Below are 144,179 nucleotides of genomic sequence, written 5' to 3'. Positions count from 1 at the left end.
AACACGATTATCCTTTTATCTTTAAAGGGGTGCTATGATGGTATTTGGAGTTTTCTGAGCTTTCTACAGTGTTACAGTGTTGAATCCTCATCAGACATGTGAACGACACTGTTTTTTATCACCTAAACGCATGTTTGAGTTTGAATTCCATCACGCTCTCCGTTCGGTTTCCATAGCGACGAAAAATGCGTGGTTTTAGAGAGTTTTTTCTACTTCAAAATCCTTCTGACATCCCGGAGGATAAGGTTCGGTGATTGGTTACCTTCTACTGGTTAACAAGGGCATGTACAAATACATCAGGCGGGTGGAAAACGTGGGATAAAGTTATTTCCAACGATGGCTGGTGAGTTTACCAAAGAGAGACATCCTGCTGCATTCGTTGCTGTGGGTTGCTGTTTTCCACTTCGTTTTCAGGCTCTGATTCAGGTTCCAACATGTAGGGCTGGATGCTATGTGTTGACATTGTAGTTTTTTTTTATTTTTTTTTTTTATTGAGTTCATATGAGCCTAATCCTTCTGTTTATGAGATGTTACAATGACGGTGAAAGCAGGTGCGGTGCGCGCTCCCGATGTAGTGCAGTGGCGGGAGGCGGGGCTTAATGCGGAAGAGTCTCAATCCACTCGTTTTGCCCGCAGGCTGATCTGACAGCCTACGGAGAGGGTCGCTCTGAAGTAAATAAAGCCATTTGTGACAATAACTCCATCAATCCCAGCCCTTCTGGTCTCAGAAATAAAAATAAATTAGCCTGAAATGCACAGAATAGTTCCACTTTAACAACATGAATTTTTTTTTTAACATTAACTCGTGACTTTTAAAAAAATATCTTTAGGATTCCACATATTTTAGGAAACAAACAAAAAACATGAAGCTTTGTCTTGACAAAGTGCAAATACTGATGCAAACTAGATAGATAATTATAAGAATTAAACAATGCTGCGCGTCGTGGTGTTCTCGACTCTGCGTCGGGTATTATAACCGTCTAACACACGGTTACAAGTTGTTTAATCCGCCCATGGTCCCCCACAGTAAATATTTTATAACAAATTTGTATTTTTCTACAACATTTGCTGAAGTATAGGAACTATTTTACGTTGGCCTGGATATAGTTTTATACCAAACAACTGCTGTCAGGCTGCAGCGCATTTCTCTCATTCACCTGTAAAAGACAGTTGATCTGAACCAGCTGGTTAATACGTTGCTATGGTAACGCCCCGTAACGGAGGGATATTACAGTGTTTAACTCGCCGAACTATGTATAGGAAAATAATGCAGCCAGTTGTCACTGACAATTGTATAAACTATGTTTAGGTGAACTTCCACAACCTACTGCAGTTATTCTACATCGACCTGCAGCCGGAGCCGACTGAGACTGACCGCCTGGCTTGGCCACATTATACATGCTTCCCTTCGGAAATATCATCAGGCAGCATGGTATAAATTTTCATTGCTATGCGGATGACACTCAGATCTACCTTTCCATGAAGCCAGATGAAACCAGTAATCGGTTTCTTAGATTACAAAGATGTCTTATAGACATCAAAACCTGAAAAACCTGACTCCGAATTTTCTCCTTTTAAACTCAGACAAGACAGATGTTGTCATCTTTGGGCCTGAAAAACTTAGAACAAAATTATCCAGTTATGTAATTAATCTGGCAGTGTGAACTAACAAACAGAACCCTGGAACGGGAGCTAGAAAAAGGATTAAGCGAGTGGTTGGAGTTGATTCCTAGAGCCAAAGTGACAGAGTCCAAAGACCTTATCAGAAAACTGGGGAAACGGCGTGACAATCTGTGGGATAAATGAACCTGGCATGGCAGTTATAGCTTGGAAGGGTCTGATGATGGAAGACAAGCTGGGAAAAGAAAAAAGAGCAGAAGAGATACAACCAGAAAACAGAGCTGAACTAGACCAGGGCAGTGGGCATCGTGAGACCAGTGAGCTAGAAGCTGTCACTGATAATCAACCAGAACCCAACCAAACTAACCCCATCCCATTTCCCATGGCCAACAACTTTAAGCCCCAGATCAGTCTAGAGCGAGCACGCCTACCCATGTTTACTGGGAACATGAAAGCTTACTACCGCTGGAAAGCAGAGTGGGAGGATCTCCAACAGCTAGGAAACCCAAATGGTTTGGAGAATGTGAAAAAATTCCATCGCCTAAGTAGCCTGGATGAAAGGGTCAAAAAGGACCTTGTGCTGTCTAGTTGTGGATCTGCCAACAACGTGTTTAGGCTTCTGGACAACAAATATGGGAACAAACCAAAAATAGTGCTGCTGATCTGAAAAGAATTACAAGAACTCCCTCCCGTCAAGGGAAACCATCCCAGAAAGACAACTGAACTGATTCAGTCCGTGGAAAGGGCTCTGCATGACCTCCAAGCCCTAGGGGAAGAGGATGCTGTAAAAAAATCGAGTGGTGGTACAGTCGATTGAAAGTAAACTCCCTGAGGCTCTAAATGAAAAGTGGTTAACACACAGAAGCAACCCTGAAAGTGGGTTTTCGCCACGCAACCACTTTGACTGTCTATTGCAGTTCCTGAAAAGGCTTTCAAGTGCTTACTTTTTCACGGTGAAGGCGGAGACTGCACCCAGAAGTATCTGTGTTCAAAGGATGACTGTGTAAAACAAGGGTTCACAGATCACAACTACTTGCTCTGCCCAAAACCACAGATCAAAAAGAATGGAAAAAAATACAGAAAGCAGAGTAATGCAACTGTTGAAAGAAGGGGCCTTGGACTTAATGACAAACAAGAGGAGATTCTTGCCAAACTGTCTCCAGAGCTCAAGGCAGAGTTTAAAGAAGCCTTTTCAAACAAGATCTCAGCAACAGCGTGTAGAAACACTAGTTATAACCTGGAGCACCCAGTCATAATGATGCTACTGGAGGTAACAACAAATTTGGGCCATCTAGTCGGCACGCTGATTGACCTTGCTTCGGATACCAACTATATCTCCAATGAAGCTGCTGAGCATCTCAAACTGAAAGGCGAGAACATTAAGCTGATCATTCAAGGAGTTGGAGACATGGAGAGGACAGTTTTCACCAAAAGATATACTCTGAGACTACGAGTAAAAAACCCCAAAGGGGCCGTGGTGGAACATAAACTCCTCTGTTATGGCTTGGAGAACATTGCAAAGGTAAATCAGACAGTCACACCGCAGCAACTGCATAAATTCTTCCCAGACATAAAGCTCCAAGACTTAGTCCGCCCTGAGAAAATTGACTTGTTGATCAGTCACAGGGAAGGTCGCCTGGTCCCACAACCAATTAAGATGGTAGGAGATCTCGTCCTCTGGGATAGTCCCATGGGAAAAACTGTTGATGGAACTCATCCCGACCTTTTTGAAGTAATAGACCTAGAGTTGCACAAGTCTGAAACTCACTTTGCCTGGTCTATGAGAACAGTCTCAAGAACGTATAGAGAGATTCTTGACAACTCAGCAGGATCTAATGAAGCTCTGGTAGTAGGACAAGAAACAACTCCTCGAAGTACAGCAACTACTAACAAAGAAGTCTTGGAATGGTTCAAGTGGGATAGCATTGGCGCAGCATGCAATCTTCAGTGTGGTGGCTGCAAGTGTGGCAGGTGTCCTCCTGGAGGCAAGGAAATTACTCTAGGAGAGGAACGAGAGCTGGAAAAGATCAAGGAATGACTCACCTATGTTCATGCTGACAAGCATAGTAGCCTGCCTCATTGGAATGCAGCTTACCCTTGGAGAGGAGACCCTGCAACACTACCAGACAACAGACGAGCGGTGGAAGTAACTTTTCGGAACACAGAAAGGCGTCTTGAAAAAGAGCTTGAGTAAAAGGCTGCATACAAAGGGCAGATGCATGAAATGCTCTTAAGAGGAGCTGCTGTTAAATTAATAGAAAAGGAAATTGACAGATGGAAGGGGCCAAAGTGGTACAGTGGGGCTCCAAAGTTTGGGCACCCCTGGTAAAAATTTATTTTCATGTGCTAAAAAGATGCTAACAAAAGATAAGACATCTCCAAAAGGCATCAAATTACAGATGAGACATTCTCATAACATGTCAAAAGAAGTACGATTTCCATCATTTTGACTTTTAAAATAACAGAAAACAAAAAATGGCCTCTGCTAAAGTTTGGGCACCCTGCATAGTTAGTACCTTCTATTCCCCCGTTTGGCAAGTATGACAGCTTGTAAACACTTTTCATAGCCAGCCAATAGTCTTTCAAATCTTGTTTGAGGTATCTTCACCCATTCTTCCTTGCAAAAGTCTTCCAGATCTTTGAGATTTTGGGCCGTCTGTGACACACTGCTCTTTTAAGGTCTATCCATAGACTTTCAACTATGTTGAGGTCAGGAGATTGTGAAGGCCATGGCAAAACCTTCAGTTCATGCCTCTTGATGTAATCCACCCTGGATTTTGAGGTGTTTTTAGGATCACTATCCATTTGTAGACGCCATCCTCTCTTTAACTGCAGCTTTTTCACAGATGACATTAGGTTAGCATCCAAAATTTGCTCAAATCCCATTGAATCCATTTTTCCTTCTACTCGTGACATGTTCCCTGTGCCACTGGCTGCAATACAACCCCAAAGCATAATTGATCCACCCCCATGCTTAACAGTTGGATAGAGGTTCTTTTCATTAAATTCTGTGCCCTTTCTTCTCCAAATGTACCTGTGCTCATTCCGGCCAAAAAGTTCAATTTTAACCTCATCAATCCACAGAACTTGTTTCCAAAATGCATCAGGCTTGTCTATATGTTCCTTTGCAAACTTCAAATGCTGATTTTTGTAGTAAGGACATAAAAAACGGTTTCCTTCTGATGACTCTTCCACGAAGGCCATATTTGTACAAGTACCTCTTTATAGTGGAATGGTGTACCATAACTCCAGTATCAGCCAGATCTTCCTGGAGGGATTGTGCAGTCAAACTTGGGTATTGACTTGCTTTTCTTACAATCTTGCGAGCTGTTCTGTCTGATATTTTACTTGGTTTTCCAGATCTTGCTTTAACTTCCACTGTTCCCAATGACTGCCATTTCTTGATTACATTTGGAACAAAGGATATTAGCATCTGAAAACACTTTGCTATTTTCATACACCCTTCTCCTGCTTTGTGATCATCAACTATTTTCAGTTTTAGTGTTCTTTACAGCTGCTTAGAGGAACCCATGGTGCCGATTGTTGAGGCGAGGTCAGATGAGTCTGGGCATTTAAAACCTTTGAGATTGACATCACCTGGTCTTTCCAGACACTAACTGAAAACAATCCAGGACACTGTCAGGTCTCTGTTGTCAAATTGGGGGCGTACAAGGTACTAACTCTGCAGGGTGCCCAAACTTTTACAGATGCCATATTTTGTTCTGTTATTTTGAAGGTTTAAATGATGGAAATAGGATGTAACTTTTTTTTTAAAACATGTTATAAGAATGTCTAAACTGTACTTTGATGCCTTTTCAAGATTTTCCATCTTTTTAAAGCTCCTTATTTGCACATTAAAATAAATTTTTACCAGGGGTGCCCAAACTTTGGAGCCCCACTGTACATTAGTCATCTTGTCGCCCCAAATCCTCATTCTACCACCACCCCTGTGAGAATTGTGTGGAACAGCAGCCAAGAGTACATGGGAGTAAGTTTAAATGACTTGCTGTACAAGGGCCCAGACGTCTTAAATCAAATAAGAGGAGTTCTTCTTAGATTCAGATCTGGGTTGCATGCTGCCCTAGGCAATGTGAAAAAGATGTATAACTCTGTCTGGTTCAAGGACAGAGAAGTTCATCTCCATCGATTCCTCTGGAGAGATCACCCTGAGGATGAAATTGAGGTCTTTGCTGTTGTCAGGATCAACATCGGTGATAAACCCGCAGGATCTATCGCTCAAGTTGCAATGAGAGAGACAGTCAACTTGCCTCAGTTTGAGGCCTTGGTCGAGGAGCGTCGGGTTTTGGTCGAAGACAGTTATGTGGACGACATCCTGACGTCCCTCAATGACCTTGAAACCCTGGAAAAGATCACTGAAGGGGTAGAAAAGATCTTAGAAGCTGGAGGGTTTTCCCTTAAGCCATGGGTCTGGTCAGGTCAAAATGAGAGGTCTGATGCCGCAGCTGAAAGTAGTCCCAGTCTGCCACCTAGGCCTGTTCTCAAAACTCTTGTGTTACCCAATCAAATGCGGGATGAGGAAAGCAAGGCGCTGGGAGTTGGCTATGAACCAGAAACTGACAAACTTCATGTGTTGACGTCTATAAATTTCTTTAGAAAAAGAGGAAAAATGAGGACGGGACTTAATTTGCAGGAAGATCAAGTCAGAGACAATACTCCAGACCCATTGACTCGTCGGGTACTGCTAAGCCAGATCGCTGGACTCGATGACCCTATTGGTCTTGCCACACCTGCAAAGCAAAAAGGAGTGATGCTGGAAAGAAGCAACTATAAGCAATCCAAACAAAGACACCTGGGATGCCCCACTCTCTTCAAAACTCCAGGAGTCTTCAATAAGGCTCTTCAAAGAATATGTGAGACTCGGCCAAGATTCAAAAGAAGTCTCACACCACCAGGAGCTATAGGCCCACCATTGGGAGTCACATTCTCGGATGGGAGCGAAACATCCTATGGCACTATTCTATATCTCCGGTGGAAAACTCAAATTGGGATTGTTGTGAGGTTGGTTGAATCAAAAGCCAAGCTTACTTCATTTGACCAGAAAGGAGATGTAATCAAGGTGGAGCTCTGCGGTTCTGTCTTTGCCATCCGTCTGAAAAAATACTCAGAGCACTGTCGCATTAAGGTTGCACGCTGAATCCATTTTGTGGATAGTCAGACAATTTTGGGAGCAATCCACAAAGACAGTTATGGCTACTAGACCTTTTTTGCCAACCGCATCGGAGAGATCCAGAAGGCTGGGCCAGTGGAAGACTGGAGGTGGGTTGAGAGTACCCTGAATATCGCAGAAATCATTAAAAGAGGAGGAACCCCTGAAGAACTCAGTGAAGAGTCAGAGTGGCAACAAGGCCCAGAGTTCCTGAGGTTACCTGAATCTCAGTGGCCGACAAAGATGACTAATGAGGTAGTGACTCATGTTGCAAATGACATCAAGAGACTGCGAAGGAAGGTATTTTCAGCTGTAATCACTCGGCCTCAGATAAAAAACTTATCAAGCCCCAGAAAAACTGATGATGGTGCAAATGTAGAAGAGTCCGTTTTGCAACCACCACTAAAAGATCAAAGTTTGACTCTAGGAGGAACAACACCAATGAAAAAACTCTGGAGTGGAGCTCTAGTGCACTTTGTTGGTCCCAAAAGATTCAGCAGCTTGGTGAAGCTGTGTGGGACAGTTGCTTGGGTGCGAAGAGCCACTGAATCCTGGCTAAATGTTAAACACCATGCTCCAAAGTCACCAAAGTGGGAAGCAAGAGGCCCTAAACTGTCTGTGGAAGAAAGAACATCAGCCTTCCAAGACCTAGCCATTGCTGCCCAAGATGGAGCGAACTTTCAAGACGCAACACTGAACCGCCTAGTGGTGTTCAAAGACGCCAATACAGGCCTCGTACTTTGCGGTGGTAGAATTCAATCTTGGACTAGGGATGGAGCAGCTGTGCCGTTGGTCCCTTTCCAGTCATGGCTAGGAACTTTACTTGCCAAGGAAGCTCACGAAGCAAACCATGAAGGTGTTGCTGCAACACTTCTACGTACTAGAAAGAGGGCATGGGTGGTTCAAGGTCAGAGGATAGTTAAGAAGGTGGTAATTGAATGCATCACTTGCAAGATGCAGAAGTCTCGGCTGTGCCAGCAAGTGATGAGTAACCTTCCTCAGGAGCGTACCAGTAGAGCAAACCCTTTCGAGTATACCACTCTAGATCTCTTTGGCCCTTGTGAAGTCATGGACGCTGTCAAGAAAAGAACCAAAAAGAAGGTCTGGGGAGTCGCGTATTGTTGCATGGGTTCAAGGGCTGTTCATGCTGACCTTGTCGACGACCAGTCTTCTGAGAGTTTTCTTCAGGCCTATTCCCGATTTACTTCTCTAAGAGGACATCCTAGAAAGTTATGGTCAGATAGAGGTACTAACTTCTTGGGTGCCAGGCCTGCTTTCAGAGAACTATACAGGCACCTGAACTGTGTGCAAAAAACATCAGTTGAGGACATGGCAGCACGGAATGGTACAGAGTGGCAGTGGGACTTCCACCCTGCAGATGCACCTCACAGAAACGGAGCAGCAGAGGCAGCTGTAAAGCTCATTAAAAGAGAGCTTAAGAGAGCCAGAGCACAGGAGCAAGAGGACACTGTGGAGTATTTGACTCCCAATTCCATTATCCTGGGACGTACCGGACAGGGAGGAGACTTGCATGGGATCGATGTGGAAACTCACTCGTGGCGCAGACTGAGGGCTGTCCAGACTGGAATTGACAAGTTCTGGACAAAGTGGAGTGTGCTTGCAGGACCCAACTTGTTCATTCGCCACAAGTGGCACAGAACAGAAAGAAACCTCAGGGTTGGAGACGTGGTATGGATCGCTGACCAGAACGCCCTGAGAGGGCAGTTCCGGCTTGGCCGGCTTATTAAAACATATCCAGAAGGAGTTGTTCGAGACGGAGACATAAAGACCTGCATGGGACTACCTGCCCCTTCTGTATCCAAAGCCACAGTGAAGGACTTCAAACTGCCCACAACGATCGTCCTCCACAGAGATGTTCGGAGGTTAGTGGTGTTGATTCCAGTTGAGGACCAACATTGGCATCCAAGGACTGTGTAACTAGCATACTTAAGGTGGCCTCTTTGGATTATCAATCAGTTGGCCAAGTGGGAGGTGTTAAGATTGTTGGATGACGTAGTAACACAAACGATTAAACCAGATGAGTATGACTGTTTGAGATGAAAAGGTGCGCATGCGTCAGTTCCGTGGGTTAACGTTACTCTGGAGAGGACTTATTTCACAATATTTGTCAGAAGTACACGGCCCGTTGGTATGTAATAATTGCCAGTACAGTAAGAAAAGGGAAAAATGTTTACATATAAATATTTGTATATGTTATGTTGTTATTCTGCTGTGTCAGCTCCAGTTGGTAAAGTTTATTAGTCAGACATAAGTTGTATTTTGGGGACGGCTAATACCGAGGTGCTGCTAGTTCCTGTTAGTTCACTGTTAGTTGCAGTGAGAAACGGGTACCTTTGAGCAGTCGGCAGCAGCCGGTGATGTTTACGGTGTGGTAAACAGTGTTTGTTTCTTGTAAATTATTGCAGTCACGCATGTTGTTATCCAATTGTTTTTTCTGTGCATTGCGAATAAAACGTGCGTTACACGAGTGCACAGTTTACATGGGAGAGGTAGAGTGCTGCTTTGCGCATGTCCAGTGGGCGCTAAGAATTCTGGGAAATGTAGTCACTGATCGGTGAGGCTCAAAAAATCAATGTCCGAACATTATCCTTCTTGATTACGAAGAGTGTTAAAGTGATCTTAATTATTTTGGTTGCGGTGAGACGACTAGAGTCTGAAGTATCATGAAACAGAGAAAATAAAGAAGGGACCTACTTTCTTGTGTTGTTTAATCGTCTTCACCTTCTTTTTGGGGACCAAGTTGTACATTCCCATTTTCCTCCTCCTCTTCTTCACGGCTGGAAACACAAAGAGGTTGGTCAGGACGGGAAGACGGAGGTCAGGGCGGGAAGACGGAGGCCAGGACGGGACGACGGAGGACAGGACGGGAAGACGGAGGAGAAGACGGGAAGACGGAGGTCAGGGCGGGAAGACGGAGGCCAGGACGGGACGACGGAGGACAGGACGGGAAGACGGAGGAGAAGACGGGAAGACGGAGGTCAGGGCGGGAAGACGGAGGCCAGGACGGGACGACGGAGGTCAGGGCGGGAAGACGGAGGCCAGGACGGGACGACGGAGGACAGGATGGGAAGACAGAGGAGAAGACGGGAAGACGGAGGACAGGACGGGAAGACGGAGGACAGGATGGGAAGACAGAGGAGAAGACGGGAAGACGGAGGAGAAGACGGGAAGACGGAGGAGAAGACGGGAAGACAGAGGTCAGGACAGGAAGACGGAGGAGAAGACGGGAAGACAGAGGTCAGGACAGGAAGACGGAGGAGAAGACGGGAAGACAGAGGTCAGGACAGGAAGACGGAGGAGAAGACGGGAAGACGGAGGACAGGACGGGAAGACGGAGGACAGGACGGGAAGACAGGAGAAGACGGGAAGACGGAGGACAGGACGGGAAGACAGAGGAGAAGACGGGAAGACAGAGGTCAGGACGGGAAGACAGAGGTCAGGACGGGAAGACAGAGGACAGGACGGGAAGACGGAGGACAGGACGGGAAGATGGAGAAGAAGACGGGAAGACAGAGGACAGGACGGGAAGACAGAGGAGAAGACGGAAAGACAGAGGACAGGACGGGAAGGCAGAGGAGAAGACGGGAAGACAGAAGACAGGACGGGAAGACGGAGGAGAAGACGGGAAGACAGAGGACAGGACGGGAAGACGGAGGAGAAGACGGAAAGACAGAGGAGCAGACGGAAAGACGGAGGAGAAGACAGAAAGACAGAGGAGAAGACGGAAAGACGGAGGAGAAGACAGAAAGACAGAGGAGAAGACATGAAGACTGAGGACAGGACGGGAAGACGGAGGACAGGACGGGAAGATGGAGAAGAAGACGGGAAGACAGAGGACAGGACGGGAAGACGGAGGAGAAGACGGAAAGACAGAGGACAGGACGGGAAGGCAGAGGAGAAGACGGGAAGACAGAAGACAGGACGGGAAGACGGAGGAGAAGACGGAAAGACAGAGGACAGGACGGGAAGGCAGAGGAGAAGACGGGAAGACAGAAGACAGGACGGGAAGACGGAGGAGAAGACGGGAAGACAGAGGACAGGACGGGAAGGCAGAGGAGAAGACGGGAAGACAGAAGACAGGACGGGAAGACGGAGGAGAAGACGGGAAGACAGAGGACAGGACGGGAAGACGGAGGAGAAGACGGAAAGACAGAGGAGAAGACGGAAAGACGGAGGAGAAGACAGAAAGACAGAGGAGAAGACGGAAAGACGGAGGAGAAGACGGAAAGACAGAGGAGAAGACGGAAAGACGGAGGAGAAGACAGAAAGACAGAGGAGAAGACGGAAAGACGGAGGAGAAGACAGAAAGACAGAGGAGAAGACATGAAGACAGAGGACAGGACGGGAAGGCAGAGGAGAAGACGGGAAGACAGAAGACAGGACGGGAAGGCAGAGGAGAAGACGGGAAGACAGAAGACAGGACGGGAAGGCAGAGGAGAAGACGGGAAGACGGAAGACAGGACGGGAAGACGGAGGAGAAGACGGGAAGACAGAGGACAGGACGGGAAGACGGAAAGACAGAGGAGAAGACGGAAAGACAGAGGAGAAGACGGAAAGACAGAGGAGAAGACAGAAAGACAGAGGAGAAGACGGAAAGACGGAGGAGAAGACAGAAAGACGGAGGAGAAGACAGAAAGACGGAGGAGAAGACAGAAAGACAGAGGAGAAGACATGAAGACTGAGGACAGGACGGGAAGACTGAGGACAGGACGGGAAGACTGAGGACAGGACGGGAAGACGGAGGACAGGACGGGAAGATGGAGAAGAAGACGGGAAGACAGAGGACAGGAATGTGGTCTGAATGACACAAACCGGTCTGCGGTCTGCCAGAGGTGGAGGCCGGCTGGACGTTGTCTTCCTGCTTGCTGGACGTTGTCTCAGACGTTGATGCGTCCCTCTGGGAGGACTTTGGCGTCTTCTTGCCAGCAGACTTTGGAGGCTGAAAACATTGTTTCACCGTTATCTGATCCAACTTCATACGGAACGATTTATAACGTCAAGAGGTCACATTTCATCTCCACGAGAAGACAAACATCATGTCTCACATCTGAGGGAAATATGAATGAAGTAGCACATCTGTAAACAGCTGGAAGAAAAGCAACAGACAGCGGGAAATTAAAACTGTTAATTATCAACAGGCCAGTAAAATGACTGGATATGAGAGGGGAGGAGCCTATCAGGTGGAAACACGGACAGAAGTTCATCAAACTGAGACCAAGTGGACAAAAAGTTGTGGATAATGTTCCTCAGATACACCATCTACAGATTCAGATAATAAAAGGAATCTCTGTATGCTGGGGCTGGATGCTCCCTCTCCTCTTTAGTCTGCAGGACACGCCGTCCATGCTGTCCACAAACAATTCCACATCTTCATCCAGGTTTCCACTCAGAACATTTTAGATGAGCTTTGGTCCAGAGAAGACGGCGTGTTTCTGGATCCTCTTCACATATGATGGAGCTTTAACCTGCATGAACTGGGTTCACACTGGTTTCTGGAAGCTTCCTGAGTCCATGTACTGGTTTCCAGTAGAGAACCATGTTATAATGCAGAACATCACCAGCATCCAGCCTGGTCCCAGAATACAGAGATTCCTCCTAAATCTGTTAATTTTCTTATGATATTAGACTTTAGATGGTTGTAAAACTTTACATTGAAGAATCTTTTTCTCACATTTCTCCAAACTTTATTATTGTTGAACCTCCCTCCACCTTTTACGCCTGAGAGGCTCGACATCTCTAAAGTGCTCTTTAATATCCAGTCATGTTACTAAACTTCTGATAATTATCCTGATTAGCTGCAACTTCCTCCTCCAGATGTTTTTCTGTTTGTTTTCAGCGACCTGAGAAGACCTCTGGTATCCAGCCTGTCCTAGCATACAGAGATTCCTCCTCATTCTGTAGATATTATACTCTGTAGATTTTCCTTTCTAGTTGTCAGAATCTCCTCTGCAGCCTTTTGTTGCTCCTGTTCCAGATGTTTCCAGACGTGTTGCTGCCAGCGCCGCCTGTCAGGCCCCGGGGCTGAGAGGTTCTGTCGGCTCCGTCCCGTCCTCCACATGATCCATGTCTCATTACAGAAAATAATCTCCAGGTTTACACCGAGGTAGGTCCGGGCCATTAACCGGATTTTAATCTCAGTACAATCTGGGTTTCCATCGATGATAAAACTAAAAGGGTGTGATTATTTTCCTCTCTACAGTTTCCTCTCCTGCTGTCTTCAGCTGCTAATCGAGCGTCTCTGGCGTTGCAGCGCTGTGCTGTAAACTCCTCCCACAGCCGCTTTGCTTTCATTCAGACACTGTTGCCAACTTGGAGACTTTCTCGCTAAATCTGGAGACTTTTTTTGTTAAAAGCGACAAATCTAGCAGCTTTTACTGGAGTTATTAGAGACTTTTCTGGTGTTGTGGCGACTGACTTGAAGGCACATATTGTTCTGCAGTTACTGTAAGGAAGGAGCAGCGGGAGCCTCTCCCGTCCTAAAGCACTCCCAGGCGGCCAGTCTCAGTCGGCTCCGGCTGCAGGTCAATGTAGAATAACATTACGGGGCGTTACCATAGCAACGCGTTAACCAGCTGGTTCAGATCAGCCGTCTTTTAACAGGTGAACGAGAGAAACGCGCTGCAGCCTGACAGCGGTTGTTTGGTATAAAACTATATCCAGGCCAACGTAAAATAGTTCCTATATAAGCGGTAAAAGCGGATTAAACAACTCGGAATCGTGCATTATACGGTTATAATGCACGACACGGAGTCTAGAACACCACGACGCGCAGCGTTGTTTATAAATACTGGATAATTGTGTTAAATTATCCAGATCTCAATTTCAGTCTAAATAATTGTGATTATAGTTTTTGTTATGATCGAGTAGCGCTACACCGAGGTTTTAGGTGTAATAACATAATAACATGGCTGTAATGAATGATATGAATACAGTAATGAATGAATAAATAACAGCAGCAACAGAAGACACGGAGGAGACGTGGAAACAAAGCGAGGAGACGCAGGGAACGGATTCTTCTCCCTCATGGGGAGATTTGTGGGATGAAGGAGGAAACTATGCTGGTTCATCCAGCATGTTGGAGCTTTCAGAGGAACTCAGGATGGATGTGGAGAGGAGTCCCACCTGCAGATGACAGATGTTGCAGCTGGGATGTCCAGATTTTCTGTCCATGTCCTAAACGTCGTGTCACTGGATGGTTACTGTTTGGTTTCCACCCACGCGGCTTCATCAACTGGAACCAAAAAGGTGTTTTTTTTCCAGTAACTGGATTTCTGCAGTTATTTTCCTTTTCTTCTCATGTCTTTATTCTGTCTTTTCCTTCATCCCATGTTCACATTTACCCATCATCATTAACTTTTTCATAAATTTGCTCCCAAACAGCCTTTATTTGTCAGATTTCTCTGCTGGGTCATGTTTTCTCTCTAAACTCGCCGTACTGCACGCCGCCTCACCGCGTCACGGCCAGGCGCTCCTTTAAACAGGAAGTCTGCACCTTTTAATCACTGAATCACCTGAAAACTGCGGTTTATCCCCACGGAAACTTCTAGACTTCCCACGCAGACTGGGAACATCTCAGCTCTCGCCGTGTGACGCCGGACGCCATGGTGCGTCCATGTCGGAGCTGGGCTTGGCGTTTGGAGTTTGCACACAGGGGGGGCGAGATCTGTCCTGGTGGTAGCGGTTCATTTGGACCAATCAGCTCTTACCGATGTGCATACGATGCTGACTGACAGCAGAACCTACCAGTTACATAACAATTAGACTTTTTAGGTGATTTTGTCCCCAAAACGATCGGCCCCTAAACTCTGTGGGCCCCTGGGCTTCAGCCGTGCATTCAGACACTGCATCAGATTCAGATTTTCCATCCGATGAGAAAACGTTTTGGTTTCATGACGTGACACGATGCTGATCTCCTGGAGATGAAATGTGACCTGATCTGTCCGACGGCGTCTCATCAGCTGATCCAGTCAAACGATGATGGATCACGTTTAGAACTTTGTAAAAATGACCTGAATAACGTCTGGAAACGTTTTACCTTGACGGAGGGCCTTGGTGCTGCTTCCTGTGCAGCGGCTGGACCTGGAGATGGCTTCCCGGAGCCTCCGGCGGCGGCGAGAGCGATTTCCCTCGCCCATGGCGTGGTCAGAATCAAGGCGCCGGGTGAGGCCGCTCCGGGTCGTTTTGCACGCAGAGATGCATCACTGCCAGCGATGGAGGAGTTGTGGAACGGCGTGAGGGTTAACCTGGGCCTGTGGCCGGTCTGCGGTCCTTGTCCTGCAGGACTGGAGGGTCTTCTGCCCGTAACAGGGTCCATGGCGACGAAGACGGCTGGAATGAGGACAACCTGTGTGACGAAAAGCGTCGCATCATTAGCAGATCCAGTTGTTCCGGATCAGACTAAGTGCTGGGAGACAAGCCGAACTTCTCCAGCTGCTTTCCGCCATCTGGGCTGGGCGGCGCCGCTCCTCCGAGGTCAGGTGATCTCAGGCGCCAAGCAGAACCTTTCAGGCTCTAGTTTCCTTCAGGAGACTTTATTATTTTTACTGATTCTTAACTTTTAGGAATGTTTTTATTCCCAACGTGTTTCCGTTCACACTGAGAATGATTGTAATGAGGAAACCTGCGGTGGAATTGATCAGTGGTCTCATCCTTCCTCCTGATACTGGACCAGAGAAAGGAAACGTTTATTTATCATCATCATCATCATCATCAGGTTCCAGCTGATTTCCATCCAGGTGTGTTGTGACTAGGGCCCGACCAATATATCGGCTGACCTATATAGCGGCAGATATTATCGATATGGGGGTCCAGGGTGATATCGGCTATCGGTAAAAAAATTGCCGATTTTTTATTGATATATTTTTGTCATGTTTGTTTCTGAGACAAGTTAAAAATGTAATTGTGCTACTTATCCAGCAGATGGCGCCCATGCTGGATAAGTAGCGGGGGCGGGGCCATCCTTTCTCGTGGCTGCCTACCGTGGAAGCCGAGACAGAGCAAACCGGACGGTGAAACAGATAGCTGCTGAGGCTCGTAAAGTCACGTCTGCTCACCAGTATTTCATATTTAGTCACTGGTAAGTTGAAATGTTAAACAAACACAGTGATGTTTTCCTTCTCACATTCTCTACAGACTGGTCATTGCGTGCCTCGTGGCCGCGCTGCAGCGAGGAAAGCCGTGCTCAGCGTTTAGCCTCGTGAACGTGTGTGAAAGTTGGTGGCTGCGTGCCATTTACACAACTTCTGAATACTTATATTATTAGTGGTGCAACGGATCATTATTGACCCGCGATCCGTTCAGATCAGTATCTACGGTTCGGCACACACGATTCGCGGACTGATATGAAGAAAGAAAAAAAAAGCTGCGTGCATAATCGTTCCACACCAGTGCAGCGTGGTCATGGCGAGCTGAGGAACTTGAAAACCCCGGTTCATGTGTGGGAACACTTTGGTTTCCCTGTCAGATACGATGAAGAAGGAAAGAGGTCAGCTGATAAAACGGTGACGGTGTGTCGGCACTGTGGAATAAGAAAACCGGATTTACAGTTTTTAAATCAGTGAATAATTCAGATAGTTCATGGTGTCTAACAGGTAGACGTGAGTTTAAGAATGAGCTGAGAATGTTGTGTTTTAGCTTTGAGTCATATTTTTTAATTTTTTTTCCTGGTGGATGGATTTATCGGCCATTTATCGGTCTTTATATCGGTATCGGTATAAAAAATCCATATCGGTTGGGCACTAGTTGTGACCATATATGGTCAATGAGGACATTCAGGATGACAGGATTTATCTGCTGATTGTTCTGATCTGTTGATGACTGATCAATACGAGGAGCGAGACCGTTATCTATTTAATCAATTTATCACAACTATATTATTATTATTTGTAAATAATTATTATTTGTAAATGATCAAACACAATGATTTTTCATGATAATAAAAATACAGAAACACAGCTGGAAATGGAGGTAAGATGTCAAGCCACACCTTTTGTCCTGTTTACATATTAATGAAACACGTGTCAGGGAACACGGATCTTTTTAAAATTGGTGACACTGAGGACAGGGTCAGTCGTAAGTCCTGTTCAACAGAGAGCCGTGACCTCCCTTTGCTCTTCATGTAGACCAGAATAGCGAACTCACACAGGTAAGCAGTGGGAAAAGTTGCTCAGTCGCCTAGTGGGAGATGTTTGGGTACTTTGATGCAGCAGCCAATCAAAACCGATCCAGTGGGAGCTCACTAAATTTGAGTTTCAGTGTGCAGTCCATACAGAGCTCTGCACACTCTTCTCTCTCTTTCATGATGAGCTTTTCTGTTAAAGGAGTCATCACCCGGAAAATGCACTTTTTCGAGTTAAAGCGTGCGTATTAGTGTTGGGCGGAAGTGGTAACATCCCTGGAAGCCTTTCTGAAGACGGTCGGGTTTTTCCGTCTGGACGCTTTATTCACAGCAAAACTGTTCGCAACGCTGAAATCTCGCAAACACATTTTTTTTAAAATTTGCATTAACCAGCCCCTTTTCCAGCCTAAATACACCTGCTGGACCTGCCTCAGTTGCTATTAGCAACAAGCTGTGTGAAGATGTGTGAGCAGCGATCATGTCCACTGCTCGATTGTCTGTTAGCAAAATCAACATCGGCAAGTTTTTTCTCTCCCTTCATCAGCGGACCAAACTACCAGGGACAGATGGATTACATTATTTTTTGCTGATAATGCACCTGCATCTCTGCCGGCTGCGGCCTGTTTGTGCCAAACATTTTGCTAACATTTGGGAAAATACCAGGTGAAGATGGCATCAACCCGGTTGGAAAGACGGGGAATTGCAGATGTAAGCGGCTCAGCATCAATGCAGTCGGTAAGTGTCACTACTGCTATAAAGTTCTGCTTTGTCGTGACTGAGATGCGATTAATCTGATGCCGATAATGCTAATGCTAACGGCTATGCTAACTGGACGAGCCTGAAGGTTTAACTTCCTGTGACGTACAAATGAGCCCCAGGTTTTATTTTCTTATATCTATCTTATGCTTTTCCATGTAAATGTTTGTAAATGACTTCTCTATTATTTTTTACGCCTGCTACCACACAGTAAGTACTCATGATGGATGTAGCTTTGCTCTCTCCACCATGACATGCAGTTGTAATAATCATAATGATAATTTAACAAGGTGACCATCATGTAGTCTGATATTGCCACCAATTGGATATCGGCAGGGAGAATATTTTATTTCCATCATCGTATTTATTCACCTAACCAGAATGCAAACTTTTTATTTCTGACATCTTCACGTCATGTTTGTAAAACGGGAGCTGTGCAGCTGGATTAATACCTCCAGCTGCAGCCTCTGTGGATGTGGAGGTCTGACTCCTGGTGTGATGGATCTGAAAGATATGTTTTATTTTATCTACATGCAGTGAAGACACAGAGGTTAGGGAAAATCGTGCCTGTGCATAACTGTGTGAAATAAAATAAGTGGGTTTTTAAAATTCTATGTTAATATTTCGGTGTGTGAAAACCTGTTTTATTTAATCAGCTTTTTAAAAATAAAAGTATGCAAAGCACTTTGTGTTGCCTTTGGCATGAAAGGGCTTTATAAAGTTTGATTTAATCCATTTCTATTACAATATTTGATTACTCTTAAACTGCAGCTATTTACACCTACAATCTATTTATGTGATGATCTGATATTTTTATAACTTGTATTTGCAGATTTTAGTCCAGCACATCTCACGCCATGCGCAGCACCAGCGGTCTACTGATGTCTAAAAGTTGATGTTGGAGCAGACTGACCCTACAATGCAGGCAAAACAGGTCAATGTACATAATCCTGCTTACAAATGTTTCCTGCATTTTGTAATGAAAAAGCATTGAAGCAGACTGGTTCCATGCCAGGATGTTGGGTCAGACACGGAGGAGTTTGGACCTGCTTTATCCTTCTCAACACTCAAGGAAAATGAAAAAAGAAATTTTATTTTCTAAGCAGAGTAATAATATCTTGGCATGTGCAGCTTAACAAACAATTAGACCAACATAATAGATGGTAAGTGATGCTGGAATATATAAAACACGAGATATTAGTCAGCAGGAAGCCTGATCAATGATACAAGATATCTGACTTCATGTTATTTATCTGTACAGTAACACAGCAGCTCACATTAGTTGCTGCATCAACCAGAGATCTGTCATGTTGACATTACGACATTTTTCACACTCCTGGCTAAAACGGGAAATCTAAATAATCTAATTAATTTAGAAAAACACTTGACGGTAAATAAAACCTAGATAAAAAAGCGCAGCTCCGTGAAACTCCATGTGGTTAAAATGTGCGTGTGCTTATCTGGGTGCAGACCGGCCGGCAGCTGGACACTGACCGTACCGACCGGTTCAGTCAACATCTGTTTCATTTTTTACATTTGTAACCTTGTATTGTGTTAAAAAGTACATTTATTGTTTAAAAAACGGTCCAACATGGAATAAAACTTAGACGTATTAACATGAACGACATGCCTCGTTGTCAACATGCTATCTGAACAGGCAAGGCGAGCAGACATTAAAAGACATTTACCATTCAGAGAGAGTTTGTTGTAAACGTGCTCCTTCCACCATCTTGGTATCTTGTCTCTCAGGCTCAGAGTCCGGTTCAGACATCAATGCTGAATTCAGAAAGCTGCTGCTGTCGGGTTAGCTACTATTACTAGCCGCTAATGTTTTTAGCATGGAGACTGCTGGCCTCGCCCCCCTTCTGACTCCGGACTTCCAGCGACCAATCAGCGAGCACCTTATTAACATTATTTTAATCCATATCCAGGTTGGTGAAAATCTTGCGTGAATTCTCACGAGAAAATGTTTATTATGAATAAAGTGTCAGAAAAAGCACTTTTATCTGTTTTTTTTTTGTTTTGTTTAATAAGTTTTTAAACAGTTATTTAAAAACCATTAGAGGACAGTGGGCACATAAAAAGACAAGGTTATGACTCCTTTAAGGATTCCGGGTTAAATGGGTCTCAAATCCAGTCATACGCCGTGATGTCCGACTCAAACCGCTCTTTTAAGCTCTGAAGGTGTTCTAAAGCGCGCTCCCCGGCTGCCTCATGGCAGCTGATGCCAGCGGGAACATCTCCATGGAGCCCAAAGCCTTGTGCCACAGTTGAGGTCTGCCCATAAATCCCCAAATCTTGCCCGTCGATAATAAGATGTTCTCATTCCTGCCCTGAAGCTTGGCGTTTAGCTCTTTGAGATGCCCAAATATGTCTGCAAGGTACGCCAGCCCGGCGCACCACATCTCAGCTGCAAGTTTGTCCTGATGTGGAACAGCATGCTCACGTGAAACTTCCAAAAGCTCTTCCCAAAGCTCATAAAGACGAGTCAGGACTTTACCTCACGACAACCAATGCACCTCTGTGTGGACGATCAGGCTTTCGTAGTCGGCTACCATCTTGGCGCGCAGCTGGGAGAAGATGCAAGATTTCAGAGGCCTTGATTTGATGTAATTCACCATTTGCACGGCCTGATCCAGCACCTCTGTCAACTCTGGGGGCATGCTTTTGGCAACTAATGCTTCTCGATGCAAAATGCAGTGGTTTGTCACAATATGTGGGTTCTGTGGTGTCACTTTCGCAATAAATCCTGACTCTCCTTGTCATGCATGCTGCGCCATCTGTGCAAAGACTGACCCACATATTCCAGGTCAGAATGTTCTTCTTTAAATCGTCATTAGTTACCCTGAATATTCCTTCTCCCGTTGTATGCCTTTCCATTTCTTTACAGAAGAAAAAAAGTCTCTTTGACCGAGTCCCCATCAACATATCTGACGTTAGCCAGGAGTTGGGCAGCACCACTGATGTCAGTAGACTCGCCTATTTGGAGGGCAAATCTTCCGCACACCCGCCGTTTCTCCGCCAAATGTTGCTCAGTGTTTTCTGACATTTCGTCCATTCTTCTTTTGATTACATTGTCAGATGACAGCACTTTGGATAGCTTGTTTGTTGCATCTGGACCTAGCATGACACCTGTGATTATTTTGCAAGCGGGGAGAATGAGTGTCTCCGCTATTGTGTGAGGTTTCTTTTGCTTTGCGATAAGCTCTGCTAGCATGTAACTAGCCTCCACAGCCTTTTTAGAGACTTTCACGCAATCCAACAAACGGTCTTGCTGCCTTTGGTTCAGATCCCGTTCTCTTTCGAAGTAGACCAGGTTTCTCCCAACATGGGAGGGATGTTTCCATGTGCCTTTTCAACTTGTTTGGAATCATGTTAGCATTAGCTAACTTCTCCTGACAGAGGGCGCACTCGGACGGAGGGGCATTAACATCCCTAGTCCAACAGAAGCCATTAGACAGGTAACTGTCTTGGTACTGTCTGCTGACAGTCTTCTTTCTCTTTTCTTTCGGAGGACAGGCTTCTCTCACAAATCATTCGTATAATGTCATACGAAAAGTAACATACAGACATTCGTATGTTTCCAACATAATCCTGAGCAGGCGCTTTCATCACGTGACGTTTCAGTCGATGGTTCTGTCCCCACGAGGAGCATTAAACCCGTTGAAGTCTGAGTAAAATGCATCGTGTCTCGCTGATTATGACTGTAAAGCTTTTAAGCTCTTCGGTATCGGCTGCATTGCTAGATGTTTAAAATAAAACAAACTGTAAAGTTTTGTTTAACAGCACAGCTTGATATGAACGTATAAAGTACCCTACTGTCCGCACCACATGACCACTGCAGTCCAATCACAGCTGTCTTATGGGGCCAGTTTTCCAAATCTGGGAGAAAATAAGACCCTTTTCTCTCTCTTTATCTTAATTACATTTAATCAGTCGTATGGGATAATGATACATGAATATTTGTCTTTAAAAATAAATGTCCATACAAATGGAATAAATACTAGTTCGGCTGTCACTTACATTTGAAATATGAAGAAAAAGCGTCATAATACGAACCTATTTCCAATGAAATTGTGGAAGATTGACCAGGCCACATCCACTTAATGTTATAACTGTTTATATATCTCAAATAAGCCATCATATTTGGCTTTATCAATACATATCATTTATACGTTGGATACCCACTAGTTCGGCTTTATTCGGTATTGGATTCATGAAGCATATACGTGTTTTCCAAACCCTAGCTTAAGAGTGGGTGTGAAACTTAGAAAAACTACAATCATGGCGTTCATTTGCTGTGTGCAGGCGCACTGGTTGCTCTCCTTGCGCAAGCGCACTGATAGCTAGAAATACGTAGCAAATCCTACGTAACTTTGAGCATAGTTTTTCATAGATATAATACGAAGCAGTAATGAGAATACGTTGCGGAGGATTGTCACCCATCTCCGAGTCGGCACGGATGGTTTGCTCTGAACAAGAAAGTGCTCCATTTTTCCCTCTCATTTTGCTTTCAGGTTGAATGTTTCACTGTCATATAATTCCCATCTGCACATCTACGTGATCAGCCAAATAGTGATTTCTCTAAGATTTATTTTTCTTTTGCTATGTTATTTTTGATAGGTTGCCCCGATACTATTAATTAAATGCAAGCTAGGCAGTAATATGGTAGATTAAAAAACATTATTTTTCCATTATTATAATAATAATTGCAATGAATGGTTGTCACAATATCACAGGGCACACCTGCACTTGACCCACAGCCATAAACTGCATATAAAGAGATGGGCAGAGCCTCCGTGACGTCACCCGTAGGTTTCTGAAGAGCTGAATTGAAGCTCGGTGGGCGGTTCCTACCATCACCATCTTGGCAGGGGCATGCGTGTCGTCTCGCCTGGAAAATACAAATATGGGCAAAGAGGTGGGACTGAGAGGGGGGCTGTGAGCATCATGGTGGATGATTGACATCGAGCGAACTCTGAGCTTTCTGTAGCTAAGAGCTAACCAGCTAACGGAGGTAAGCGGGCTGAAGCTAAGTCATGTTGTTAACTGGCTAAAAACTGCGGTTGTTCTACGTTCTTCTGACTTGAAGCGGCAGATTGGGTACCTGTCAATCAAAAGGACACGCCCCTAAATATGTCGAATTTCAAGATTAAATTACTTTTAAAAGGGCGAGTTAGAAAAAAAATTCACTCCCCCCCACAGTTGTCATGAAGGTAAACCTGACCTTCATACTCTGACATGTTTATTTCTGCTGTAAACATGTTTATTTCTGCTGTAAACATGTTTATTTCTGCTGTGAACATGTTTATTTCTGCTGTGAAGTTGGTCTTTTTAACATGGGAGTCTATGGGGATTTGCTCTGTTTTGCAGTCCCTAGTGGATGAAGGGGGTACTGCAGTTTTATGCACTTCCATATAGGCTTCACTTTTTTACCGCCGGTGGCTACGTCCATCTATCATCGTCCCTGATATTTCCTTATTGCCTCTGAAGGCAGCATTTGGAGACCTTTTGGTTTATGCAAACGAGGAGAGCAGGAACGATTCTGGACCAGACCTAGAAGATACCAGGACCAGCAACGGGTCTGTACCAGACTTTCTCCATATGGAAATTAAATACACCAGTTAAACTTTAAACATGTTGCAGGTTGGAGGAGCTTATTTATCTGAACACGTTTCCTGTAGATTCCAGGGAAACATTTACAGAAATAACAGATTGGATTTATTTCTGCTTCTACATATCTCCATATCTGCATAGACAACAAGGTTGTATCCGTTACATATTCAAGAACACGAACAAAGTTCTGGCTTCTTGTGGAGGATGTAACAAGCTAAAGCAAGGGGTTCAGGAATGATTTGGTCACCATAATAAATTCTATTCTAGTAAAATAAAAAATATAGTGGAAAAATGTTGAAGTATTTCCATTTATATGCAAAAAGTTTATTACAAAGACAACTCCTCTCTCACACTAATTCTGTTTAAATACGAGCTTCCTATTAATGGTCATCACTCTGTTATTATATAAATTGGCGGGAAAAACGTTGTGTAAAAAACAGCTTATAACAAAATAATTTCTGGTACCTACCAATGATTCTAAATCTAATGTTTCACTCATTTGTTTTTTCATTGTAATTTTATGAATTTTATTTTCATTATTGATTTTTTTTCTTCCAAAAAATGTAAATAAATAAATAAAATTAGCCTTTTTTATATTGACATCTGATCTGTCTCGTATGTAGCTAACACTGATGTAGTCGCCCCCTAGTGGCAGGGACCACTCATTACAGTGTTTCGGACTTCTGGACCATGGCCTGAACATGGTCCAGTGATCCGGATCAGACAGAGAACAGATGAATCTTGATCATGCACTTTAGCTTCTTGGTGCTAAAACCAAAGGAAAGACTGAAGAGTTTTCATTATTTACATGTTATAAAGTTATTTTACTGGTCTGGCCTACAGGAGATCAGGCTGCTGAATGTGGAATCTGAACTAAGATGATCTGGAGCCTCTGGTCCTGAACAGGGACCATGCGATGGACCATAAAGGAGTTAAATGTGAAACCACCTGTTTCTGAACATGAAAATCACCCATTTCCTTCCTCTAGCTGTGATATAAATAAAAACACTAAACTCTGACCAGTACCCTAACAAACCTCATCTCTCAGCAGCACATGCAACTCTGTGTTCATACAACAAGCAGTAAAGCACAGAAATCACATCTTGGAGGTTTTTATGTCCTAACTTTCCTCCTCGTGTCTCTAACATCACGCACCACCCAGGCAGCATCCATCTGCGACTCTTTCCTCGAGTTGTTCTGACTTTATCCTGGAAAGAGCCGGAATGCAGCAGAAAGCTGCCATCTTTGTTTTCATTCACAACCCGAAGCTGCAACTTCTGCAACTGAATCATAGTTTCCTGATATTTTCAAAGAGTTTCCCTCCAGTCGGATAAAACCACCCCTGCAGACTTAAACATAAATAAAAACATTTCCAGGGTCATGTTTTAAGTCCCGACCGGTTAACTTGTTTATTAGCACGCAGACACAATGCGACTATAAACGTGCTAATTCATCACATAAAAGCTGAAAAGATGCGACTTTAAAGCTCTAAACTCTGCCTGAAAACACAACATTCAGCGCAGGAAACTCAGCCAGACATTCAGAAAGAGAAAACAGAATTTAAACATCACCGAAAGTTAAAGCGAAGTCTCAGCAGAAAAGTTGTAGCAGCAGTTTCAGCTGCAGCGGTGTTGCGTCCAGAAGGGTTGGTGCAGCAAGATGGTGTCTACTTCCGCTCACCGCGCCACCACGTGACCTGCGTCGCGCTTTCAGCCCCACTGACATTAATTTTATTTTTATTACGTAGACGCCTCATTGAGCGCTGGAGAGTGAACCAGCGTCGCCGCCATATTGGATGGGTCTCCGCTGTCGAGTTTTGCTGCAGCGTCAACGTAGTTTCCCCACAAAACTCTTTTGTGGAACAACGCGTATATATTACACACTATTTTAAAAAAAAAAAACCCCAACACTTTTCTACATAATTGGTTGATAAATGATATTAACACAGTGAATAATCTCCTGAATGCAGGTGAATTGTTAGAATTATTATATATATATATATATATATATATATATATATATATATATATATATATATATATATATATATATATAAAATGTAGTGTTACTTCTGAGTGCTATATTTTATTATTAAAACTACATAAAATGAAACATCCTGGGTCTAATGTCTTGCTGTTCTGTATACAGCAAAATTTGGATTGTCTTCATTAAATCTTACTCCAAGGTTTTTGGAAAGTTAGCAGCCATTGTGTACCAGGAAATTTCCCTCAGCAGTCTAAACCTATCGCAGCATAACTAAGGGATAGTTAGATAGCTAGTGATCCCTAACTATTGGACTTATCAAAATATTTTAACTTAAAAGCACGTTGTTTTTTAATGTTTTACAGTGATCTGTATCATAACAATATCTCTGCCCTTTGTAACAAACCAAACTGTGAGGAAAAACAGGTAAAAATCCGTGGAGTTCTTGTCGTGGTTGGTCCTACACCTTACAAATAAATGCATTGGAGGCGCATGGAGACCCATCCAAGATGGCGGCGCGATGAGACGTCAGCTCGTATGATACAATGCGGCGTCTATGTATATATGATGTCTATGCTTTCAGCCCCCTCATAACCGGAACTTCATCTTTTTTTTTTTAGTTTAGCTCCTTTTTTGCTTTTTAAAAATGATTTATTTAACTATTACAAATTGTACAACAAGTCAGGGTACAAACAGACAACAATAAACAAAGTGACACTATTAGTGGTAGATAGCTGTGTGAAACGGTACATTCTGATAAAAAACAAAGAACAAAAACAAGAGGCAAAGATAAAGTAATGAAAAACAGGATAGCACAACTTACAAGGCATATTAAAACAGCAAGGACAAGTATGATTTTTTTTAGCTTTTAGGTTCTTGTGGACCAGACATTGAAGCGATTTAAAGTAACAGGTGAAGCCATTCATAAACCCAGTAAATGATGGAATGCATTTTTTCCATTTACAGATATGACTATGATATTTACCCAGTATGATTATGAGATTAACAACATCTAAATTGCTTGTGTCCAGGTTATCCATAAAGTAAATAATATCCTTATGGGTAAACAAAGGGATTGTCACAATCAGCCCTGCTTCCTCCAGCATTGCTGCTTGCCACACCCCTAATCAAGTTTACTGCACTCACCTGCCACTGCCACTTGTTCATCATCCCCATCAGTTCAGCCTGCGTATATATGCAGCATCCACCATTCACTCACTGCCAGATAGCGATAGCTCTCATGCCTGACCTTCCAGCTCTCCTATTCGATTTGCCTGCCTGTTACCGACCTGATCTGCCCCAGACTACTGCTTCTTGTCTAGCCCTTGGAACCTGCTCCTCAGTGGTGACTGGATTTCTGTTCTGGAGGACCACCAACAGTGAGTTGTGGATTTTCTGTCTTCTTGAAGATCTTGCTGCCTGCCCTGTTGGCCTAGAGGAAGGTCATTCTGCCTGGCATGTTGGGAACCAGAGTTCAACCCCATTCATAAAAAATGTTGTGAATTGTTTTAGCCTTGGAAAAACAAAAGGTACAGGGATCTACTTCAAATGTAAATCTTTAAAACAGGAAAGTATTAACAGGGTATATTGCTGAAATTATTTTAAAATGAGTTTCTTTGATTTTTGGCAGGATTGGATGTGATTTAGACTGAAAATGCCCTTTTCCTTCAAGAGCCATCAATGTTATCTTTCGTGGAGCAAGAGTTTAAGTCTCCAAAAAGCTTTTGTTTAAAGGCCAAACTAATCAATTTATGATCACATTTTCTATCTAATAGGTTGACATCACCAATTATTATTGCAGGCAGAGGAGGAGGATTCAGGTGAAAAGGCAAAGCGCTCTCAAAGAAAGCGTAATAAAGGGGCCAGAATAGCTTTACAGAATTTGTCATGCTTCTTTTTTGAAATGCTAATGTTGTGTTTGGCCATAAAGTCATTTAAACATAATATGTGACCTTTTGAGTTGAGTATTTCATGGGCAAAAATATACCCTTTTTCACACCAGTCATATCTGAAAACAGATTTTCTGTTCATGGTGATAACCCTATTGTTCCATAATAAATATTTATGTGGGGAGACGTTTTGGGTAAACAGCGTTTTTGCATACTGTAAAACCTGTTTTGTGGAAGTTTGACAACTTCATAGCAATTTTGGACACCTCAAAATCACATCGAAGGAAGGGATTAATGCCACCAATCTGAAGAGTTTGTTTGGAATGTGGTACCATACTGAGACTGAGAGATGCACTCCTTCAGCCGCTTGATTCTAAGAGCTGCTATTACAGATTCCATGGCTCTCAATCCCCCATTTTCATAGTCCTGACCCGTTGAGATTTACGTAAATAGTGAGTTTTGTTTTTCCAAATGAATTTGAAAACAGAATTAGCTGATTTTATTACTCTAGATGACATTACAGAGAATGAGACTGATAAATGAGCCTTGAAATCCCTTCAGCTTTGGACAGAAGAATGCGGCCTGAAAGGGATAAATCTCGTGTGACCCAGTGATTTAACGATTTAAGGACAGATGACAGTCTAGTAGAAATATTCATGTTTCTACTAGACTGTTTCTTTCCAGTTCCTTGATATTCTGAGGCCGAGATGCTTGATCTCACTCTTTCCTGTGATGTTGTTAAGGCTGCTTATTGTGGACAGCCAGGATTTCACATTTTTGGAGGTTTAGGGTTAGACCGGAAGCTCTAGAAAAATCTTGATTTGATCAATTACTTTAGGAATCATATGTCTATTTTTTTAACAGTAGTGCTGTGTCATCAGTAAGAGGAGAGGGACAAATCTCACAGCTCGATGAAACTTCCACCAAGTTACTTGATATCAGCCAATAATCTAATCTAGAGCGCTTGAGATAATCTGTATTGTTACTCCAGGTATTTTGTAATTTGTCAGGGTTTTTTTTTTTTTAAGCCATATGTCAACAAGATCAAGGGATTTAGAGAAATTGGAGATGAGAGGGCTGAAATGATGGGTATTTAGCTGCGCTGGAAATCTATCCTGCCATTCGTCTGGGACCACATTAAAATCACCGGCTACTATGACCTTATCTGTAAAGAATCTAAACTTACAGCCATCAATAAATATATTGAAGTTGTGCATTTATCTCTTCTTATTTGGTTATTATAACCATAGATGTTTACCAGAATATAATTACAATCAATGAGTTCAACAACAACCATAAGCCAATGCCCTTAAGTGCCACACATGTGATCAAGAATCTTGCCTTCAAGCTGATTTAAAAAAAAAAAAAAAAAAAAAAAAAAAAAAAAAAAGCAACACCTGCTGAGTGTGCAGTTCCATGCGAAAAAAGTAAGTCACTGCTGCAGCCCCACTGGGATCTCCAAAGATTAACATCACTGCTAGTTGAGTGTGTCTCTTGAAAAATAAAACAATTGATTCTTGGTTGTTCTTACAGAAAATAAAAAGTGCTTTGTGCTGTTCTTTAAGCCTCTAACGTTTAAAGAAAATGTCATCAGTATCCTGAGTAAGTGTAACTAAATTAGTGCAGGTTTAGATTTAAAGATGACCTTCAGAAAGAAATTAGAACCACCAAACACTGAACAAAAAAAACATCCTCAGGTAGTAATAAACATAAAATAATATAGTATAAATATTTGAAAAACTATTACCTGAAGATTACATCTGACAATAGTTAAGATCTTAACTTCTAAACGAGTTACTCTGTTGCATAAAGACAAAAGTGAATCATATGAAACATGAGACGTTTATAATATCAATAAGAAACTATGATCAGGATGAAAAACTGAAAATCACTTTGTCACCCGTGGACCGTCGATGAATGCGCAGCCGTCACGAACGAAGGCTTTAAGTCCCTTCTTCCTCGCTTCCTCCACCTTCAGCCAAAGTCGAGCGTGTACTTCCCTGTCTTCCTTGCATAGATCTTCCCTAAAACAAATTTTTAAGTTGGTGCAAATGCTGGCGTTCTTGGACATTTTCCATACTTGATCACGAACAGTTCTCATCCTGAACTGTATGATGATCTGTCTGGGTCTTTCGGCTCTGGTCTTCTGGCCTAACCTGTGCACAGTATCCACCGTGTTTTGGAGTTGCTGGGTTGACAAGGGAATGACTTCTGCTAAAATCTTGATCTCTTCTTCTCTTGTATTTTCACCCTTTTTAAGGAACACTGTTAAGTCGTAGTGACCACTTACGCTTATATCTTGCGTGGTCCAAGCATCGTTCGTGAAGCTCACTGTTCTTTTTGGAGCACAGTTATTTGCGTCTTCAGTTTGTTCACATCTTCAATGATTCCTTTCAAGGCAGAAGTGAACCAACCGATCATCAACCAATTCTTTTATCTTAACAACGGCATCGGTGTTCTCCTTCAGTTGCCATTCAAAGGCTTGGCTGCAGTTGCCTTGGATATCAAATTTTTGAGAAAGGCTACGAATGACATTGAGGAGCATTATGTTGGCGACTTCATGTTCTGGTTCAGAGGTCTTGGATTTCTTTGATTTTGGGCTTTTGAGTGGGGTATATTGTCTATCCAGTAATAGGTTATTCTGCTGGTTCAGACAGTCGTCTTCAATAGCTTGTTGTTCCATCCATTCAGTATCCTCAGCGTCACAAGCTTGCTGTAAGACGGCTAGCAAGGAGCCATGGTCGACGTTAGCTCCTGCCATGATTGGCAAAGTTAAGAAAGGTAATTCTGCAAAAGTCAACAAACTTGCTGGTAGTGATTTAACGATTTTAAGGACAGATGACAGTCTAATAGAAATATTCATGTTTTCTCTTTCTTTCCAGTTCCTTGATATTCTAAGGCCGAGATGTTTGATCTCACTCTTTCCTGCGATGTTGTTAAGGCAAAAGTCAAGTAGAGGAAGAACAGATCTTGCACAAGAGTCTTCTTTCGTTTATTTCTTTAAGTCTTTTTGGTTTCAGAATACTTGTATATAAATTTATGAAGGTTTGTAACAGTCTTTTCCTAGAGCCTGCACAAAGTTCGTCAGCTCACTCCGGCACACTTCCAAGTATGCAGACTTCATAGGCAACAAAGTGTTCTATGTCGTCTGCATACAGCTGACTGGGCTCCTCCCAGTCCGCCCTTCGTTTGGCTCCAGATTAGCTTAAAACGAAGAATACAAGAGATGTATCCTAAGCGCCCTCTCCTATCCCAGAATTCATTGTGTTCCTGATAGAAAAGAATGAGCACCGGTGTAGGTACCACAACAGCCAGACTGTTTACTTATTTATTATGTATATTATTGAACCCTCGCAGGAGATGTAACTGCAAAACAATTCCCTCTCGAGTTCCTCTCTCTGCTCTTTTCTTTGACCAGTGAGACTCCGGTCGAGGGGTTTCTCTTTTAATATTTTTTATAACCAGTGAGAATCTGGATATGAGGTTCGAACTCTCTAGAACTATCCCTAAGACTAGTTCTTTGAATTCTTTTTAATATCCAATAAGAAACTGTTGCTGACGTTAGTTTCCCACCAGTTATTTTATATGATATTACCAGACCCTAATAAGAAACTGTTACTGAGGCTAATTTCTTACGAGTTATTTTCATAAAACCCTTCAGAGAATATTGCCGGAGCCTATCTCTTACTCGTTAGGGGGTGGGGGGGCAGACTCTCACCCTGACCCCCCAGGGATAGTCTCTCACACTGATCCCCTACAAAAAGGTCCCAACTATTAGCCTAACTAAACAGTTCTTTGTACCCTCCGAGCTTAGTCTAGTTTTTCGCTGCCAGGGGTCGGAAGGTTATAAGAACAGCATAATAGTTGAAGACCTTATGCCTCTGCTGGCGTCTGGGTAAAGGGGCTTACCTGAAGAGTTTGAGGACTCCTTCCTGCTTTCTTGTCCTTAAACTGGAAGAATGAAGAAGCTAACTTTTTGTTGGGAGGTTAAGGATATATCTTAACTCTTACCCCTTTTATTGAAGTTTTTCAGGTTATAACAATGAGATTAATACAAAGAATAATAAAGAAAATTCCCCTTTGGGTTTAACCCATACTAAATTTTGTTCAATTTATCTGTAAGGAAATATCTTCCTCATTCAGAGAAAAATGCTAAAATGTTATATTTCTTTATTCAGAATAGTGTCCATAGAGTCACAAACCCAGTGTAGGATATGTCTCAGATGAGAATATTTTTTTTGTTAGTCTATTCTTCCTTTTAAGGAAAAACTGTTTTCTCTTTTCAGAAAAAAATATTTATCCTCACGAAGGGCTAAAATTCCCAAAAGTTTTTTTTTTTCTTTTTTCCCTATATGCTATCTTCCTCTACAAGAGAGAATAATTTTCATTTTCAGAAAAAAATCTCCTTTTGGCAGGGCTGAATCCCAAAAGGGTTTCTTCTATAAAATTCTAAACTTCCTCTTCAAGAAAGACAATCCCTCTTTTTGAAGAATTCTGTTTCTTGGCAGGTCTAAATCTCAAAAAAAAATTTCATTTTTTTTTTCAATATTATTATATCTTCCTTTTCAGAAAAAAATGCTCTTTCTCTCCAGAAAGAACCACCTTTTCTGCAGGACTAAATCCCAAGAGTATTTTTTTGCTAAAATCCTATCTACCTTTTCAGAAAGACCACTCTTTCCGTCCGAAAAGAACTATCTTTCCTGCAGGGCTAAAATCTCCAAAGAGTTACGGATCCCACACAATAAGTTCTCCACGGTCGTTTCCAATTCGGTCCAATTTCTTCAAAGTGATGCGTTGGGGCCGCAGCAGAGCTGCAAAAGCCCCGTCTTCCGGCTGCAGCGAAGCTGCAAAGCCTTCTTCTTCGGTTCTTTGTCTAGTATTCTGATAATAAAAAATCTAAACTCCACCTTCTAGTAACATACATCCCGGTTATGAGAGATCCTGTAATATGATTTGATTTCACACAAAAAACTCCACCTTCCGGGGACGATACGTTTTTCAGATAGAGCGGAAGAGAGAGAGTCACACAAAGAAACTTTTTTTAATGAGCTAAGACATCTTCTGGACCGGGTGATGCAGAGTTGCCCAGCGACCAAGTTCCTGCGATAAGATAAGCGTCTTCCTTCCTCGCCTTCTTCAGGCCACAGCTGAGAAGTTAGGAGAGTTCCTGCCAGGTGTCCGACGTTACGAAATTCATAGTCTTTGTTCAGAACAATGGGAATCTGTTTCAGCCTGAGAGAGAGTCCCTGTTATGGTGTTAGGCATTTGAAACTTCATAAAACATGTCAAGTCTCGATGTAGCTTCTTATCTTAAAGTAAGAGTGCTGCAGAGGGGAGGGGTGGATAGGGATGAATTCTCACCTACTAACTCTTTAAACACACCGTCTATTATATTACTCTATAATCCTTTATATGGTAAATATACTTTCACAAAAATGACTACTACTAAAAACTAAAGATTTATAAAAGTTTACTACAGTTAATTAAACTATTGTATTACAAACAGCATATAACATCTCCATGTTATCCTCTCCACTCTGCCATCCAAGGTCATCTACTAAGGGAACTTTCTTTCGCCTCCTCCCACAGCTGCGTACAGGGCCTGTGTTGGAGAGAGGGAGGGGGGTCCCGCTCTCACCACTGCTCCACAATCTAAAAACATGAATTTATAAAGTTATAAAAGTTACTAAACAGGGTTATAATAAAACTAATCAACTACTGCGTTACAAACAAAATACATAGTATTAAAGCTTGTGATAATCATGTAAAAATATGTGAATCTGCAGTGAATATATGATTTCTGAGTAGCTTTTCTAGGATCAGAAGGTCAGAGGGGAAGCTCCTGACACAATCTCCTGGTCGGCCTTTCAACAATATACACATACATATTTGTGTCCAATAACCACTAATGAATTTCATTCCAGTCGTCCTCACATGTCTTCGTCCCCTTTCATTAAAGAAAAGGCTGAATTTATTCCAGTCACTCAGATAACTGGAGACTGGAACAAGGAACAATAATTAAACATGGGCTAAATTATAATCCAGTGATATAAGACACTGTTTTGTCATTTAATTCAGTTGAAGAAAAAAACACACAAATCACTCCAGGACAAATTAGAGCATTTTTCTGTTGAACAGTGGGACAAAATACCCGTCAACAGGTGCAGAAGTCTGACTGAGAGGAACAGAAAACACCTGACTGGAGTGGAAACAATGGATTTTAAAAAATATTAATTTAAAATATTTCTATTGAACCAGACTTAGAAAATAATTTCATGGTTTTCAAAAAAACTTTTATTGATTATGACTTTAGTCCGTTTCATCTTATTTCCCAGGCAGCTGTTTCCTCCTTCAATGGGAGGGTATGAACACATATGAGGACGACTGTATATGTGTCTAACAAGGATTATTTTCCACTGAAGTTAACGTCAGATTGACAGGATGAGCTGTCAGCCAGAGGAGAGCTTGTCTAAACCGCCTCATGTTGGTCAGTTACACACAAAGGAGAATTAAAATAAATCAGTTAAATTACTGGCACCATTTTCTGTCATTTAAAAACTATTTTTGTGTCTTTTTGTGGAAGAATGGGATCAATAAGTAGATAAACTTGGCATATGTAGTTGCTAGGCAACGGAGGACTGGAGCACTACGGGTAATTCTCGTCCACTAGAGAGGCCGTCTCATTTTACTGGCAGGAAGGCACTTCGGTGTGTGCAGACCATGTAGAACACTTCGTAGCATACGCAGTTTGCGCACTTGGAAGTGTTCAGACCCTGAATTGAGAACACCCGATGATGTCACGAAAACAGTGGAGATGTGGTGTGGACCCAATTGCAGAGATGAGGGAGGCCGGTATGCAGAACTCAGAACTATTTATTTTCCTCAGAGGAACCCAGGGAACTCAGAACAGACAAACTGAACTGAGGTACAAAATGATCCAGCAAACAATGAGTGAACATGAGTGGTATAAATACACAGGAAAAACCGAACGAGAAACAGGTGAAACAAATGAACTAAATGAACCCAGGTGAACCAAATCAATGAACAGGAAATCTAAGAAGCTAACCAAGAACCAAGACAGGAAAAACTACAAAATAAAACAGGAAGCCTAAAAACAAAGCACAGAAAAACCCAAATCATGACAGATGAGTGTTGTATGATGGTCAAATAAAACTTCTGAAGTGTTGTGTGCCTGCATCCATTTCAGTTCAGCTTTATTTATACAACGAAGATTCTCAAAGTTGACAATGTCGTCTCGAAGCACTTTTACTCAAATTTAATAGATGATTTTCGTAATTTATTTTTATGTCATTAGCGCATGTTTATAACAACCCAAGAATGTCAGAAAGCCTGGATGTCCATGTACATGTCCACAGAGTTGTATGGTGTGATTAGTTCCAAAAGGGGCACGCATGGGGATGGTGGACCTTTGGTCTGGTGGAAGAAGATCACATAGAAAACCCAGGAGGGTGTACCCTACACCAACACCTTGGGGGCTCCAAGACGTATCTGGGGAAGTCTGGGTTTCCCTGCTAAGGGTGTTGCCCCCACATGACCCCATCCCAGATAAGCGAAGGACAGTATTGGACAGTATTCGTAATATACCATTACAAAAATAAAGAAGTAGTCAGTGTTTGTGTAAACAAATGTCATAATCAGAATACGTTTTCTAGGATTCATGTAGAACGTCTGACTGGATCATGATCCAGTGGAAGAAATGATCCCCATGACACCAAAACTTGTGTTTAAAAGTGAAGAAATTTATTGTCATACAATCAGCTGGAGCTGAATGTTCATGTAAAGATAAACTGAACATATAAAGAACACCTAACAAACTAACAACTGAAGGCATCTATAATGAGTCCAAACTGTACAAAGAAACAAAAATGAACATTTCATTCTGGGTATCGTTGCGTGTCCACCATCTTAATAGAACACGTAGATGCTGTGATTTGCTCCGACATAAAACTGGTTATATTTAGCACTTGGAGTACACATCCATTCTAACAATAACATGACATAACAAACGCTGCGTTAGTTTCTAGCAGTTCTGAGCCATAAAATGTCCTGCAGACGGAGAAACCAGCATGCGCAGACAGTTTCAGGTAAGAGGAGAGAAGACAGGAACGGAGCTGGTAAATGATGTTTCAGGAACGTTTAGACATCAGGAACCGGAACAACGGATCACAGGATCATACATTTCTCCTTGTACTCCTTTTTCAGTTTATTTATTTCTTCTTCGTGCTTTTTCTTTATTGTCTCCATCTCCTCTTTCAGACTCTTTTCTTTGTGACTTGACAGGTTTTGGAACAGTTCACTTTCTTTCTTATAGATCTCTTCTGTCTTTTCCAGTTGTGCCTCATGTCTTTGCTTTGCTTCCTGTAGTTCCTCCATGTGTTTCTCCACCAGAGCTGTAAAATCTTTGGTGTATTTCAGTCTGAACTCGTTGAATTCTTCAGCGTGTTTTCTGGCATCGTCCTCATATTTCTTCTTCATGTCCTCCAGTTTTCTCTTATATCGTTCCTCCAGCTGTTTCCGCTCTTCCTCCTCTTGTTCTCGTCTCAGACGGTCTTCTTCTCTTCTTTGGTTTTCATATTTTGTTCTTTCCTGTTCGTATGATTCCTGAAGCTTTCGAAGTTTTTCCTGCTCCTCCTTTTGTCTCTGTTCTTCTTCTCGATATCGTTTATCCCGTGACTGTCTTTGGTCGTCTTCCCATTTCTCTCGCTGTTTTCTCATCTCTTCTCTGTTCTGCTCTAATGTTCCTCTCAGTTTTTCCTCCCACTCCTGACGTTCAGCTTCGTATTTCTGTTTCCTATCTCTGTCTTCTTCTTCTCTCTTCTCCTGTTCTCTCTTTCTCTCACAACGTTCATTTTCTATTCTTTCTTTCATTTCTTCCAGTAGTTTCTCTCTCTGTCTCCGCTCCTTCTTACTTTGTGTTCTCTCTTTTTCTAATCTTTTCATCAGGGTTTCCATTTCTTCCTCATGCTTTCTTTTAAGTTCCTCCTCCCTCCTCTTCCTTCTCCTTCAGGATCTTCTCCACTTCCTTCTGAATGGCGGCCTCGGCCTCTTGGAACATCTCGGTCGTGTAGCAGCTTCCAGCATTTTTCTCCTGCATTTTTCTGCACTTTGTCATCAGTTCTCTGACTTGAGAGCGATCAGTCTGATCGTTGTTGTTGAAGACCTGATAACGTCCTCCAACATCTGCTATCAGCTTCTTCACAAAGTCTTCAGACTCTTCTATGAAATTCTCAATTGTCCGCTTTTTAAGATCATCTCCTCTGGTAAATATGATGATGATGTAATCTTCAGAATTTTTACCAAAGTATTTCTTGATGATCTCCACCGAGTTTTGTTCTTCTTCAGTAAATCGACCGATCTGCAGGACCAGCAGGATCACATGAGGTCCAGGAGACAACATGCTGATGCAGTTCACCAGCTCCTCCTGAACAACTTTGTTGGACAGAGACGTGTCAAACAAGCCAGGAGTGTCGACAACAACAACAGGACGACCATCAAACTCTCCTGCTGCTTTCTTACAAAACTTCGTCACTGACTTTCCGCTGGCTTTAGATGTAAAATCTTCTTTACCTAAAATGGTGTTTCCAGTTGCGCTCTTCCCGCTGCCAGTCCGTCCAACCAGCACCATCCTGAGGCAATCATTGCTCTGATTTTTCTCCCCGGTTCCCATCTCATTCCTCTGTTTCACACCTTCCAGTTCAGTTTTTAGTCTTGTGACCATCTCCATCTGCGCCCTGGTGAATGTGTCCTTACTGAAACCTTCCGCTTTCTCAGCTCTGATCTTTTCTACTGATTGCAACACCTCCGTAACCTGCCACGGATCTTTGACGTTAAGAACGACAGATCTTCCTCCACAGCGCTGACGGAGCTCCTGGATGTCTCTGGACTCTCTGATGAAGTTATCAACATCTGGAGCTGCAGGATCCAACTCCACAGTGAGAAGAAGCATGAGGAAGTCATTGACTGGAGAGCTGAATGTGTTCTGGATGGTCTGTAACTCCATCTTGTCTTCATCAGTGATGGGACCCACAGGTAAGACCAAGATGAAGGCGTGGACCCCTTCAGGATCACAGAGGGAGACACACCTGAATGATTCCTCCATCACTGCCTCCAGAGGTTTTCCATTCAAGGCCGGCATCTCCACCAGGGAAAGCCAACGTCCACACACCTCCCCCTGATGTTTAACACACTCTGATGAGCTGGAGACTGAACGAGGCTCCGTCTGACCAAAGATGGCCTTGACAACTGAAGTCTTTCCTGCTCCTCTCCTCCCGAACACAACCAGGTTTAATGCTGGTTTCTTCTGCTTTTCCTGCAGGGAGAGTGTAATATGTTCACCTGCTGTTTCTTCAATCTTCTCCATCAGTGATTCACGATCATCTGCAGACATGTTGAAGCATCTTCCTCCACAGTCCTGAAGGAGCATGTTAACAGGAACTTTCATTTCCTCCTCATGCGTAATGATGACCATCGAATATTTAAAGACGTTTTCTCCAAACAAACTCAGGATGAACTTCAGTGATTTTCTGTCATTTTCAGTGAAATCTGAAGGCTTCACTAACAGCAGCATGACGTTTGGTCCAGGAGGACAGAGACTCTCATATTCCTTCACTTCTCTTCTTTTATCTTCCACAGGCAGATGGAACAGATCAGGAGTTTTTACTACAGTCACTGGTTTCCCTTTCCACTCGCCACAGCAGGACACACCGTGTCTGCCTGGAAACATTTTCTGGTGAAAACTTTGTCTTCCACTGATCAAGTTTCCAAGTTTGGTCTTCTTGTCCTCACTTTTTCCCAACAGCACAACTCTGAAGGAAGATACTGAAACACAGAGAAATGATTTTATGAAACAGTTATTGACACATTAAATCAATTAAATGTTTAATTTTACTCTTCCGGGACCTTTACATGCTAAATGATTTGCCTGTTTGAGGGTCTGAACATGCCCTCCAAACAGTCGGGCAAAATTGAGGGACAGCGTCATATTTTCACAGCCCTGCCAATGCATGTCATTAATCTTTATGAAAACTGATATGCCAGGATGAAGAAGAAATACTCTTGGAGCAACAACCTCAAACCAACAGGAAGTCAGCCATCTTGTATTAAAGTTGTAATTTTAGCATTTTACTGACATCACATCTGATCAAACTGGTCAGGATGCTCAGGAGACATGTGATTAAATTTATCAAACTTTCTCTCAGGACAAGGCATGTAGGAGGGGTGAGGACTCAAAGTTTGAGGTTTCCTCATGAAAAACAAAACAGTTCTACACTATTCTCTTCCAATTTATCAGACACTTTCATCCAAAGCGACTTCCATCCAAGAGTGAAAACAACACAAGGAACAAATCAAACATTAGAATTTCAAATGTCATACATGACATGATACTAGTCGCATCCTGAACACTTGTGTATGTCAATCAGTGGATTATAGATTAGCTCCGCCCCCTACAGATAGGACAGCATATACAGTTCCTTGACCTTTCGGATGCAACCAGGTCTACATTTGAGCAGAAAACATGCTATGAAGAAATCTGGTGAAAACTGTCACTGTACAATGTGGGGTGTGACCATGGTGGCATAGCAAACTTCCATATGACACTGTGGCATCATAACTCAATAAAATTCACTTAAATTTAATTCAATCCCCATCAAACTTAGTAATTAATAAGCCCTGCCCACCTACAACAGTAAGTGACCCATCGACATGAACTCCTTCACATGTAAAACCTTCCCATGATGCTGCAGAACAAAACTCCTTCACATAACCAATATTGTTCTGATGTCCTGAAACAGGAAGTTTCCGTAACTGACTCGTTGCATCGTTGATCTCCACCAAACACAGCAGATGGATGACATTAAAGGACAGAACTGCATCAAATTCATAGGGTTCACGTTTTGAAGAGGATTGGAGTAGACGCAGTTTTGAAGGGCTTAGATAACTTTTTCATCTTTAAAACTCCTTGCCCATTCAAATCCATCATGAAAGTCTGATAGAAAGAGACAGATTTAATAATCCCTCATGCCAACATCAAAATGGATAGTAAAGGTACAAAAACCACCAAAAATTACTCTCTACTCTCTTACAATGGAAGCCATTTTTGGCCTACTTCAAGAACACCGTGGAGTGCTGGCTACTGACTTTAAAGCTTCCCTTAGCTCACAGGAAGCAAAGTTCAACCAGATTCAAGCCATTGCTCCAGATCATGGTCAATGTCTTCCAACTGTTGAACTGGTGTCTGATAACCTGAGTCAGTGGATTAGCGACTTGGAAAATGGGTGTTCTGACTTAAAGGAGACCAATAGCAAGCTAACGGCTAAAGTCTGGAGGGACGGCTTTGATGGCAGAACCTGTGACAGAAGCCAGCGAGACTGGCCATCCTTCTGAGTTTATCACCACTGTAATGATCTTGGCCTTCCAGGATTAAAAGACATTCCAACTGTATTAAACAATAGTTCCCATCTCTCTCTCTCTGCAGTAAGACTGGTTCACACAGGATGAGAAGGGTGACCATTTGACCCAAAGGAGGACGACACTCAGAGATTTACACTCTCCCTCCTCTCTACAAAATGCAGCTGCATCAACAAAGGGAGATTTTCTAAGTGGAACATCTAACGCAATTTATAATTGCAGGTTGGGGGGATGCCGAGAGTTGCATCTGACCAAACGCTGGTTTTTGTCAAAAATGACACCTTTCATCAAAGTACCAGACTTCATGGCGCCAGAACGCCTCCTCCCCTGACTGAGGGGGAACTGGAAAAGAGCTTCAAACTTCTTCCCCAATTAAAGGAAACTTTAGATGTTTAACTTCATTGATCTTATTTTACAAGTTTGTCTCACCAATTTAACTTAGTCTAAATGACTTTGGTTAATTGTTTTTGATTGAATTTCTTCTTTTTCATTATTTTATCTTGATACGTGATTTAATTCTTTGAACTGATCACACACCAATAATAATCATGAACACTATTAAATAATCTTGATGATGTTTTCCAAGCAGCCTGACTTCCTCAGCTTCTCTTTCTTTTTAGCTTCTCCCTTTTTGTTCACTCCTCTTTTTCAGTTTTTCTTTTAGTTCTTTGTCTGCTTCCCTCTGTTTTCGCGCTCCCTATTTTTCTTTCTTTCTTAGTTTTTATTTTGTTATAAGCCTTTTACCTCTCCGTTCTTCCAAACGGGAGAAAGTACAACAAGTGTTTATTTGTAACCAGTCATTTTTCCCGAGATCAGTAATTAACTAGAACCATAGCTCCAACTTTTTCCACTGCGTCTTTACACGTAAAATCTGGAACTATCTATTTTTGGGACAATCTGGTAAATCATTACGCCGCTCTGGAACTCCGCTGAGCGGTCCCAGAAGCCCAGAGTAGCTTCATAGACCTACTCTTCCTGACGTTCCAAGGATCCAGTTCCCTGGAAACGTGCCGAATAGGGAACCAACCACCCGCTTCGACCCCAAACTCCGGAGATCCGCGTCCAAGTAGGATCTGATAGCACTCATGCAGACATATCCATTATACCATTCCATTGATAACCTCTGTTTAACTGTTTGGTTTCTCCTACTGTGTTTATCATTATTGTCCATAAATATGTAATCAATTCATCCGTTCTTGTCATAATTTCTAAATGCACAATTTCTGGTTTGCTTGTTCTTAGAATTTACTCCTTTAAATTGAGACTGTGTCTATTGAATTGAGTTTATTTCAGGTTGTCTCATCCTCCTGAATCTTAGGTTAATTAAAAATGATGAGTGGTGCTCCGAGGTAATTCGATAATAAATTAATAATTAGTAGAGGCATATTTATGCTACACCACGCTTTTACATGATGTCTTTGGCTCCGGGGTGTTTCCATCACCGCCGGAAATGCTCCTGTTTCCTCCCTCTCCTCCCACTTTGGCCTTTGACTTTGTCCTGTCTGACTCTGAGCCTCTTTTTACATCCCTTTACTTCCACTCAAATTTACATCATGGATTTGATCGGCTGGTCTCTCAACGCAATTGATCAAATTTTCTCAACCCAAAGATCGGGCAGAAGGGCATGTCCAGGGGGAACGCTTCTGGCTGGACACGTTCAGGACTCATGGGCCAGGTGGAGACCGATGTGTCTGGCAGTTCTGTCCTCCGAGGACGTCGAGGACGTTTACATCTTTGGATTATTGGTGATCGGGATTCTGCTGATTGGCTCTGGTGGAGTTCTGATCTACCTGAAGACCCGTGAGATTCTGGCAACAACTGGCAGGCTGCCTAAATTCTGCAACAGTATGGCCCGAGCTTGCAGCGCACAGACTCTTGCGCTGACCAGACTCGACCGTAAGCAGGATACCAGTCTGGTCCATACTGGTCGTTTGGCTGAGGTCCCGGAGCTGGTCCGCAGAATCAGCAACAACATGGAGAAGATGTCTGCTAGAATCGGTGGAAATTGACCCCCGATTCGGCTGTCTGGAGCTGCCTGCCTGAGATCAGCTATGGACTCAATGCCGAGGGCAAATTGTTTTACTTGTCTGGAACCCAAACAACAATCATATCTGGATTCGGCTCTGGATGCCATTTTGCCTAATGTATCTCTGTTCTTATCTTGTAAGGCAGCGTTGGTGGCTAACTAGCTGCATGGCCTAAGCTTAAGCTTGGTTCTGTATTACTCTTTTGTCCTTAATGTTACATGTCTGCATGTCTGACCTTGGACGAGCTGGCTTGAACTCTGAATTTCCCCTTGGGGATGAATAAAGTATCTTTGATTTGATTGATCTTCGGCCGAGACTTCAATTGATGCTTTGACATTGTGCTGGATCGGTCCTCTTCTAAACCTGGCATCAGGAACAAATCAGCCTCCATGATTCAGTCCTTTTTTATCTGATTATGGGATCTCAGATCTGTGGTGCTGTCTCTATCCACAGCAAACGGAATACTCATGTTCACCCCATCTCCATCTCCATCTTCATCTTCTGCCGCTTACTCGGGGTCGGCTTCCGGTGGCAGCCGAAGGAGGGAAACCCAGACTTCCCTCTCCCCAGCCACATTTGCCAACTCTTGGGGGATCCCAAGTCGTTCCCAGGCCAGCCGAGAGATATAATCCCTCCAGCGTGTCCTGGGTCTTCCCCGGGGTCTCCTCCCAGAGGGACGTGCCTGGAACACCTCACCAGGGAGGTCCAGGAGGCATCCTGACCAGATGCCCGAGCCACCTCAACTGGTTCCTTTCGATGCGGAGGAGCAACGGCTCTACTCTGAGCCCCTCCCGGATGACCGAGCTCCTCACCCTACTCATTTCAGCCGCCTGTATACGAGATCTCGTTCTTTCAGTCACGACCCACAGCTCATGACCATAGGTGAGGGTAGGAACATAGATCGACTGGTAAATGGAGAGCTTCGCCTTCTGGCTCAGCTCCTTCTTCACCATGACAGACCTGTAGAGTCCACATTACTGCAGACGCCGCACCGATCCGTCTGTCGATCTCGCGCTCCATCCTTCAACAAGACCCCGAGATATTTAAACTCCTCCACTAGAGGCAGGACCTGACTCCCGACCCGGAGAGGGCAATCCACCCTATTCCGGCTGAGGACCATGGTCTCAGATTTGGAGGTGCTGATTCTCATCCCAGCCGAATCACACTCGGCCGCAAATCTCTCAAGTGAAGGCTGGAGATCACGACCAGATGAAGCCAAAAGGACCACGTCATCTGCAAAAAGCAGGGACCCAATCCTGAGGCCACCAAGCCGAATCCCCTCAACACCTCGAGTCCAACCCTCATCGGAAACAAGTCCGACTTGCTACTGGCAATGCTCTGACACCTATCGTACAGGGACCGGATAGCTCGTACAAGGGGTCCCGGTACCCCATATTCCCGGAGTACCCCCCACGGGAGCCCCCGGGTGACGTGGTCGAATGCCTTCTCCAGGTCCACAAAGCACATGTAGACTGGTTGGGCAAACTCCCATGCCCCCTCCAGGACCCCAAAGAGGCTATCGAGATGGTCCACTTTCCACGACCAGGACGAAAACCACACTGCTCCTCCTCAATTCAAGATTCGACTATCCGGCGGACCCTCCTCTCCAGGACCCCTGAATAGACCTTACCAGGAAGGCTGAGGAGTGTGATTCCCCTGTAATTGGAACACACCCTCTGGTTCCCCTTCTTAAAAAGGGGGACTACCACCCCAGTCTGCCAGTCCAGAGGCACTGTCCCCGATGTCCATGTGATGCTGCAGAGGCGCGTGTCAGCCAGGACATTCCCACAGCATCCAGAGCCTTCAGGAACTCCGGGCGGATCTCATCCACCCCCGGGGCCTTGCTGGCATGGAGCTTTTTAATCACCTCAGCAACTTCAGCCCCAGATAGGAGAGTTCATTCCTGAGCTTACTTATCAGGAAGAGTTGTTGGTAGGATTGAGGAGGTCTTCTCAGTATTCCCTTCACCAACCCACAACGTCCCGAGTTGAGCTACCCATCTCCACTGTACACAGTGTTGATGGAGCACTGCTTCCCGCTCCTGAGGTTGGACCTGAATTGCCTTGAAGTAATCTGGAAGTCTTTCTCCATGACCTCGCCGAACTCCTCCCATGCCCGAGTTTTTGCCTTGGCGACAGCCGAAGCCGCATGCCGCATAGCCTGTCGGTACCCATCAGCTGCCTCCAGAGTCCCAAAGGCCAAGAAGGCCCGATAGGACTCCTCCTTCAGCTTGACGGCATCCCTCACTGCTGGTGTCCACCAATGAGTTCTGGGGTTACCGCCATGACAGGCACCAACGACCTTAAGGCCCCAGCTTGGGCTGGCTGCCTCAACAATAGAGGCACGGAACACAGTCCATTTGGACTCAATGTCCTCCGTCTCACTCAGGACACGTTTGAAGCTCTGCTGAAGGTGGGAGTTGAAGCTCGCTCTGATGGGGCACACATTCCCAGCAGACCACGTTTGGGCTTGCCAGATCTGACCGGCTTCCTCCCCCACCCTCTGAGCCAACTCACCACCAGGTGGTGATCAGTTCACAGCTCCGCCCCCCTCTTCACCTGAGTGTCCAAGACATGTGGCCGCAAGTCAGATGATACAAATACAAAATCGATCATCAAACTGCGGCCCAGGGATCCTGATGCCAGGTGTACATATGGACACTGTTATGTTGGAACATGGTGTTCGTTATAGACAGTCCATGACGAGCACAGAAGTCCAATAACAAAACACCATTTGGGTTCAGAGGGGGGGGGCATGCCTCCCAATCACTCCCCTCCAGGTCTCACTGTCATTGCCCACGTGAGCATTGAAGTCCCCTAGCAGAACAATGGAGTCCCCAGAAGGAGCACCCTCCAGCACTCCCTCCAAGGACTCCAGAAAGGGTGGGTACTCTGAACTGCTGTTCAGTGCATAAGCACAGACAACAGTCAGGACCCGTCCCCCCACCCGGAGGCGGAGGGAAACTACCCTTTCATCCACCGGGGTAAACCCCAATGTACAGGTACCAAGCCGGGGGCTGATGAGAATGCCCACACCCACTCAGCGCCTCTCACCATGAGCAACTCCAGAGTGGAAGACGTTCCAGCCCCTCTCAAGCGTACTGGTTCCAGAGCCCAAGCCATACGTCGAGGTGAGTCCAACTATATCTAGCCGGAGCCGCTCAACCTCGTGCACAAGCTCAGGCTCTTTCCCCACCAGAGAGGTGACATTCCACATCCCTAGAGCCAGTTTCTGCAGCCGGGGATCGGTACGCCAGAGTCCCCGCCCCTTGCAGCTGCCCAGTTCACACTGCACCCGACCCCTACGGCTCCTCCCGCAGATGGTGAGCCCACGGGAGGTGGGGCCCATGTAACCCTTTCGAGCTGAGCCCGACCGGGCCCAATGGGTAAAGGCCCGGCCACCAGATATTCGCTCTCATACCCCACCCCCAGGCCTGGCTCCAGAGGGTGGTCCCAGTAACCTGTGTCCGGGCAAGGGAACATTTATGCCCATGGTTGGATCATCATAGGGGTTGATGAGCCGTGCTTTGTCTGGTCCCTCCCCATGACACCTGTTTTGCCATGGGTGACCCTACCAGGGGCATAAAGCCCCCGACAACATAGCTACTAGGGTCTTGGGGACACACAAACCCCTCCACCATGATAAGGTGACGGCTCAGGAACAGGCGGTGCCGAAACCCAGGTTTCAGAGTCCTTTTTACCTCATGTCCATCATTCTTTTTCAAGCACCCTTTGTGTGCTCATGTACGTATGAGCCCGTCGTAATATCAGACCATGCATCCATTACATCACAAATAGGTCTTTTAAAATTTTCCTCCACATTGGTGCTTCAATAAAACTTTACTATAAGACTTAGACTTTATTCGATCTCGCAGTGGAGAAATTCACTTGTTACAGCAGCTTTTGATATGGGATAAAGTGCATGTTGTGGCAGAAGGGGAAACATGCATCACAGCAAAAATGTCAACATGTTTCCACATGTTGACATTTTTGGTGCATCATTGGAAAGGTACCATGACTGTACAAATGAGTTGTGCAGTCTGACAGCAATGGGGATGAAGGACCTGCGGTAGCGCTCTGTCCTACACTGAGGATGTCTCAGACTGACACTGAAGGAGCTGCTCAGTCCCTCCATGGCCTGCTGCAGTGGGTGAGAGGTGGTGCCCATGATGGAAGAGAATCTGGCCATCATCATCCTCTCACACACCTCCTCCACAGAGTCCAGAGGGCAGCCCAGGACAGAGCTGGCCTTTCTAACCAGCTTCTTCAGTGTCCTCTTATCCTGGTCAGTGCTGCTCACCTCCCAGCAGTGTAGAGGACAGCAGAGGTACCACACAGTGATAAAAATGTCCTTTACATCGACCTGCATACTCCAAAGGACCTAAGCCTCCTCAGAATGTGGAGGCGTCTCTGGCCCTTCTTGTATATGAAGAAAGCATACAGAAAAGAGACACAAGACTTAGCAACCCAGATTAAAACCATCGATCAGTTGTATGTTCAGTCTGCATATCCAGAACCTCTCCAATGAAAACAAGAATCGCAAACCAAATTTGATCTCCTCTTGACTTATCCAGTTGAACAGCAACTCCTTAAGACTAAAAATGACTTTTACTCACATGCAGACAAACCTAGTAAGATGTTGGGCAATTTCTTGAGGGAATCCAAGGCAAAACAGCTGATTTAAAAGATTCATAAAACTGATGGTAATATGACATGAAATCTTACCGATATAAATTATACATTTAGAGATTACTTCAACAACCTTTATTCTTCAGAGTTTCAGAATGACAAAAGACATATGGAGAGTTTCCTGGACAATCTACATTCTGGGGCTTACTCCCGAACAGAAGCCGACTCGATGAGCCAACGCAGATAGAGATAGCCAAAGCTGTCAGATCTTTACAGTCAGTTTTTAAGACAATTTATTCCCTGCCTATACCCCTAGAGAAAAGGCCATGGAAGGAATACTTCGAAGACTTCCTCAATCCCACCAACACGTCTTCCAATGAGGAAGCAGAGCAGGGGGACTCAGGGGTGGACTCTCCTATCTCTGGGGCTGAAGTCGCTGAGGTGGTCAAAAAGCTCCTTGGCTGCAAGGCCCCGGGGGTGGATGAGATCCGCCCGGAGTTCCTTAAGGCTCTGGATGCTGTGGGGCTGTCTTGGCTGACACGCCTCTGCAGCATCGCGTGGACATCGGGGGCAGTACCGCTCGACTGGCAGACTGGGGTGGTGGTCCCCCTTTTTAAGAAGGGGGACCGGAGAGTGTGTTCCAATTACAGGGGAATCACACTCCTCAGCCTCCCTGGTAAGGTCTATTCAGGGGTCCTGGAGAGGAGGGTCCGCCGGATAGTCGAATCTTGAATTGAGGAGGAGCACGGTACATATCATATAGATATATTGTGATTGTTAAACATACTGCTTTTATTGTGAAGCAAGTAGAAGTCACTGGGCAAGCCCGTGTACGACTTCTAAATTTTCTTTAAGTATTAGGTGCACAGCGTTCTCGGGTGAGAAGTGCTGTGCTGTAGTTGCCGACTGAGGCTTCGAGACGTGTAAGTGTCTTCCTTTTTAACCCTTTGCATAGTAAACTCAATTAAAATTTTACTTAAAATGTACACTATGTGTTTTTCAAAGGGGACCTATGTGTTTCTTCATATTTGTGCCACGAAAACGTGAAAAAGCATAAAATAAAGACGGAGGAGGAAGTTGCTACTGATCATTTTAAGGGTGCAACATCACCGATTCTGTTCATAACTTATATGGACAGAATTTCTAGGTGCAGCCGAGGTGTTGAGGGGATCCGACTTGGTGGCCTCAGGATTGGGTCCCTGCTTTTTGCAGATGACGTGGTCCTTTTGGCTTCATCTGGTCGTGATCTCCATCTCTCGCTTGAGCGATTCGTGGCCGAGTGTGAAGCGGCTGGGATGAGAATCAGCACCTCCAGATCTGAGACCATGGTCCTCAGCCGGAATAGGGTGGATTGCCCTCTCCGGGTCGGGAGTCAGGTCCTGCCTCAAGTGGAGGAGTTTAAATATCTCGGGGTCTTGTTCACGAGTGAGGGAAGGATGGAGCGTGAGATGGACAGACGGATCGGTGCGGCGTCTGCAGTAATGCGGGCTCTGCGCCGGTCTGTCGAGGTGAAGAAGGAGCTGAGCCAGAAGGTGAAGCTCTCGATTTACCAGTCGATCTACGTTCCTACCCTCACCTATGGCCATGAGCTGTGGGTCGTGACCGAAAGAACGAGATCTCGTATACAGGCGGCTGAAATGAGTTTCCTCCGCAGGGTGGCCGGGCTCTCCCTTAGAGATAGGGTGAGGAGCTCGGTCATCCGGGAGGAGATCAGAGTAGAGCCGCTGCTCCTCCGCATCAAGAGAAACCACTTGAGGTGGCTCGGGCATCTGGTCAGGATGCCTTCTGGACCTCCCTGGTGAGGTGTTCCAGGCAAGTCCCTCTGGGAGGAGACCCCGGGGAAGACCCAGGACACGCTGGAGGGATTATATCTCTCGGCTGGCCTGGGAACGCCTCGGGATCCCCCCCACAGAGTTGGTAAATGTGGCTGGGGAGAGGGAAGTCTGGGCTTCCCTGCTTATTCTGCTGCCCTTGCGACCCGACCCCGGATAAGTGGCACGAAGACGAGACGAAACGAACCCTTTCGTGCATAGTGACCCTGTAGTGGGTACCTATTTATGAGCTTTTTTCTTGCATATTCATGAATGAGGAGGGTATTTTTGTAAATAAACCACTTCAGTGTTTTTTTTTTGTGTTTTTTTTTCCAAAAATGTGAAAAATGTTGCATTGTTTTATTATTAATTCATGCATCAAAGGGTTAATGAACTTTTAGTTTATGTATTTACTTTTCAGTGTTATTATTAATGTCCAGCAATGAAGCTTGAAGTTCATAAAAGTGTCTCCATGGCACTTTGAATTTGGCAAATGTGGATTTGATTTAGAACTTGCTGTGTTCATTTTTTGTCATTTCTGTGCTAAAAAACTATTAATCTACAGATCAATTTATAGATCTATATGTAAGTATCAGCCATGTTTTTGTCCCAAATTTGCACGACACACTGACAGCAAGTCATTAAGGGAGTACCACCACTTATTTTGTTCCACTTAAAGCACTGAATAGACGGATTTTCATGAAATTTTCAGGACTTTTTGGAAATGTGAAAAGGAAGAACTGATTTAATTTTGGTGGTGATCTGGATCACATTTTGGATCCAGGAACTTTTAAAATGTGTTGCGCTGAGCTACTGGGAACGCCATGTCAGAGTGGAACCGATGCTATTTGTTGCACCTGGAGTGCTGGCTCTGATGGATTCGCAGGTAAAAAATAACTGACAGGCTTCAGATTGGCCGAGAAGCGATGTAACGCATTGTATGGCGCCAGTCTGGTGACAAGGATTACAAAAAAAAAAAAAAAAATTGTTCCCACGCATTATAATTAAGTCGTGGCAGGCATTACCAATCCATGGGAAAGTGATGTAGTTGTGGAGACAACTTTGATATTGACCAGGAATGTTAGAAAATGGACATTCTATTTGTTTTGGATCTGCTTTACAATTATGTGGTTCAAAGTTTGAAAAGAACTGCTCCGTAGAACACTTGAAGACATCATGACAATATCATGAAGACATATACTCCTTTTGTTCATTTTTTAATTAAAGGGTTCCTATGATGGTATTTGGAGTTTTCTGAGCTTTCTACAGTGTTACAGTGTTGAATCCTCATCAGACATGTGAACGACACTGTTTTTTATCACCTAAACGCATGTTTCAGTTTGAGTTTGAGTTTCAGCACTCTCTCCGTTCGGTTTCCATGGCGACGAAAAACGCATAGTTTTAGAGAGTTTTTTCTACGTGGAAATCCTTGTGACGTCCCGGGGGATAAGGTTGGGTGATTGGTTACCTTCTACTGGTTAACAAGGGCATGTACAAATACATCAGGCGGGTGGAAAACGTGGGATAAAGTTATTTCCAACGATGGCTGGTGAGTTTACCAAAGAGAGACATCCTGCTGCATTCGTTGCTGTGGGTTGCTGTTTTCCACTTCGTTTTCAGGCTCTGATTCAGGTTCCAACATGTAGGGCTGGATGCTATGTGTTGACATCGTAGTTTGTTTGTTTTTTTATTGAGTTCATATGAGCCTAATCCTTCTGTTTATGAGACGTTACGATGACGGTGAAAGCAGGTGCGGTGCGCGCTCCCGATGTAGTGCAGTGGCGGGAGGCGGGGCTTAATGCGGAAGAGTCTCAATCCACTCGTTTTGCCCGCAGGCTGATCTGACAGCCTACGGAGAGGGTCGGTCTGAAGTAAATAAAGCCATTTGTGACAATAACTCCATCAATCCCAGCCCTTCTGGTCTCAGAAATAAAAATAAATTAGCCTGAAATGCACAGAATAGTTCCACTTTAAGTTTCATAAGAATACTAAAACCTCCATAACCCTCTGCGATAAAAAAGAAAAAGTTACGGTCATGCTGACATCAATGGATACCGATTGTAATCTTGGTATCAGTATCATCACCTCCATCAAGGAGGTTATGTTTTTGCAGGTATCTGTTTGAGTTCAAGATAACAAAAAAAAAAAAGTTATGGACAGATTTTCATGAAATTTTCAGGACTTGTTGGAAACGTGAAAATGAAGAACTAATTTCATTTTAGTGGTGATCCGGATCACCGTTTGGATCCAGGAACTTTTTAAAGGCCTTGGTGGAGGTTTGCGTTCTCAGAGTGCTTTTCTATTTTTGATATTTAACAGTTTTCTTTAGAATAATTTCACAAATGGAGGAATTTATTCCATGTATCTGATTTTCATTTGCCATGTTCAGCTCATTAGTCTTTAAGACATTTGATCATTCTTTTGGGAATAGAAGTGTAACGTTTTATTATTTAAAACTTATCTTGTAATTTTCCAATTAGAAGGTGCAGATTTACGTACAAGATCTAGAAATAGTTAATGAAAATGATCAGATATACTACTCCCAGACTGCAACTTGGTGTTATGAATCACCTCGGTCCACCACCAGGTGGCGTGTTTTCCTTTGCTGTCCCAACTTCTTGTTTCCAACATCAGTTCATTCTGAAACTAACTGAAATATTCCTGCTTGTTTTCCATAAAACGTGTTTTACTCCAACATTTCAGGTCGGAACAACATGTGGAAGCAGAACTTCATGTTTTTAAATGAAACTACGAGGTTATAAACACGCAGGGCGCGCGCGCCTCTTCCTGCTTCATCAGACATGGCGACGTTCCGTTTCTGTGTCTAAAGTCTTCAGAAGAATTTAGAAATAAATCAGAGTCACAGGAAGAAAACAAGATTCTTCCAGGACTGAGTGGACGTAACGAGACTTTACTAAAGGAAATAAACATGTTATCATGTTTCCTGATCAAACGAATCGATCCGTTGATGAAAATAAATCCAGTTTATGTTGAATCATCTTTGTATTTAATCTAATTTATTCTCCGTTCAACCTGCAGACACACAGAAAGCTCCATCTCTGATGATATAATCTGTTCTTCAGTATGGATCACTCACCGTGTCGCGCGACGCTGCCAGAAATCCAGGAACATGAAAGTGAAACTTTCCAGTTTGCGTGTTCCCGCGTGTGTGCGCGCGTGTGCATGCGTGTGTGTCAACAACCAGCACTTTTTTCTGACCCTGATGTCTTCATAATTATTGTCATTTTCTTCATTAAAACCAGAGCAGATGAAGTAAAAACCTCCAGATGATGATTTCAGTGTTTGTTCCTCGTCCTCGTGTCCCGGATCGATGCTGAAAACACACCATGATGATGGGATTTATTTCACCAGCTCCACACGTTGCTGAGCTGCTTCTGGAACTGAAGATAAAACTGGACGTCATCCTGATCAGCGCGAGCTTTGTACACCTGAGACATGTCCAGAGTGTGTTCAGAGTGTTTTCAGTACAAACGTGTTAAAGCTCTCCATCCTCCCATCTCCTGACACACTGCAGGACGAATCCCACAGTATCTTCCTGCCCAGTGCAGCCTGACATTCCTGGGATCCAGGATAAACAGCTGGAACCAGGATGCTGGATCACATCTGTCCCAACCACATGAAGCAAGTCCCGGCATCAAACCGCCGGACTGCAGGGAGGTGCTCTGCTGGTTCAGGGTCACATTATAACTGAAAACATCTTCAGGTGAACTTCTGTTAATGTGTTAACATACCGGTCGCTGCTGCCACATAAACGGGTCAGTTTGGTCCTCCTAACGGGTTCTGGGGGGTAGAACTGAAGTTCTTTTAGAGACAGACAGAGAGAACCAGCCTGAAGGTGGACCTGAAGCAGGACTGCCTCCTCATGACAACATAATCCCTGACCTGAAACACATTTACTCATAAAATGCAGCATTTAACTGAACAGGAGTGTCGCTTTGGATAAAAGCTTCTGCTAAATCTGGTTTCATGTCTCTTCTCAGTTCGTTTCTGCTTTTATTTGGTAGTTTTTCCTGTTTTGCCTTGTCTCTGTTTGTTAGTTCCCCTGGGTTCATTTCATCTATTTCACCAGAGTCTTGTTGTGTTCTGTGTGTTTATACCCATCAGTTGCAGTTTTGGGTTGATGGTTCATTGTGTTTAGTTCTCTGCCTTGATTTTTGCACTAAAACAAGAATCTCATCATGTACCGTACATCTCCACGTCTCCACGGTCCCCGTGGCAGAATGACTGCAGAACTGAACATCAACAGGTTCCGGAGCCTACAGGTTGATAAAACTGGTACAGACAAGTAACTCGCTCAGGACAAATCTTGATGGGTGTCCAGTTACAGCATCAGACCAAGACGAGTTCTTTACAAACACAGAAGAGCTGCAACGTTTTTAAGCCTGTTAGGATAAAAGGCTAAATTAATGGCTTAGTAGAGCAGGAATCTCCATCTTCCTCATACTGAGCTTCACACCGTACAGAAAAATGTTGCCCTCCAAAAGCTAAATATTAATTATTCATGTTGGCTTCTGGATGGTTTATTTCATATAACAGCATTGACATCATTTAGATTCTTACATCTCATTGTCCTGTTTCAAATAGATGAATAAACATATGAGATTGCAAAATGCCAAAATTATTGACCATTTTGGGAAAACATATTTATCCACAAAACAGAACATCAGAAAAAAAATCAAAGCCATAATTTGTGTTTAAAGGAATCTGCACACTGTGTAGAATGTTTCGGTCCAGGATTGATGAGTCCAGGTCTTGTAGTTTTTGGTCAGGACCTGATCTAAAGCAGTTGTGTTTCCTAGAAATTCAGTGGAATGGCCCTTTACAGCTGTGTCAAATCAGAAGCCAACTTCAGCCTCATGTTATTATGGTAATGCAGGAGACATGTGTAGTTCAGGGGTCGGGGGTCGGCAACCCAAAATGCTGAAAGAGCCATATTGGACCAAAAAACCAAAAAACTAATAAGTCCGGAGCCGCAAAAAATTAAAAGCCTTATCATGAAGGCAACACATGCTTTATGGATCTATATTAGCCGACTATCAAAATGACTAAGTTGGCTACAAATACATAATGATCCTTAATGATAAAATGTTTATTTTCCCTGCGGCGCATCCTGTAGAGAACGACGCACCACGTGACGACTCTGCTGTACGATGCCGCCTCATGTTTAACTTCATTACTATATTAATGAGTTATATTTTGTTGCTTTGATGAAATAAAAAAAAAAGCAATACAGAAATCTGATTTTTATGTCATTTTTATTTTGAGGATTAGAAAAAAACAAAAAACAAAATGGAATGTGCATAACGCGCCCCTTATCTGGACAAACAGCGCGCAATAAAACGCTACCTGCATTTATAAAATATAAACCAATAAATCAAATTAATAGTTTGATTTCTGTGCAAATGCCAAGCAAGTCAGTGCGAGGCTAAAACGCAGCAGCAGCATCCTCTTCTCTTTAGACACGCAACCAACGCAGCTATCCTCCGACCTGAGCACCGTTACCACGTGTCATTCCAGATATATACTGACAATAATCAGAAATAATTTTATATAAACAGTCACTTTGTTACTCAGTCTGTGTCTATGAAGGATGATGTTCTTCCCCGTTTAATGTGACTTCTGTTGTCGGACATCACTGGTCGGCTTCTCAACATGTAAGATGTAACTTGTGCTGAATTAATGTCCTTGATTTGCTGATCGGTGATGTTGCCGCCATTTTAATGGTCCTTTCCTTCACTGTCTTAGCGGAGAGGGCTTTGATTTTCTGTATGATCTCAGTTTTGTTTCTGAAGTCTGGAAATACGTGTCCTGATATGTTGATGACTGACTCCTTCATGTAGTCACCATCTGTGAACAGTTTTCTTCACTTTATTATCTCCCGGGTTGCAACAAACCACCACGGACTGTGGTGGTCGGATCTTCGACTTCACAACAGGGAATATCCTCCCCTCCTGCAGGGAATATCCTCCCCTCCTGCAGGGAATATCCTCCCCTCCTGCAGGGAATATCCTCCCCTACTACAGGGAATATCCTTCCCTCCTACAGGGAATATCCTCCCCTACTACAGGGAATATCCTCCCCTCCTGCAGGGAATATCCTCCCCTCCTACAGGGAATATTCTCCCCTCCTGCAGGGAATATCCTCCCCTCCTGCAGGGAATATCCTCCCCTCCTGCAGGGAATATCCTCCCCTCCTACAGGGAATATCCTCCCCTCCTGCAGGGAATATCCTCCCCTCCTGCAGGGAATATCCTCCCCTACTACAGGGAATATCCTCCCCTCCTGCAGGGAATATCCTCCCCTACTACAGGGAATATCCTCCCCTCCTGCAGGGAATATCCTCCCCTCCTGCAGGGAATATCCTCCCCTCCTACAGGGAATATCCTCCCCTCCTGCAGGGAATATCCTCCCCTCCTGCAGGGAATATCCTCCCCTACTACAGGGAATATCCTCCCCTCCTGCAGGGAATATCCTCCCCTCCTGCAGGGAATATCCTCCCCTCCTACAGGGAATATCCTCCCCTACTACAGGGAATATCCTCCCCTCCTGCAGGGAATATCCTCCCCTCCTGCAGGGAATATCCTCCCCTACTGCAGGGAATATCCTCCCCTCCTACAGGGAATATCCTCCCCTCCTACAGGGAATATCCTCCCCTCCTACAGGGAATATCCTCCCCTCCTGCAGGGAATATCCTCCCCTCCTGCAGGGAATATCCTCCCCTCCTACAGGGAATATCCTCCCCTCCTGCAGGGAATATCCTCCCCTCCTACAGGGAATATCCTCCCCTCCTGCAGGGAATATCCTCCCCTCCTACAGGGAATATCCTCCCCTCCTGCAGGGAATATCCTCCCCTCCTACAGGGAATATCCTCCCCTCCTGCAGGGAATATCCTCCCCTCCTACAGGGAATATCCTCCCCTCCTACAGGGAATATCCTCCCCTCCTGCAGGGAATATCCTCCCCTCCTACAGGGAATATCCTCCCCTCCTGCAGGGAATATCCTCCCCTCCTACAGGGAATATCCTCCCCTCCTGCAGGGAATATCCTCCCCTCCTACAGGGAATATCCTCCCCTCCTGCAGGGAATATCCTCCCCTACTACAGGGAATATCCTCCCCTCCTGCAGGGAATATCCTCCCCTCCTGCAGGGAATATCCTCCCCTCCTGCAGGGAATATCCTCCCCTACTGCAGGGAATATCCTCCCCTCCTGCAGGGAATATCCTCCCCTCCTACAGGGAATATCCTCCCCTCCTGCAGGGAATATCCTCCCCTCCTACAGGGAATATCCTCCCCTCCTGCAGGGAATATCCTCCCCTACTACAGGGAATATCCTCCCCTCCTGCAGGGAATATCCTCCCCTACTACAGATAATATCCTCCCCTCCTGCAGGGAATATCCTCCCCTCCTGCAGGGAATATCCTCCCCTACTACAGGGAATATCCTCCCCTCCTGCAGGGAATATCCTCCCCTACTACAGGGAATATCCTCCCCTCCTGCAGGGAATATCCTCCCCTCCTGCAGGGAATATCCTCCCCTCCTGCAGGGAATATCCTCCCCTACTACAGGGAATATCCTCCCCTCCTACAGGGAATATCCTCCCCTCCTACAGGGAATATCCTCCCCTACTACAGGGAATATCCTCCCCTCCTACAGGGAATATCCTCCCCTCCTGCAGGGAATATCCTCCCCTCCTACAGGGAATATCCTCCCCTCCTGCAGGGAATATCCTCCCCTCCTGCAGGGAATATCCTCCCCTCCTACAGGGAATATCCTCCCCTCCTGCAGGGAATATCCTCCCCTCCTACAGGGAATATCCTCCCCTCCTGCAGGGAATATCCTCCCCTCCTGCAGGGAATATCCTCCCCTACTACAGGGAATATCCTCCCCTCCTGCAGGGAATATCCTCCCCTCCTGCAGGGAATATCCTCCCCTACTGCAGGGAATATCCTCCCCTCCTGCAGGGAATATCCTCCCCTCCTGCAGGGAATATCCTCCCCTACTACAGGGAATATCCTCCCCTCCTGCAGGGAATATCCTCCCCTCCTGCAGGGAATATCCTCCCCTCCTACAGGGAATATCCTCCCCTACTACAGGGAATATCCTCCCCTCCTGCAGGGAATATCCTCCCCTCCTGCAGGGAATATCCTCCCCTCCTACAGGGAATATCCTCCCCTACTACAGGGAATATCCTCCCCTACTACAGGGAATATCCTCCCCTCCTGCAGGGAATATCCTCCCCTCCTGCAGGGAATATCCTCCCCTCCTGCAGGGAATATCCTCCCCTCCTACAGGGAATATCCTCCCCTACTACAGGGAATATCCTCCCCTCCTGCAGGGAATATCCTCCCCTCCTACAGGGAATATCCTCCCCTACTACAGGGAATATCCTCCCCTCCTACAGGGAATATCCTCCCCTCCTGCAGGGAATATCCTCCCCTCCTGCAGGGAATATCCTCCCCTCCTACAGGGAATATCCTCCCCTCCTACAGGGAATATCCTCCCGTCCTGCAGGGAATATCCTCCCCTCCTACAGGGAATATCCTCCCCTCCTACAGGGAATATCCTCCCCTCCTACAGGGAATATCCTCCCCTCCTGCAGGGAATATCCTCCCCTCCTACAGGTAATATCCTCCCCTCCTGCAGGGAATATCCTCCCCTCCTACAGGGAATATCCTCCCCTCCTACAGGGAATATCCTCCCCTCCTGCAGGGAATATCCTCCCCTCCTGCAGGGAATATCCTCCCCTACTACAGGGAATATCCTCCCCTACTGCAGGGAATGTCCTCCCCTCCTGCAGGGAATATCCTCCCCTACTACAGGGAATATCCTCCCCTCCTACAGGGAATATCCTCCCCTCCTGCAGGGAATATCCTCCCCTCCTACAGGGAATATCCTCCCCTCCTACAGGGAATATCCTCCCCTCCTGCAGGGAATATCCTCCCCTCCTACAGGGAATATCCTCCCCTCCTACAGGGAATATCCTCCCCTCCTACAGGGAATATCCTCCCGTCCTGCAGGGAATATCCTTCCCTCCTACAGGGAATATCCTCCCCTCCTACAGGGAATATCCTCCCCTCCTACAGGGAATATCCTCCCGTCCTGCAGGGAATATCCTCCCCTCCTACAGGGAATATCCTCCCCTCCTACAGGGAATATCCTCCCCTCCTGCAGGGAATATCCTCCCCTCCTGCAGGGAATATCCTCCCCTACTACAGGGAATATCCTCCCCTACTGCAGGGAATGTCCTCCCCTCCTGCAGGGAATATCCTCCCCTACTACAGGGAATATCCTCCCCTCCTACAGGGAATATCCTCCCCTCCTGCAGGGAATATCCTCCCCTCCTACAGGGAATATCCTCCCCTCCTACAGGGAATATCCTCCCCTCCTGCAGGGAATATCCTCCCCTCCTACAGGGAATATCCTCCCCTCCTACAGGGAATATCCTCCCGTCCTGCAGGGAATATCCTTCCCTCCTACAGGGAATGTCCTCCCCTCCTGCAGGGAATATCCTCCCCTACTACAGGGAATATCCTCCCCTCCTACAGGGAATATCCTCCCCTCCTGCAGGGAATATCCTCCCCTCCTACAGGGAATATCCTCCCCTCCTACAGGGAATATCCTCCCCTCCTGCAGGGAATATCCTCCCCTCCTACAGGGAATATCCTCCCCTCCTACAGGGAATATCCTCCCCTCCTGCAGGGAATATCCTCCCCTCCTACAGGGAATATCCTCCCCTCCTGCAGGGAATATCCTCCCCTCCTACAGGGAATATCCTCCCCTCCTGCAGGGAATATCCTCCCCTACTGCAGGGAATATCCTCCCCTCCTACAGGGAATATCCTCCCCTCCTGCAGGGAATATCCTCCCCTCCTGCAGGGAATATCCTCCCCTCCTGCAGGGAATATCCTCCCCTCCTACAGGGAATATCCTCCCCTCCTGCAGGGAATATCCTCCCCTCCTGCAGGGAATATCCTCCCCTCCTACAGGGAATATCCTCCCCTCCTGCAGGGAATATCCTCCCCTCCTGCAGGGAATATCCTCCCCTCCTGCAGGGAATATCCTCCCCTCCTGCAGGGAATATCCTCCCCTCCTACAGGGAATATCCTCCCCTACTACAGGGAATATCCTCCCTTACTGCAGGGAATATCCTCCCCTCCTGCAGGGAATATCCTCCCCTCCTACAGGGAATATCCTCCCCTACTACAGGGAATATCCTCCCTTACTGCAGGGAATATCCTCCCCTCCTACAGGGAATATCCTCCCCTCCTGCAGGGAATATCCTCCCCTCCTACAGGGAATATCCTCCCCTCCTGCAGGGAATATCCTCCCCTCCTACAGGGAATATCCTCCCTTACTGCAGGGAATATCCTCCCCTCCTACAGGGAATATCCTCCCCTCCTGCAGGGAATATCCTCCCCTACTGCAGGGAATATCCTCCCCTCCTACAGGGAATATCCTCCCCTCCTGCAGGGAATATCCTCCCCTCCTACAGGGAATATCCTCCCTTACTGCAGGGAATATCCTCCCCTCCTGCAGGGAATATCCTCCCCTCCTACAGGGAATATCCTCCCCTACTGCAGGGAATATCCTCCCCTCCTGCAGGGAATATCCTCCCCTCCTACAGGGAATATCCTCCCCTCCTACAGGGAATATCCTCCCCTACTGCAGGGAATATCCTCCCCTCCTGCAGGGAATATCCTCCCCTCCTACAGGGAATATCCTCCCTTACTGCAGGGAATATCCTCCCCTCCTACAGGGAATATCCTCCCCTCCTGCAGGGAATATCCTCCCCTCCTGCAGGGAATATCCTCCCCTACTGCAGGGAATATCCTCCCCTCCTGCAGGGAATATCCTCCCCTCCTACAGGGAATATCCTCCCCTCCTGCAGGGAATATCCTCCCCTCCTGCAGGGAATATCCTCCCCTCCTACAGGGAATATCCTCCCCTCCTACAGGGAATATCCTCCCCTCCTGCAGGGAATATCCTCCCCTACTACAGGGAATATCCTCCCCTCCTACAGGGAATATCCTCCCCTCCTGCAGGGAATATCCTCCCCTACTACAGGGAATATCCTCCCCTCCTGCAGGGAATATCCTCCCCTCCTACAGGGAATATCCTCCCCTCCTGCAGGGAATATCCTCCCCTACTACAGGGAATATCCTCCCCTCCTGCAGGGAATATCCTCCCCTCCTGCAGGGAATATCCTCCCCTACTACAGGGAATATCCTCCCCTCCTGCAGGGAATATCCTCCCCTCCTACAGGGAATATCCTCCCCTCCTGCAGGGAATATCCTCCCCTCCTACAGGGAATATCCTCCCCTCCTGCAGGGAATATCCTCCCCTCCTGCAGGGAATATCCTCCCCTACTACAGGGAATATCCTCCCCTCCTACAGGGAATATCCTCCCCTCCTGCAGGGAATATCCTCCCCTACTACAGGGAATATCCTCCCCTCCTGCAGGGAATATCCTCCCCTCCTACAGGGAATATCCTCCCCTCCTACAGGGAATATCCTCCCCTCCTGCAGGGAATATCCTCCCCTCCTACAGGGAATATCCTCCCCTCCTACAGGGAATATCCTCCCCTACTACAGGGAATATCCTCCCCTCCTGCAGGGAATATCCTCCCCTCCTACAGGGAATATCCTCCCCTCCTGCAGGGAATATCCTCCCCTCCTGCAGGGAATATCCTCCCCTCCTGCAGGGAATATCCTCCCCTCCTACAGGGAATATCCTCCCCTCCTACAGGGAATATCCTCCCCTCCTACAGGGAATATCCTCCCCTACTACAGGGAATATCCTCCCCTCCTGCAGGGAATATCCTCCCCTCCTACAGGGAATATCCTCCCCTCCTACAGGGAATATCCTCCCCTACTACAGGGAATATCCTCCCCTCCTGCAGGGAATATCCTCCCCTCCTACAGGGAATATCCTCCCCTCCTACAGGGAATATCCTCCCCTCCTGCAGGGAATATCCTCCCCTCCTACAGGGAATATCCTCCCCTCCTGCAGGGAATATCCTCCCCTCCTGCAGGGAATATCCTCCCCTCCTACAGGGAATATCCTCCCCTCCTGCAGGGAATATCCTCCCCTCCTACAGGGAATATCCTCCCCTCCTACAGGGAATATCCTCCCCTACTACAGGGAATATCCTCCCCTCCTGCAGGGAATATCCTCCCCTCCTACAGGGAATATCCTCCCCTCCTGCAGGGAATATCCTCCCCTCCTACAGGGAATATCCTCCCCTCCTACAGGGAATATCCTCCCCTCCTGCAGGGAATATCCTCCCCTCCTACAGGGAATATCCTCCCCTCCTGCAGGGAATATCCTCCCCTCCTACAGGGAATATCCTCCCCTCCTACAGGGAATATCCTCCCCTCCTGCAGGGAATATCCTCCCCTCCTACGTTTTCTCTGCTCTGCATCGACGACATTCCTACAAAACTTTCTGATCTTCACAGACAGATGCTTGTTCCTCATATTTAAACACACCTCATACCTGTTATATCTGGAATCATAGAGACATTACATACCGGAAAAAAGTATTTTTCTTTTAAAACTGGTTGAATAATAATGTTTATTTGGTAAGTTCTTTATTTCAGCCAGACAGGCAGATGTATGCTTACATAGAATGTATAAATGCTCACCCTGAACTGCTTTCTTACTGTGGTGACATAAACCTTCCTTCTGGCAGTAAAATGTTCCTGAGAGGTTTTTCTAATCTCTCCGCTGCTGCAGACAGAAATCCATCTGAAACTCACGTTGGTAAAAATGAACTTCTCTAACAGAACAACTGCGGTCTATGTCCCCCACATACGTGCCCTCCAACTGGAACACTAAACCACACACCGCGGGAAAAGTTTGGTCTTTACCTTATACGTTTATTTTAACCAACAAAGTCAGAGAAATCTCTTTTAAAATACTTTACAAATATTATCCAGTAAAAACCTTTTATTCCACACAGATTTAAGGATCTGGACACCAGCTGCTCTCATGTGGTTTGGACCTGAACATTCTGGTCCATCGCCTTCTTTTCTGCAAATCAATCTTCTGACTTCATTTTTATTCCAGAATATTGTTTGTTTTCTATGATCATAAAGAAACAGCTACTTCTTTCTGACTGATGTCATTTTAATTCTGGCTAATTTTACCTCCATGAATCCTCCAATAGGAAGCCTTTTCACCTGGTTTTATTTGTGATATGAGGAAAAACTCAATCCATGAAAAATTCAAAGAACACCAAAGCGATGAAAACTTCAGCTTTACTGAACAAAAACATGACTCAGTAAAAACTTGTTTTTTAGTTGTAAATCTTTAAAATAATTTAAATTACGTCTTTTTGGGCTCTTCGTTCTTTTTTTCTGCTTTTATTTCCTTCTATTGTAGACGCTCTCCTGTTCTGTACGTGTTCCCATGTTCTGTTCTGTAATTATTATGTAAACTTTAATAAAGTTGTTAAAAAACAAAAACAAAACTAGTTTCTTCTTCATGTGTCTTTAGGTGTACCTGCCGCTCGGCCGCCATCTTTCCCCGGCTTCTGATTGGTCAATTCTTGGTTGAGGGACGGGACTTCCGGAGACAGCATGAAATGCAGTTGGCTAAAAGGCTGAATTCTTGGTTTCAGACCGAGAGCTGATTGGCTGTCACTACCAAGACTTACCAAGCTTCCCCTTACTGTACCGAAACATCACCAGCGGTGTTTCACTGTTCACTGCATAATTGGAAAGCTTCACAAGTTCTTAAAACTGACGAAAGAGAAGGGATGGTGAACACAAGGTCTCACGGAGTGAAATCTGACACTGCCAGACAGTGATGTATTTTGTTGAAACATTTCTTCTGGTCAAAGAGCTCCATCTGTTGGTCGGAGTGTGTACTGCATCAGAGGGAAAGTATTGACATGGTTCCCCACGTCTGTCATCAGAGTCATCTAAGTGTTCAATAAACAATGCCATCTGTATTGTCTCCCTGCTGTCTATCACGCATCCATAGAAATGACAAAATAGGGCTGTTATGTGACATTAGTGTAGATAACAAGATCATTTGTATTTAATTTGACAAATATACACTGGGGCTGCACGGTGGCGCAGTGGTTAGCACTGTGGCCTCACAGTGGTTCGATCCTTGGCTGGTTTGGTCAGTGGCCTTTCTGTGTGGAGTCTGCATGTTCTCCCCGTGTATGTGTGGGTTCTCTCCAGGTACTCTGGCTTCCTCCCACCATCCAAAGACATGGATAGGTTAATTGGTTACTCTAAATTGCCCCGAGGAGTGAGTGTGGTTGTTTGTCTCTCTGTGTGTCCCTGCGATGGACTGGCGAGCTGTCCAGGGTGTACCCTGCCTGTCGCCCAAAGCCAGCTGGGATAGGCTCCAGCTTCCCCGCGACCCTGAATTGGAATAAGCGGTTCGGAAAATGAATGAATGAATGAATGAATGAAATATACACTGTTCGTTTGAGTTTGAGTTCCAGCATGCTCACCATTCGGTTTCCATGGCGACGAAAAACGCGTCATTTTAGAGAGTTTTTTCTACTTGGAAATCCTTGTGATGTCCTGGGGCACAAGGTTCGGTGATTGGTTACCTTCTACTGGTTAACAAGAAATAAAAATAGATTAGCCTGAAATGCACATAATAGTTCCACTTTAACTTCTATTGTTATAGTCTCACTGCATGTCTTTAATGTTCAGCACTTTGTTGCACCTGGTGTTTTGTGAAAGTGCTTTATAAATAAAGTTGAGTTGATATGTAGGATGTGGTATGTAACATAAACATTTAAGAACCCCTGGTCTTCTCGAATATCTACAGAGTCGTAATTCTAAACAGAATTGCACTTTTCCTCAATTTATGTCTTGAGGTGTTTGGTGTCTGCAGGCATTCAGACTGACAGCGTCCTCTCTGCCAGGCTCCAGATCATCAGGATCTTCATTAGAGAGGATGGACGGTTGGTGATTGAGTTTAAAACTCATGCAAAGTTCAGAGGTTAGTTTTACTCCGATTCAATCAGTGTTGTGTGAGAAGAACTCTTTATAAATCCCAGCTGATGGACTTTTAGATAAAGAGTAGTAAATATAAGAAGCACCACTCTCCAACATTTGTCTTTTCCATCAAACAAAATACATTTCTCTGCATGTTTATCCTTCCAGGACAGTTTGTCCTGGAGCATCACACTCTACCTGGCCACAAGTCACGCCTGATGGCTCCTGACCACCTGGGTGGCATTGAGTTTGATATGCTGCTTCTGTGGAGTGCTCAGACCTTTGACTCCCCATACCAGCTGTGGAGGGCTACAAGCTCCTACAGCAGGTAAGAGAATCAAAAACAAGAAACCTAAAACATTTGTGGTTGTAGCTTTCGGCCCTGTAATTCCACACTGCTCAAAAAATAAAACGAACACCTAAACAACACGATGTAACTCCAAGTCAGCCAGACTTCTGTGAAATGGAACTGTCCACTTAGGAAGCAACACTGACTGACAATCAGTTCCACCTGCTGTTGTGCAAATGGAACAGACAACAGGTGGAAATTATAGGCAACTGGCAAGACACACCCAATAAAGGAGTGGTTCTGCAGGTGGAGACCACAGACCACTTCTCAGTTCTGATGCTTTCTGCCTGATGTTTTGGTCTGAATGCTGGCGGTGCTTTCACTCTGGTGGTAGCATGAGACGGAGTCTACAACCCACACAAGTGGCTCAGGTAGTGCAGCTCATCCAGGATGGCACATCAATGCCAGCTGTGGCAAGAAGGTTTGCTGTGTCTGTCAGCGTCGTGTCCAGAGCATGGAGGCACTACCAGGAGACAGGCCAGTACATCAGGAGACGTGGAGGAGGCCGTGGGAGGACAACAAGCCAGCAGCAGGACCGCTACCTCCTTCTTTGTGCAAGGAGGAACAGGAGGAGCACTGCCAGAGCCCTGCAGAATGAGCTCCAGCAGGACACAAATGTGTCTGCTCCAACAGTCAGAAACAGACTCTGTAGGAGCCATAATAGTATGTGTGGATATTCATGAGGTGGCACAGGACTCTCAGCATCAGCATCGGCGTAGTTAGTGTGTGTGAAAATGTTTGAAAGGTACCAACTCACCGGTGTTTAGATGAATGGATGAGGAAGTGGGGTGACCCGGAGGTTGTCCATTTTTTGTTGACCGCATATCGCATCACACATACTGGAGAAGTCTGTATAGTCAGTGTAACATTTATTCGTGTGTTGGAAATAATCATGGAACTTAATGGAAAGAATAAATGTGTCGCTGCTAATACAGAAGTATATTGGAATTTATTGGAACGTGTGTTGGACAAAGAGCCCAGAGTTTAGCCCACAGCCGCCCTCATATAATTGATCTTTGCCACAACAATTAAGTCAACAAAAATTGACTCTCCGAGACCTTGTCCCTTGGAAATATTACGTTTGGATTACCCTGGGCCTATGCGATTGCTTCTGAGGAGGAAACTTTCGGATGTGAGAGACGCTACTGGAGCGCAGGACGGCCTACATTCACCGACAGCCTGGTATTACGTTCATTCATGAAATTGTTGGATCCGAGGTATGGACACGCACACAACAGGAGCATTTGCATGAAGATGGACATTTAATTAATCACGAGTAAGGAAATAAAATGGAGTCAAACGAATGCAACTCCGTTTCTGGTGTAAAAGACAAAGATGGAAAAAGACAGTCAAAGCTCACTGTTAAAGCTTTAGGAAATAAGATTGAAAGGCTTCAAAAGGAACGTCAAACGAAAGTTAATGAAGTTAAAGCTGTGATAAAAACCATCAAAGAATTTATGCAAAGTAGTGAAAATGTCAATACTGTTCAGTCTCATTTGGATCATTTAAAACTGCTAACACAAGAAATAACCATGCTCCATGAATCCGTGATTCCACTGCTTTCGCTAGATGAACAAGAGAAACAAAATATGTGGTTTTCAAGCATTCATAAATTCAATAGTGCATTTATAGATGATGTCAGAAGGTGGCTTTTAACTACAGATGGACAATTAGTCAGTGATAGAACTGCAACTACAGAGGGAAATTCTCATCCCCAAGAATCTCATCTAACTTGTGGTGAATCTTCTGGAGATAAAATGACTGTGTTTCTGACACCACAAGGTGTAATGATGATATTGGAGAGGAGGTGAAGCCAAGTGACAGTGTTTCCAATGTTGGCAGCAGAGGCTCAAGAGGAAGCCGCTCATCTAAGAGTAGGTCATCTCTATCTTCAACATATTCAGCCCGCATAAAGGCAGAAGCGGACATGGCTGCGTTAGTGGCGCGACAAAAAATGTTAAAACAAAAGCACGCCTTGGAAGAGCAAGTGGAACAGCTCAGGAAGAAGAAAGAGGAACTGAATTTGGAGACTGAAATAGCAGCATCAATGGCTAAAGTAAAGGTGCTACAGCAGGGATCTGTTTGTTCTCAAGCTCATGAAAATATGCAATTAATGTCAGTGTTGGAAAGACAAAACGAAATTACATCGTTACTGGTTAATCAACAGTCTTTCTTTTCACTGCCAAGAAGGGACATTCCAATATTTGATGGTGATCCTCTCCAGTACAAGACCTTCATGAGTGCTTTTGAACATAGCATTGAAGCAAAGACACAAAATGCAAAGGATTGTCTGTATTTCTTGGAACAATACACCAGGGGTCAGCCTCGGGAACTAGTGAGGAGCTGTGTTCACATGCCCAATGATTCTGGATATGTCAATGCTAAATCATTACTTCAGGAACATTTTGGCAGCTCTATAAAAGTAATCTCTGCTTACATGGATAAAGTTTTATCCTGGCCTGACATAAAATCTGAGGATGTGAGAGCCTTGCAAGCATATAGTTTTTTGCTACGAGAATGCTACAATGTTATGATGGACACTGAATTTATGCACGAGTTGGATGTTCCTGGCAATATGCAAATAATTATCAGGAAATTGCCATATAAGCTGAGAGACAAATGGAGGAATGTTGTTTGTGATATACAAGAGAGGTTTCACAGAAGAGCCATCCTACAGGACATTGTCCAGTTTATTGAGAAACAGGTTAAGATTGCGAGTGATCCACTGTTTGGTGATATTCAAGATTCCTTTTCATCAACAAAGAGGAATGTTGGAGCTTCTAAGTCACAGTCACACGCAAAGATTAAAAGAAGTAGCTTTGCTACCACTGTTGGAGCAACAGAGAAGAAGGTGGAGTTCGGTATGAGAGAAAGAGATTCGCTTGCTGTTAAGAACTGTCTTTTTTGTGGATCAGGACATCACTTGGAGGTGTGTCCACTACTGGAAAGGAGGACACATGGGGAGAAAATGACATTTCTGAAAGGAAAGGGGATATGTTTTGGCTGTCTGTGCACTGGGCACATGAGTAAAGACTGCAGAAGACGACTTCACTGTAAAGTGTGTGGTTCAAAGCATCCCACAATGTTGCATGTTTTCTCCAAAGAAAAGGAAACTGGTCCAGTCCAGAAGGAGGATAATGTTGAGACAACAAGTAAAAAGGTTGTCCAATCCAGTGGTTTAACCGGGGCCGGGGAGCGTGATTTCACTCTGTCAATTTTGCCTGTACGAGTCAAGTCCAAGAAGAGCCAAAGAACTATGATAACTTATGCCTTCTTAGACCCTGGTAGCTCTGCATCATTTTGCACAGAAGAACTCATGAGGAAATTGAATGTCACTGGCAGAACCAATATCCTTTTGCGGACAATGGGTCAGGAAAAGATGGTTGGAAGTGACATTGTGTCAGATCTGGAGATTGCTGGACTGGATGAAGATGTGTTTTGCGAATCACCTGATTTATATACACAGAAGATCATGCCTGTACACAGTGGTAATATTCCTCATCAAGAAGACCTGCAAAAATGGCCACATTTGACACACTTGAGGATTACAGAGATTAATTCTGGAGTATTGGAAAAAATGCCCCTAAAGCACTTGAGCCATGGCATGTCATAAGGAGTGTAGATGGTGGTCCATGTGCAGTTAAGACAATTCTTGGATGGACAGTAAACGGGCCACTCAGAGTTCACAGTGCAGGGGACACATCAAATACACAGTCAAGTGTCACTGTTAATAGGATATCTGTATCTAGGCTTGATGATCTGTGGCAACAGCAGATGAAACTAGACTTCCCTGAATGTGTTAAAGATGAGCAGCCAGGATGGTCCAGAGAAGATCATCGCTTTATGGACTTAGTCACAGAATCAGTCAAATTGGAAGATGGTCATTATGTCATTGGTTTACCTTTGAAGCAGATGAATTTAAAGATGCCAAACAATAAAGAAGTGGCAGAACAGCGTGCTTTGATGTTACAGAGGAGGTTTGTCAAAGACCATCAGTATCATACTGATTACACGCATTTCATGAATGACATCATCTCTAAGGGTTATGCTGAGAGAGTTCCAGTTCAAGATCTTGAACTACATAATGGGAGGATTTGGTATATACCACATCATGGAGTCTACCACCCTAAAAAGAAAAGGATAAGGGTTGTGTTTGACTGTGGTGCTACATTTAGAGGAGTTTCACTGAATGCTCTACTTTTACAAGGTCCCAACCTCACCAACCTGTTTGAAAGGTACCAACTCACCGGTGTTTAGATGAATGGATGAGGAAGTGGGGTGAGCCGGAGGTTGTCCATTTTTTGTTGACCGCGTATCGCATCACACATTCTGGAGGAGTCTGTATAGTCAGTGTAACATTTATTCATGTGTGGGAAATAATTATGGAACTTAATGGAAAGAATAAATGTGTCGCTAATACAGAAGTATTGGAATTCATTGGAACGCGCGTCGGACAAAGAGCCCCGAGTTTAGCCCACAGTGGCCCTCATATAATTGATCTTTGCCGCAACAGACTCCATGAGGGTCCGACGTCCAGATGATGGTTGCAGGAATCCGGGACAAAGAATTGTCACAAAAGTTCCAATTCATGGCAGAACTTACCCTGGTTCAAGTTATTCAACAAGGACGGCAAAGTGAAGAGGTTGGTAAACAGGTTAGCATCCAGACTGCCGCACCGGAGCTACAAGTGGCTAGCGTGAGCAGCGACAAAACACGGCGACAGCACAGAGACACGAGGCGCACATCAGAAACAACAACGAAAGACAAAAAGACCTGCAGTAGGTGCGGCGCCCAACACGAGAGACTGAAATGTCCAGCTTTCAAAAGTATATGTAAGAAGTGTAACAAGGGACATTGGGCTCGTGTATGTCACACCAAAACAGTGAGTGAAGTCACAAAGACTCTGAGTCAGTTTCTGGGTGAGGTTAGCAGTGATGCTAGCCAGGACAAATGGACAATAGACCTTAATGTTGGTGGTTCACCCCTCACATTTAAAATCGATATCGGGGCAGTCATAAGTGAGAAGACATTCAAGTCACTCCAGGACAGAAGTAAACTGGACCCCTCAGAGACATGTTTCTTAGGTCCAGGTGGGAAACTGAGATGCTTGTCTTTAAAGAACAAGAATACACATTCCCAGTGTACGTAATAAAATGGCAAAGCAGCAACTTACTCAGCAGATTGGAAGCAGTACAGATGGAACTCGTGAGACGATGGCAAAACGTTAGTGCTGCTTTTGGCACAAGTGATCTGTTCAAGACAGAACCTGTCAAGATAATCCTCAAAGAGGATGCCCAGCCGTATGCTGTCCACGCAGCCAGGGGAGTACAGCTTCCACTTATGCCTCTCGTGAGGAAAGAACTGCAGAGACTGGAAAATGCTGCAATCATTGAAAAGGTGACAGAGCCTACAGAGTGGTGTGCTGCCATGGTTCCAGTGTTAAAACCAAACCGGAAGGAGGTGCGGTACTGTGTCGACATGAGACGACTCAATCAGGCTGTGAAACTTGAGAAATACGTTCTACCAACAATGGAGGAAATCATGCCAAGGCTGTCAGCATCCAAAGTCTTCTTCACACTCGATGCAGCCAGTGGATTTTATCAGATCCCTCTCCACAACAAACCTGCAGGCTCACAACGTTCCTTACTCCATTTGGGAAATATGCATTTCACAGACTCCCATTTGAAATTACGAGTGCAGCAGAAATTTTTCAAAGGAAAATGACAGACGCTGAAAGGACTGGAAGGAACGGAAGTGTACATGGACGACATGGACTGATTCATGGGGAAACAGAGGCGATCCATGACCAACGGCAAGACCAGGTACGTGATTGACAGATTCTTTTCCTGGGACACATATTTGACGAGAATGGTGGGCGCCCAGACCCTGAGAAAGTTGCGGGAATAGGGAACTTTCCACAACCACAAAATGTGTCAGAGCTCAAACGATTCCTAGGTATGGTCAATTACATGGCTAAATTAATTCCAGACCTTTCCACAGTGGGTCAACCACTACATGAACTGCTGGAACAGAATGTTGAATGGCTCTGGGGTCTAGGTCACCAGACAGCTTTCCAGAAACTGAAAAACATCCTGACACTACTTAGTACCAACATGGCAGGGTTTAACCCAGTCCTGGAAATCCTCAAACTTGCATCTCTTCTCAGACACTCCTGAATCCAATCAGCATCTTGTTACCAATCAGAGCCGAATGACATGCAGAAGAGATGGATCTAAAAGTTTCAGGTTTTGAGTTGGGTTGAAACTCCACAGGAGTCCTGCTGCTGATCATGTCCATCCCTTTCTGGTAACAGGAGATTCTCATGGTGACGAGGTGGAACGGGAGATTCTCATGGTGACGAGGTGGAACGGGAGGTTCTCATGGTGATGAGGTGGAACGGGAGATTCTCATGGTGACGAGGTGGAACGGGAGATTCTCATGGTGATGAGGTGGAACGGGAGGTTCTCATGGTGACGAGGTGGAACGGGAGATTCTCATGGTGATGAGGTGGAACGGGAGATTCTCATGGTGACGAGGTGGAACGGGAGGTTCTCATGGTGATGTGGTGGAACGGGAGATTCTCATGGTGATGAGGTGGAACGGGAGATTCTCATGGTGACGAGGTGGAACGGGAGGTTCTCATGGTGATGAGGTGGAACGGGAGATTCTCATGGTGACGAGGTGGAACGGGAGATTCTCATGGTGATGAGGTGGAACGGGAGGTTCTCATGGTGACGAGGTGGAACGGGAGATTCTCATGGTGATGAGGTGGAACGGGAGATTCTCATGGTGACGAGGTGGAACGGGAGGTTCTCATGGTGATGTGGTGGAACGGGAGATTCTCATGGTGATGAGGTGGAACGGGAGATTCTCATGGTGATGTGGTGGAACGGGAGATTCTCATGGTGATGAGGTGGAACGGGAGATTCTCATGGTGATGAGGTGGAACGGGAGATTCTCATGGTGATGAGGTGGAACGGGAGGTTCTCATGGTGACGAGGTGGAACGGGAGGTTCTCATGGTGACGAGGTGGAACGGGAGGTTCTCATGGTGACGAGGTGGAACGGGAGGTTCTCATGGTGACGAGGTGGAACGGGAGGTTCTCATGGTGACGAGGTGGAACGGGAGATTCTCATGGTGACGAGGTGGAACGGGAGGTTCTCATGGTGACGAGGTGGAACGGGAGGTTCTCATGGTGACGAGGTGGAACGGGAGGTTCTCACATGGTGACGAGGTGGAACGGGAGGTTCTCATGGTGACGAGGTGGAACGGGAGATTCTCATGGTGACGAGGTGGAACGGGAGATTCTCATGGTGACGAGGTGGAACGGGAGGTTCTCATGGTGACGAGGTGGAACGGGAGATTCTCATGGTGACGAGGTGGAACGGGAGATTCTCATGGTGATGAGGTGGAACGGGAGATTCTCATGGTGATGTGGTGGAACGGGAGATTCTCATGGTGATGAGGTGGAACGGGAGATTCTCATGGTGATGTGGTGGAACGGGAGATTCTCATGGTGATGTGGTGGAACGGGAGATTCTCATGGTGACGAAGTGGAACGGGAGATTCTCATGGTGATGTGGTGGAACGGGAGATTCTCATGGTGATGTGGTGGAACGGGAGATTCTCATGGTGATGAGGTGGAACGGGAGGTTCTCATGGTGACGAGGTGGAACGGGAGGTTCTCATGGTGACGAGGTGGAACGGGAGATTCTCATGGTGACGAGGTGGAACGGGAGATTCTCATGGTGACGAGGTGGAACGGGAGGTTCTCATGGTGACGAGGTGGAACGGGAGATTCTCATGGTGACGAGGTGGAACGGGAGATTCTCATGGTGATGAGGTGGAACGGGAGATTCTCATGGTGATGAGGTGGAACGGGAGATTCTCATGGTGACGAGGTGGAACGGGAGATTCTCATGGTGATGAGGTGGAACGGGAGATTCTCATGGTGATGAGGTGGAACGGGAGATTCTCATGGTGATGAGGTGGAACGGGAGATTCTCATGGTGATGAGGTGGAACGGGAGATTCTCATGGTGATGTGGTGGAACGGGAGATTCTCATGGTGATGAGGTGGACCTGGAGATTCTCATGGTGATGAGGTGGAACGGGAGATTCTCATGGTGATGAGGTGGAACGGGAGATTCTCATGGTGATGAGGTGGAACGGGAGATTCTCATGGTGATGTGGTGGAACGGGAGATTCTCATCATGATGAGGTGGAACGGGAGATTCTCATGGTGACGAGCATAAACTGCGTGATGTTTCATGTTATTATAGAGCAACATCTCTTCATAAAGTGTCCACCTTTTTTTATTTCATCACACTAAGAACTTCAGGAGGACAAATGAGGTCTTATTTGACATCCAGACTCCAGCATGTAAACCAGGACCACTGATATGAAAAGAACCTAAAGTGAACATGTTAGCATGTTCCTGCATCTGTTTTCAAGTCAGTGATCAGATCAGAATCTGCAGAAAAACAAACATCTCAGCTGTGATTTTTACTGTTTTATTGAAACCTAAACATCATGAGGAAACATTCAGAACAATAAATAAAATCTTCCTGGACGTTTGGTGGATTTAACTAAAGTCATCTAAAAGATTAAAAACCTTCCAATCACAGCTAAGCGTCGTCGTGGTGCGACAGAGATGCAGACGGGAGTTTAACAAGCATCAGCGGACGGAGGAACAGAACCGACAGGTTAGCAGTAGGACGTCCCGCTGAAACGATGATTCTTCTGCTTTAACGTGGAACAAAACGAGACTTTCGGCGGTCTCAGACGCCATCTGGGGACTTCTACACAACGAAACGACTAAAAATCTTTTTTCTTTCAAAGTGCAAAAAGCAACGTGATTTTAAAGAAACGTTTTGGCTCAAATCATTTTCAGATTACAGCGAAAAGAAATCCCGAAACCGAAACCGGGTTGTTGTTTAAAATGTCCCAACTCTGGAGAAGCAGCTGGATGCTGCGCGGCTTCCACCTCACTCCAGGAGCCAGTCGCGCCTCGCCGGCGGCTTCATGTGATGCAGCTCTGGTCGTAGGAAGGCGGAGCCTCTGAAACAAACACGCCACACACACATCACACACACATCACACCGTCTGCTGGAGATACGGACTGAGCGCGTGCAGACCAACCTTGTGGGTAATTTGAACAGCCGTAGTCTGGAGGCGGGATGAGCGGCGTTGCCGTGGAGCCGTTGAGCAGTGGGTAGAGCGTCGAAGCCCCCGCCGACCCGGCCGGCGCCGCAGAAGGCCCGCTGGGCGGCTGGTTCTGGGGGAAAAACAGACCCGGGGCGTAGCTGAAGGCGTTGGGCGAAACCAGCTGGGACTGGCGCTTCGTGGACAAGTCCTCGTTCGTGGAGGTCCCGCCTTCTGCGCCAGCATGGTACTCGGCAGGAGGAGCGCTGGGCTGGTTGTGGGTGGAGCTTCTGGAGCGTGGGGCGGGGCGTGGAGCAGGTTTGTGGGAGGGGCCATGGGCCAGAGAGGGTGAGGAAGAAGAGGCGGCGGCCGGCTTGCAGACGGACGCCTCGGCGTCTTTGGAAGCAGGAGACGGTCTTCTGCTGGGACGGCGTTTTTTGTCCAGCGAAATGTTTCCGATCTGGACGGGAAGCGTTACCATGACGTCAGGCGACTTCAGGCAGACCTGAGACGGAGAGGAAGAGGATGGCTGAACCTTCATCACCAATGGAAACGTTCCTCCCGCTCCAGAAAATAGAATCTTCTTACTTTGATGTAATATTGGATCTTTATGAGCTCACAGCCGACGAGCGCCGACTGGGGGAGGGACGGAACGATGATCTGCTCCTTCCACTCCACCTCCTTCCCTCCCTTCACCGTCCCCCCCTCCACCTCCGCGATGCTCCTCACATCCTGCGTGGGCTTCTTCGTCTCGTACGTCACCTTCTGCAGAGACACCGGGTCAGAGTACTGGACCCAGACCAGGACCCAGACCGGGTCCGGCTGGACCCAGACCAGGACCCAGACCGGGTCCGGCTGGACCCAGACCAGCTCACACCGGACCCAGACCAGGACCCAGACCGGGTCCGGCTGGACCCTGACCAGGACCCAGACCGGGTCCGGCTGGACCCAGACCAGGACCCAGACCGGGTCCGGCTGGACCCAGACCAGCTCACACCGGACCCAGACCAGGACCCAGACCAGCTCACACCGGACCCAGACCAGGACCCAGACCGGGTCCGGCTGGACCCTGACCAGGACCCAGACCGGGTCCGGCTGGACCCAGACCAGCTCACACCGGACCCAGACCAGGACCCAGACCAGCTCACACCAGACCCAGACCAGGACCCAGACCGGGTCCGGCTGGACCCAGACCAGGACCCAGACCGGGTCCGGCTGGACCCAGACCAGCTCACACCGGACCCAGACCAGGACCCAGACCGGGTCCGGCTGGACCCTGACCAGGACCCAGACCGGGTCCGGCTGGACCCAGACCAGGACCCAGACCGGGTCCGGCTGGACCCAGACCAGGACCCAGACCGGGTCCGGCTGGACCCAGACCAGCTCACACCGGACCCAGACCAGGACCCAGACCAGCTCACACCAGACCCAGACCAGGACCCAGACCGGGTCCGGCTGGACCCAGACCAGCTCACACCGGACCCAGACCAGGACCCAGACCAGGACCCAGACCGGGTCCGGCTGGACCCAGACCAGGACCCAGACCGGGTCCGGCTGGACCCAGACCAGCTCACACCAGACCCAGACCGGGTCCTACTGGACCCAGACCAGGACCCAGACCGGGTCTGGCTGGACCCAGACCAGCTCACACCGGACCCAGACCAGGACCGGCTGGACCCTGACCAGGACCCAGACCGGGTCCGGCTGGACCCAGACCAGCTCACACCGGACCCAGACCAGGACCCAGACCGGGTCCGGCTGGACCCAGACCAGCTCACACAGGACCCAGACCAGGACCCAGACCAGCTCACACCAGACCCAGACCAGGACCCAGACCGGGTCCGGCTGGACCCAGACCAGGACCCAGACCGGGTCCGGCTGGACCCAGACCAGCTCACACCGGACCCAGACCAGGACCCAGACCAGGACCCAGACCGGGTCCGGCTGGACCCAGACCAGGACCCAGACCGGGTCCGGCTGGACCCAGACCAGCTCACACCGGACCCAGACCAAGACCCAGACCAGGACCCAGACCGGGTCCGGCTGGACCCAGACCAGGACCCAGACCAGGACCCAGACCGGGTCCGGCTGGACCCAGACCAGGACCCAGACCGGGTCCGGCTGGACCCAGACCAGCTCACACCGGACCCAGACCAGGACCGGCTGGACCCTGACCAGGACCCAGACCGGGTCCTACTGGACCCTGACCGGGTCCGGCTGGACCCAGACCAGCTTACACCGGACCAAGACCAGGACCCAGACCGGGTCCTACTGGACCCAGACCAGCTCACACCGGACCCAGACCAGGACCCAGACCGGGTCCTACTGGACCCTGACCAGGACCCTGACCGGGTCCGGCTGGACCCAGACCGGATCGGACCGGACCCAGACCAGATCCAACTGGATCAGAAACCACACCAACCAGAACCAGAACCCGATGAGGCCGCTTCCCGAGCCCCATCCTCTGTAACACAGATGTCCAGTTCTGGTCCTGCAGGTTTTAGAAGTTTTCAACTGATTCAAGCTCTGCAGAAGTCTGGATTAACCCCGGATCAGAGTCAGGTGTGTTGCAGCAAGGAAACCTCTAAAACCTGCAGGAACCAGCTTTAAGGACCAAGACTTAGGATCCCTGGTCTAGAGGTTTCCTGCTGCAACACACCTGATCCAGATTTATGGGTCAGAACTGCTGAGGAGCCTTTAGACTGAATCAGGGAAGTTGGAGAAGGAAAACATCTAAAACCTGCAGGACGGAGGCCCATTAGGACTGATGGACATTCTACACTACAGATCCGTCCACCAACCAGTCCAACGGAGACGGTGGACATCGTGTCGGATCCATCGTCTCGTTACTGATCGTAAAGTTTTACGTTTCTTCTTTTCTGTTCCTGCAGAAGAGATTTATTACTGCGTCTCATTAAACTACAAACAAACATAAATAATAAAAACCACGTCCCAAACAATAGAAGATAACGACAGAAATGTCCCTTAGATCTGAGACAAAGTGGGTCTAAACGATGTCTACAGAGATGCCTCCGTCTACAGACGATAATAAACCTGCCGATTCAGAGAACCAGAAGGAATCTCTGTATGTCGGGATCTTCTGCGTGAAAAGCAGACATCATTCTTTACTTGAAACCACTGAACGGACTCTGGAAGACTCCCAGAAACCAGGAACTGTAGTAAAGGAGACGCTACCAGGGGTGTCAAACTCCGGTCCTCCAGGGCCGGTCTCCGGCAGGTTTTTCTTGTTTCCCTCCTCCAACACAGCTGATTCAAGTCAGATGGATCCAGATGCTTTTTGTCCACCTGTTTATTAACTTCAGTCAGGTGTGTTGGAGCAGGGAGACAACAAAAACCTGCAGGATATCAATCAGAACATTCTGGAATGTTTCCCAGGATAAAATCCAGTTCAGCCACTCTTCCCAGTTCAAACAGGAAGCCATGAACAGGACTGGTCCGACCCGAAGCCTCCGATCACGTCACCAACAGATCATCCATCACACTTCTTACGAAGCATCGGCATTTCGCTCCCATCCAGCAGAAAAACTGTCGTCAGAATTCTAAAACCCAACAACCAATCAGCTGCTGCGACGTTTCCAGCCGGATTCCTCTGAGCGACCAGCAGGGGGCGGTAAAACAGCAGAACAGGTGAGTTTTTTACCTGAATCAGGCTGGCGGCCATGTTCCCAGTGGTCTTCCCAGACTGGTTCTGGATGTTAGCCGTCACCTGGATGACCTGACCCGGCGTGTAACCCTTCATGTCCGTCTGGGCCTTCAGAACCACGGTGCCGGTTTTCATCAGCATGTAGGTGAACTGCTGGGTGACGGCGGACGAGCAGCTTCCCTGCAACGACGACACATGTTTTTTCAGCGGCAGCATCAGGATCGGAGCCGCCGGACCTCCAGAGACCAGACGGATCCGACCAGTTCCTGCTGAACCTCCGAGATTCCTGCCAATGTTCCCGTCAGGCTGCCGGCTGCTGGCGCCGCAGCGTTCCAGCAGGACGCCGCGTGGCGCACGGCGGCCGTTTAAGCGCGTCTTCTGGGAGTTCATGTTTCTTACCCCCCACCCCCCCACCCACCACCAGGACCCCGTCTGACCCATATGTCTGGCAGCTCGTTCAGGTTGAGAAGCCTCAGCAGGTAGAACGGTTTCTCGGCGCTGTAGTCTTTGGAGAAACGCGCCGTGTCGATGAAAACTCTCACTCTGTAAACTATCCTGCCGTAGCTGCCTTCGAAGGACGTCGGCGCCGAAGCTGCGAGAGACGGAAACAACCAATCAGAGTCAAGACATCCCAGCGAGGTGAACATCAGGATGCAGACTCCTACCGGGTATGAGGAACCTGAAGGGAAACGTGTGATCGCCCTGCTTCAGGGTTCCTGATTGGGACACAAAACATCTGTCAGTGGAAACATGGCTGCCGTGCCGGAAGCTCCGCCTCCAGGCTGGAATTCTACAGGAGAGATTTTCCCCGACAGATTTACCTTTATCTGCCAGAGAGATGGAGCTGTTGAAGTACTGCTCCTCCGCCGTCCAGCTCGTCTCGTTCACCTTGTTGCTGATTCCACAGAAACCGTTGCAGTTCGCTTTGATCGCTGCAAAACAAGACGTTACGATTCAACCAGTTAGACCGAGCAACTTCCAGTCCGCCTGCTGGTGCAACTGGAGCAACTTCCAGTTAACCTGATGGTGCAACTGGAGCAACTTCCAGTCCGCCTGCTGGTGCAACTGGAGCAACTTCCAGTTAACCTGATGGTGCAACTGGAGCAACTTCCAGTCCGCCTGCTGGTGCAACTGGAGCAACTTCCAGTCCGCCTGCTGGTGCAACTGGAGCAACTTCCAGTCCGCCTGCTGGTGCAACTGGAGCAACTTCCAGTTAACCTGATGGTGCAACTGGAGCAACTTCCAGTCCGCCTGCTGGTGCAACTGGAGCAACTTCCAGTCCGCCTGCTGGTGCAACTGGAGCAACTTCCAGTTAACCTGATGGTGCAACTGGAGCAACTTCCAGTTAACCTGATGGTGCAACTGGAGCAACTTCCAGTCCGCCTGCTGGTGCAACTGGAGCAACTTCCAGTCCGCCTGCTGGTGCAACTGGAGCAACTTCCAGTTAACCTGATGGTGCAACTGGAGCAACTTCCAGTTAACCTGATGGTGCAACTGGAGCAACTTCCAGTCCGCCTGCTGGTGCAACTGGAGCAACTTCCAGTTAACCTGATGGTGCAACTGGAGCAACTTCCAGTCCGCCTGCTGGTGCAACTGGAGCAACTTCCAGTCCGCCTGCTGGTGCGACTGGAGCAACTTCCAGTCCGCCTGCTGGTGCAACTTGAGCAACTTCCAGTTAACCTGATGGTGCAACTGGAGCAACTTCCAGTCCACCTGCTGGAGCAACTGGAGCAACTTCCAGTCCGCCTGCTGGTGCAACTGGAGCAACTTCCAGTTAACCTGATGGTGCAACTGGAGCAACTTCCAGTTAACCTGATGGTGCAACTGGAGCAACTTCCAGTTAACCTGATGGTGCAACTGGAGCAACTTCCAGTCCGCCTGCTGGTGCAACTGGAGCAACTTCCAGTCCGCCTGCTGGTGCAACTGGAGCAACTTCCAGTCCGCCTGCTGGTGCAACTGGAGCAACTTCCAGTTAACCTGCTGGTGCAACTGGAGCAACTTCCAGTCCGCCTGCTGGTGCAACTGGAGCAACTTCCAGTCCGCCTGCTGGTGCAACTGGAGCAACTTCCAGTCCGCCTGCTGGAGCAACTTCCAGTCCGCCTGCTGGAGCAACTGGAGCAACTTCCAGTCCGCCTGCTGGTGCAACTGGAGCAACTTCCAGTTAACCTGATGGTGCAACTGGAGCAACTTCCAGTTAACCTGATGGTGCAACTGGAGCAACTTCCAGTTAACCTGATGGTGCAACTGGAGCAACTTCCAGTCCGCCTGCTGGTGCAACTGGAGCAACTTCCAGTCCGCCTGCTGGTGCAACTGGAGCAACTTCCAGTCCGCCTGCTGGTGCAACTGGAGCAACTTCCAGTCCGCCTGCTGGTGCAACTGGAGCAACTTCCAGTCCGCCTGCTGGTGCAACTGGAGCAACTTCCAGTCCGCCTGCTGGTGCAACTGGAGCAACTTCCAGTCCGCCTGCTGGTGCAACTGGAGCAACTTCCAGTCCGCCTGCTGGTGCAACTGGAGCAACTTCCAGTTAACCTGATGGTGCAACTGGAGCAACTTCCAGTCCGCCTGCTGGTGCAACTGGAGCAACTTCCAGTCCGCCTGCTGGTGCAACTGGAGCAACTTCCAGTTAACATGCTGGTGCAACTGGAGCAACTTCCAGTCCGCCTGCTGGTGCAACTGGAGCAACTTCCAGTCCGCCTGCTGGTGCAACTGGAGCAACTTCCAGTCCGCCTGCTGGTGCAACTGGAGCAACTTCCAGTCCGCCTGCTGGAGCAACTTCCAGTCCGCCTGCTGGAGCAACTTCCAGTCCGCCTGCTGGAGCAACTGGAGCAACTTCCAGTCCGCCTGCTGGTGCAACTGGAGCAACTTCCAGTTAACCTGATGGTGCAACTGGAGCAACTTCCAGTTAACCTGATGGTGCAACTGGAGCAACTTCCAGTCCGCCTGCTGGTGCAACTGGAGCAACTTCCAGTCCGCCTGCTGGTGCAACTGGAGCAACTTCCAGTCCGCCTGCTGGTGCAACTGGAGCAACTTCCAGTCCGCCTGCTGGTGCAACTGGAGCAACTTCCAGTCCGCCTGCTGGTGCAACTGGAGCAACTTCCAGTCCGCCTGCTGGTGCAACTGGAGCAACTTCCAGTCCGCCTGCTGGTGCAACTGGAGCAACTTCCAGTCCGCCTGCTGGTGCAACTGGAGCAACTTCCAGTCCGCCTGCTGGTGCAACTGGAGCAACTTCCAGTCCGCCTGCTGGTGCAACTGGAGCAACTTCCAGTTAACCTGATGGTGCAACTGGAGCAACTTCCAGTCCGCCTGCTGGAGCAACTGGAGCAACTTCCAGTCCGCCTGCTGGTGCAACTGGAGCAACTTCCAGTTAACCTGATGGTGCAACTGGAGCAACTTCCAGTTAACCTGATGGTGCAACTGGAGCAACTTCCAGTTAACCTGATGGTGCAACTGGAGCAACTTCCAGTTAACCTGATGGTGCAACTGGAGCAACTTCCAGTTAACCTGATGGTGCAACTGGAGCAACTTCCAGTCCGCCTGCTGGTGCAACTGGAGCAACTTCCAGTCCGCCTGCTGGTGCAACTGGAGCAACTTCCAGTCCGCCTGCTGGTGCAACTGGAGCAACTTCCAGTTAACATGCTGGTGCAACTGGAGCAACTTCCAGTCCGCCTGCTGGTGCAACTGGAGCAACTTCCAGTCCGCCTGCTGGTGCAACTGGAGCAACTTCCAGTTAACCTGATGGTGCAACTGGAGCAACTTCCAGTCCACCTGCTGGAGCAACTGGAGCAACTTCCAGTCCGCCTGCTGGTGCAACTGGAGCAACTTCCAGTTAACCTGATGGTGCAACTGGAGCAACTTCCAGTTAACCTGATGGTGCAACTGGAGCAACTTCCAGTTAACCTGATGGTGCAACTGGAGCAACTTCCAGTCCGCCTGCTGGAGCAACTTCCAGTCCGCCTGCTGGAGCAACTTCCAGTCCGCCTGCTGGAGCAACTTCCAGTCCGCCTGCTCGTGCAACTGGAAAACGATCTGCAGTTCATATTCATGTGACGCAACAAACGACATGGCGGTCAGTCGGCTCGGCGTAGACCAGACCGTGGTGACGACCACGTTCTTCATTTGTCATAAAAATGGATTTTTGGAGAATAAACTGCTGACTTTTAGTCCTTACTGGATTTAAACCAGTAAAAATCACCAGTAACCACATGAAGGGGACGACTCAGATGTGGTTTATTATTTTATTTTAAACGTATAAAACTGACCTCCATCCACCCCTCCATGTTTATTCGGGTGGCGTGGTTAGTTAAGCGGAACAAGATGGCGTCCAGCAGCTGATCGCAGACACAACGTCCTGGAGAAGGTGTTGCCGGGAAACGTCACCAGTTTACTTAGTTCTAGTCCGAATCGTTCACTTCCGGACACCGGAGGTTCGCCACCAGACCGGAGGTTCGCCACCAGACCGGAGGTTCGCCACCAGACCGGAGGTTCGCCACCAGACCGGAGGTTCGCCACCAGACTGGAGGTTCGCCACCAGACCGGAGGTTCGCCACCAGACTGGAGGAACGCCACCAGACCGGAGGTTCGCCACCAGACCGGAGGTTCGCCACCAGACCGCAAGAACGTCACTAAACCAGAGGAACGTCACCAGACCGGAAGAATGTCACCAGACCGGAAAAACGCCACCAGACCGGAGGATCGCCACCAGACCGGAGGAACGCCACCAGACCGGAGGAACGCCACCAGACCGGAGGAACGCCACCAGACCGGAGGAACGCCACCAGACCGGAGGTTCGCCACCAGACCGGAGGAACGCCACCAGACCGGAGGAACGCCACCAGACCGGAGGGTCGCCACCAGACCGCAAGAACGTCACTAAACCAGAGGAACGCCACCAGGCCGGAGGAACGCCACCAGGCCGGAGGAACGCCACCAGGCCGGAGGAACGCCACCAGGCCGGAGGAACGTCACTAAACCAGAGGAACGTCACTAAACCAGAGGAACGTCACTAGACCGGAGGAACGTCACTAAACCGGAGGAACGCCACCAGACTGGAGGAACGTCACCAGACCGGAGGAACGCCACCAGACCGGAGGAACGCCACCAGACCGAAGGAACGTCACTAGAGCGGAGGTTCGCCAACAGACCGGAGGAACGTCACTAGACCGGAGGAACGTCACTAGACCGGAGGTTCGCCACCAGATCGGAGGAACGTCACTAGACCGGAGGTTCACCTCTAGACCGGAGGAACGTCACCAGACCGGACGAACGTCACTAAACCGGAGGTTCGCCAACAGACCGGAGGTTCGCCAACAGACCGAAGGAACTTCACTAGACCGGAGGTTCGCCACCAGACCGAAGGAACTTCACTAAACCAGAGGAACGTCACCAGACTGAAGGAACGCCACCAGACCGAAGGAACGCCACCAGACCGGAGGAACGCCACCAGACCGGAGGAACGCCACCAGACCGGAGGAACGCCACCAGACCGGAGGAACGTCACTAGAGCGGAGGTTCGCCAACAGACCGGAGGTTCGCCAACAGACCGGAGGTTCGCCAACAGACCGGAGGTTCGCCAACAGACCGAAGGAACTTCACTAGACCGGAGGTTCGCCACCAGACCGAAGGAACTTCACTAAACCAGAGGAACGTCACCAGACTGAAGGAACGCCACCAGACCGAAGGAACGCCACTAGACCGGAGGAACGCCACCAGACCGGAGGAACGCCACCAGACCGGAGGAACGCCACCAGACCGAAGGAACGTCACTAGAGCGGAGGTTCGCCAACAGACCGGAGGTTCGCCAACAGACCGGAGGAACGTCACTAGACCGGAGGAACGTCACTAGACCGGAGGAACGTCACTAGACCGGAGGAACGTCACTAGACCGGAGGTTCGCCACCAGATCGGAGGAACGTCACCAGACCGGAGGAACGTCACTAGACCGGAGGTTCACCTCTAGACCGGAGGAACGTCACCAGACCGGACGAACGTCACCAGACCGGACGAACGTCACCAGACCGGAGGAACGTCACTAGACCGGAGGAACGTCACTAGACCGGAGGTTTGTCAACAGACCGAAGGAACTTCACTAGACCGAAGGAACGTCACTAGACCGAAGGAACGTCACTAGACCGGAGGTTCTCCAACAGACCGGAGGTTCTCCAACAGACCGAAGGAACGTCACTAGACCGGAGGTTCTCCACCAGACCGGAAGTTCGTCAACAGACCGAAGGAACTTCACTAGACCGGAGGAACGTCACTAGACCGGAGGTTCGCTAACAGACCGGAGGTTCGCCAACAGACCGGAGGAACGCCACCAGACCGGAGGAACGCCACCAGACCGGAGGAACGCCACCAGACCGGAGGTTCGCCACCAGACCGGAGGTTCGCCACCAGACCGCAAGAACGTCACTAAACCAGAGGAACGCCACCAGGCCGGAAAAACGCCACCAGGCCGGAAAAACGCCACCAGGCCGGAGGAACGCCACTAGACCAAAGGAACGTCACTAAACCAGAGGAACGTCACTAGACCGGAGGAACGTCACTAGACCGGAGGAACGTCACTAGACCGGAGGAACGTCACTAGACCGGAGGAACGTCACTAAACCAGAGGAACGTCACTAGACCGGAGGAACGTCACTAGACCGGAGGAACGTCACTAGACCGGAGGAACGTCACTAGACCGGAGGAACGTCACTAGACCAGAGGAACGTCACTAGACCGGAGGAACGTCACTAGACCGGAGGAACGTCACTAGACCGGAGGAACGTCACTAGACCAGAGGAACGTCACTAAACCAGAGGAACGTCACTAAACCGGAGGAACGTCACTAAACCGGAGGAACGTCACTAAACCGGAGGAACGTCACTAAACCAGAGGAACGTCACTAGACCGGAGGAACGTCACTAGACCGGAGGAACGTCACTAGACCGGAGGAACGTCACTAGACCAGAGGAACGCCACTAGACCAGAGGAACGCCACTAGACCAGAGGAACGCCACTAGACCAGAGGAACGTCACTAGACCAGAGGAACGTCACTAGACCGGAGGAACGTCACTAGACCGAAGGAACGCCACCAGACCGGAGGAACGCCACCAGACCGAAGGAACGTCACTAGAGCGGAGGTTCGCCAACAGACCGGAGGAACGTCACTAGACCGGAGGAACGTCACTAGACCGGAGGTTCGCCACCAGATCGGAGGAACGTCACTAGACCGGAGGTTCACCTCTAGACCGGAGGAACGTCACTAGACCGGAGGTTCACCTCTAGACCGGAGGAACGTCACCAGACCGGACGAACGTCACTAAACCGGAGGTTCGCCAACAGACCGGAGGTTCGCCAACAGACCGGAGGTTCGCCAACAGACCGAAGGAACTTCACTAGACCGGAGGTTCGCCACCAGACCGAAGGAACGCCACCAGACCGAAGGAACGCCACCAGACCGGAGGAACTTCACTAAACCAGAGGAACGTCACCAGACCGAAGGAACGCCACCAGACCGAAGGAACGCCACCAGACCGAAGGAACGCCACCAGACCGAAGGAACGCCACCAGACCGAAGGAACGCCACCAGACCGGAGGAACGCCACCAGACCGAAGGAACGTCACTAGAGCGGAGGTTCGCCAACAGACCGGAGGTTCGCCAACAGACCGGAGGTTCGCCAACAGACCGGAGGTTCGCCAACAGACCGGAGGAACGTCACTAGACCGGAGGAACGTCACTAGACCGGAGGAACGTCACTAGACCGGAGGTTCGCCACCAGATCGGAGGAACGTCACCAGACCGGAGGAACGTCACTAGACCGGAGGTTCACCTCTAGACCGGAGGAACGTCACCAGACCGGACGAACGTCACTAGACCGGAGGAACGTCACTAGACCGGAGGAACGTCACTAGACCGGAGGTTTGTCAACAGACCGAAGGAACTTCACTAGACCGGAGGTTCTCCAACAGACCGGAGGTTCTCCAACAGACCGAAGGAACGTCACTAGACCGGAGGTTCTCCACCAGACCGGAAGTTCGTCAACAGACCGAAGGAACGTCACTAGACCGGAGGAACGTCACTAGACCGGAGGTTCGCCAACAGACCGGAGGTTCGCCAACAGACCGGAGGTTCGCCAACAGACCGAAGGAACTTCACTAGACCGGAGGTTCGCCACCAGACCGGAGGAACGTCACCAGACCGGAGGAACGTCACCAGACCGGAGGAATGCCACCAGACCGGAGGAACGTCACTAGACCGGAGGTTCACCTCTAGACCGGAGGAACGTCACTAGACCGGAGGTTCACCTCTAGACCGGAGGAACGTCACCAGACCGGACGAACGTCACTAAACCGGAGGTTCGCCAACAGACCGGAGGTTCGCCAACAGACCGGAGGTTCGCCAACAGACCGGAGGTTCGCCAACAGACCGAAGGAACTTCACTAGACCGGAGGTTCGCCACCAGACCGAAGGAACGCCACCAGACCGAAGGAACGCCACCAGACCGGAGGAACTTCACTAAACCAGAGGAACGTCACCAGACCGAAGGAACGCCACCAGACCGAAGGAACGCCACCAGACCGAAGGAACGCCACCAGACCGAAGGAACGCCACCAGACCGGAGGAACGCCACCAGACCGAAGGAACGTCACTAGAGCGGAGGTTCGCCAACAGACCGGAGGTTCGCCAACAGACCGGAGGTTCGCCAACAGACCGGAGGAACGTCACTAGACCGGAGGAACGTCACTAGACCGGAGGAACGTCACTAGACCGGAGGTTCGCCACCAGATCGGAGGAACGTCACCAGACCGGAGGAACGTCACTAGACCGGAGGTTCACCTCTAGACCGGAGGAACGTCACTAGACCGGACGAACGTCACTAGACCGGAGGTTTGTCAACAGACCGAAGGAACTTCACTAGACCGGAGGTTCTCCAACAGACCGGAGGTTCTCCAACAGACCGAAGGAACGTCACTAGACCGGAGGTTCTCCACCAGACCGGAAGTTCGTCAACAGACCGAAGGAACGTCACTAGACCGGAGGAACGTCACTAGACCGGAGGTTCGCCAACAGACCGGAGGTTCGCCAACAGACCGGAGGTTCGCCAACAGACCGAAGGAACTTCACTAGACCGGAGGTTCGCCAACAGACCGGAAGTTCGTCAACAGACCGAAGGAACGTCACTAGACCGGAGGAACGTCACTAGACCGGAGGTTCGCCAACAGACCGGAGGTTCGCCAACAGACCGGAGGTTCGCCAACAGACCGGAGGAACGCCACCAGACCGGAGGAACGTCACCAGACCGGAGGAACGTCACCAGACCGGAGGAACGTCACCAGACCGGAGGTTCGTCACCAGACCAAAGGAATGCCACCAGACTGGAGGAACCACAAGGACACGCCTCAACACAGACAGATGGATCCGGAAGCTCGCCCAGCGAGCTGTGTTCAGACGGGAACACAGAACAGTTTCACAAATCCACAACAAACTGGGAGAATATTCCATAAACATTCCTTTAATCCCAGTCAGAAGCAGACGGGACATCTCCGCCCCAGCTGGCCGATCTGGCGGCTAAAATCCTGCTGAGCAGGTACACGACGACCGACCAGAAGAAGAAACCAGTTATTCCCGCTGCCTCACAGACTGGTTCCGGTTTGGACTGGAAATAAAGGTCTGCAGGTCACCTGAAGGGTCACACAGTTCCCCTCCAACATGTATAAAATAACCCGACCTGTTCTCCATTCTGGACCCTCCCAGGAGCAGGCTGGTGATACGTTATGGCGTCATTTTCCTTCTCCCTACTTGGAACCAGAAGCGGGACTTAGTCCAGCTCCTGGTCCTGCAGACACCTGTCTTCAGGTTTTGGTATCACAGCAGAGAGCCACATGAAGACCTGGACCCGGTCTGCATTGGGTCTCTGCGTGGTCACGCGCGGGTCTCAACCCGCCCCTCGTGGCAGAGTTTCCCACTTCCGTGTTGTGCCCGCGGCGCAGGTGTCCTGCAGGTGAGTCTCACCTTTGCACTGCAGCGGCTGGTTGGTCTTCACCGTCACCGTCCCGGAGATAGGGTCTCCCGGACTGTACACGTCCTTGTTCTGGTCAAACGCGATGCTCAGCTCGCGCAGCTTCCCCATGGCGGCCTCTCACCGAAACTCACCGTCACCTGGATCACAAAGCAGCGTCTGTTCACAAGCCCCGCCCCCTTTCGTGACGTCGCTGCAGGTGCGCTGTGAAGATGCCGTTCAGCCAATCAGCTGATGAGTTGTTTAACGTTGTTTACTTCCAGCTGGAAGAGTCACGTGACAGAAATCACGTCCACAGCCAGAAAGTCCGTCCTGATGGGAGCTGTTCTGTCTGAACTGGGAGCTCTGGTTCCTCCCACATTACATCCCACCACAGCATTCTGGAAACAGAATGATCTGCCATTAAAACCAGTCTGGAAGCCCAAAGATGTACCTCTATATGATGAAAATTAATCCCCAACATTTAATATATGGTAAATCTAATGATTCTTATTTCTAAATTCCATATTCATAAATCACTTCCTTCCTTTGTTTAACCCTTTCATGCATGAACTAATAAAAATAGTGTTTTATCTCTACACACATGCAATGATACTTTTTAGTTTATGAATGATATTTACAATTTTATGATTTATTCTACAGTATTCTGTTAAACATTTATAAAGTAATATATAATCATAATTATATTATGTAAATCTTCCATAGAATTGTGTCATTTTATTTTCCTATTTATCACAAAGGCAAACTTACATGATGTTTAGTTATATCAAATAGTTATTTGTTCTCCAGTGAGTGGAAACATAGATGATCCAGGAACATCTGCTGACGAGTTTATTTATAAAAAATACCATCATCATTCCTGCATGACTGGACAAAAGCGGGTAAACAGGTGTCCACTGTATGGCACGATGCATGAAAGGGTTCATATTTCATGAAGACTGAGAGAAATGTTTCCAGTCCAGAATGAAGGGAAATAAAAGAGAAATGTCTTCGATGCAGGAATCTAATAAAACTATCGTCGTTCAGCCGACATGGACCTTATTTTATGCCTGATCATGTTTTTCATAACTTACCTTCCATGTGTTTTTATTCATCACGGTTTATGTTGCAGATTTATTCCTCTCATCAGTCATGATTCTAGAGATCATAAAATAAAACGTCGGACAAGAAACCGCCTGAAGTTTCACTCTGGATTCATCTGCTGATCCAAAAGTCCAGAAAATAATTTCCTTCCTGGTTCTGGTCCAGATGGAGGTTTTCCTTCCTGGTTCTGGTCCAGATGGAGGTTTTCCTTCCTGGTTCTGGTCCAGATGGAGGTTTTCCTTCCTGGTTCTGGTCCAGATGGAGGTTTTCCTTCCTGGTTCTGGTCCTGATGGAGGTTTTCCTTCCTGGTTCTGGTCCTGATGGAGGTTTTCCTTCCTGGTTCTGGTCCTGATGGAGGTTTTCCTTCCTGGTTCTGGTCCTGATGGAGGTTTTCCTTCCTGGTTCTGGTCCTGATGGAGGTTTTCCTTCCTGGTTCTGGTCCAGATGGAGGTTTTCCTTCCTGGTTCTGGTCCTGATGGAGGTTTTCCTTCCTGGTTCTGGTCCAGATGGAGGTTTTCCTTCCTGGTTCTGGTCCTGATGGAGGTTTTCCTTCCTGGTTCTGGTCCAGATGGAGGTTTTCCTTCCTGGTTCTGGTCCTGATGGAGGTTTTCCTTCCTGCAGCCAGAACCAGCATGAGAGATCATATTTCTCCAGTTTTAGCCTCTCTTCATTGGCTGCCTGTTGAATCTAGAATAGAATTTAAAATCCTTCTCCTTACATATAAAGCCCTCCACAACCAGGCACCACTATATATCAAAGACCTCATTGTTCCTTATATACCAAGCAGAGTACTTCGTTCCCAGACTGCAGGCTTACTTGTGGTTCCTAGAGTCTCAAAGAGCCGAGCAGGAGGCAGAGCCTTTGGTTATCAGGCCCCTCTCTTATGGAATAAGCTCCCAGTTAGTGTTAGGGAAGCAGACACCCCCCCCCACCTTTAAGACTAGGCTGAAGACTTATCTTTTTGATAAGTCCTATAGCTAGGGATGGTTAGCATCCCTTAGTTATGCTGCTATAGGTTTAGACTGCTGAGGGACATTTCCTGATACACTGAGCTTCTTTCTCTTTCTCTTTATCTCTTTCCTTCCCACTGTTGCCAGTGTGCTTGCTCAGGATGGGAGATTGAGTTGGACTCAACTCAATCTGTTGGTTTCCTTATATAGGCTGTTATGAATTGGCCTTCATTATGTTTTCCCCTCTGTCTGTAAAGCGTCTTGAGATGGCATTGCCGTGATTTGACGCTATATAAATAAAGTTGAAAGTTCCACAGCAGGACGTCATCTTTTCTCCACGTCCTTTGTGTTTCCATCTGAACATGGAGCTGATGTTCCATTTCTGTCTCGTCCCTCCGCAGGACATCCTCCCAGAAGCTTCCCAGAAATGTCCTCCTGCCAACGCGTCCTGGGAGGACGGACTGCCAGTCTTTCAGTTCAGTCTTTTCTAGTGGTACCATCATGTCTGTCCAGTTTAGTTTCATGAGTTTATTTTTTATACAATGAATCCTGGTTAAAAAGCAACGTCTGACTTTCATTGGTTTCAGTTCATAGTATTTTTTATTTATGATTACTTTTGTCAGATTTAAGTTGTTTCTGTATCCGTTTTGTGTTTTTCTGTCATTGACCGAAGAGGACCAACTATTTGTCCACGTCTGTCTGTGGACACGTCTGAAAAACCTCCTCATGAGAACGTGGAAACTTTTTGTGACATCTGAGAGGTTTTTTCTGAATGCAGGAGTTTCCATTAGCAGGTTGCGATCTTTAGGTTTTGCGTGGTTACGCAGACGAAACAGAAGCACCGCTAGCAGCGTTAACGTTGTGTGAAATGTGATACGACTGTTCACACTGAGCTTGCCTGCAAAGACACCAGATATTTATCACACTGAATAAATCCAGGTCGGATTTGGGAAAAAAAATGTATTCTGTCATGAATAATTCCGATATAAGTAAAAGAAAAAGTCGGATTTGGGCAGCTTTAGCCTCGTGGGCCACGTGCCACCCGATGAAACGGCTCCGCTCTGGTATGAGGCGTCCTGCAGTGCAGCAACAAAAGCTGCGTTTCCAGTTGGTTAATACCATATTTAGGTTTCACACACTTCTCAGGTTCATGGAAACGCAGCCGGGAAGCGGAGAGTCGGACATCCTGCGGCGTTATGAAACTTACTGATGTCGGGAAAAGACCAGAGGCCTGGATGATCGCCCGGTTATTTCTCCATTACCTGGTTAACTCTCCAGACATACGATAAACCAGCTGGTTATCAACTCTGCAGTCCAACCAGGGTTCTCCATCTGGATCAGAACACGCTCATGTAAAAGGGGCGGAGTTTACAGCGTCGACCAATCAGACATGGAGCAGCTACTTTACCATGGAGGAGCAGTTCTTCACGTATGAAGAAATAAACACATCATCTAGTTCAGAAGCAACACCGTTGCCAAGGCAACAACCAGGAAGAAATGCTCTTAATGCTTACATTTGTCAGATTATCTGATATTAATTCATCGGACAGTATAAATAGACAGTAATCTGATTACTTTGTTCCAGCCAGACGTTTCAGAGCCTCCTTCAATTCATGGTTCTGCAATCCTGCCATGTGTGAGCATTATTATTATTATTATTATTATTATTATTACTACTACTATTATTATTATTATTATTATTACTATTATTGTTATTATTATTATTATTATTATTATTATTACTACTATTATTATTATTATTATTATTACTATTATTGTTATTATTATTATTATTATTATTATTACTACTATTATTATTATTATTATTATTATTATTACTACTACTACTACTACTATTATTATTATTATTATTATTACTATTATTGTTATTATTATTATTATTACTATTAATAATATTATTATTATTACTATTATTATTAGTAGTAGTAGTATTACTTTAAAACTCTTTAAATTACTTTACTTCCTCAGAATGGATCTGATTGGTCAGGAGGCGGTGCTTTGATCTCTTATCTAGAACATGCTATCTAGAACTGCTCCGGAGCAGGTTACCCATCCAGCGTAAGTTGCCATGGTGATTTACTGTGACCATCATCCTGGTACAGAAAATCCAGCTTGCTGGTTCAGTCCTCATTACTGCTGCAGGACTCTCAGACTCTCCACTGCCAGACTACTGGAGGGTCCTTTATGATGTCTGTGTAACGCTGCATTAGCATGACTAGCATGGTTAGCATGGTTAGCATTATTAGCATGTAGCACAACATCACTTCATACTATTTTATTTTGAGGCTGAATTATTTTAATGTAATTTCAGGAAACTTAAACTCATCAACAGAAATATTTACACAGACTTATTTCACAGATAATTATACATTTATAAAACAACTTTTAAACAGATTGGTTGCAAAGAAGAATATCTGCAATATGATCAAAGATAAAGATGTTAAATGTTACAAGCATGCAGCTTAATGTCTTTTAACAATAATCAGACAACTTTAATGAAGAAATCCAGAATCCAGGTGGCGTAGTACGCCGTCTCCGTGTGCTGCAGGACACGGCAGTGCAGCGGATAGAACTTCTTCACGATCACGCCCACAGTTCGCACCACGTTCATGGGCAGGAAGCATAAACCGAAGATCAGCAGGCAAACGCTGATCATCCTCTGAGATTTCACCCGGACCTTTAGACCTTTGGCGGTGCTGATGTTGAGGCGAGTCAGCGTGCTCGCCAAACGTCCGTAGCAAGCTGCAGACACACAGAAGGGAAGCAGAAATCCAACAATGAACCGGATGAAGTTCATGACGAAGAAGGAATCAGTCAGGTTTCCCTGATGGATGGTGAAACACTGCTTGTTGCTCCCCTCTGTGCTGGAGGGCAGCAGGGCGGCATGGATCACAGCCTGCACCAGCAGCACGGACCAAACCCCTGCACAAAGCTTCCGTACGAAAACCTTCCGCTTGATGCAGACACTCCTGTTGAAGTGCACCACGACCACATAGCGATGGACGCTGATGAGAGTCAGGAATGCGACGCTGCCGTAGAAGTGTGACGTCAGCAGGGCGATCTTGACCTGGCAAAGGAAACGACCGAAGGGCCAGTGGTTTCCCATGGCGAAGTAGACTGCCAACATGGTCGTGACGGGTGTGATGAGGGTGTCGTTTAAGGCCAGGTGGAACTGCAGCGTGGTTCCAGAGGTCCAGCAGGGAAACCGGCAGCAGAACACCCACAAGCTGAAGATGTTGAGTACAAAGCCCACGAAGACGACCAGACACAGGAGGACAGCGATGACAACGTGGTCGTCCCGGCCCAGGCAAGACCCCGACACGTTGCTGTTGTTCATGACGGGTGTGGAAACCAGATCAGTTTGCTCCAGAAGCCTCTAATTTCTTCACGCCTGTGGCAAAAGAGCAGAGTTGTGCTTCAGTACAACAGATTTGGTTTGACTTGACATACAGTGGCCCTCAGAAGGCCCTGGAGGACAAGAGATGGATGTCTCTCATGAAATCTCAGAAAAAGACCAAAGTTCTTCAGCTGGATGAAACCTTGAAGTAAAACGCTCCTTCAAAAGATAAAACTGCAAACATCATCATCCTGTAGAGCAACCTAAAAACAACTCTGTGGAGTCGTTTCATCCCACAATGACATTTACTATGAGCGTTTCTGAAGACACTGCCGTCCAGCAGCGTCCTGAGGACAAGAAACCACAGTAAGAAGCACTTATCCTCCTTCACGTACGGAAACGGGGACGTTCGTCTCAAACATCATGCATCGCTGCTTCATATAAACCCAGCAGAGCTCCTTAGCATCGTTGCCACCAGGTGCAGACCAAGACACATTTTTCTGTATTTACACTCGTGAAATCCAGGGAAGGTATCTGAATATCCAACCTGACTATGTTTTCGGGATCTTCCACTGGGGAACTAATCCAACCGATCTGACCCAAAAAGGTGGAGCTTGAGTCCTTCGACTGGTTGAAAAAAAGGTCACTTGCCTTGCGACCTGTAGTTTATAAACAAAGCGGGTTCTGAAGCCTCCTCTCGAACAAGGTCCGTCTTCGCGTAGAAAGACCACATCTAACAAACTAATGGAGGACCACCGTTCTCCTCGGCTTCTGAGTTGTGTTTTGGCTTTACTTTAAGGAATGCATTACACTGCGGTGGTGATCGTATATCTGAAACATCTGATGCGATCCAACTGATACTTCACCTCTCAGGTAAGGTCTCAGCTGCAGGAACAGTTGAAGAACCTCCGTCGCCGCTGGTGGAAACAAGGGTTAGATCCAAAGACTCAGTCAACTAGTCCAGACCTGATTCCAGACTCTCCAACCCGGAGAAGCATGTAGTATCTACACACACAGATCACTTCTGCATGTTATTTTACGGGTTTCTTCCCTTTCAGATCCATGAACTCTGTCACATCTACTGACATGAATTCTAACCTGTACGGCAGAGTCAATCCAACTTCATTTGCAAAGCAGCTTGAAAACAACACAGTTAGCCAAAGTGATGCACACACACAAAAGGTAAAGTAATAAAACCATTTTAAAAAATCCAAAACGTCACGCTATGCTAAAATCCAAGATGAAAACAAGACTTAACAGGAAGTGAGCCTGACGTGCTGGGATAACTCATCAGCTTGGGGTTGCGAGTGAAAGTGCATGGTCATCTCTCAGCTTCCTCTTTGTCTCAGGAAAAACAAACAACCAATCAGCTGAGAGAGTGAGCCTGAACAAAGCAGATTAAAGTTACTGTTGGACGACACCTTGATGAAGACATTTAAGAATAATTAAATCCAGAAACTTAGTTGTTAAATGATTGAACTGTAATGCTAAAGAAATCTGAAAGGATCAAGAAGCTTAATAGCAGAAGTGTTCGCAAACTAAGGTTGAAATGTGGTCAAAAATGGTTTAAAATTTAACTAAAATTAGCAAAAGACAGTTGAAGATGGCTGAAATGTGCTTATCAAATACCTCCGGGAATTATCACTTAGATGAATTTAGTACAGGCATTTAAAGGTGAAAATGTTGTTTAAATGTAGTCAAATTGGTTTGAAGTCGAACGGAAACGAGCAAAAGACAGTTAAAGATGGTTTCTATGTACTTGTTAAATGCTCGGCCGAAGTCATTCTAAAGCTGAAGTCAAACATTTAAAAGTCAAACTGGTGATTAAATGGACTGGAAATGGTTGACAGTATATTCAGTTTGTTGTAAAACAAACAAGACTTTTCACAGCAGCTGATCTACCTTGTGTCTATCAAAGTCAACTGAATTACAACATTATGAAAATATAAACTACAACAACACACAAAGACAGCTGCCCAATGGTCATTCTATGGTTCTGGATTGTAGTATCTAGAATGTTCTTGTTCTCAATGGTAGTATCCGGAGCATCATTCTTGTACTGGATGGTAGTATCCAAAATGTTCTTGTTCTGGATGGTCGGATCTAGAATGTTGTTCCTGTTCTGGATGGTAGTATCCAGAACGTTGTTCCTGTTCTGGATGGTAGTATCCAAAATGTTCTTGTTCTGGATGGTCGGATCTAGAATGTTGTTCCTGTTCTGGATGGTAGTATCCAGAATGTTGTTCCTGTTCTGGATGGTAGTATCCAGAATGTTGTTTCTGTTCTGGATGGTAGTATCCACCCACAACATTCTTGATCTGACCATACAGAACTGGAACAACGTTCTGGATACTACCATCAAGAACAGGAACTACATTCTGGAGATGACCATCAAGAAGAGGAATGACATTCTGCATACTATCATCGAGAAAAGGAACAACGTTCTTGACACTACCCTCAAGAACACAAACAACGTTCTGGATACTACCATCCAGAAGAGGAACAATATTTCATCACTGCAAGAGAGAAAACAAGCAACACACAATGTATCCAAGACATTGTAGATGGGTTCTTTTTTTTTTCCTAACATTGCAGATTTTCTATGTTTAATATTTATGAAGCACTTTTTAACCTTGTGTGTATGAGAAGCGCCATATAAATAAAGTTTATCTTATCTTATCATTGTCAAGGGATCTGGAATCCGATGGTGGATCCACATATGATGGTTGTAGGACCAGAACACCCCATGCTGGCTGCAGGTCGGACTTCGCCGGGGTTTAATAGTTGGCATTGCATCTTTCCACAGAGAATTATCTTACAGCTTCCTTTGGAAACCAGGGAGGGGAGACCTCAGAGCCACATGCTGCAGACCCATAATGCATTGTATTCTTCCCTTTAGGAAAGCTGTGGCAGCTCCGTCTCAGCATTTCTGGTTCTGCTGTGCACCTGGTACATGTTTGTGTCGTGCTGATGTCATATGATAGAGCCTGCAAGGCCCCAGAGACTGGAGCGAGTACCAGGTACGATACGACTGATTCAGGGATAAACGGACCAATATGGCATCCATCCACAATAAATCTGCATTGATCATGGACCCAGTATCATGTTAGACTTTCAGTCATGTGTAGAATCATTTCCATTGTCTTTGTTCTAAAAAGCAAAATGTGTTAAACTGTGATTGATCAGACTGAAAACCATGGTTATTCTAACTAGTCTGAGCAGGTTGACACTTTATCCTGATTTAACGTCTACAAATGTATTCATACAGTTTTTCATCAAGTGAAATTTATAGTTTTAATCATTCCCTTTTTTATTGTTTAAGTTTTTTTCTGTTTATCTGATTATAGCTCGACACACCACAGTCCGCCGGCCTGAAGGTGTCAGCCCGTCTTTGCCTTCTGATACAAGTTTCACACCATGAGAGGAGGAAGGACATCCAAGTGTTAGAAGTGAAATCGTTGTCTTGCATGAAGACATTTTCACATCCACTGACTGAAAACTGCTTTGTAAGATTTCTGTTATTTTCATTTAAAATACTGTTTAAGCCAGAAAAAGACATTTTTATCAGATTACTGTGTAAACATCTCCACCTCTGTTCGGGCTCCTTTTCGTTGCAGGAAAATCCTTTCCCATTCTTCGTACTGGTGAGGAACTGAGAAACTGGCATCGTCTGCATCTGCAGGGTGAAAACGCTGCACATCCCATAACCAGTTTGAACTTGTCTTTACTGTCCAGCCTGAAGCAGAGCATCCCCAGACATGGCGGCTACGCCTCCGTCTCAGCTCTGCATCTCTTGGCTTTTTACAGAAGCTTTATTTATGGAACATTTTTTGAAAAAAGTTTAACCATCGCCTTCCTCCATGAGGCCAAACCAACATTCAAACAGAATCAACATCCTTCAAGCGAAACTACATCTCAGCCTCTTTTAGCTGCTGAATATTAGAGATAAGAAAGCAATCATCGCGTCTGCAGCAGCAGATGGTGAGACAGGATCTTACCAGAGCTGAAGTGGTCCTTGCTATGCTGAACCACATGAAACCGCTCCCTTCACACCGTCTGCAGAAGTGGCTGCAGGGCGGAGTTGCCCAGCGAGCTCTCAAAGTCGATCTTTTTCTCTTTTATGTTCCTGTTGTGGGCGAATGTTTCACATGTTTCATGTGTGAAAAAAACACAATTCTCTGCAAATAACTGTTTATTTACAAGTTCCTGCAGCTGCTCACAGCTAGAATGTTACAGAAAAGCCAGAGACGTGAAAATATCGCACATCTGGACAAAATGCACAAAGAAAAACGCTGTAAGAGCAGGAAGACTAGGAAACTGGAACGACAAACAAAGGGGAACTGTCCTGTCTCTGCTCCTCAGAGAGGCGTGGTGGGCGTGGAGGAGGTAGTGGGGGTGGTGGGGGTGGGGGTGGGGGGTGGCGGTGGTGGGAACGGCTACCGGATGCAGCCCCAGATCCAGAGATGGGGTCTCGTCCGGTAGGGGCGGGCTCTTCTTCTGCGCCTCCAGCTTTTCCGTCAGCTGGCTGTAGAGCTCCTTCAGCGGCTCGCTGCTCTGCAGTGGGAAAACAGTCAGATGACGCATCACTTTCGTTTCATCAACCCGACAAACTTTTCATTAACGGAATCAGCTGAGCCTCCTTCAGGTGATGTCACATCCTGCTTATTAGTTGAAGTGGTGAAGTGGTGGTCAACTAGCTCATGTCCACTCAAAACGTCTTACGTTCACGTTGTTTTCAGTTGATCAAATTATTCAAATTCATGAAAATGAGCAACACATGAGTTGAGCTCATTTTAATTTGAGGTAAAGTTTTATTTTCATCCACTAAGATGTTCAAGAAGTCGTCCGACGAAGGCTGGACTCCTGCGGAGAATCTAGTCTACGGCAGAGCCGAAAAGCCAAAAACACGTAGCAACGACGCAATAAAAACAGCAAAATACGTTCTTATAGGGGTTAAAGCTAAACGTATCCAGATGTGATGATTCCAAAGAGACATGAGGTTACCGTGGAGACGTGACGTTTCCATGGTAACGTGACGTTTCAGCCTCAGCTGTCAGATTCTGAGGCTAAAATGATGTAAAATGAATGTATGAACAGATAAAGCAGCATAAAGAGCAACCAGAAGTTTGTAGAAATAACACACATAGATCAGCAGCGACCAAGACTTTTCTCATCTGCACATCATTCCCTCATGTCTGAAACACACACAACACAATGTTTCCACGTTTCCTCTTCTTCCTGCTACTATTTTCCTGCTATCCTCACTAAAGCACCGTCACCTCACCATCATCACAGCGTTACCGTCAGTTTAAGCTCTCTGATTGGTGGAAAGTTTGTCTTCATTATCATTTAAATATTTTATTGCCTTTCAGAAACGCCTTTGTGACAAACGGCTGGGTCTGGAAGCAACACCTACTTGCTTTGGAGGCTCCAGCGTTTTCATCAACGTCTCCATGTATGATGGCAGCACTTTGTGGTGGAGGTGCAGCAGCATGCGGAGGGCGTGTCTGTGGACGTTTTCCTTACTGGCAAAAATTCAGACGAAAAAGAATAAGATGTTAAAATGATACAACATGAATTTCTGCTTGGCCTTGAATTACAGAGAGATTAGTCCACTTTACGTTTAATAAGACACTGAAATGATGCAAAGTTTCATAAAGCTGACATCGCCATGAAATATTCACTCACTGTCCACATTACCGTGTTAACAGAAGTAAATAATCATCCAATCACAGGGCAGCTGAAACTGAAAAACAGTGCTAAAATGAGGATGAGAGTCTGGATTCGCAGGCGACAAATCTGCAGCAACTGTCTGATGCTTCACGTCAAGTTTCACCTTGTTGGGTCCACCACGCATGCTGTGAGCGTGCACCTAGCACGCATCCTGCATGTTGACAACCCGAAGTTGTCCCCATGCATGCAGCCGGCCAAATCAACCCATCTGCTGTCCTAAAACGCTTCACAGACAGAATTGGCCTCCTTGCTATAGCTACAGCTGGCAGCTAATTAGATCAATTAAGGAAATTGTGCATTTGTATTATTATTTATTTATTTTCAGACTATTTTGTTTCGATCATCAGTCAGGTTGATAATCATTGGGGGCTTGTCCGGGATGAAGGAGTCCTTTTAAGTTAGGATTGAGTTGTTGTTTAAACTTTTAATTTTCTGATCAAGTAAAGATTTTAGTGGCAAACTTAAAAACAAAAAGTCAGAAGATTCCACTATGATTTCATTAATCAACCTGGTTTCTGTTAGCAGCCACAGCATGGTTTTGTCTGGGTGACATCAACAGGTATAAACGTCTGGTGGAGTTGTGTTCCTTTGAAGGCTTAAAAACTTGGACATGGTGTTTGTTGCGTTAGCTTTTCATTTCAGAGATCGTTGGAAAGATGACCAACCTGAACGGATGGATGTATTTATTTTGTGCGGATAGATTTATAGCTGCACTTCACTTTGCTGGTCTGGAGCACTACCTGAACACAACTCAGAAGTATTGCATATATATATATATATATATATATATATATATATATATATATATATATATATATATATATACATATATATATATATATATATATATACACACACATGCTGGTGGACATGACAAAGTGCGTCGCTGATGTAAGTTCAGCCTCCCCTGCAGGTGGAGAAGCTCCTTGTAATATTCTGTAATAGCAGTAGCCATGTAGCTTGCATGTAGCGGGTGTTGTCACTATACTGCTAAAAGCTGCATGTTAATGCAGGTTGTTGAGTTTGCATGTTCTCTCTGTGTATGCGTGGGTTCTTTCCAATAACTCCGTCCAAACATGATGTGTGGTTGACTGATCTCTCCAAATTCTCCGTAGGAATGAGAGTGAGCGTGAATGGTTTGTCTCTGTGATAGTCTGGCAACCTGTCCAGGTGTACCTGCCTGATGACTGCTGGGATATACTCCAGTTCAACTGGACAAAGCGGTTCAGAAAATTAAAAAAAAAAAAAAAAAAGAAGAATAATTTATTTGATGGATGCGCATGTCAGCATCTACACCGTGTTTACATGAAAAAAGGAGCAAAGTTTCTGCTAACCAGCCGTCAGGTTTATTTTGACCAGCAGGTGGCGGCATAGTTCCATTATCGCAGGTGGCTGGTTCCATTATCGCTCTCAAAGACCACCTGGTCGGGCTTGTTACCCCCGTTTAGTGGGTTTAATGTAAGCAAGTGCTGGTAATTTGCTACGTATTATTGATATTTCATTTATAGTGAGTTTTGCATAGTTTCTTTTCCACATTTAGACCCCCCCCCCCCCCATGTACTGCATGTCCTGGTTCTGCTGCGAGGGAACACCGGACTAAATCGGACTCCAGCAGTATTCCCATTGACACTCCGAGAAGACATGAACACCTGAACCTTACGGTCCAAATCCATCCCTTGTTTTTTTCATGATTGTTCGGCCAGTTGTCTCACGATTCCACAACTAGACGCTTACGTTTTTACAAGTCACGTCGTCTTTAAAGACCGGCTTGAATGAATCCATCTCAGGCAGGAAGCAGGAAGAGGAAAGGTAAACCAAAGAGCTGAAATAGACCCACCTGGAGAACGAAGTGAGAAGAAAAGCATCAAACACGACCGAACAAAAGTCGTCTGATCCAAACTCGTCGGACAGCAGGGTGAGGTGTCCCGTCAGCAGGTGGAGGAAGATGTCGCTGAAGGCCATGTCGTTGTAGGTCTCCACTGTAAATGGAAACGACTCCGTCAATCAGCTGTGATTTCGTCTCACATCCATCATGAACTGAAATAAAATTGTTTCCTGACAGAGTCTGCGATTTGAGCAAAAATCCATATATATATATATACACTATTCATAAAAAGTTAGGGATATTCAGCTTTTGGGTGAAATTTCCCAACAAGCCTAAAATGCCTTCAAACCTTTACAGGTGAACTTAATGTGATCTTCTCTAAGCTTTTAAATGCACATGTCCAACTGTTAAATGTTTCAATAAATTTTGCACAAGTTGCTGTTCTCTAACAAGGAGCTTAACGGCAAAAATCACGGCAGGTGTGTGATCCTTGTATTGACCAATAAATGTCCTGGTTCAATTAGAGCTGGTGTTTAAACAGTTGTCCTCATCATGCTGTTCACATTTTGACATCATGAGACCAAGACGACACCTAACAATGGAACAACAGTCCCTTGCCATTGCGATGCTTCAAACAGGACGTTCTCAGACAGAAGTGGCCACTGAGCTTGGAGTGTCACAGAGTGTCATCAGCAGGTTGCAACAGAGATATGGAGAGACTGGAAGAGTCACAGAAAGGCCTAGAAGTGGACGTCCTTTGGCCACATCCCGTGCTGATGACCGCTACATTGTGAACACTGCCCTGAGAAACCGGATGATGAATGCCACTCAACTCCAGGCACGTTTAAGAGAGGTGAGAGGCACCCAAGTGTCACGTCAGACCATTCCAAACCGTTTCCATCAGCGTGGTCTGCGTGCTAGACGACCTGCACGGGTACCTGACCACACCACCAGGCACAGGCATCATCGTCTTGCATGGGCCAGGGAGCATTTACGCTGGACGAGGAACCAGTGGGCCTCAGTGCTGTTCTCTGATGAAAGTCGATTCACACTGAGCAGAAATGATGGCCGGCAACGATGTTGGAGACGTCAGGGAGAGCGCTATGCATCAGCCACTGTTGTCACCAGGCCAGCTTTTGGTGGTGGCGGTGTTACAGTGTGGGCAGGGGTGTCCACTTGGTACAGAACTGCCCTACACTTTGTGAATGGTACAGTGACAAGCCCATACTACCTGAATAACATCATTAATCCAGTGATTGTGCCCCTACATGAACAGCACAGGCCTCATTTCATCTTCATGGACGACAATGCTCCTGCTCATCGAGGCCGCGTCATCAGGGAACGGCTGTTGGAGACTGGTGGACCTCAAATGGAACGGCCTGCACTCTCTCCAGACCTGAATCCCATTGAAAACCTGTGGGATCAGCTGAGCCGTCGTGTAGAGGCTCGAGACCCTGCACCCCAGAACCTCAATGACCTGAGGGCTGCCCTTCAAGAAGAGTGGGATGCCATGCCTCAGCAGGCAATAAGTTGCCTTGTGAACAGCATGAGACGTCGTTGTCAAGCTGTAATTGATGCTCAAGGGCACATGAGGCACACATATATATATGTATATATATATATATATATATATGTATACACACATATATATATATATATATATATATATATATATATATATATATATATATATATATATATATATATATATATGTGTATACCTGCTACTTTCTAACCGATTATTCTTGTCCTATCTGAAGGCTACAGAGATAAATGTCTGCTAGAACCAGGAAACCTGAGACGACTGCGACGACACGCGCCACATTTTAGTTACGCTGCCATCTGGTGGTGGTCGAGGAGAATTCACCATAACGTAGAATAAAATAACATCTGCTGGACGCGTTCGACGACACAGTGACATCTATCATGTGTATGTCTAGAGCCGCTGCTGCTCAGCAGCATCCCGAGGCGGAGGAACCGATTCTATACAGCGTTTACATCCGGGACGCCACGTTTGGCTTCACCGTATAATCTGGAACTGAGTGAACACGCAACGTCGCTGATTCAGCAAAGAAAGAAGAAGATTAAAAGATTCATGGTGAGATGGTCTTCTGGTTGGAGAGAGCCAACAGGTCAGGTAGGATGGGGGCGGGGTTAGCCGTCGATGGAGGCGCTGACGGGGAAACGTTCTGCAGACTTTATGTTATTTTAGTCTGACTGCTGGAAGTGCCGTTTACAGAGTTCCCTTTCTGAAAATAAATGTTTCATCCTTCATCCCTCAAAGCAGGAAGGAAATGGAGAAGTGTTTCTAAAGATCACACGAAGACTTTTAAACTTCCTTTTCTCAGAAGTTGGGATGCTGAGGTCAAACAGAGGATTCGTCATCGTTCTTTCAGCTCAAATCAGCAGATTTCTGACTTCCAGATGTCCTGCAGGAATGATCGGGTCACAGGACCTCCTACGTCACGTGACCTCCTACGTCACGTGACCTCCTTCGTCACGGGACCTCCTACGTCACGTGACCTCCTTCGTCACGTGACCTTCTACGTCACGTGACCTCCTTCGTCACGGGACCTCCTACGTCACGTGACCTCCTTCGTCACGTGACCTTCTACGTCACGTGACTTCCTACGTCACCGGACCTCCTACGTCACGTGACCTTCTACGTCACGTGACCTTCTACGTCACGTGACCTCCTTCGTCACGGGACCTCCTACGTCACGTGACCTCCTTCGTCACGGGACCTCCTACGTCACGTGACCTTCTACGTCACGTGACCTTCTACGTCACGTGACCTCCTACGTCACGTGACCTCCTACGTCACGTGACCTTCTATGTCACGTGACCTCCTTCGTCACGTGACCTCCTACGTCACGTGACCCCCTACGTCACGTGACCTTCTATGTCACGTGACCTCCTTCGTCACGTGACCTCCTACGTCACGTGACCTCCTACGTCACGTGACCTCCTACGTCACGTGACCTTCTAAGTCACGTGACCTCCTTCGTCACGTGACTTCCTACGTCACCGGACCTCCTATGTCACGTGACCTCCTTCGTCACGTGACCTCCTACGTCACGTGACCACCTTCGTCACGTGACCTCCTACGTCACGTGACCTTCTATGTCACGTGACCTCCTTCGTCACGTGACCTCCTACGTCACGTGACCTTCTATGTCACGTGACCTCCTACGTCACGTGACCTTCTATGTCACGTGACCTCCTTCGTCACGTGACTTCCTACGTCACCGGACCTCCTACGTCACGTGACTTCCTATGTCACGTGACCTCCTTTGTCACGTGACCTCCTTCGTCACGTGACCTCCTACGACACGTGACTTCCTACGTCACGTGACTTCCTACGTCACGTGACCTCCTACGTCACGGGACCTCCTACGTCACGGGAACTCCTACGTCACGTGACTTCCTACGTCACGTGACCTTCTACGTCACGTGACCTCCTTCGTCACGTGACCTTCTACGTTACGTGACCTCCTTCGTCACGTGACCACCTACGTCACGTGACCTCCTACGTCACGGGACCTCCTACGTCACGTGACTTCCTACGTCACGTGACCTTCTACGTCACGTGACCTCCTTCGTCACGTGACCTCCTTCGTCACGTGACCTTCTACGTCACGTGACCTCCTTCGTCACGTGACCTCCTTCGTCACGTGACCTCCTTCGTCACGTGACCTCCTACGACACGTGACTTCCTACGTCACGTGACCTCCTACGTCACGGGACCTCCTACGTCACGGGACCTCCTACGTCACGGGACCTCCTACGTCACGTGACTTCCTACGTCACGTGACCTTCTACGTCACGTGACCTCCTTCGTCACGTGACCTTCTACGTTACGTGACCTCCTTCGTCACGTGACCTCCTTCGTCACGTGACCACCTACGTCACGTGACCTCCTACGTCACGTGACCTCCTACGTCACGGGACCTCCTACGTCACGTGACCTCCTACGTCACGTGACCTTCTACGTCACGTGACCTCCTACGACACGTGACTTCCTACGTCACGTGACCTTCTACGTCACGTGACCTCCTTCGTCACGTGACCTTCTACGTTACGTGACCTCCTTCGTCACGTGACCACCTACGTCACGTGACCTCCTTCGTCACGTGACCACCTACGTCACGTGACCTCCTACGTCACGTGACCTCCTACGTCACGGGACCTCCTACGTCACGTGACTTCCTACGTCACGTGACCTTCTACGTCACGTGACCTCCTTCGTCACGTGACCTCCTTCGTCACGTGACCTCCTTCGTCACGTGACCTTCTACGTCACGTGACCTCCTTCGTCACGTGACCTCCTTCGTCACGTGACCTCCTTCGTCACGTGACCTCCTTCGTCACGTGACCTCCTTCGTCACGTGACCTCCTTCGTCACGTGACTTCCTACGTCACGTGACTTTCTACGTCACGTGACCTCCTACGTCACGTGACCTCCTTCGTCACGGGACCTCCTACGTCACGTGACTTCCTACGTCACGTGACCTTCTACGTCACGTGACCTCCTTCGTCACGTGACCTTCTACGTTACGTGACCTCCTTCGTCACGTGACCACCTACGTCACGTGACCGCCTACGTCACGTGACCTCCTACGTCACGTGACCTCCTACGTCACGTGACTTCCTACGTCACGTGACTTCCTACGTCACGTGACCTTCTACGTCACGTGACCTCCTTCGTCACGTGACCTCCTTCGTCACGTGACCTCCTTCGTCACGTGACCTCCTTCGTCACGTGACCTCCTTCGTCACGTGACCTCCTTCGTCACGTGACTTCCTACGTCACGTGACTTTCTACGTCACGTGACCTCCTACGTCACGGGACCTCCTACGTCACGGGAACTCCTACGTCACGTGACTTCCTACGTCACGTGACCTTCTACGTCACGTGACCTCCTTCGTCACGTGACCTACGTTACGTGACCTCCTACGTCACGGGACCTCCTACGTCACGTGACTTCCTACGTCACGTGACCTTCTACGTCACGTGACCTCCTTCGTCACGTGACCTTCTACGTTACGTGACCTCCTTCGTCACGTGACCACCTACGTCACGTGACCGCCTACGTCACGTGACCTCCTACGTCACGTGACCTCCTACGTCACGTGACTTCCTACGTCACGTGACTTCCTACGTCACGTGACCTTCTACGTCACGTGACCTCCTTCGTCACGTGACCTCCTTCGTCACGTGACCTCCTTCGTCACGTGACCTCCTTCGTCACGTGACCTCCTTCGTCACGTGACCTTCTACGTCACGTGACCTCCTTCGTCACGTGACCTCCTTCGTCACGTGACCTCCTTCGTCACGTGACCTCCTACGACACGTGACTTCCTACGTCACGTGACTTTCTACGTCACGTGACCTCCTACGTCACGTGACCTCCTACGTCACGGGAACTCCTACGTCACGTGACTTCCTACGTCACGTGACCTTCTACGTCACGTGACCTCCTTCGTCACGTGACCTCCTACGTCACGTGACCTCCTACGTCACGGGAACTCCTACGTCACGTGACCTTCTACGTTACGTGACCTCCTTCGTCACGTGACCACCTACGTCACGTGACCTCCTACGTCACGTGACCTCCTACGTCACGGGACCTCCTACGTCACGTGACTTCCTACGTCATGTGACCTTCTATGTCACGTGACCTCCTTCGTCACGTGACCTCCTTCGTCACGTGACCTTCTACGTCACGTGACCTCCTTCGTCACGTGACCTCCTTCGTCACGTGACCTCCTACGTCACGTGACCTCCTACGTCACGTGACCTCCTATGTCACCGTCCTGTGATGTGTAAATGTAGAAAAGTGTTGTATTTAGCCGTAAACATCTACATGGACATGTCTGGAAATCCTCCTGATGAGAGCTTCTTCTCAACGCAGGTGTTCCCGTTTGCAGTTTTCACGGCGGTGTCTTGGTTCTACGTGAGTCTGGCGGTGATGGGAACGCGGCCAGTGGCGTCCTGACTTATCAGGAGGTTTAACAGGATGATTCAACTGCAGAAGAAGCAGCTTGAAGCTAAAACAGCAAGCAGACACAGAGCCGGTTGGTCAAGCTTAGAGGACATGAAGGACATGATGTCTCACCCAGAGCCGGCAGTAACCTCTGCAAGGCATTCCTGTTCCTCAGTTTGGCGATGTGGAGGACGTAGTAGAGACCCATCTCACAGGCCACTCTGTTGTTCTGCAGGTACCTGACGAGGACGACACCGTCCTCCGTCAGCCGTGTTTTAGGATCTACATCAAGCCATGTTGCTAGGAGGTTCGTTACCTGCTGAAGGCGTCCGGCAGGGCGCTGGGATACGCCAGCGAGCTCTTCTCTTCGTTGGGAAGCTTCTGCTCTACGGTGAATGTGTGATCATCGACGACCACCGACATCATTGCCGGCAGGAAGCGGGTCACCACCTCCAAATCCTGCAGAACGGCACCAAAAGCATCACTGCTGCTTTTCTAACAAACTCCCACAAAGTCGGCGATGAGGAAGCGGAATCTGCTGCAGAAGCTTTGACCTCCGCAGGCGAAACAAGACGAGTCGCAACAGGAAAACTGAGTCCGTTTAAATCCCAATAAAACAACCAAACCTGATGAAACTCGAAGTGCAGAGAAGCTCCACTAGGCAGAAGAAATAACCAGTCCATCAGGTTTGAAGTCCTTTTACATCATCATTACTCCAAAACAAAAATAAAAATATGACCTGAAACGAAAAGGTCCTGAACGCACCAGACGAGGCTCTTTGAAGACCTGGCTGTCAATCATGTCCCACGCTCCCTGACCCAGCGACAGCATCCTCAGCAGCAGCATCAGGTCCGGGCTGTCCTGATACCAAAACAAACATCACCGTCTCCATGGAAACTCAACCTCAGAAATCCGCCCGAAAAAAAATCATGTAAACATGGAAAATACAAAAGGCAGCATTATAAAAAATAAACACCATCATGAGGAGAGAAAAGCAAGATGGAAAGAACAGAAAAGGAAAGCAAGAAGAAAAGGAAAACAAGAAAAGAAAAGGAAAGATACTTTGTGGATTCAGAAACATCGACGCAGACGACGACATGAAGGAACATCCTCTCATCGATCAGACTGAAAAAAATGAATGTGAAGCATTAATGTGAATGTTTGGAGTGATAATTCCGTGTGAATGTTTGGAGTGATAATTCCGTGTGAATGTTTGGAGTGATAATTCCGTGTGAATGTATGGAGTGATAATTCCGTGTGAATGTATGGAGTGATAATTCCGTGTGAATGTATGGAGTGATAATTCCGTGTGAATGTTTGGAGTGATAATTCCGTGTGAATGTTTGGAGTAATAATTCCGTGTGAATGTTTGGAGTGATAATTCCGTGTGAATGTTTGGAGTGATAATTCCGTGTGAATGTTTGGAGTGATAATTCCGTGTGAATGTTTGGAGTGATAATTCCGTGTGAATGTTTGGAGTAATAATTCCGTGTGAATGTATGGAGTGATAATTCCGTGTGAATGTTTGGAGTGATAATTCCGTGTGAATGTATGGAGTGATAATTCCGTGTGAATGTATGGAGTAATAATTCCGTGTGAATGTTTGGAGTAATAATTCCGTGTGAATGTATGGAGTGATAATTCCGTGTGAATGTTTGGAGTAATAATTCCGTGTGAATGTATGGAGTGATAATTCCGTGTGAATGTTTGGAGTGATAATTCCGTGTGAATGTTTGGAGTGATAATTCCGTGTGAATGTTTGGAGTGATAATTCCGTGTGAATGTTTGGAGTGATAATTCCGTGTGAATGTTTGGAGTAATAATTCCGTGTGAATGTATGGAGTGATAATTCCGTGTGAATGTTTGGAGTGATAATTCCGTGTGAATGTATGGAGTGATAATTCCGTGTGAATGTTTGGAGTGATAATTCCGTGTGAATGTATGGAGTAATAATTCCGTGTGAATGTTTGGAGTAATAATTCCGTGTGAATGTATGGAGTGATAATTCCGTGTGAATGTTTGGAGTAATAATTCCGTGTGAATGTATGGAGTGATAATTCCGTGTGAATGTTTGGAGTGATAATTCCGTGTGAATGTTTGGAGTGATAATTCCGTGTGAATGTTTGGAGTGATAATTCCGTGTGAATGTATGGAGTGATAATTCCGTGTGAATGTTTGGAGTGATAATTCCGTGTGAATGTATGGAATGATAATTCCGTGTGAATGTTTGGAGTGATAATTCCGTGTGAATGTATGGAATGATAATTCCGTGTGAATGTATGGAGTGATAATTCCGTGTGAATGTTTGGAGTGATAATTCCGTGTGAATGTTTGGAGTGATAATTCCGTGTGAATGTTTGGAGTGATAATTCCGTGTGAATGTTTGGAGTGATAATTCCGTGTGAATGTTTGGAGTGATAATTCCGTGTGAATGTTTGGAGTGATAATTCCGTGTGAATGTTTGGAGTGATAATTCCGTGTGAATGTATGGAGTGATAATTCCGTGTGAATGTTTGGAGTAATAATTCCGTGTGAATGTTTGGAGTGATAATTCCGTGTGAATGTATGGAGTGATAATTCCGTGTGAATGTTTGGAGTGATAATTCCGTGTGAATGTATGGAGTGATAATTCCGTGTGAATGTTTGGAGTGATAATTCCGTGTGAATGTATGGAGTGATAATTCCGTGTGAATGTTTGGAGTGATAATTCCGTGTGAATGTTTGGAGTGATAATTCCGTGTGAATGTTTGGAGTGATAACTCCGTGTGAATGTATGGAGTGATAATTCCGTGTGAATGTATGGAGTGATAATTCCGTGTGAATGTATGGAGTGATAATTCCGTGTGAATGTTTGGAGTGATAATTCCGTGTGAATGTTTGGAGTGATAATTCCGTGTGAATGTTTGGAGTGATAATTCCGTGTGAATGTATGGAGTGATAATTCCGTGTGAATGTTTGGAGTGATAATTCCGTGTGAATGTATGGAGTGATAATTCCGTGTGAATGTTTGGAATGATAATTCCGTGTGAATGTATGGAGTGATAATTCCGTGTGAATGTATGGAGTAATAATTCCGTGTGAATGTTTGGAGTGATAATTCCGTGTGAATGTTTGGAGTGATAATTCCGTGTGAATGTTTGGAGTGATAATTCCGTGTGAATGTATGGAGTGATAATTCCGTGTGAATGTTTGGAGTGAAAATTCCGTGTGAATGTTTGGAGTGATAATTCCGTGTGAATGTTTGGAATGATAATTCCGTGTGAATGTATGGAGTGATAATTCCGTGTGAATGTTTGGAGTAATAATTCCGTGTGAATGTTTGGAGTGATAATTCCGTGTGAATGTTTGGAGTAATAATTCCGTGTGAATGTATGGAGTGATAATTCCGTGTGAATGTTTGGAGTGATAATTCCGTGTGAATGTATGGAGTGATAATTCCGTGTGAATGTTTGGAGTGATAATTCCGTGTGAATGTATGGAGTGATAATTCCGTGTGAATGTATGGAGTGATAATTCCGTGTGAATGTATGGAGTAATAATTCCGTGTGAATGTTTGGAGTAATAATTCCGTGTGAATGTTTGGAGTGATAATTCCGTGTGAATGTATGGAGTAATAATTCCGTGTGAATGTTTGGAGTAATAATTCCGTGTGAATGTATGGAGTGATAATTCCGTGTGAATGTATTGAGTGATAATTCCGTGTGAATGTTTGGAGTGATAATTCCGTGTGAATGTTTGGAGTGATAATTCCGTGTGAATGTATGGAGTGATAATTCCGTGTGAATGTATGGAGTAATAATTCCGTGTGAATGTTTGGAGTAATAATTCCGTGTGAATGTATGGAGTAATAATTCCGTGTGAATGTTTGGAGTGATAATTCCGTGTGAATGTATGGAGTGATAATTCCGTGTGAATGTATGGAGTGATAATTCCGTGTGAATGTATGGAGTGATAATTCCGTGTGAATGTTTGGAGTGATAATTCCGTGTGAATGTTTGGAGTAATAATTCCGTGTGAATGTATGGAGTGATAATTCCGTGTGAATGTATGGAGTAATAATTCCGTGTGAATGTTTGGAGTGATAATTCCGTGTGAATGTTTGGAGTAATAATTCCGTGTGAATGTTTGGAGTAATAATTCCGTGTGAATGTTTGGAGTAATAATTCCGTGTGAATGTTTGGAGTAATAATTCCGTGTGAATGTTTGGAGTAATAATTCCGTGTGAATGTTTGGAGTAATAATTCCGTGTGAATGTTTGGAGTAACAATTCCGTGTGAATGTTTGGAGTAACAATTCCGTGTGAATGTTTGGAGTAATAATTCCGTGTGAATGTATGGAGTGATAATTCCGTGTGAATGTATGGAGTGATAATTCCGTGTGAATGTATGGAGTAATAATTCCGTGTGAATGTTTGGAGTAATAATTCCGTGTGAATGTTTGGAGTAATAATTCCGTGTGAATGTTTGGAGTAATAATTCCGTGTGAATGTTTGGAGTAACAATTCCGTGTGAATGTTTGGAGTAACAATTCCGTGTGAATGTTTGGAGTAATAATTCCGTGTGAATGTATGGAGTGATAATTCCGTGTGAATGTATGGAGTGATAATTCCGTGTGAATGTATGGAGTAATAATTCCGTGTGAATGTTTGGAGTAATAATTCCGTGTGAATGTTTGGAGTAATAATTCCGTGTGAATGTTTGGAGTGATAATTCCGTGTGAATGTTTGGAGTAATAATTCCGTGTGAATGTTTGGAGTGATAATTCCGTGTGAATGTATGGAGTGATAATTCCGTGTGAATGTATGGAGTGATAATTCCGTGTGAATGTATGGAGTAATAATTCCGTGTGAATGTTTGGAGTAATAATTCCGTGTGAATGTATGGAGTAATAATTCCGTGTGAATGTTTGGAGTGATAATTCCGTGTGAATGTATGGAGTGATAATTCCGTGTGAATGTATGGAGTGATAATTCCGTGTGAATGTATGGAGTGATAATTCCGTGTGAATGTTTGGAGTGATAATTCCGTGTGAATGTTTGGAGTAATAATTCCGTGTGAATGTATGGAGTGATAATTCCGTGTGAATGTATGGAGTAATAATTCCGTGTGAATGTTTGGAGTGATAATTCCGTGTGAATGTTTGGAGTAATAATTCCGTGTGAATGTTTGGAGTAACAATTCCGTGTGAATGTTTGGAGTAATAATTCCGTGTGAATGTTTGGAGTAATAATTCCGTGTGAATGTTTGGAGTAATAATTCCGTGTGAATGTTTGGAGTAATAATTCCGTGTGAATGTTTGGAGTAACAATTCCGTGTGAATGTTTGGAGTAACAATTCCGTGTGAATGTTTGGAGTAATAATTCCGTGTGAATGTATGGAGTGATAATTCCGTGTGAATGTATGGAGTAATAATTCCGTGTGAATGTTTGGAGTAATAATTCCGTGTGAATGTTTGGAGTGATAATTCCGTGTGAATGTTTGGAGTAATAATTCCGTGTGAATGTTTGGAGTAATAATTCCGTGTGAATGTTTGGAGTGATAATTCCGTGTGAATGTTTGGAGTAATAATTCCGTGTGAATGTTTGGAGTAATAATTCCGTGTGAATGTTTGGAGTAATAATTCCGTGTGAATGTTTGGAGTAATAATTCCGTGTGAATGTATGGAGTAATAATTCCGTGTGAATGTATGGAGTAATAATTCCGTGTGAATGTTTGGAGTGATAATTCCGTGTGAATGTTTGGAGTAATAATTCCGTGTGAATGTTTGGAGTAATAATTCCGTGTGAATGTTTGGAGTGATAATTCCGTGTGAATGTATGGAGTAATAATTCCGTGTGAATGTATGGAGTAATAATTCCGTGTGAATGTTTGGAGTAATAATTCCGTGTGAATGTTTGGAGTAATAATTCCGTGTGAATGTTTGGAGTAATAATTCCGTGTGAATGTTTGGAGTAATAATTCCGTGTGAATGTATGGAGTAATAATTCCGTGTGAATGTTTGGAGTAATAATTCCGTGTGAATGTATGGAGTGATAATTCCGTGTGAATGTATGGAGTAATAATTCCGTGTGAATGTTTGGAGTAATAATTCCGTGTGAATGTTTGGAGTAATAATTCCGTGTGAATGTTTGGAGTAATAATTCCGTGTGAATGTTTGGAGTAATAATTCCGTGTGAATGTTTGGAGTGATAATTCCGTGTGAATGTATGGAGTGATAATTCCGTGTGAATGTTTGGAGTAACAATTCCGTGTGAATGTTTGGAGTAATAATTCCGTGTGAATGTTTGGAGTGATAATTCCGTGTGAATGTATGGAGTGATAATTCCGTGTGAATGTTTGGAGTAACAATTCCGTGTGAATGTTTGGAGTAATAATTCCGTGTGAATGTATGGAGTAATAATTCCGTGTGAATGTATGGAGTAATAATTCCGTGTGAATGTTTGGAGTAATAATTCCGTGTGAATGTTTGGAGTAATAATTCCGTGTGAATGTTTGGAGTAATAATTCCGTGTGAATGTTTGGAGTAATAATTCCGTGTGAATGTTTGGAGTAATAATTCCGTGTGAATGTTTGGAGTAATAATTCCGTGTGAATGTTTGGAGTAATAATTCCGTGTGAATGTTTGGAGTAATAATTCCGTGTGAATGTTTGGAGTAATAATTCCGTGTGAATGTTTGGAGTGATAATTCCGTGTGAATGTATGGAGTAATAATTCCGTGTGAATGTATGGAGTGATAATTCCGTGTGAATGTATGGAGTGATAATTCCGTGTGAATGTTTGGAGTAATAATTCCGTGTGAATGTTTGGAGTAATAATTCCGTGTGAATGTATGGAGTAATAATTCCGTGTGAATGTATGGAGTAATAATTCCGTGTGAATGTTTGGAGTAATAATTCCGTGTGAATGTTTGGAGTAATAATTCCGTGTGAATGTTTGGAGTAATAATTCCGTGTGAATGTATGGAGTGATAATTCCGTGTGAATGTTTGGAGTAATAATTCCGTGTGAATGTTTGGAGTGATAATTCCGTGTGAATGTATGGAGTAATAATTCCGTGTGAATGTATGGAGTAATAATTCCGTGTGAATGTTTGGAGTAATAATTCCGTGTGAATGTTTGGAGTAATAATTCCGTGTGAATGTTTGGAGTAATAATTCCGTGTGAATGTTTGGAGTAATAATTCCGTGTGAATGTATGGAGTAATAATTCCGTGTGAATGTTTGGAGTAATAATTCCGTGTGAATGTATGGAGTGATAATTCCGTGTGAATGTATGGAGTAATAATTCCGTGTGAATGTTTGGAGTAATAATTCCGTGTGAATGTTTGGAGTAATAATTCCGTGTGAATGTATGGAGTGATAATTCCGTGTGAATGTATGGAGTGATAATTCCGTGTGAATGTATGGAGTGATAATTCCGTGTGAATGTATGGAGTGATAATTCCGTGTGAATGTATGGAGTGATAATTCCGTGTGAATGTTTGGAGTGATAATTCCGTGTGAATGTTTGGAGTAATAATTCCGTGTGAATGTTTGGAGTAATAATTCCGTGTGAATGTTTGGAGTGATAATTCCGTGTGAATGTATGGAGTGATAATTCCGTGTGAATGTTTGGAGTGATAATTCCGTGTGAATGTATGGAGTAATAATTCCGTGTGAATGTTTGGAGTGATAATTCCGTGTGAATGTTTGGAGTAATAATTCCGTGTGAATATTTGGAGTAATAATTCCGTGTGAATGTGTGTGATAATTGGTACTAATCAGCGTGTTGATCGTGAAGCAGCGGAGACGTCAGCCTGCAGCCACGCTGGTTTTAACTCCTGATGCTATCAGACTGATTTACTGAAAGCAGATTTTTAATGTTTCCGTGACGACAGCTTTCTGCGACCTGATTGGTTATTTTTTTCGGTCCTATTGATTAATTTCTACAAAGTGGCCAGATGTTGCCTTTCAGACTGTTGATAAGAGTGGTGCTCGCCTGGCATTATCTGCTGCCGGCCAATCAGTGCGCGGCTTCCTGGAAGCGTGACTCACTCTGGGTAAGGCGTCTTGACTCAGCAGCTCCTGTAAGTTCCTCATGATGCTCAGGACCAACGTGTTGCAGGCAAACGGGTCGCACAGGATCATGGACAGGTCCCTGAAAGCAGCAGAAACCCTCCGGTGACTCGTGCACTCGCGGCCATCAGCAGCGGTGCTGAGGAGACCGCCGTTACCCGAGCACTTGCTCCTGTCCCTTCTTCACGCCGTCCAGGAACCCCTGCAGCTCTCTGGCTCGCTTCCCGTCCACAAACTTCTCCCGGATGCAGGCGTCCAAACACCAGGTGAACTGTGTGAATGAAGGAAATCAGGATAAATCAGCTGATCGGTTGTCAGGCTGGATGGAGGCGCAGAACACCGGGTCCGGTTCTACCAGCTCACCTTGTGGCACGGGTCCACGGAGCAGATCTCGCTGATGTCCAGGTCGTGTAGTGACATCAGCAGCTCTGCTCTCAGCGTGCAGTAGTGCACGTTCCGCGTGCGCAGGAAGAGCGTCCGTAAGAACTGCAGCACCATGTCGTACAGCTTCACGTTCTTCCCGATCATCTGAGTCAGTTTCAGAACCACCTGCCATACGGGGCGAGAACCGTCAGTAAACCACAACAGAACCAGATCCAGAACCGTTCAGAACCACCTGCCATACGGGGCGAGAACCGTCAGTAAACCACAACAGAACCAGATCCAGAACCGTTCAGAACCACCTGCCATGCGGGGCGAGAACCGTCAGTAAACCACAACAGAACCAGATCCAGAACCGTTCAGAACCACCTGCCATACGGGGCGAGAACCGTCAGTAAACCACAACAGAACCAGATCCAGAACCGTTCAGAACCACCTGCCATGCGGGGCGAGAACCGTCAGTAAACCACAACAGAACCAGATCCAGAACCGTTCAGAACCACCTGCCATACGGGGCGAGAACCGTCAGTAAACCACAACAGAACCAGATCCAGAACCGTTCAGAACCACCTGCCATGCGGGGCGAGAACCGTCAGTAAACCACAACAGAACCAGATCCAGAACCGTTCAGAACCACCTGCCATGCGGGGCGAGAACCGTCAGTAAACCACAACAGAACCAGATCCAGAACCGTTCAGAACCACCTGCCATGCGGGGCGAGAACCGTCAGTAAACCACAACAGAACCAGATCCAGAACCGTTCAGAACCACCTGCCATGCGGGGCGAGAACCGTCAGTAAACCACAACAGAACCAGATCCAGAACCGTTCAGAACCACCTGCCATGCGGGGCGAGAACCGTCAGTAAACCACAACAGAACCAGATCCAGAACCGTTCAGAACCATCTGCCATGCGGGGCGAGAACCGTCAGTAAACCACAACAGAACCAGATCCAGAACCGTTCAGAACCACCTGCCATGCGGGGCGAGAACCGTCAGTAAACCACAACAGAACCAGATCCAGAACCGTTCAGAACCACCTGCCATGCGGGGCGAGAACCGTCAGTAAACCACAACAGAACCAGATCCAGAACCGTTCAGAACCACCTGCCATACGGGGCGAGAACCGTCAGTAAACCACAACAGAACCAGATCCAGAACCGTTCAGAACCACCTGCCATGCGGGGCGAGAACCGTCAGTAAACCACAACAGAACCAGATCCAGAACCGTTCAGAACCACCTGCCATGCGGGGCGAGAACCGTCAGTAAACCACAACAGAACCAGATCCAGAACCGTTCAGAACCACCTGCCATGCGGGGCGAGAACCGTCAGTAAACCACAACAGAACCAGATCCAGAACCGTTCAGAACCACCTGCCATGCGGGGCGAGAACCGTCAGTAAACCACAACAGAACCAGATCCAGAACCGTTCAGAACCACCTGCCATACGGGGCGAGAACCGTCAGTAAACCACAACAGAACCAGATCCAGAACCGTTCAGAACCACCTGCCATACGGGGCGAGAACCGTCAGTAAACCACAACAGAACCAGATCCAGAACCGTTCAGAACCACCTGCCATGCGGGGCGAGAACCGTCAGTAAACCACAACAGAACCAGATCCAGAACCGTTCAGAACCACCTGCCATGCGGGGCGAGAACCGTCAGTAAACCACAACAGAACCAGATCCAGAACCGTTCAGAACCACCTGCCATACGGGGCGAGAACCGTCAGTAAACCACAACAGAACCAGATCCAGAACCGTTCAGAACCACCTGCCATACGGGGCGAGAACCGTCAGTAAACCACAACAGAACCAGATCCAGAACCGTTCAGAACCACCTGCCATACGGGGCGAGAACCGTCAGTAAACCACAACAGAACCAGATCCAGAACCGTTCAGAACCACCTGCCATGCGGGGCGAGAACCGTCAGTAAACCACAACAGAACCAGATCCAGAACCGTTCAGAACCACCTGCCATGCGGGGCGAGAACCGTCAGTAAACCACAACAGAACCAGATCCAGAACCGTTCAGAACCACCTGCCATGCGGGGCGAGAACCGTCAGTAAACCACAACAGAACCAGATCCAGAACCGTTCAGAACCACCTGCCATGCGGGGCGAGAACCGTCAGTAAACCACAACAGAACCAGATCCAGAACCGTTCAGAACCACCTGCCATGCGGGGCGAGAACCGTCAGTAAACCACAACAGAACCAGATCCAGAACCGTTCAGAACCATCTGCCATGCGGGGCGAGAACCGTCAGTAAACCACAACAGAACCAGATCCAGAACCGTTCAGAACCACCTGCCATGCGGGGCGAGAACCGTCAGTAAACCACAACAGAACCAGATCCAGAACCGTTCAGAACCACCTGCCATGCGGGGCGAGAACCGTCAGTAAACCACAACAGAACCAGATCCAGAACCGTTCAGAACCACCTGCCATGCGGGGCGAGAACCGTCAGTAAACCACAACAGAACCAGATCCAGAACCGTTCAGAACCACCTGCCATGCGGGGCGAGAACCGTCAGTAAACCACAACAGAACCAGATCCAGAACCGTTCAGAACCACCTGCCATGCGGGGCGAGAACCGTCAGTAAACCACAACAGAACCAGATCCAGAACCGTTCAGAACCACCTGCCATACGGGGCGAGAACCGTCAGTAAACCACAACAGAACCAGATCCAGAACCGTTCAGAACCACCTGCCATACGGGGCGAGAACCGTCAGTAAACCACAACAGAACCAGATCCAGAACCGTTCAGAACCACCTGCCATGCGGGGCGAGAACCGTCAGTAAACCACAACAGAACCAGATCCAGAACCGTTCAGAACCACCTGCCATACGGGGCGAGAACCGTCAGTAAACCACAACAGAACCAGATCCAGAACCGTTCAGAACCACCTGCCATGCGGGGCGAGAACCGTCAGTAAACCACAACAGAACCAGATCCAGAACCGTTCAGAACCACCTGCCATGCGGGGCGAGAACCGTCAGTAAACCACAACAGAACCAGATCCAGAACCGTTCAGAACCACCTGCCATGCAGGGCGAGAACCGTCAGTAAACCACAACAGAACCAGATCCAAAACCGTTCAGAACCACCTGCCATGCGGGGCGAGAACCGTCAGTAAACCACAACAGAACCAGATCCAGAACCGTTCAGAACCACCTGCCATGCGGGGCGAGAACCGTCAGTAAACCACAACAGAACCAGATCCAGAACCGTTCAGAACCACCTGCCATACGGGGCGAGAACCGTCAGTAAACCACAACAGAACCAGATCCAGAACCGTTCAGAACCACCTGCCATGCGGGGCGAGAACCGTCAGTAAACCACAACAGAACCAGATCCAGAACCGTTCAGAACCACCTGCCATGCGGGGCGAGAACCGTCAGTAAACCACAACAGAACCAGATCCAGAACCGTTCAGAACCACCTGCCATGCGGGGCGAGAACCGTCAGTAAACCACAACAGAACCAGATCCAGAACCGTTCAGAACCACCTGCCATGCGGGGCGAGAACCGTCAGTAAACCACAACAGAACCAGATCCAGAACCGTTCAGAACCACCTGCCATACGGGGCGAGAACCGTCAGTAAACCACAACAGAACCAGATCCAGAACCGTTCAGAACCACCTGCCATGCGGGGCGAGAACCGTCAGTAAACCACAACAGAACCAGATCCAGAACCGTTCAGAACCACCTGCCATGCGGGGCGAGAACCGTCAGTAAACCACAACAGAACCAGATCCAGAACCGTTCAGAACCACCTGCCATGCGGGGCGAGAACCGTCAGTAAACCACAACAGAACCAGATCCAGAACCGTTCAGAACCACCTGCCATGCGGGGCGAGAACCGTCAGTAAACCACAACAGAACCAGATCCAGAACCGTTCAGAACCACCTGCCATGCGGGGCGAGAACCGTCAGTAAACCACAACAGAACCAGATCCAGAACCGTTCAGAACCACCTGCCATACGGGGCGAGAACCGTCAGTAAACCACAACAGAACCAGATCCAGAACCGTTCAGAACCACCTGCCATACGGGGCGAGAACCGTCAGTAAACCACAACAGAACCAGATCCAGAACCGTTCAGAACCACCTGCCATACGGGGCGAGAACCGTCAGTAAACCACAACAGAACCAGATCCAGAACCGTTCAGAACCACCTGCCATGCGGGGCGAGAACCGTCAGTAAACCACAACAGAACCAGATCCAGAACCGTTCAGAACCACCTGCCATGCGGGGCGAGAACCGTCAGTAAACCACAACAGAACCAGATCCAGAACCGTTCAGAACCACCTGCCATACGGGGCGAGAACCGTCAGTAAACCACAACAGAACCAGATCCAGAACCGTTCAGAACCACCTGCCATACGGGGCGAGAACCGTCAGTAAACCACAACAGAACCAGATCCAGAACCGTTCAGAACCACCTGCCATACGGGGCGAGAACCGTCAGTAAACCACAACAGAACCAGATCCAGAACGGGACAAACATGAAGCACCAGCAGACTTTCATCCGTCACACTAAACAGAAACATTTCACCGTCTGGCGAGCGAAGGACAGAAACAAGGATGAAAAGCCTGGATCGGAAATGGACTGGATCAACTGGTTCCACTGGACCGGGACTGTAAAATGTCCTGATGTGTCGTAAACCAGAGGTGTGGAACTATTCTGTGCATTTCAGGCTAATTTATTTTTATTTCTGAGACCAGAAGGACTGGGATTGATGGAGTTATTGTCCCAAATGGCTTTATTTACTTCAGACCGACCCTCTCCGTAGGCTGTCAGATCAGCCTGCGGGCAAAACGAGTGGATTGAGACTCTTCCGCATTAAGCCCCGCCTCCTGCCACTGCACTACATCGGGAGCGCGCACCGCACCTGCTTTCACCGTCATTGTAACGTCTCATAAACAGAAGGATTAGGCTCATATGAACTCAATAAAAAAACAAAATACGATGTCAACACATAGCATCCAGCCCTACATGTTGGAACCTGAATCAGAGCCTGAAAACGAAGTGGAAAACAGCAACCCACAGCAACGAATGCAGCAGGATGTCTCTCTTTGGTAAACTCATCAGCCATCGTTGGAAATAACTTTATCCCACGTTTTCCACCTGCCTGATGTATTTGTACATGCCCTTGTTAACCAGTAGAAGGTAACCAATCACCCAACCTTATCCCCCGGGACGTCACAAGGATTTCCACGTAGAAAAAACTCTCTAAAACCACGCGTTTTCTGTCGCCATGGAAACCGAACGGAGAGCGTGCTGGAACTCAAACTCAAACTCAAACATGCGTTTAGGTGATAAAAAACAGTGTCGTTCACATGTCTGATGAGGATTCAACACTGTAACACTGTAGGAAGCTCAGAAAACTCCAAATACCATCATAGGAACCCTTTAAATAAAGGTGTGAAATAATAGAAATGATCTAAATGGAAATAAAACAAACTGATTTCTACTGAACAGAAATTAAATGATGGAATCGAAATGAGCTTAAACTACATAAAAATGAACTGAAATGATAAAATATGAACCAAAATTAGCAAATCTAACTGTGAAAAATGAAATAAAGTTAAAAGAAGTGAATTAAAATGAACTAAAATGACTTAAAAATAACAAAAATGTAATGAAACGAAGTTAAATTTATGGAATTTAACAGAAAAATAAAATAAAATAAGAAAATAAAAGAAGTGAAATTTAATTGACCAGAATGAATCCATCTTCTTGCCAGACTGGGGATGGAGAACCTCGCTAACCTGAACACAGCCAGCTCACCTCACCCTGGCGGCGTGTTTTCGGAGAAGGGCTGAAGAAGTTGTGAAGGATGGAGAGGTCGCTGCTGAACAGAGCCGACTCCTTCTCCACAATGTACTGCTTCAGCAGAGGAGACACCTCGTCCCCAAACAGAGCCTGGTTGTCCTGCCAGATCTGCCGCTTCACCTCCACAGCACACACCTTGTACAGCTCTTTGTCTGCCATCACCATCTTCAGCTTCTTCTCAGGCACCTGCAGGAAGAACGACATGCAGCATGAAGCCGACCGGCAGAGGAACGACACCAAGCCGACCGGCAGGAGGAACAACACCAAGCCGACCGGCAGGAGGAACGACACCAAGCCGACCGGCAGGAGGAACGACACCCAGTCGACCCGCAGAGGAACGACACCAAGTCGACCCGCAGAGGAACGACACCAAGTCGACCCGCAGAGGAACGACACCAAGTCGACCCAGAAAGGAACGACACCAAGTCGACCCAGAGAGGAATGACACCAAGCCGACCGGCAGGAGGAACGACACCAAGCCGACCGGCAGGAGGAACGACACCAAGCCGACCGGCAGAGGAACGACACCAAGCCGAACCGGCAGAGGAACGACACCAAGCCGACCGGCAGGAGGAACGACACCAAGCCGACCGGCAGGAGGAACGACACCAAGCCGACCGGCAGGAGGAACGACACCAAGCCGACCGGCAGGAGGAATGACACCAAGTCGACCCGCAGAGGAACGACACCAAGTCGACCCAGAGAGGAACGACACCAAGTCGACCCAGAGAGGAACGACACCAAGTCGACCCGCAGAGGAACGACACCAAGTCGACCCAGAGAGGAACGACACCAAGTCGACCCAGAGAGGAACGACACCAAGTCGACCCAGAGAGGAACGACACCAAGTCGACCCAGAGAGGAATGACACCAAGCCGACCGGCAGGAGGAACAACACCAAGCCGACCCAGAGAGGAACGACACCAAGTCGACCCAGAGAGGAACGACACCAAGTCGACCCAGAGAGGAACGACACCAAGTCGACCCAGAGAGGAACGACACCAAGCCGACCGGCAGAGGAACGACACCAAGCCGACCGGCAGAGGAACGACACCAAGCCGACCCGCAGGAGGAACAACACCAAGCCGACCGGCAGGAGGAACGACACCAAGCCGACCGGTAGAGGAACGACACCAAGCCGACCGGCAGAGGAACGACACCAAGCCGACCGGCAGGAAGAACGACACCAAGCCGACCGGCAGGAGGAACGACACCAAGCCGACCGGTAGAGGAACGACACCAAGCCGACCGGCAGGAGGAACGACACCCAGTCGACCCGCAGAGGAACGACACCAAGTCGACCCGCAGAGGAACGACACCAAGTCGACCCGCAGAGGAACGACACCAAGTCAACCCAGAGAGGAATGACACCAAGCCGACTGGCAGGAGGAACAACACCAAGCCGACCGGCAGGAGGAACAACACCAAGCCGACCGGCAGGAGGAACGACACCAAGCCGACCGGCAGAGGAACGACACCAAGTCGACCCAGAGAGGAATGACACCAAGCCGACCGGCAGGAGGAACAACACCAAGCCGACCCGCAGGAGGAACAACACCAAGTCGACCCGCAGAGGAACGACACCAAGTCGACCCAGAGAGGAACGACACCAAGCCGACCCGCAGAGGAACGACACCAAGTCGACCCAGAGAGGAATTACACCAAGCCGACCGGCAGGAGGAACAACACCAAGCCGACCGGCAGGAGGAACAACACCAAGCCGACCCGCAGGAGGAACAACACCAAGTCGACCCGCAGAGGAACGACACCAAGTCGACCCAGAGAGGAACGACACCAAGTCGACCCGCAGAGGAACGACACCAAGTCGACCCAGAGAGGAACGACACCAAGTCGACCCAGAGAGGAACGACACCAAGTCGACCCAGAGAGAAACGACACCAAGTCGACCCAGAGAGGAATGACACCAAGCCGACCGGCAGGAGGAACAACACCAAGCCGACCCAGAGAGGGACGACACCAAGTCGACCGGTAGAGGAACGACACCAAGCCGACCGGCAGAGGAACGACACCAAGCCGACCGGCAGAGGAACGACACCAAGCCGACCGGCAGGAGGAACAACACCAAGCCGACCCGCAGGAGGAACAACACCAAGTCGACCCGCAGAGGAACGACACCAAGTCGACCCAGAGAGGAACGACACCAAGCCGACCCGCAGAGGAACGACACCAAGTCGACCCGCAGAGGAACGACACCAAGTCGACCCAGAGAGGAACGACACCAAGTCGACCCAGAGAGGAACGACACCAAGTCGACCCGCAGAGGAACGACACCAAGTCGACCCAGAGAGGAACGACACCAAGTCGACCCAGAGAGGAACGACACCAAGTCGACCCAGAGAGGAATGACACCAAGCCGACCGGCAGGAGGAACAACACCAAGCCGACCGGCAGGAGGAACAACACCAAGCCGACCCAGAGAGGAACGACACCAAGTCGACCGGTAGAGGAACGACACCAAGCCGACCGGCAGAGGAACGACACCAAGCCGACCGGCAGAGGAACGACACCAAGCCGACCCGCAGGAGGAACAACACCAAGCCGACCGGCAGGAGGAACGACACCAAGCCGACCGGCAGAGGAACGACACCAAGCCGACCGGCAGAGGAACGACACCAAGCCGACCGGCAGAGGAACGACACCAAGCCGACCGGCAGGAGGAACGACACCAAGCCAACCGGCAGGAGGAACGACACCAAGCCGACCCGCAGGAGGAACAACACCAAGCCGACCGGCAGGAGGAACGACACCAAGCCGACCGGTAGAGGAACGACACCAAGCCGACCGGCAGAGGAACGACACCAAGCCGACCGGCAGAGGAACGACACCAAGCCGACCGGCAGGAAGAACGACACCAAGCCGACCGGCAGGAGGAACGACGTAAGCCGACCGGTAGAGGAACGACACCAAGCCGACCGGCAGGAGGAACGACACCAAGCCGACCCGCAGGAGGAACGACACCAAGCCGACCCGCAGGAGGAACGACACCAAGCCGACCGGTAGTGGAACGACACCAAGCCGACCGGCAGGAGGAACGACACCCAGTCGACCCGCAGAGGAACGACACCAAGTCGACCCAGAGAGGAACAACACCAAGTCGACCCAGAGAGGAACGACACCAAGTCGACCCGCAGAGGAACGACACCAAGTCGACCCAGAGAGGAACGACACCAAGTCGACCCAGAGAGGAACGACACCAAGTCGACCCAGAGAGAAACGACACCAAGTCGACCCAGAGAGGAACGACACCAAGCCGACCGGCAGGAGGAACAACACCAAGCCGACCCAGAGAGGGACGACACCAAGTCGACCGGTAGAGGAACGACACCAAGCCGACCGGCAGAGGAACGACACCAAGCCGACCGGCAGAGGAACGACACCAAGCCGACCGGCAGAGGAACGACACCAAGCCGACCCGCAGGAGGAACAACACCAAGCCGACCCGCAGGAGGAACAACACCAAGTCGACCCGCAGAGGAACGACACCAAGTCGACCCGCAGAGGAACGACACCAAGTCGACCCGCAGAGGAACGACACCAAGTCGACCCAGAGAGGAACGACACCAAGTCGACCCAGAGAGGAACGACACCAAGTCGACCCAGAGAGGAACGACACCAAGCCGACCCAGAGAGGAACGACACCAAGTCGACCCGCAGAGGAACGACACCAAGTCGACCCAGAGAGGAACGACACCAAGTCGACCCAGAGAGGAACGACACCAAGTCGACCCGCAGAGGAACGACACCAAGTCGACCCAGAGAGGAACGACACCAAGTCGACCCAGAGAGGAACGACACCAAGTCGACCCAGAGAGGAATGACACCAAGCCGACCGGCAGGAGGAACAACACCAAGTCGACCCGCAGAGGAACGACACCAAGTCGACCCGCAGAGGAACGACACCAAGTCGACCCGCAGAGGAACGACACCAAGTCGACCCAGAAAGGAACGACACCAAGTCGACCCAGAGAGGAACGACACCAAGTCGACCCGCAGAGGAACGACACCAAGTCGACCCAGAGAGGAACGACACCAAGTCAACCCAGAGAGGAACGACACCAAGTCGACCCAGAGAGGAATGACACCAAGCCGACCGGCAGGAGGAACAACACCAAGCCGACCCAGAGAGGAACGACACCAAGTCGACCGGTAGAGGAACGAAACCAAGCCGACCGGCAGAGGAACGACACCAAGCCGACCGGCAGGAAGAACGACACCAAGCCGACCGGCAGGAGGAACGACACCAAGCCGACCGGTAGAGGAACGACACCAAGCCGACCGGCAGGAGGAACGACACCCAGTCGACCCGCAGAGGAACGACACCAAGTCGACCCGCAGAGGAACGACACCAAGTCAACCCAGAGAGGAATGACACCAAGTCAACCCAGAGAGGAATGACACCAAGCCGACTGGCAGGAGGAACGACACCAAGCCGACTGGCAGGAGGAACAACACCAAGCCGACCGGCAGGAGGAACGACACCAAGCCGACCGGCAGGAGGAACGACACCAAGCCGACCGGCAGAGGAACGACACCAAGCCGACCGGCAGAGGAACGACACCAAGCCGACCGGCAGGAGGAACAACACCAAGCCGACCCGCAGGAGGAACAACACCAAGTCGACCCGCAGAGGAACGACACCAAGTCGACCCAGAGAGGAACGACACCAAGCCGACCCGCAGAGGAACGACACCAAGTCGACCCAGAGAGGAATGACACCAAGCCGACCGGCAGGAGGAACAACACCAAGCCGACCCGCAGGAGGAACAACACCAAGTCGACCCGCATAGGAACGACACCAAGTCGACCCAGAGAGGAACGACACCAAGCCGACCCAGAGAGGAACGACACCAAGCCGACCCAGAGAGGAACGACACCAAGTCGACCCGCAGAGGAACGACACCAAGTCGACCCGCAGAGGAACGACACCAAGTCGACCCGCAGAGGAACGACACCAAGTCGACCCAGAAAGGAACGACACCAAGTCGACCCGCAGAGGAACGACACCAAGTCGACCCAGAGAGGAACGACACCAAGTCAACCCAGAGAGGAACGACACCAAGTCGACCCAGAGAGGAATGACACCAAGCCGACCGGCAGGAGGAACAACACCAAGCCGACCCAGAGAGGAACGACACCAAGTCGACCGGTAGAGGAACGACACCAAGCCGACCGGCAGAGGAACGACACCAAGCCGACCGGCAGAGGAACGACACCAAGCCGACCCGCAGGAGGAACAACACCAAGCCGACCGGCAGGAGGAACGACACCAAGCCGACCGGCAGGAGGAACGACACCAAGCCGACCGGCAGAGGAACGACACCAAGCCGACCGGCAGAGGAACGACACCAAGCCGACCGGCAGGAGGAACGACACCAAGCCGACCGGCAGGAGGAACGACACCAAGCCGACCGGTAGAGGAACGACACCAAGTCGACCCGCAGAGGAACGACACCAAGTCGACCCAGAGAGGAACGACACCAAGTCGACCCAGAGAGGAACGACACCAAGTCGACCCGCAGAGGAACGACACCAAGTCGACCCAGAGAGGAACGACACCAAGTCGACCCAGAGAGGAACGACACCAAGTCGACCCAGAGAGAAACGACACCAAGTCGACCCAGAGAGGAATGACACCAAGCCGACCGGCAGGAGGAACAACACCAAGCCGACCCAGAGAGGAACGACACCAAGTCGACCGGTAGAGGAACGACACCAAGCCGACCGGCAGAGGAACGACACCAAGCCGACCGGCAGGAGGAACAACACCAAGCCGACCCGCAGGAGGAACAACACCAAGTCGACCCGCAGAGGAACGACACCAAGTCGACCCAGAGAGGAACGACACCAAGCCGACCCAGAGAGGAACGACACCAAGTCGACCCGCAGAGGAACGACACCAAGTCGACCCGCAGAGGAACGACACCAAGTCGACCCGCAGAGGAACGACACCAAGTCGACCCAGAGAGGAACGACACCAAGTCGACCCAGAGAGGAACGACACCAAGTCGACCCGCAGAGGAACGACACCAAGTCGACCCAGAGAGGAACGACACCAAGTCGACCCAGAGAGGAACGACACCAGGTCGACCCAGAGAGGAACGACACCAAGTCGACCCAGAGAGGAATGACACCAAGCCAACCGGCAGGAGGAACAACACCAAGCCGACCCAGAGAGGAACGACACCAAGTCGACCGGTAGAGGAACGACACCAAGCCGACCGGCAGAGGAACGACACCAAGCCGACCGGCAGAGGAACGACACCAAGCCGACCCGCAGGAGGAACGACACCAAGCCGACCGGCAGGAGGAACGACACCAAGCCGACCGGCAGGAGGAACGACACCAAGCCGACCGGCAGAGGAACGACACCAAGCCGACCGGCAGAGGAACGACACCAAGCCGACCGGCAGGAGGAACGACACCAAGCCGACCGGCAGGAGGAACGACACCAAGCCGACCGGTAGAGGAACGACACCAAGCCGACCGGCAGGAGGAACGACACCAAGCCGACCGGCAGGAGGAACGACACCAAGCCGACCGGCAGGAGGAACGACACCAAGCCGACCGGCAGGAGGAACGACACCCAGTCGACCCGCAGAGGAACGACACCAAGTCGACCCAGAGAGGAACGACACCAAGTCGACCCGCAGAGGAACGACACCAAGTCGACCCAGAGAGGAACGACACCAAGTCGACCCAGAGAGGAACGACACCAAGTCGACCCAGAGAGGAACGACACCAAGTCGACCCAGACAGGAACGACACCAAGTCGACCCAGAGAGGAACGACACCAAGTCGACCCAGAGAGGAATGACACCAAGCCGACCGGCAGGAGGAACAACACCAAGCCGACCCAGAGAGGAACGACACCAAGTCGACCGGTAGAGGAACGACACCAAGCCGACCGGCAGAGGAACGACACCAAGCCGACCGGCAGAGGAACGACACCAAGCCGACCCGCAGGAGGAACAACACCAAGCCGACCCGCAGGAGGAACGACACCAAGCCGACCGGTAGAGGAACGACACCAAGCCGACCGACAGAGGAACGACACCAAGCCGACCGGCAGAGGAACGACACCAAGCCGACCGGCAGGAGGAACGACACCAAGCCGACCGGCAGGAGGAACGACACCAAGCCGACCGGTAGAGGAACGACACCAAGCCGACCGGCAGGAGGAACGACACCCAGTCGACCCGCAGAGGAACGACACCAAGTCGACCCAGAGAGGAACAACACCAAGCCGACCGGCAGGAGGAACAACACCAAGCCGACCCGCAGGAGGAACAACACCAAGCCGACCGGCAGAGGAACGACACCAAGCCGACCGGTAGAGGAACGACACCAAGCCGACCCGCAGGAGGAACGACACCAAGCCGACCGGCAGAGGAACGACACCAAGCCGACCGGCAGGAGGAACGACACCAAGCCGACCGGCAGAGGAACGACACCAAGTCGACCCGCAGAGGAACGACACCAAGTCAACCCAGAGAGGAATGACACCAAGCCGACCGGCAGGAGGAACAACACCAAGCCGACCGGCAGGAGGAACAACACCAAGCCGACCGGCAGGAGGAACGACACCAAGCCGACCGGCAGGAGGAACGACACCAAGCCGACCGGCAGGATGAACGACACCAAGCCGACCCGCAGGAGGAACGACACCAAGCCGACCGGCACGAGGAACGACACCAAGTCGACCCGCAGAGGAACGACACCAAGTCGACCCAGAGAGGAACGACACCAAGCCGACCGGCAGGAGGAACGACACCAAGCCGACCCGCAGGAGGAACGACACCAAGCCGACCGGCAGGAGGAACGACAACAAGCCGACCGGCAGGAGGAACGACAACAAGCCGACCGGCAGGAGGAACGACACCAAGCCGACCTGCAGGAGGAACAACACCAAGCCGACCGGCAGAGGAACGACACCAAGCCGACCCGCAGGAGGAACAACACCAAGCCGACCGGCAGAAGAACGACACCAAGTCGACCCAGAGAGGAACGACACCAAGTCAACCCAGAGAGGAATGACACCAAGCCGACCGGCAGGAGGAACAACACCAAGCCGACCGGCAGGAGGAACAACACCAAGCCGACCGGCAGAGGAACGACACCAAGCCGACCGGCAGAGGAACGACACCAAGCCGACCCGCAGGAGGAACGACACCAAGCCGACCCGCAGGAGGAACGACACCAAGCCGACCGGCACGAGGAACGACACCAAGCCGACCCAGAGAGGAACGACACCAATCAGGAGACCACCAGAGACCACCTCATGGCCACCCCCTGGTCTGGACTTGTCTGATTGCATCCATTTCAGGTTCTACGCTTACAGCTTTGTGAGTATCCGAGGAAGTCATGGAGTTCCTCCGGGTTCAGAACCTGGACCAACAAGCTCTAGACGCCTCCTCCGTGATGAAACCAGCCGTCACATGAAGACTCGGATGACTGAATTTTCTCACTGAGGTTTCTGGATCATTGAGGCTCTCAGGGTCGTAAAACTTCTGCTTCAGGACCACAGTGAGGAACCCGGACTAGTTCTGGACCAGGACCTGCTTCTAGAACCACCTTCTTCCACCTGGGTCATATTCCCAGAATATTCACCATCCTGTCTCAGAGTCACAAAGAAAAACTGATCCAGGATTATTTACGTCCAGAATGACCGGAATTCCTTCCTGGTTCTGGTCCTGATGGAGGTTTTCCTTCCTGGTTCTGGTCCTGATGGAGGTTTTCCTTCCTGGTTCTGGTCCTGATGGAGGTTTTCCTTCCTGGTTCTGGTCCTGATGGAGGTTTTCCCTCCTGGTTCTGGTTCTGATGGAGGTTTTCCCTCCTGGTTCTGGTTCTGATGGAGGTTTTTCCTCCTGGTTCTGGTCCTGATGGAGGTTTTCCTTCCTGGTTCTGGTCCTGATGGAGGTTTTCCTTCCTGGTTCTGGTCCTGATGGAGGTTTACGTTCCTGGTTCTGGTCCTGATGGAGGTTTACGTTCCTGGTTCTGGTCCAGATGGAGGTTTTTCTTCCTGGTTCTGGTCCAGATGGAGGATTTCCTTCTTGGTTCTGGTCCTGATGGACCCGATCCATTGGTTTCCATAGCAACACAGTTATTATAAACGGAGGAATCTGATTAATAACCTGGTTGTAAACCGAGCCGGTACCGATCCAGCTGAGCTGAATGAAAGTGTGGAGTTGTAAAACCTGCCTTGGGGAGGTACTTCAGCACCTGCATCACCACCGGCTGGATGGACGGCATCCTGACCAGCGGGAAGCTCTTCTCCAGCAGCTCCTCCAGCTTCTTGTATCTGTAGGAACATGGAGGAGAGCGCAGCGTGGAAACGGCGGCTGGATGATCAGAAACATCGTCAAAGCAACAAAACAACCAACCTGTCGTCTTCCTTCCCCTCCGCGATGACGGCAACGCGCTCCATCAGCTTCTCCCGCAGCTCGTCGAAGACGGACTGGTGGAACTCCAGACGAGGTGTCCCGTGGAGGTCCAGGAAGGGGAGCGCGGACTGCAGCGTCGGCAGCAGGATGCCGTTTTCCATCTGCAGAAACACAATCAGCGGGAATTTACCAGTTAGACCAGCTCGGACTGGGACAAACACGGCCGGCGTGTTACAGACGGACAGACAGCCGGCATCACCGCGGTTTCTGCATTTCCAGGTAAAGGTGGGAAATGATCAACGTTCAGGCGACGACCCGCCAGATCACGTAACACAACTTCCTGTTTCATGACATCCGTCACTGAAGTGCTGGCGGGAACCCGCATTTCCCGATGGACCCCGGCGGCCACCGGCCCCCCTGAATTTTAATTACAACATGGACACCGACATCCATTTAGGGTTTGGAGGGGACAGGCGCCTTGGAGCTACAGCGGGGGCCCTTTCCCATCCCCTCCCGTTGAGGCCTCTCCCCCCGATTTTACTCACAACCTAGACACTATTACATTTACACAAGCAGCACACACACTTAACACACACAAGGGAGTGCTGAGGAGGGGGGGTCTGGCTGTCTGGCAGCAGCTGGTCCCACCCCCCCATGGCCCTCCCTTTTTTATTTGCACTACAACCACGACCCACCCACGCACACACTAAATAGGCGGGTGGATGGGGGGGGCGGGGGTCTTCCTACACCCCCTCTTATTGGGGAGCACTCGGGGTACGGGGGGCGGGCCTGGTGGGGGGGGGGGGGGGGGGGTATGAATCAGGTAAAAGTGTCGGAAATTTTCTCAAAGGATCCTTTTAAATCCACAGGAGCCAATAATAAACTAGAAACATGATCTGCACGGTGGCATAGTGGTCAGCACTGTGGCTTCACAGCAAGAAGGTCGCTTGTTTGATCCTCAGTTGGGACGAGGTGTGGACTTCTGTGTGGAATCTGCATGTTCTCCCCGTATCTGCTGGGTTCTCCGGGTTCTCCAGCTTCCTCCCTCCCTCCAGAGAAGTGATGTTGGGTTAACTGGTTCCTCTAACTCGCCGCGAGGACTGAGTGGTTGTGTGTCTCTGTGTGTCCCTGCGATGGACCGGCGAGCTGTCCAGGGTGTACCCTGCTGGGATAGGCTCCCCGCCACCCTGACCTGGATTAAGCGGTTTAGAAAATGAATGAACTAAAACATGAAACATTCTGTCCAAATAAATTTGTGACATTTTAATCAAATAAAATCAGGAACACACTTAAGTTATTGTCACGTTAGCTTCACAAGTCTCCGATATCACCAGGAAAACATGTTGACAGTCTCCTTCTCTTTAGAACCGTGATATGAGATTAAATAATCACTAAATATAGCAGAAAAGCTGCAAAGTGGAAGACTGTGGACATCAACATAATCTGTGTGGTAGAAAACTGGACGGACAGATGTCCCACAAGGACATGTTCTGTTGGTTCTTCAGCTCTTATTGTTTTAACAACAACACTGCGGTGTGGCTGATGTGGTGAAGCAGGCGGGCCAAGCAGAGGGGTTGTGATCTGTGGTCCACGGAGCTTCTGCCAGTTTATAGAAATTATTTCCTTAACTTGATCACTTTAGCTTCGTACCATCATTGGGGATGGATCCATCGATCACTACGGCTTTCCTCTGCTGCTTCTCCATGATCACTATGTCCGCTTGGTTGGCCACCACCATTTTATCTGTCTGGATCTGGAAGTCCCAGAGGATCTTAGCCCTCTCATTCTCCACCACCTTGGGGGGAGTTTCCCACTGGGACTTGGGGGTCTCCAGTCCATATTCTGCACAGATGTTCCTGAACACTATGCCGGCTACTTGGTTATGGCGCTCCATGTATTCTTTACCTGCCAGTATCTTGCACCCTGCTGTGAGGTGCTGGATTGTTTCAGGGGCTCCTTTGCATCGTCTGCACCTGGGATCCTGCCTGGTATGGTAGATCTGGGATCCTGTCTGGTCTGGTAGATCTGGGATCCTGTCTGGTCTGGTAGATCTGGGATCCTGTCTGGTCTGGTAGATCTGGGATCCTGTCTGGTATGGTAGATCTGGGATCCTGTCTGGTCTGGTAGATCTGGGATCCTGTCTGGTATGGTAGATCTGGGATCCTGTCTGGTCTGGTAGATCTGGGATCCTGTCTGGTCTGGTAGATCTGGGATCCTGCCTGGTCTGGTAGATCTGGGATCCTGCCTGTTTACCTGGAACTGGAGTTTACCTGGAACTGGTTTCTACCTGGAACTGGTGTTTAAACTGGAACTGGTGTTTAAACTGGAGCTTACCTGGAACTGGTCTATGGCTTTCAGCGGCTCCGTGCAGTTGGTGAGGGTTTCCTTCAGATCTTCTCCGTTGGAGATCCCGAGTTCCGGAAGTCCCGCGAACATCCTGCTTTAGCTGCTGCAGGTGTGAAGAAGAAACCAGCGTGGATTCTGCTGCAGAAACAGCTTTCTGTTTGCAGAAACACCGTTTTGTTTTCTTCCAAACACACCGAAACCAGCTCTCGCTGCTGCCAGACAATTTCCTGTGTGGCAACGCCGTAAAAAGTCCGTCAGAAACACTGGCTGCGGAAAGGTTCCGAGCTAGCCGGGACCCATTCAGCACTGTTCTTGTCCTCTTCAGGAATTTTGTTATATGTATGTGTTTGTTGTTTTTAATCATCCATTATTGCATATTTGTGTTGCTGATAATCAAAACAAACGCAAACAAACATGAGGACAGGCTAGCATAGCATAGCTAATACAGATGCAATGATCAGCTAATCTCACACAGATTTTAGTAGCAATAAAATGTAAACAAGAAATCAGATCTGGAATCTGAGACTCTACAACAACAACAACAACAATAATAATAATAATTATAATAATAATAACTAGAAACAGCTATTATTCCAATAATAGCAACTGTAAACGCCCATTTATTGAATTATGCTGAATGATTGAAATGAAATTGCAGAAGTATCAGAAATTGAAAAAAAAAAAATTCTTTTAGAATTTTTTAAAAAACATGTAAATTAAAACATATCAGTCAACAAAAAGAAGGAATAGGAAATAAACAATATTTTCACTTGTATTACAAACCGATCTACATGCGCAGAAAGAAATGCTTTTTAATCTAGTTGTATGAGCATGTCAGACAGATTTCTGCATGGAATTAGTTGTTTTTTATTCTGTTGCATAACCCTTTAATCGTCCTTTTTTAAATAAAACTATATCCAGTTATCTTACATATAACAATAAAAAGTCTAATTCTATATCTGACATGAACGTAGCAGCAGTCATGCTCGTCTGTAGGAACGTGGTCCTGCTAGCGCTGTTCTTCCACTTGTTTTTCACGTGGCTTCGGACACCATGTGGTTTCCGTGCATTTTTATGTTTTCAGCAGAGTGTTGACAGAATCTGGAAAACATTCGTTCACCTGACATAAAAGTGGTTCGGGAATGACTCGGCTCGGTACTGGACGGTCAACGTTGAGTTCTGCAGTTTTTTCACCAATGAAGACGAGTTTGGGACAGTTGCTTTGCCATGCTTACGTCGCTCTGGAGAGGCTCAGTCAGTGGGAGGGGCTTGTTGTGCCACTCAGGTTTGTTTGCCTTCATGCAGTTTTCCCAGACAGACGTTCCACCTCCACATGATGACAGCGTTGCAGTCAACTTCTGTTCCGCGTTAAAAACGACATTCCATTCTCGTATCGCTCCCTAACTGCAGATGGTGGGATCTTCAAAGTCACCCGCTGAGGAACATTTTCTCAAATCTCTCCAAAAGATAGCTGAACTTCTTACCCTATGAGAGGCTCTATCTCTCTGAAGTGCTCTTTATTTTGAACCATGTTACTGAACTTCTGATAATTAACTTGATTATCTGTAACTTCTTCCTCTCATTGTTTCTCCTGCTGGTTTTTAATCTTTGAATCATTAGATGATCTTCAAAGTCTGAGAAACATTTTAGATCTTGTTTGTCTCAGACTGGTGAAACTTTCCTTTCACATCCAGTCACCTCTTTCCAGTTAAACCGGTCATGTTAGCAACCTTTTCCCAGTTAAACCAGTTATATTACTGACCTGCTGATAACTAACTGGATTAATTGTAAAAAGTTCCTCCAGTTTTTCATTTTTCCAGCCTTTAATTTCTCTTGTTCCATGAAAAGCCACATGAAATGTCTCGGTTTCATGTGGCTCATCGTCCACCGGGCAGAATGGATGACTCAGGAAGATCTGTCAATCATGTTTTATTCTTCTCATTGCACACAGCATCCCAACATTTTGGAAAAGGAGGCATCGCTTGTAAAACGGCCTCAGTGAGGATAAGAACTTACCGGCTGAATCTGCTGGAAACAAACATTTCTGGTGGTTTGATGCAACATAAACATTTCGGTTTAATGTTTCGAACACGTCACACTGAATTCTACGACTCAGCAGAATAAAAGAGAATATTTCATCTTTACTGAAGCAAAGCTGCGAGAGGAGATGCCAAGCAGCTAACAGGCGGCTAACAAGCGGCTAACAGGCGGCTAACAGGTGGCTAACAAGCGGCTAACAGGCGGCTAACAGGTGGCTAACAAGCGGCTAACAGGCGGCTAAGAGCCAGCAAACAGGTGGCTAACAGGCGACTTACAGGCGACTTACAGGTGGCTAACAGGCGGCTAAGAGCCGGCTAACAGGCGGCTAACAGGCGGCTAAGAGCCGGCTAAGAGCCGGCTAACAGGCGGCTAACAGGTGGCTAACAGGCGACTTACAGGCGGTTAAGAGCCGGCTAACAGGCGGCTAACAGGCGGCTAACAGGTGGCTAACAGGCGACTTACAGGCGGCTAACAGGCGGCTAAGAGCCGGCTAACAGGCGGCTAACAGGTGGCTAACAGCCGACTAACAGGCGTCAACGCCGTCACTCCATGTCCCGTTTAACTCCGCTCTTTTGTTGAAATGGATCTTCACCAGGTATCCCAGAGACAAGAGGATGATGATGATGAAGAGCACGAGGATGCCGATCCAGGCTCCAAGCGGCAGCGCTGTCGTCACCGCCACACTCTCTGCAGGCACCGCATTGGTCACATTCAGCATGTAGCCCAAAGCCCAGCCCACAGAGGCGTCTCCTGCCTGCAGAAGAGGTCCAGTCCCCATGAAGACCCGATTTCCCAGCGCAGACACTGAACACGTTGATTCCCTTCATCTCTTACCTTTTTCCTAAAAGTGATGGATGGCAGGGAAGCCTCGTCGAAATGGTAGCCCTGCATCAAAAGGACCTGGACGAAGTTGGCCACGGCGCAGACGTTCTTCATGAACTTCTGCGGCTGTTTTGTCTTTTCCATCAGCTGGGAAGGAAAAGACACGTCACAATGAGACTCTTCTCGTGTCACGCCTGAGACTGGACTGCTGCTGTGCTGGAACGTACCTTGGAAATGCTCATGTTGCAGATGAGCCGCACTGCCTCCGCGGTGCGATGAGGAGACGTGATGGACATGTTGGTGAGGCGGCTGATGTAGGTCTGAGTGAAGTAGAAAGCAGAGAAAGCCTGTGGAGGAAGGAGGCAACAATAAGCCTCTGCAGGAGCCTGATGTTGGAAAGTTTCTGCTTCAGCAGCAACGTCCAGACGTCTGTTTACCTCCTACAGATCAGCCCAACGGCCGATTCCTGCACATCTATCTCAATAAAGAAACAAGCGACATCACACAAAGTCCAGAATGTTTCCACTTCTGCCAAACATGAAGCTATTCACCGCGATTATAATAATAATCTCACCATGAAATTCCCCGTCAGGCTCGGCTGGAAGACTCCGTTAAAGGAGCACTTTGAGTAGGAACAGTTTCCGAAGGAGAACAGCTTGACCACGTTGTCCAGACACCCCTGATAGTCTCCGGTGCCCTCCACCGTCACCATCATATCAGGGTCAAACGGGGCTGGTGCGTGTTCCAGGGTGCACGGAGAGTTAAAAACATCCTTCCCCAGCTGGACAGATGTGTTGAAGCCTCGAGGATAGCACGGATGAAATATCTTTTTGGCCGGCGGAGCCTGAAAGTGACGAAAAGTAAATTCTGTAAAACTCTGCAGCTGACGTACAAACCAGTGTACAAACTGGTCAAAGAAACGGAAATAACTGGCGCAAGAATGATGTCTGGGTGCAATACCACCAGAAACCATGTGGGGGATTGTAGAGCTGCACAGCTGACACACAACCAGAAACAGGAGGAAACCACAGAAGAAGAAGAGCAACAGAAAGAAGACGTCTCAGAAACTGTAAATAAAAAACACCAGAACGAGCCGAGGTTCTGGTCCGACACGGGAACCAGAACCAGGCTCGGACCGGTGGTTCTGGTCTGACACGGAAACCAGAACCATGTTCTGGTCTTGTGTGGCGAAGATAAAGCGTCCATGCTGTTAAAACTGGAATCCAGATCCTTATGGCGAAGCTCACGTTCACATCAGCCGTTCTGATCCGGATCCGACTCCGTTTGTTCGGAAAGTTGCTTCGTTTAGAAAAAGCTGAGATGAATTCTGATCCGGACCAAAGAACTGGACTCGGTCCGTCTACAAACGCAGGTCTCAGCCGGTTTCAAGCGGACCAAATACAGGAAGGGGACTACAAACCAAATCCTTTCCTGCATGTTTTTACTGCAAATCTCCAATCGGACCGAATCCCAACCGGATCAAGTCTAGCGGACCATCCTAATGGGAATGCAGCTTGAAAACTGTGTTCTGGTTTACCTGGATGAGTCCAGCCAGTAGCCTCCTGAGAAACTGGTCTTGGCCGTAGCACAGGAAGCTCTGGGTGTAGAGTCGGTAAGTCTGTCCGAAAAGCTTCAGAACCATCTCATTATTTCTGTTCTCCACCTTTTCAGGGGTCACAAAGGTAATCTGAGTCGAAGCTCCGCCTAAATCCAAAGCTCCGATTGTGCCTCTGCCGGGATCCAGCCAACGTCCCACAAAACCGTACTGAGCAGAGAGAAAACACATAAAGGTTTGATCCATAATTTCTGATTGGTGACGTCATCACGGAATCATCTGGAATCCTGTAAAGATCCATATGAATATTTATTATCCTCAAAAGTTATTGATACGTCACTTTTCATGATTAATGAAACATCTTGGTGAAAATGATGAAGAGAACACAAACAGGAAATAAAAATGACTCAAACAGACATGTATCTGGATGTACATCATCATCATCATCGTTGTTATCATTACGAGGGTAACGAAGTGAGAACCAGACTGATATGTAGCGCAGCAGGACCCCGGATCAGTTTCAGGTGTAAAACTGCATCACATTACACTGGAAAAAGTTCATTTAAAGAAGCGAACAAAGACAGAGAGGAAGTCGTTGTAAACAAAGTGAAAGGTGAAGTCACCTTGACAAAGTTTTCCAGCAGGTAGTTAACAGTGATCCAGCCATATGCCCCCTCAGCCTGCCCGCTCAGGATGGTCGCCTCCTTGAAGACGAAAGGATACGACCGGAGTTTCTTTTCCACTTCCTGAAGGACCCGCTGAGACTCGCTGGCGTTCTCTATTCTATCAATGAACAAAGTCAATTAAAGATCAATAATTCCTATTTTATCATAAACTTTAGTTAAAGATGAGGAGAGATGATAACCTTTAAAACTCTGAGCCATCTTTTGCTATGTTTACTCCACTTATCACACTTTTCTCCTCATTTACTCTTATATATGCTGCTAAAGCAGCAGCGGTTAATGCCTGGGATAAACTCGCTGCTGGCAACACATATGGATCATGTGTTCTCAGCATACATGTGTACGGAAGGCCGGTTGCGCCAAAAACGTGCGCCAAAACATCTTCAAAATGCGCATTCTGAGCGCGTTCTCGACGCCTTAAGGCGCTCTGAAAGGCATTCTCTTCTGAGCACCTTCAAAACGTCTTAACATCCATTGGTTGAGGATGATGGGTTAGGCCATTTCATTAAAAATGGTGGGGACTGCAGGCTGCCTCACCCTCAGTTATTGGTCGTCACCAGTGGGTTTTATTAGTAAGCTATTAGAATATTTATTATTGTTAATGTGCTTTCATTTCATCCATAGCTTTTATAATTAAATGGAAATTCAAATAACAACAAATGAAAAACAATTATGGTTGTCTAGCTTTTATTAGTACGCTATTTTTATAATAATGATTATTATTGAGTGGTTTGCATTTCGTCCATAGTTTTTACAATTTTTTACAAAAGGTCAATGTAATAGATCTATCACTATTTCCCGATGAGGTGCAGTGGAGCTGTCTACTGATAAAACCCACTGGTGACAACGCTCAGAAGGCTTCGAGGACGCCTTTCAGAACGCCTTAAGGTGTTGAGAACGCGTTCTGAGCGCGTCGAGAACACGCTCAGAACGCGCATTCTGAAGACCCACGTTTTTGGTGCAACTGGCCTTCCTGCAGGTCGCGTTGACGTGTTGCGTCAGTAACGTGTTAGGTCCGCGAGGTGCGATATTGACTTGAATGCTAGAGATGCTCATGCAAACAACACGAGATCGAAGGTAAACACAATGGCGATTGTGTTGATGTGCGCCTTTCTGCAGTTTTTTTCCTGCAGTTCCCCCGTCATCCACTAGGGACTCCAGTGTAGAACAACCACGGCTTTAAGTCAGCTAACAGCGGGACTTAGCTTTAGCCTGCTTACTCCCGTTAGCTGGTTAGCTCCTGTTAGCTCCAGATTAGCTGAATTAGCTTTTAGCTACAGACAGCGTGATGGATGTTAATAACCCATCCCCACGCTCACAGGAAGGAAGGACTGATAGAAGCAGCAGCGCCGGGGATGTGGAGGAGTTTTAAAGGTTACATTGAGAAGCAGATCAGGAAAATTGGGACTAACTCCAGGAGTCTCATCCCTGCAGTGGCTCCGAGGCACAGCGGAGTTTGGTGGTGTCTGGACTTGGGAATGACCCTCTTGGCTTCTTCCAGACAGACTTCCAGACTCGAGGCCGCACCACCAGGTTTGCCTGCATAGCTGGAGATCCCTCCACCTGGGCAAGAAGAAGAAACGGGTTCTGCTGAGAGAGGACGTGACCGCTACAGAAAGCAGAACTTCCTGTCTCAGACAGATGTGGGTATCCATAGAAACGATTAAAAACAAACCAAAGTAAGAAGAGGAACAACTGAGGGTGACTAAGCTCCCAACGGAGGAAGCAGACTACCAGCGTCTTGCACAACAAGTGTTCTCTTTCAGGTCAGTCCAGGGAGACCGGACAAGCCGTCCACCTCTACGTTCTCACCTGGAGTCAGTTTTACTTCGAAATGATCTGCTGGAACAAAAGCTTCTCAGTGCAAACTCACCTTTTACGTCACACTCGCTGTGCTGGGTGACGATACCGGTGCCATTCTGCTTGTCAGCCGGCCATTTGTAGACGTACATGGAGGTGTGAGAGGAGCCTGCATCCAGAACAATACCATACTGGAAAACACAAAGTATTCAGAGTTAGAATGAATGAATGAATAAATGAATGAATGGATGCCAAACTGTAAAACACAAAGCATTCACCGTTAGAATGGATGGATGAATGAATGAATGAATGAATGAATGAATGCCATACTTGGAAACACAAAGTATTCAGAGGAACAATGAATGAATGAATGAATGAATGAATGGATGAATGAATGCCATACTGGAAAACACAAAGTACTCAGTTAGAATGGATGAATGAATGAATGCCATACATGAAAACACAAAGTATTCAGAGAATGAATGAATGAATGAATGAATGAATGAATGAATGAATGAATGAATGAATGAATGACTGCCATAATGGAAAAGACAAAGTATTTGGAGTTAGGAAGAGAAAACATGACTGATGCTGTTACGGTGATGAACTGGTGCATTGGATCACATTTTTCTGGCCCATTTCTACTCCCTTATGTACGTAAACTTGGATGCCTGTTTAAAACGTCCTCATACATCTCCGTCCTTGTACTTCTCAGTCCTTGTACGTGTCCGTCCTCATACTACCATGTTGTTATGGTTGTTAAGTCATTTTATCCACTAGGGGGCAGCGCTGAGTTCAGAGTTTGTAGCGGGACAACTAGACTACAAAGTTGTTTACAATCATCCAAAAACAGCAGAAGGAGAAAACACTAAGTGTTTCCTCAACTCCTGCCTCTTCTTCCCTGATTTGTTTCTTTCTCATGTTGCGTGTCAGCTTGACAACTCAACACTGGCCCCCGGTGGTTTCCAGCGGCATTGCTCCGTTTTCTGCGTCGTGATGGATTGCTAAGCTGCTCAGTAACCAAATTTTGTTTGTAACCAACCAGAAGACGGAGGAAACTGTTTGTGCTGTGTGAGGAAACTGTTTTGGGTTTCTTTTTATTTTTTTCAGATAGTTTTTATTGACCAGAAAGTGATGTAAAAATATAATATATGATACATGTATCGTCTTTGGCTCAAAGTTGCATAGAAAGTAAAGTGGAATCCAGATTTCTGGTAATGAGCACTAATTTCCTTCTAATCAGACAGAGGCTCTTTGACTGGAGGGGAGCAGCGGAGGCCGGGATTGTCATGATTTCTGCTCTGCCCCTAATGAGCTGCATTTTTCCCCTGCCTGATTGCAGATTATCTTCACCTGTTGCTGCTCATTATTTAAACACCTGCTCCAGACCTGCTCAGTGTGAGATCATCTGTCTTTGTGCAACTTTCAAGCCTTGTTTCATGTGCCCTGGTTCTAGAAGATTACCTGGTTTTGACCCTGCATGTCCCCAACAACTGCCTCTGCTTCTTCCTTCTGGTATGAAAATTGACCTCCTGTTGCTGAACCTTACCTGGTCCTGACCCTGCCTCTAGTCTCTGCTCTTTGGATCCCTTCTCTCTTCTGAGACCTGTGTATGACCCTGGACTGCCTTTGGAACCCGAGTATTTGGATTGTGGAGATAATTTTCACTGCCCTGGAGGATCACTCTGGGGCTTCCTATTCACCCAGTTCCCAGTAGATTTCTTATTGTTCATGATTACAGAATGTATAGACTACTATGAGGACGAGGAACCACTTCACCCAGAGGAACATGTCTCTCAGCAACGTTACCTTCTGGAGTTTTAAGGACAATCCATCTCAAGTCAGCCAAAGAGGCTGGACAGAGCGCGCTCCTCTGAGCATACAGCGAAATAAACCTGCATAATGAGAATAGAAGTGCTCCCAGTACAGAGCCTTGTGGAACCTCGGAGAAGAGCAGCAGAGGTGGGGAAGGATCATTTGAGTTTTTATCCAAAACTAAGAACAAACTCTAAATTAATTTTATGAAAGAAGTTTCCAACTTTTTACCTAAAATGCAGAAAGCTTCGACACGCCAGTACTGTAAAAAATATATTTAAGTTTTGTGGTTTACTGCAGTTCTTTAAACAATTCATTTAACTCTGGAATAATTACACACACACTTTATGAAAGGAATTAAACAGTTGCATTAATGTATAACATTAAAAATAGTCTTATAGAATGTAATTATATTACCTGATGCAGTTTTCAATGATTTAAAGCAGATTTATTGTCTAATTACATTTACTTTCAGAAATCCACATAAAATTTTAACATTTGAAGTGTGAAACTTTATCTCAATTTAATTTAATCATCGATATGAGTTGAATCGTGCGTTGTATTCATAGTTCTTGCTAAAAGCTGATGTTTTACTGTTTGGCAGTAACTGGTTGTAAACGTGGACAGAAACACGGCGAGCAGAAGTCCAGACGCTTGTTTTACAGTGTAAATGCTGCTTTTACTGCTGAAGCTCCCAAACAATCTGAAAACGCCAAATGATGCTGATTCTGGAGGAAAATTTCTGCTACAAATGGAAGATGAGCAGCTGAAGAGGAAAATGGACAAATTCTGCAGAACTTTAATCTTCATCAAGCTGGAAAGGAGGAGCGATGATGTCAGCGTGCTGCTTTGACCTCGTCAACACAAACAGGATGTGGTTGATGCATGTCAGTCATCTTAACCCCTCCAGACACGAGCCTCAACCTTCTCACGCGCTCTGGTTGAGCAGAAGAGCCACGTGACGTGACGACCAGCATTTCACCTGCAGCTTGTTGCAAATCCTCCCAACTCTTCAGCATCTGAGGATGATGATGGTGACCAGCAGCATTCTTCCCATGGAAACCCAAAAGCACATCAAACACATGAACGCGCCCACGCACGAGCAGAAACGCGTGAAAAGCGACCCTTTGCTGATGATGCGCGTGCTGTGCTGTACCATACCATGTTGCCAGGAGGCTTCTGGATGCGCTGCGCAGGAAGGACCAGCAGCAGGATCCCGACCAGAACCAGAACCAGCAGCAGGACCAGAGGGACGGTTTGGCTCCAGCGGAGACCCATGTTGACCCGCAGCGTGTCAGTCCGCACAGCGCGCGACACTGACATGGAAAGGATGTTGCACTTCCTCTTTTCAGCCTCGCGCGCACGCCCACGGACACCGCGCGCAGACAGAAAGCTTCTCGCATCTGCTGAAGTCTGCTGAACAGGAAGAACATTTCTTCTGGTCTGATTAAATCCTTTTCCAGAAAAGATTCAGAAAGAATCATAAATAAGTTGGTTGATGTGGTCCTGAGGAGGAGCAGATTTCATGCTTCTGATGGGGTTTAGTTCATCCTGCTGAAACAATAAAAAGGCTGAAAGGTCAAACTCAGCAGCAACGAGATGAATTATTGATTTCATGTTGTTTCCACCAGAGCTTTAAGTGGAACAGAGTAAGTGTTGGTTCTCCCCTAATGACTTGCTGTCAGTTTGTCATGCTAATATGGGACAAAAACATGGATGATACTTACATGTAGATCTAGAGATCAATAGTTTCATTCCACAGAAAGAAGAAAGCAGGAAGTTCTAAACCAAATCCACATTTGACAAATTCAAAGTGCCATGGAGACACTTTTTGTCAGGGGGAGAATAAGAGGACCCAACCGCAGATGAGTAAACTTGTGTTGGTAAAGACAGTTTATTTGCAAAAAGGTGGCGAGTGGAGTCAGCGGGGCAAGTTGGCAGGCAGGGATGGCAGCTGAGGGACTGGAATGGCTGGTTGGCGGAAGAGTTTCTGAAACAAGGCAAAGTTCCTTCAAAAAGCAAGGACAGGGGTCACACGCTATCACAGAGCAGACGTGACCAGAGACGTGTACGCAACGATCCGGCGGAGATCAGTGCTCAAATCAGGGTAGATATACTGCAGCCATGAAATGAGATGATTGCCTTCAGCTGGGAGGAAAACCTGCCAAGAACAAAGGCTCCACCTAAAACAAGAAGATACAGCAGGGCCCTCAGACCCATGACACTTTTATGAACTTCAAGCTTCATTGCTGGACAGTAAAAACTAACACTGAAAAGTAAATACATAAGCTTAAAGTTCATTAACCCTTTCATGCATGAATTAAAAATGAAAAAACAATGCAACATTTTTCTAAATACAGTATTTTACCTCTACAAATATGCAATGATACTTTTTTGTTAATTAGTGATGTTTAGAATTTTACATGATTTATTTTAATGTACTCTACAAAATAGTTATGAAATAACATAATCATAATTATGTTATGGAAATCATTTATAGAATATAACTATCATTTTCTTTTCCTATTTATCGCAAAGGCAAAGTTGCTTAAAAACATTATGTTCAGTTGCATCATATATTTATGTATTGTCCAGTGAGTGGAAACGTATTGGATGACTCACTAACATCCACTGAAATGGTTTATTTACAGATTATTGATTCATTAATGTGCAGAAAAAAGCTTGTAAATAGGTTTCCACTACAGGCCAGGATGCATGAAAGGGTTAAAAACATTTTACATTCAGACTTATTTAGCTTATTACCAGACTAATTTAACTGGGTAGTACTACTGTTACTGTTATTGTAGTACTATGAAACTTTCCCTCTGTGAAATATGTTTCCCAGCATCAGGCCTGGTCCAGAACACTTAGTACTACTGTAGTACTGTTAGTAGTACTACTGTAGTACATGACTGTTAGTAGTACTACTGTAGTAAATGACTGTTAGTACTACTACTGTAGTAAATGACTGTTAGTACTACTGTAGTGAATGACTGTTAGTAGTACTACTGTAGTAAATGACTGTTAGTAGTACTACTGTAGTAAATGACTGTTAGTACTACTACTGTAGTACATGACTGTTAGTACTACTGTAGTGAATGACTGTTAGTAGTACTACTGTAGTACATGACTGTTAGTAGTACTATTGTAGTAAATGACTGTTAGTAGTACTACGTTAGTAAATGACTGTTAAGTAGTACTACTGTAGTGAATGACTGTTAGTAGTACTACTGTAGTAAATGACTGTTAGTAGTACTACTGTAGTAAATGACTGTCAGTAGTACTACTGTAGTAACCGACTTAGTGGTACTATTGTAGTACATGACTGTAAGTAGTAGTACTTTAGTAGATGACTGTAAGTAGTACTACTGTAGTACATGACTGTTAGTACTACTACTGTAGTAAATGACTGTTAGTAGTACTACTGTAGTAAATGACTGTTAGTAGGACTACTGTAGTAAATGACTGTTAGTAGTACTATTGTAATAAATGCCTGTTAGTAGTACTACTGTAGTAAGGGACTGTTAGTACTACTACTGTAGTAAATGACGGTTAGTAGTACTACTGTAGTACATGACTGTTAGTAGTACTACTGTAGTGAATGACTGTTAGTAGTACGACTGTAGTGAATGACTGTTAGTAGTACTACTGTAGTAAATGACTGTTAGTAGTACTACTGTAGTAAATGACTGTTAGTAGTACTACTGTAGTAAATGACTGTTAGTAGGACTACTGTAGTACATGACTGTTAGTAGTACGACTGTAGTAAATGACTGTTAGTAGTACTACGTTAGTAAATGACTGTTAGTACTACTGTAGTGAATGACTGTTAGTAGTACTACTGTAGTAAATGACTGTTAGTAGTACTACTGTAGTGAATGACTGTTAGTAGTACTACTGTAGTAAATGACTGTTAGTAGTACTACTGTAGTAAATGACTGTTAGTAGTACTACGTTAGTAAATGACTGTTAGTACTACTGTAGTGAATGACTGTTAGTAGTACTACTGTAGTGAGTGACTGTTAGTAGTACTGCTGTAGTGAATGACTGTTAAGTAGTACTACTGTAGTAAATGACTGTTAAGTAGTACTACTGTAGTGAATGACTGTTAGTAGTACTACTGTAGTAAATGACTGTTAGTAGTACTACTGTAGTAAATGACTGTTAGTAGTACTACTGTAGTAAATGACTGTTAGTAGGACTACTGTAGTACATGACTGTTAGTAGTACGACTGTAGTAAATGACTGTTAGTAGTACTACGTTAGTAAATGACTGTTAGTACTACTGTAG

General features: G+C 47.2%; 6 protein-coding genes across 6 annotated transcripts in view; all 6 read right to left on the bottom strand.

Moving 5' to 3' along the window:
* Window positions 1–24,947, bottom strand: part of LOC306764759 (histone-lysine N-methyltransferase EHMT1-like) — a 46,543-nt gene extending 21,596 nt beyond the window's left edge. The window contains exons 1-4 of the mRNA XM_079251995.1: window positions 24,869–24,947; window positions 14,844–15,152; window positions 11,621–11,747; window positions 9,530–9,585 (exon numbers count right to left, since the gene is read on the bottom strand). Coding sequence (XP_079108121.1) covers window positions 9,530–9,585; window positions 11,621–11,747; window positions 14,844–15,122 — 462 coding nt within the window. The 5' untranslated portion in view covers window positions 15,123–15,152; window positions 24,869–24,947. The remainder of the gene's footprint in view (window positions 1–9,529; window positions 9,586–11,620; window positions 11,748–14,843; window positions 15,153–24,868) is intronic.
* Window positions 24,948–35,353: 10,406 nt separating this feature from the next.
* On the bottom strand, window positions 35,354–37,948 carry LOC306764134 (GTPase IMAP family member 8-like; the record flags this gene model as incomplete). The annotated part of the gene is made up of 2 exons (XM_079251175.1): window positions 36,176–37,948; window positions 35,354–36,144 (listed from the first exon to the last, which is right to left on the bottom strand). Exons 1-2 carry the CDS (start codon window positions 37,911–37,913, stop codon window positions 35,354–35,356), a joined length of 2,529 nt encoding a protein of 842 aa, XP_079107301.1. The 5' UTR covers window positions 37,914–37,948.
* Window positions 37,949–68,566: 30,618 nt separating this feature from the next.
* On the bottom strand, window positions 68,567–86,317 carry LOC306764133 (arrestin domain-containing protein 1-like; the record flags this gene model as incomplete). Its single annotated transcript, XM_079251174.1, has 9 exons — window positions 68,567–68,777; window positions 69,158–69,308; window positions 72,538–73,045; window positions 73,129–73,305; window positions 76,202–76,384; window positions 76,642–76,796; window positions 76,870–76,920; window positions 77,026–77,136; window positions 86,200–86,317. The coding sequence occupies 9 exons, from the start codon at window positions 86,315–86,317 to the stop codon at window positions 68,567–68,569; spliced, it is 1,665 nt and encodes a 554-aa protein (XP_079107300.1).
* A 4,425-nt stretch (window positions 86,318–90,742) lies between these two features.
* LOC306764132 (P2Y purinoceptor 2-like) lies at window positions 90,743–91,597 on the bottom strand (the record flags this gene model as incomplete). Its single annotated transcript, XM_079251173.1, has 1 exon — window positions 90,743–91,597. The coding sequence occupies one exon, from the start codon at window positions 91,595–91,597 to the stop codon at window positions 90,743–90,745; it is 855 nt and encodes a 284-aa protein (XP_079107299.1).
* Window positions 91,598–95,843: 4,246 nt separating this feature from the next.
* Window positions 95,844–131,389, bottom strand: nelfb (negative elongation factor complex member B). The gene is given in 14 exon segments (XM_079251384.1): window positions 95,844–96,015; window positions 96,017–96,151; window positions 97,014–97,122; window positions 99,168–99,309; window positions 105,275–105,381; window positions 105,459–105,601; window positions 105,908–106,003; window positions 113,175–113,277; window positions 113,354–113,466; window positions 113,559–113,744; window positions 119,382–119,612; window positions 128,646–128,745; window positions 128,828–128,988; window positions 131,162–131,389. Coding segments are annotated over 14 exon segments (1,788 nt in total). The 5' UTR covers window positions 131,264–131,389; the 3' UTR covers window positions 95,844–95,955.
* A 1,790-nt stretch (window positions 131,390–133,179) lies between these two features.
* LOC306764665 (ectonucleoside triphosphate diphosphohydrolase 2-like) lies at window positions 133,180–141,180 on the bottom strand. Its single transcript, XM_079251865.1, has 9 exons — window positions 141,050–141,180; window positions 138,147–138,264; window positions 137,686–137,836; window positions 136,214–136,373; window positions 135,573–135,800; window positions 134,610–134,879; window positions 134,263–134,382; window positions 134,048–134,182; window positions 133,180–133,967 (listed from the first exon to the last, which is right to left on the bottom strand). Exons 1-9 carry the CDS (start codon window positions 141,164–141,166, stop codon window positions 133,737–133,739), a joined length of 1,530 nt encoding a protein of 509 aa, XP_079107991.1. The 5' UTR covers window positions 141,167–141,180; the 3' UTR covers window positions 133,180–133,736.
* Window positions 141,181–144,179: the final 2,999 nt, after the last annotated feature.

This window comes from Telmatherina bonti (assembly GCF_933228915.1).
Source record: "Telmatherina bonti genome assembly, chromosome: 13".
NCBI lineage: Eukaryota > Metazoa > Chordata > Actinopteri > Atheriniformes > Telmatherinidae > Telmatherina > Telmatherina bonti.
The sequence above is the reverse complement of the archived record's forward strand: the minus strand, read 5'-3'. Positions and strand labels throughout refer to the sequence as shown.

Bases quoted from the DNA above. Each gene is read 5' to 3' on its own strand.
- LOC306764665 (XM_079251865.1), bottom strand. From the start codon at position 141,166: ATGGGTCTCCGCTGGAGCCAAACCGTCCCTCTGGTCCTGCTGCTGGTT. The intron at 134,383-134,609 runs GTGAGATTATTA...CTTCCTCCACAG, and splicing joins GCCTGACGGGGAATTTCATG to GCTTTCTCTGCTTTCTACTT. The intron at 134,183-134,262 runs GTACGTTCCAGC...TTTCCTTCCCAG, and splicing joins GCAACATGAGCATTTCCAAG to CTGATGGAAAAGACAAAACA.